Below are 116,197 nucleotides of genomic sequence, written 5' to 3' on the forward strand. Positions count from 1 at the left end.
CTTTGGACTGGTACTGTATGTGTATTTGAGCCCAAGATTCTGGACCTTTATGGCACAAAGGTTTGCTTGCTTTGTCAACGTATGTACTGTTGCTATGCCCCACTCTGGTATAAAGTTTGACATTTCTCTTATTGTACTGTACTTTATATTGTCATTCACTCTTCAGTTTAATTGGCAATAGACACACATTCTAATGAAAAGAACAACATTGTGGGTTCCCTTTTATTCTTAAAATCTTATGTACAAGTGCAACTGTTTTATTTATGTACATTCAATATAGAAAGCTTATATACGTCATAATACATCGAACATTTCCCAATTGTACTAGTCTTTCACAGATGTATAATCAAAGTCAGTTTCTTTCCAAATGTCTTAGCAGAAGCTCATTTCAGTTGGTAAAGGCCGTTATTTACCTATAAATATTCGAGTGCTTTTTGCATTCTGGGGAAGGAAAATGTCAAAAAAATTTTTTCTCAGCAGCGGCAGAAAGGACAACCTTAAAATAGATAGTGAGCAGAGCAAAGTATGGATCAAGATCACCATGGTGAGGGTAAGACAGACAACGAACGCACACTCATGGTGAGGGTAAGAGACAACGAACACACACGTACGGCCACTTCAAACGGGGCAGTCTTAATTCACCATAGTTCTGTGAGTTCCTTTTTACAATAATTTTTTCAACACGACACTAAAACAACATTATACATTTTGGAAAATGTTTTCGATGCATGACTGGATGCCTCCTGTAAACAGGTGAGTGGAGATTAAAGTTAATCTTTTTTCAGTCAGTGACCACATGTCCAGGCCAGATAGAGTACCGTCCTTCAGGACTGGGGTGTGTGAAGATGTGTGAGACCAGGCATGATGGAGGAAAGGAAGAAGAGAATGGAGTGTGAGACATCCAAATTTACAAAGACTGAAGATCTGTCTTTTACTCTACAAAAATTAAAGTAAAAAATATATTCATACAAAAGTAAACTATTTGTTGTCTCATTGGAAGAAACAAAGGAGCACAAAAACAAAAATCGAAGGTTGACGACAAGTTTTATAATTTGTTTTAAGACGGTTTTACGAAGACAGTGCTGTTTGGAGGGGGCGGGGGAAGGAGAGTGACATTTTGAAGGTGTGGCGACGACAGACATTTTGGGGACAGTCTGTGATTGCCCCTCTCCTTCCTCCCTCTTTTGTGGAGCTGAGCAGTCTCTGAGCTGCAGCCTTGGAGCCGCAGATCAGTCTGGAGGGCTGAGCACTTCTCTCTCAGTCCGCCTGTCAGTCAGTCTTTCAGCCTGAGTCTCCAATGTCATTGTCCACAGGGGGCGGAACGCTGGGCAGCACTGTGGAGCCAGTTCCTGCTGTAAGGTAGCCCGCGACTCCTGGACCTGAAGGAGACAGCCACACAGAAAGAGACAGGGGATGAGAGACTGAGAAATGCTCAAGACTGACCACTGGAATTGAATGCACAAGATGAGTGGTAAGGACTGAGGTCAACACTAGATTATCTGTTGAAAGTGTTACATTGTGTGGTTATGTTACAGGGCTGGCGGTGTGAGAGGTGGTAGTGAAGATGGCATGGAGGTATATGAGTATATGAACTATTGCTACTTAGAGCGTCAGCAAGCATATTGCCACTGACTTTATTAGGGCCACTGTTGTCTTTATTAGGGCCACTTGACTTATCAAGGGCTTCCCCATCACTGGTTCAAAGGATTCACTCATTGACTTGTGCTACAGTGATCCAGCCATTGTGTTTTTCCAATCCATGTCCGAAGATGAGATGAGTTGGGGAAAGTGGAAATGGAAAAACTGAGCAGTGGCACAAGATGGAGGGTCACAGGAAAAGGAGTGGAGGTGGAAGTAGGGTGGGGGAGCAAGGACAAAGTCTACCTGCAGTCAGAGCAAAGAGAGGAGTGCTGGGAGGGCCATGCATAGAAAACTACAGCCCGGTCCGCAGGGGGCTGCTGGCCGCCATGAGAGAGGGAGTGGACACACCTGAGGAAGAAGGAAACGTGGAGGAGGAGAAAGGGAAAGAACAGGAGGAAGAGAGGAGAACAGAGAGGAAAAGTAGGGAGGAGGGTATAAGGCTGAGAGGCACTAAGCGAGGAGTCAGCAGCCACAAAGTGCTCACTGGAAGCATAGTAGAACGAAAGGATTCAGATTGGGCTTGTACAATGCCCCCTCTAAATGTACCTTCTTTGTAGCGCTTAATATGCTGTGTGTGTCTGGATTACATTCCCACCTGTGATGTACCCTGCGGTCTGGGACTCGGAGATGAACAGGTCGTGTTTCTGATCTTTGAAGGCACTCCACACAGTGGACCGATTCAGGATTTCATTCACCTGCAACACAGGACCCCTCAGACTGATAGAAGTGTACAGTAACATAGCAGTGAGGATAGGATAAGATCAACTTATCCAATATATTGTTGATATATTGATTGACATAGTTGTGGTGTCTAACCTGTTCTCCATAGTGCAGACTGCGTGTCATAGACTTGAGAGCCTTGACGATCTGAGCCTTGGTGGCCGAGGGATTGGCTAAGGTCTCCAGCCCAATTCCTTCCAGTAGCCGCAGGAGGTACGGCACCAACTCCACTCGGAGGGCCTGTGTGTGCATGTAGGAACCCATAAAAACACTCAAATGACATGAAATAAGAAGTAAAAAAGGGTAGAACATAAGCACACCCTGTGTTTTTCGCTAAGGAATTAACAGGGAAAAAAATTAGAAAATGTAACTGTGTTAACCTCAAATGGTACCCTAATCCCTATATAGTGCACTACTTCTGATCAGAGAACTATGGGCCCTGGCCAAAAGTAGTGCACTGCATAGAGAATAGTGTCATTTGGGACTCTACAAATGATAGAGAGATGAGCTACCTGAGACACGAGGTCTGTCTGCTCTCTCTGGAACATGCGGTTGAGCGCCTCACAGGCCAGTCCTGCCATGTCCGCCCTCATCTTCATCCCACTCATCAGAGGACCGATGGTCTCCAGAGAAGCCATAGAGCGGACACATTGCTGCGCGTGCACATACACGTGTACACAAACAGACACACAAAAACACAGCATTAGACTTGCTATACACTAAGTGTGACAAAAATAAATATAAAACAGATTTAGTGTACATGGGAAGATTGTTGACCTCATTCCAATCAAATCAAGACTATTGTAGACTCTATATGTAGTTAAAGTTGGCTTGGTCGTAGTTATACAGCTACATTAATACATCAGCCAATCATAGCTTGCTAAACTAGCTTATGGTCGATCTGGTCACCGTCTGTCATATAGAATATCATCCCATGTTGTGGAAAGCCACCATAGACTGATCTCACCTCATTATCTGAGAGCACGTGGATGAGGCGGATAGAGCTCTTGGGCACGGCGTTGTTCTTGTGGGTCAGTGCTGCCAGGATGCGGTGCAGGTGTCCCAGGGGAGGGACCTGATCACACAGCTGTGTCTGGGTGCTGAACAAACACACCGCCGCTGTGGTAACTGTCTCCAGGGCCTCACCCTGTTGGAAATGAGCAGCGATGGTTAGAAATTGAGATGTTTGCGTACAAGCATAGAAGTGGATATTCTGTAAAGGGTCTTTTATGAGATGACAATAGATATTTTCCTGCTCAGTTACAGGAAATATGTGTGTGTGAGAAATGTGCTTTAATTCACTCAGTGAGATAATCTCACGGTAGCAAGGATATGAACGTGTGTGTGTGTCCTCACATTGGGATTGTTAGTCTCAAACAGCTCAGTAATGGTCTCCAGGAGGGACACTAGAAACTCCCGGGGTTTGCGAAGCACCCAGCCTGGCTGAGCGATGAAGATACGCAGGAAGACTCCGCCCACCGCCAGCTCACCCTGCCCGGCCCCATACGCCACCGTGAACTCCTCTGGCAGCTGCAAACACAGTTAACATTGTATTATTAACACACCATGTAATTACTGTTGTTCACACTGATTCCTTTGGGCATTTATCAGGTCACCTTATTCACTGTTTACTACACAGCGAAAAGTATTAGAAGCAAATAAGATATCCATCACATTTACATGAATTTGGCTCCATTTATTGATTTGAATGAACTTACTCTCCAGCTAACATCAGGATTATCCTTTTGCTGCTTAAAGTGCCTGCAGAGTAAAAGGGAGAAAAACATGAGACAAAAGATACAAATCACATGGTCAATAAGAGAGAAGCCCAGAAAGAAAGTTTGCGTACTCGAGCATCATCTCCCGGACGGTGGTGGAGACGGTCTCCCGAGAGCCGTCGTTCCAGATGAGCTCGGGGTTCTCATGTGTCCCCTCGAAGATGTGCACCGCCGCCTCTGCGTTGTCCCGCATAGCGTCCATGAACACGCCGGGCAGGAAACGCATCAGGATCAGACGCACCTGAGAGGGGGAGAGGGATAAGGATGAGGGAGAAAGAAAACAGGGCCCTAGCCAAAAGTAGTGCAATATATGGTGAATAAGGTGCCAAGTAGTGCCAAGTATTCTCTATAGAGTGATCGCCCTCTTCCTATGGCAAGCCACACAAGGATACTGACTGACCTTTGGCCCAACCAGCTTGTCTGAGGTCATCTTGGAGAAGAGCTCGGCCGTCTGGGAGCGCACCTGGGGGTGGGTGGAGTTACAGAAGAGGTCCAGTAGGTAGATCAACACACCTGGAGGAAGAGGGAGGGAGGGCAGAGTTTGACATAAAAAAAAAAAAATCTGTCCTACTTGTCCAAAGGACAGGTGGCTAAAAAAGTGAATCTCTTTCCTGGGATGACAGCCGGAGACAGCGTTTTCCACCACCATCATGGAAGAATAGTGTTGCATTCCTCCAACAGATTTCCAGAGACTTGTGCTGCTTTTAGACTAACACCAGTGTTACACTAGTATATACACCCTTAAACAAATGCTGACAGTGATGACTTTTAAAGTGCAGAATCAACAACCTCTGCATAACCAAAACAGTTGCTTTGTGAGAAGGTGTTACAGTTCACAGTTAGCCATTGTTATGTAAATGAGAGCTGAAAAGTACCAGTGGCCTGGCTTTGGCCACTGGTAAGAGCTTGGCCCAGTGAGAGACAGGTGCCAGCCCGCATAGATGTAAACAGAACAGTTTGAGCCTTTTGGGTAAAAAAAAAAATGGCGTAAATCCTGTATGGAAATGTGCCATTGTCGAATCCAAGGCGCATTGAAGCTGTTCTGGTGGACCAACGCCCTAATAAGACACTTTATGCTGGTGATTCCTTTATTTTGGCAGTTACTATAATACTGTATATTCAAGAACAATCTGCATAATACTGACCCTTAGCCATAGCTTCTTTGACTATCTTGGTGTTGGAGGTCAAGGCGTACAAGGTTTCCAGTACAAGCTGCCGGCCTGAAAGGAATACATAAAATCAGACAGGTTTTGAATAGTGTATATCGTAGAAAGGAGTAGTAGATGAAGTCGGTGTTCTGTGGTCTTACTGGAAGGCAAGGAGTGCAGCAGCACCAGTAGGTTGGACAGCACCAGGGACTCAGCGATGTTGGCCACACATTCCTGGTTGGAGGTGACCGTGTTCACAACCTTGGGGAGAAAAACAAAGAGTGTGTGTGTGTGTGTGTGTGTGTGTGTGTGTGTGTGTGTGTGTGAGTGAGCGAGAATTTGAGTCGAGAGAGCGTCACTGTACCTCCAAAGCTATCTGCTGCACCTTCCCAGCCCCGTGAACCCGTAACAAGGAGAAGAGCAGCTTGAAATTGCCGATGCACTCGGTCTCCGAACCTGAGGTCAACACAGGTCACAGAGCACACGTTCAGGTAATGAAAAAAGCAAAGCATTTTTTTAAAAGAATAAGTGGTGGTTGTATATTATACAGTACCTGGGTTGTTCTTAATGACGTTGCGCAAGGCCTCCAGGGCCATCTCAGCCCAGTGGAGCCTCTCTGCGTGCTGCTGGGACTCCACCTTGTTGCTCTGGGACATGGCCAGCAGGGTGGTGAGGTACTGGGCCTGGGAGCCCACATAGTCCAGCAGGCTGGCCGCAAATGCCTTGGGGTACTGGACCATAATCAACAGGGAGACATTGTTATAGACTAATAACAAGGCCTATAACATCTGATCTGACGTTTAAACTAAATATTTGGATGGTTATAGCCATAGAAATACATCAAATTACTAGTGTTCTATTTAATTATATGGTTGTAGCTAAATACATACAGTACCAGTCAAAGGTTTGGACAGACCTACTCATTCCAGGGTTTTTCTTTACTTTTACTATTTTCTACATTGTAGAATAATAGTAAAGAAATCAAAACTATGAAATAGCACATACTGTATGGAATCATGTAGTAACCAAAAAAAGTGTGAAACAAATTATATATTTGAGATTATTCAAATGAGTCACCCTTTGCCTTGATGATAGCTTTGCACACTCTTGGCACACTCTTGGCATTCTCTCAGCCAGCTTCATGAATTATTCACCAGGAATGCATTTCAATTAACAGGTGTGCCTTGCTAAAAGTTAACTTGTGGAATTTATTTCCTTCTTAACCTGTTTGGGATAGGGGGCAGTATTTTCACGGCCAGTTTAAAAAAAAATTACCCGATTTAAACTGGTTACTACTCTTGCCCAGAAACAAGAATATGCATATTATTAGTAGATTTGGATAGAAAACACTCTAAAGTTTCTGAAACTGTTTGAATGGTGTCTATGAGTATAACAGAACTCATATGGCAGGCAAAAACCTGAGAAGATTCCAAGCAGGAAGTGGCCTGTGAGAATTTGTAGTTCTTTCTAGTCCCTTTCGAAACTACAGTATCTGTGGGGTTACATAGCACTTTCTAAGGCTTCCATTGGCTCTCTAAAGCCTTCAGAAAGCGGATTGAGGCGTCTTCTGTCTCTGGGCAGAGTATAGAATCTCAGTTTGTCAGTGGTCTGCCTGGTGACAAAGAGATTGGATATGCGCGTTCAAGCGACCATGCTGTTTTTTCTTTTCCTCTTTGAATGAATACACCATTGTCCGGTTGGAATATTATCGCTATTTTACGAGAAAAATACCATAAAAATTGATTTTAAACAGCGTTTGGCATGCTTCTAAGTATGGTAAAGGAACATTTTGAATTTTTTTGTCTCGAAATGCGCTCGTGCGTTACCCTTTGGATAGTGACCTGAACGCACTAACAAAACGGAGGTATTTGGACACAACTATGGATTATTTGTAACAAAAACCACATTTCTTGTGGAAGTAGCAGTCCTGGGAGTGCATTCTGACGAAGATCAGCAAAGGTAATACAATTTTTCAAATAGTAATTCTGAGTTTAGTGAGCCCCAAACTTGGCGGGTGTCAAAATAGCTAGCCGTGATGGCTGAGCAATGTACTCAGAATATTGCAACGTGCTTTCGCCGAAAAGCTAATTTAAAATCTGACATAGCGATTGCATAAAGGAGTTCTGTATCTATAATTCTTAAAATAATTGTTATGTATTTTGTCAACGTTTATGAGTCATTTAGTAAATTCACCGGACGTTTTGGGTGGGAATGCATGTTCTGAACATCACATGCCAATGTAAAAAGCTGTTTTTGGATATAAATATGAACTTGATTGAACAAAACATGCATGTATTGTATAACATAATGTCCTAGGAGTGTCATCTGATGAAGATCAAAGGTTAGTCCTTCATTTAGCTGTGTTTTGGGTGTTTGTGACATATATGCTTGCTTGGAAAATGGCTGTGTGATTGTTTTTGGCTATGTACTCTAACATAATCTAATGTTTTGCTTTCGCTGTAAAGCCTTTTTGAAATCGTACAATGTGGTTAGATTAACGAGAGTCTTGTCTTTAAAATGGTGTAAAATAGTCGTATGTTTGAAAAATTGAAATTATTGCATTTTTGAGGTTTTTGTATTTCGCGCCACGTTCTTCCATTGGATATTGGCGAGGCGTTCCGCTAGGTTTTAATGCGTTTGAGCCAATCAGTTGTGTTGTGACAAGGTAGGTGTGGTATAATGAAGATAGGGCTATTTGGTAAAAGACCAAGTCCATATTATGGCAAGAACAGCTCAAATAAGGAAAGAGAAACAACAGTCCATCATTACTTTAAGACATGAAGGTCAGTCAATACGGAAAATGTCAAGAACTTTGGAAGTTTCTTCAAGTGCAGTCGCAAAAACCATCAAGCGCTATGATGAAACTGGCTCTCATGAGGACCACCACAGGAAAGGAAGACCCAGAGTTACCTCTGCTTCAGAGGATAAGTTCATTAGTGTTACCAGCCTCAGAAATTGCAGCCCAAATAAATGCTTCAGAGTTCAAGTAACACACATCTCAACGTTCAGAGGAGACTGTGAATCAGGCCTTCATGGTCGAATTGCTGCAAAGAAACCACTACTAAACAACACCAATAAGAAGAGGAGACTTGCTTGGGCCAAGAAACACAAGCAATGGACATTAGACCGGTGGAAATCTGTCCTTTGGTCTGTTGAGTCCAAATTTGAGATTTGAGGTTGCAACCGCCGTGTCTTTGTGACACAGAATAGGTGAACAGATGATCTCCGCATGAGTAGTTCCCACAGTGAAGCATTGAGGAGGTGGCGTGATGTGGGGGTGCTTTGCTGATTACACTACACTGTCTGTGATTTATTTAGGCACACTTAACCAGCATGGCTACCACAGCATTCTGCAGCGATACGCCATCCCATCTGGTTTGATTTTAGTGGGACTATCATTTGTTTTTCAACAGGACAATGACGCAACACACCTCCCGGCTGTGTAAGGGCTATTTGACCAAGAAGGAGAGTGATGGTGCTGCATCAGATGACCTTCCCTCCACAATCACCCAACATCAACCCAATTGAGATGGTTTGGGATGAGTTGGACCGCAGAGTGAAGGAAAAGCAGCCAACAAGTGATCAGCATATGTGGGAACTCCTTCAAGACTGTTGGAAAAGCATTCCAGGTGAAGCTGGTTGAGAGAATGCCAAGAATGTGCAAAGCTGTCAAATGGTGGCTACTGTGGAAGGACCACCAGAGGGCAGGCTGCTCCCACAGACAGTAGCCCAGCCCGTCATGTGAGTCAAGGTGATCAGAGGCAATTAAGCACAGCTGACGGTACTAATGAGCTATTATCTTTACCCTACAAGAGCGAAGAGGGAAACGGCAGAGGGGGGAGAAGAAAAAAAGAAAAAAAAGAGCATTTGCTTCTACAAAGGAGAGGACGTACCTTTTGGAAGGGAGAAGGGGACACACCACCTCTAGGGAATGGTCACCACGGATCCGGACAACCACCCAAAGGGGGCTCTCCACAGACGGATCGTGAAGGCGGTGACACACCCGTGATTTATGTTATAGTTTAAAGATACTCTCACCTTGTGTTCCTTGTTCTTGTGAAGAAGATGTGTTTTCCTTGGGATATCATCCTTGATTGTGTTGGAGTGTTTGAGAAGGAAAAATACCTCAATAGAGAACTTTGTAAAATTAAGAAAACCTGCTCCTGACTCGTTCATTCCACCTTTCCGCTTTAGAGCAACCGCCAAGTACTTGGTCCGCTCACACTACTTTTGAAGAATCTCAAATATAAAATACATTTTGATTTGTTTAACACTTTTTTGGTTACTACATGATTCCATATGTGTTATTTCATAGTTTTGATGTCTTCTTCAACAGTATTTCTACAATGTAGAAAATAAAAAGTAAGAAAAACCCTTGAATGAGGAGGTGTGTCTAAACTTTTGACTGGTACTGTATGCATTACCAGATAATTACCTGCAGGTTTTCAGATATTACTGTGAGCTGCGTGAAGCAAATGGATTACCGTGACTGTGTGCTACTTAATGACATGATTACTTAATGGCATGACAATGACTACAATGTAGTTAATACCAATTTGATTGAACAATGGTTGACAGTGGCGAGTATGGGGCTTGGTCTGACAGTAAACTGAGTGTTGGGGCTCACCTCCAGAGGATAGGCAGGCTGCTCGTTGTAGACGCGGACAAAGACCTCGCCCACGATAAGCTCTTTACCATGGTCACTGAACACAAACTCTGAGCCAAAGCTCTTATCGTTATCCCCCTAAGACAGAGACACATTTCTATACACAGGCCTAATAATACATTTTTACAGTGATCATAACACAGATGTCCATTGCAGCATCCCAAATGGACCCTATAGACCCGGGTCAAAAGTAGGGCACTATACAGGGAATAAGGTGCCATTTGGGACGTAGCCACATTCTAGAGCCAGTCCAAGTGCTTTGCTCACACTCCTGATGTTGGCCTCCTGCTGGGCCTCTAGGAACTCCAGAAGCTCGGCCCGGGTCCCGTTGTTCCAGATCAGGTAAGGGTTCTCTGAGTTGCTGTTCAGCAGCTTCAATACCTAGTATCACACACAGGGGAAAAGACAAGGAACAGCTGCTTGAGTGAGTGTGTGTGTGCGAACATGAAGTGTGGCATATCAGAGTATATCCTCAAGAGTGTTTTAACTAGTGGGTCTATGAGTATGTGTAATTGTGTCTAATCTACATATGCCTTTCACCTTTTCCAATATCACTCACCTCTGCCGGTGCCCCCGACCCTAACCTCCTCGATATATACGGTGTGAGCATGGCCGCCAGGCTCTTACGAATTGTAGGGTTCTCCGGGGGTTTCCCCTCCACCCCGTTAGTCTCCACTACACCTCCCTCTCCAGGGGGTGGGGATGTCAGGGCGTAGCCCCCCAGACGACTGAGGGCCACCAGGCTGAGCTTGGCCAGGCTGTTGGCCACCTCCTGCTGGTTGGTGTCCTGGCTGGTGGCCACGCCGCTCTCCTCCAGCGTGTAGTCGTAGTTGAACAGGTGCACCAGGAGGTGCCAGAGCACACCAGCATGGTACAGGTGCGTCTGCAGGAAGTAGTCCACGGCGAAGGAGCTGACGCACTGCACGGCCAGTGCCGCTGTCCGCTGGAGACCCTGAGAGAGAGAGAGTAAGAGGATAAGAGATGATTGCTATCAATTGAAGGTATGTGCTCACATTTAAAATGCCACTTTTTGGAAGTATAAGTTGGGTGTCCTTTCTGCATTGGATGACAGAGTGGTATCTCATTAGTATATCCAGAGCCAGAGATATAAGGTGTTGTTACATGATTAAGTAGAGGTCTCACCTTCCCATAGTAGAGCATGTGACACAGATCCCTGATGATGTTGGGCAGCTCGATGATCTTCTCCCGGCACTCCTCAAACTGAGCCGCTACACTGTAGCACTTACACACCTGGCCACACACCTAGGCACAGACGAAATAACACAGCCCATTAACGACACTGAACAGTAACACTCATTTCCAGCCTGACATGTATGGGTTAGAATACAGTGATAGTGTGACAGAGGGATGTTTGTGAATCTGGTGTATTGTTGAATATATATATTTTTTTAATGTGATTTTACACTTTATTCAGACAGTATGGAAATTAGAGGGGGAGACAGGCAAGTGGGATAAAGAATAGAAAGGGTAGACACAAGGCTTGAATCCTTGTCTCCGGTGGGGGAGTCGTATATAAGACATGTGCCAGGGAGTGTTACCACTCCACCACGGCCTGACACTGTATCTGGTGGTCTTACTTGAACAGCCATGTCATCAGATTTGCTGGAAGCGGTTAAAACAGCGACACACCGGGATAGGGCGTCCAACAGAATCTGGTGGAAAAGGGGGGGGGATATTTTTGGGGGACTATGTTATACACCACAAAAGTATGAATGTAAGAATGTGGATCAGAAAAGGTCAAGATTGTTGCAATATCTGAATTGTATTTATTAGCGCACAGTGTTTCAAAACGTAGCAAAATGTTTTGCTATGGAAAATAAAAAACTAACATTTCTTATTGGACACCTCCCTGTTATAGTCATTTACTTCCATTGAATATGACCCTGATATGTTAACAGCCAGTAGTGTTGTTAGTTTTACCTCAATGCCGCTTTCTCTGCGTAGTTCCTCAGCGTTGAGGGCAGAGCAGTTGACCGTGTGGAAGGCCAGCTCGATTGCAGCTGGGAGCAGAGGGGAGGTCTTGGAGAACAGCTGCTCGTCACCCGTCTCCATGGTGATGGTCTTGATGAGCATTGGGTAGCCGGCGTACTTGTAAGGTTCCAGTTCTGTCGACAAGAGGATAACAAGAGCTTGCCTTAAAGGGATAGTTCACCCAATTTACAAAACAACATATTGGTTTATTTGGCCTGTAAGCAGTCTATGGACAAGGTAAGATAGCAATCCATCCTTTGGTTTTATTTACATGGCCACTGTCTCCAAATGCTAACCTTTTAGCATTTGCGTCCAAATACAAATGCAAGTTAATATGCCCTGACATTATAATTGTTGGCCGTTTTTATGTCCAATTCACCTTAATAACAACAAAAAAATACAATACTACAGACAATTCAGAATAGTGCAGAGAGTATTAGAATGTCAGACCTTGTTTGTGTCTGTTGAAGAGGATGCTCTGGGCTTTGAGGATGAGGATGATGTTCTCAGGGTCGGGGCCATCAATAATGCGGCCCGACTTGGTGCACAGGAACTCATAGGCCTTGTTCACCTTCTCAAACATGTCCTGAACACACAAAGAGACACATCCATGAACACATACAACTCTGAACAATGAAAGTAATGCTCCAAGAAAGGAGGGGAAAACCACTCAAACTCTGATGATAATAGCTATGTCCCAAATGGCATCCTAATCCCTATATCAGCGGTCACTTTGAGTCAAAATGGACGCCGAGATCCACCGCTCAGATAAAAACATGACTTAAGCTTATGCAACATTAACCAATTAAAAACTGTTCTGTAGCAATGAGCTTTGTGCAGTAGGCTATAGGCCCAATACATTATCACCGTATTTTGGCTATGCTTGTATTGCCCTACATTGTTGTTATTCTTAGACCTTTTAAAATTAGATTTCAAAACTTGTGGTATATGATCAAACTGGTAATAGAACAGTTGTTGTATTACTTGTAAGGCACAGCCGAGTGGGCCTAATTTCAAATAAATTGCTTTACTCAATGTCCCTCCGCTCTCCCGCCACTGAGACTGACCAAAAAGGGGACACCGTCTTCCAGCTGATGGGGAAACTCAAGTCACACCGCATTATTTCTGCCTCATGCACAAATTCATGTTGTGACTGCTATGACCACAGAAAGCGAAACTTCCCTCCATATTAAAAAAGACCCAAGTCGCTAACATGAATAATGCAAGCCTATCGATACACTCATTCGCTTCAGTGCTGGTTGTAGCGCGAGTAGGCAGCAGCACATTTTATGGCTAATAAAAGTGTTGAATAAAGTGTCGACGGTGCAGAGTAAAAACATAAACATGAACTCACTCATAGAAACAGCTGCTCTTTACAGTATTTGTTGACAGGCTCTGTCTACTTTTTAAATCTCACAGTATCAACTTTGCTATGCGCTCGAGGAAGCTTCAGACACGGTAATCTGAGCTATTCGATTGGCCAGCTGTAGGCTTACAGGTGCACTTGATTTTCTGTCCGGGCATAACGGGAAGGTGGAGTTTGTAGCTTCAGACACATTAAATGGTTCAAAATGGGAAAAAGTGCACCTACCGCCAACAGCGTGAGACGAATAACAAAAAATAGGAATATGAGGCTTTATCGTTATTTTACAGAAATGTTTGGGGACCGACTAGGATGGTTGAAGATCGACCAGTCACACAACACAGAAGGCCCAATAATATAGGGTCATGTTCATTAGGTAATTCGATGGAAAACATTTAAAAAACACATTTCAAGTTTTGTTTGTGACCACTGCCCTATGTAGTGCACTACATAGGGAATAGGGTGCCATCTGGGAAGCAGCAATGGTGAGGTAACATACCCTGCCCTCTGGGTTCTTGTCCGGATGGTACTTCTGCGCCAGTCTGAAGTAGGCCTTCCTGATTTTACTCTCCTCATGCCTGTGGAAAAAAAATTGTATAACAATCAGAAAATCAAAAATATTCCATCTACAGAGTACCAATAGACATCGTGTAGAGGAGAGATGACAGAGGGAAGGAAGAAGCGTATTTTTCTTCATATATGAACGGCCACTTACTGTCCCTGACCCTTGGGCAGGATGAGGACTTCGTAGGCATCATCTACAGACATGGAGGGAGGCTTCTTCTCCACCTCCCTCTTCCAGGCCTCCAGGGCATCCTTCAGCAGCTTCACCTGAAGGGGGCAGAACACAATAGAGAACAATGATGATAGCACTATTAGGGTCTCCATCCCTTTCATATTCACTTTTTAGTATAGGTGCTGCAGTCGGAAGCGCTTCCAAAACACACTTTAATTTGTCACATCAGCCTTGACAAGCCCATTCTACCATCATATAGTTGCATGCACACACGCACAGTTAACATATACATACAGGCTCTCGGATGGGCCAGTTCGGGAAGCGGTTGTCGTCACACAGGTGCCGGAGGTAGTAGATATTGCAGAAGAGCTCGTTGTCCAGCTGGGGGAAGCTGACCACAGGGATGGGGCAGTACTGGTAGAGGGCCCGCGTGTTGCTATACAGCCGTGGGCTGAAATCGGCCAGGTGGGCCGCAATCTTCTCTATCATCATCCGCCTGGGAGGGGGGGACGAGGCAGATGTGTAGACGACCAATATAGAGAGAGAGAGAAAGTCTTGGTCCAAAAACATTCCTTCAAAACCCATCTGGTCCTTCAAAGCCGGTAAAAAGAAATCATTGGGGATAGCGCCTGAGATTTGAATTCAGACTGGGCAAAAGACAGTCAAAGGACAATAACAGCAAGCTTGCGTCTACCTCATCTCGCTGCTCCAGATGGCCTCTGGCGTGTCAAACTCTCCAAGGAAGATCTCGGAAAAGCGTTCTGGCTCGTAGTTTTCCAGGTAACACACCATGGCCTCGGGCAGGACCGGCCCCAGAACACTGCGCTGCACGATGTCTGTACCTTTGGCCTCTTCTGACTTGAAGGCCTGCTTCAGGTGAGTGTACTTCAGGAACCTAAAGGAAACCACAAGACGTAACTTAGGCCAACAGAAAAATCATTAAAACACATGGATGGAAATATAAATAAATAAATATACACACACACACACACACACACACACACACACACACACAGAGTTGAAGTCGGAAGTTTACATACACTTATGTTGGAGTCATTAAAACTAGTTTTTCAACCACTCCACAAATTTCTTGTTAACAAACTATAGTTTTGCCAAGTCAGTTAGGACATCTACTTTGTGCATGAAAAAAGTAATTTTTCCAACAATTGTTCATCGAAAGATTATTTCACTTATAATTCCCTGTATCACAATTCCAGTGGGTCAGAAGTTTACATACACTAAGTTGACTGTGCCTTTAAACAGCTTGGAAAATTCCAGAAAATAATGTCATGTCTTCAGAAGCTTCTGATAGGCGAATTTACATCATTTGAGCCAATTGGAGGTGTACCTGTGGATGTACACTGCTCAAAAAAATAAAGGGAACACTTAAACAACACAATGTAACTCCAAGTCAATCACACTTCTGTGAAATCAAACTGTCCACTTAGGAAGCGACACTGATTGACAATACATTTCACATGCTGTTGTGCAAATGGAATAGACAACAGGTGGAAATTATAGGCAATTAGCAAGACACCCCAATAAAGGAGTGGTTCTGCAGGTGGTGACCACAGACCACTTCTCAGTTCCTATGCTTCCTGGCTGATGTTTTGGTCACTTTTGAATGCTGTCGGTGCTTTCACTCTAGTGGTAGCGTGAGACGGAGTCTACAACCCACACAAGTGGCTCAGGTAGTGCAGCTCATCCAGGATGGCACATCAATGCGAGCTGTGGCAAGAAGGTTTGCTGTGTCTGTCAGCGTAGTGTCCAGAGCACGGAGGCGCTACCAGGAGACAGGCCAGTACATCAGGAGACGTGGAGGAGGCCGTAGGAGGGCAACAACCCAGCAGCAGGACCGCTACCTCCGCCTTTGTGCAAGGAGGAGCAGGAGGAGCACTGCCAGAGCCCTGCAAAATGACCTCCAGCAGGCCACAAATGTGCTCAAACGATCAGAAACAGACTCCATGAGGGTGGTATGAGGGCCCGACGTCCACAGGTGGGGGTTGTGCTTACAGCCCAACACCGTGCAGGACGTTTGGCATTTGCCAGAGAACACCAAGATTGGCAAATTCGCCACTGGCGCCTTCACAGATGAAAGCAGGTTCACACTGAGCACATGTGACAGACGTGACAGAGTCTGGAGACGCCGTGGAGAACGTTCTGCTGCCTGCAACATCCTCCAGCATGACCGGTTTGGTGGTGGGTCAGTCATGGTGTGGGGTGGCATTTCTTTGGGGGGCCGCACAGCCCTCCATGTGCTCGCCAGAGGTAGCCTGACTGCCATTAGGTACCGAGATGAGATCCTCAGACCCCTTGTGAGACCGACCATATGCTGGTGCGGTTGGCCCTGGGTTCCTCCTAATGCAAGACAATGCTAGACCTCATGTGGCTGGAGTGTGTCAGCAGTTCCTGCAAGAAGGCATTGATGCTATGGACTGGCCCGCCCGTTCCCCAGACCTGAATCCAATTGAGCACATCTGGGACATCATGTCTCGCTCCATCCACCAACGCCATGTTGCACCACAGACTTTCCAGGAGTTGGCGGATGTTTTAGTCCAGGTCTGGGAGGAGATCCCTCAGGAGACCATCCGCCACCTCATCAGGAGCATGCCCAGGCGTTGTAGGGAGGTCATACAGGCACGTGGAGGCCACACACACTACTGAGCCTCATTTTTACTTGTTTTAAGGACATTACATCAAAGTTGGATCAGCCTGTAGTGTGGTTTTCCACTTTAATTTTGAGTGTGACTCCAAATCCAGACCTCCATGGGTTGATAAATTGGATTTCCATTGATTATTTTTGTGTGATTTTGTTGTCAGCACATTCAACTATGTAAAGAAAAAAGTATTTAATAAGATTATTTCATTCATTCAGATCTAGGATGTGTTATTTTAGTGTTCCCTTTATTTTTTGAGCAGTGTATTTCAAGGCCTACCTTCAAACTCAGTGCCTCCTTGCTTGACATCATGAGAAAATCAATAGAAATAAGCCAAGACCTCAGAAATGAACCAGACCACCAATCTGGTTCATCCTTGGGTGCAATTTCCAAACGCCTGAAGGTAACACGTTCATCTGTACAAACAATAGTACGCAATTATAAACAACATAGGACCACGCAGCCGTCATACCGCTCAGGAAGGAGACGTGTTCTGTCTCCTAGAGATGAACGCATTTTGGTGCGGAAAGTGCAAATCAATCCCAGAACAACAGCAAAGGACCTTGTGAAGATGCTGGAGGAAACAGGTACAAAAGTATCTATATCCACAGTAAAACGAGTCCTATATCGACATAACCTGAAAGGCCGTCCAGCAAGGAAGAAGCCACTGCTCCAAAACTGCCATAAAAAAGCCAGACTACGGTTAGCAACTGCACATGGGACAAAGATGGTACCTTTTGGAGAAACGTCCTCCTCTGGTCTGATGAAACAAAAATAGAACTGTTTGGCCATAATGACCATCGTTATGTTTGGAGGAAAAAGGGGGAGGCTTGCAAGCCGAAGAACACCATCCCAACCGTGAAGCACGGGGGTGGCAGCATCATGTTGTGGGGGTGCTTTGCTACATGAGGGACTGGTGCACTTCACAACATAGATGGCATCATGAGGATGGAAAATTATGTAGATATATTGAAGCAACATCTCAAGACATCAGTGAGGAAGTTAAAGCTTGGTCGCAAATGAGTCTTCCAAATGGACAATGACCCCAAGCAAACTTCCAAAGTTGTGGCAAAATGGCCTAAGGACAACAAAGTCAAGTATTGGAATGGCCATCACAAAGCCCTGACCTCAATCCTATAGAAAATTTGTGGGCAGAACTGAAAAAGCGCGTGCGAGCAAGGAGGCCTACAAACCTGACTCAGTTACACTGGCTCTGTCAGGAGGAATGGGCCAAAATTCACCCAACTTATTGTGGGAAGCTTGTGGAAGGCTACACGAAACGTTTGACCCAAGGTAAACAATTTAAAGGCAATGCTACCAAATACTAATTGAGTGCATGTAATCTTCTGACCCACAGGGAATGTGATCAAAGAAATAAAAGCTGAAATAAATCACTACTATTATTCTGACATTTCACATTCTTAAAATAAAGTGGTGATCCTAACTGACCTAAGACAGGGAATTTTATTAGGATTAAATGTCAGGAATTGTGAAAAACTGAGTTTAAATGTATTTGGCTTAGGTGTTTGTAGACTTCTGATTTCAACTGATCTATCTCTCTCTATATCTATCTAGCCATCTATCTATACATATATATAGTGAGGGGGAAAAAGTATTTGATCCCCTGCTGATTTTGTACGTTTGCCCACTGACACAGAAATGATCAGTCTATAATTTTAATGGTAGGTATATTTGAACAGTGAGTGACAGAATAACAACAAAAAAATCCAGAAAAACGCATGTCAAAAATGTTAGAAATTGATTTTCATTTTAATGAGGGAAATAAGTATTTGACCCCTCTGCAAAACATGACTTAGTACTTGGTGGCAAAACCCTTGTTGGCAATCACAGAGGTCAGACGTTTCTTGTAGTTGGCCACCAGGTTTGCACATATCTCAGGAGGGATTTTGTCCCACTCCTCTTTGCAGATCTTCTCCAAGTCATTAAGGTTTCGAGGCTAACGTTCGGCAACTTGAACCTTCAGCTCCCTCCACAGATTTTCTATGGGATTAAGGTCTGGAGACTGGCTAGGCCACTCCAGGACCTTAATGTGCTTCTTCTTGAGCCACTCCTTTGTTGCCTTGGCCGTGTGTTTTGGGTCATTGTCATGCTGGAATACCTATCCCCGACCCATTTTAAATGCCCTGGCTGAGTGAAGGAGGTTCTCACCCAAGATTTGACGGTACATGGCCCCGTCCATCGTCCCTTTGATGCGGTGAAGTTGTCCTGTCCCCTTAGCAGAAAAACACCCCCAAAGCATAATGTTTCAACCTCCATGTTTGACGGTGGGGATGGTGTTCTTGGGGTCATAGGCAGCATTCCTCCTCCTCCAAACACAGCGAGTTGAGTTGATGCCAAAGAGCTCCATTTTGGTCTCATCTGACCACAACACTTTCACCCAATTGTCCTCTGAATCTTTCAAATGTTCATTGGCAAACTTCAGACGGGCATGTATATGTATTCTTGAGCAGGGGGACCTTGCGGGCGCTGCAGGATTTCAGTCCTTCACGGCATAGTGTGTTACCAATTGTTTTCTTGGTGACTATGGTCCCAGCTGCCTTGAGATCATTGACAAGATCCTCCCATGTAGTTCTGGGCTGATTCCTCACCGTTCTCATGATCATTGCAACTCCACGAGGTGAGATCTTGCATGGAGCCCAAGGCCGAGGGAGATTGGAAGAAACACAAAAGAACTGTCATTTGCGAATAACTGTTGTCACCTTCTCACCAAGGGCCCCCCGTCTGAATTTACCCACCGACATTCCTCTGCACTGCCATTAGCAACTTTTTCTCAGCTGGCACAATATGATTGGCTGCTGTGCGATTCAAACTGTAATCTGTTAAATGAAGAGTTGATGCCCTGCACATTTTTTTTAATAGCATAATTTTATATATTTGGGCTTGGGGAGGGTATCAAGTCAGTTCGAGTCAAAAGGCTCAAGTCCAAGTTAAGTCACGAGTCATTGGTGTTAAAGTCAAAGTCGAGTTTGAAGTGATCCTATTTGTGACTCGAGTCTGACTCGAGTCCAAGTCATGCGACTCAAGTCCACACCTCTGGTAAGTATGTGTGTGTGACATGAGTGTTTGTCATGCGTGGATCGTTATGTGTACATGAGTGTATGACATGCGTGTGTGTCCATGTGCATCTCTCCACCAGTCTGACCTGGCCACAGGCAGCACATTGGAGCCGGTGTACATCATGATGAAGAAGAAGATGCCGGTGAGGTAGAGTCGCTGCAGGTTGGGGTTGTCCTGCATCACCAGGTACAGCACGTTGGCCACCTTCTCTACCAGGATGGGGTCAAAGGTCAGCAGCAGCTGATTGGAGAAGGGAGGAGGAAATAGTACATGTTTCATTACATTTTATTTAACCAGGAAGTGCCATTGAGGTCAGAAGACATCTTTCACAAGGGAGACCTGGGTCTACATTTACCTCAGTACATTTCAGGGCTCGTATTCATAAAGCGTTTCAGAGTAGGAGTACTGATCTAGGATAAGTTTGACCATTTAGATTATAAACATTGGAGCGGGGGACCTGATCCACGGGGGGCCAGCACAGAAAAAAATAATGTATGCATTCACTACTGTAAGTCGCTCTGGATAAGAGCGTCTGCTAAATGACTAAAATGTAAATGTAAATCAGCACACCTTATCTGAGATCCTTTATGAATACCAGTCCAGCTGGCTAAAGTGGTAGGATAGTGATTTGAATGACAACCAAACATGTGAGTGTTATTAACTATGGGAGGGAGATGGAGCTGATAATAGGTTGGTTTCACTCACCTGGCCAATGTGAGGGAGGCAGGTGCTGTCACTGATCAATCTCTTGATCTTGGGTAAGGGACGAATAATGGCATTGTCCTGGTCCCTGGGGAAAGACGGAGACATACTCACACTTTAAACTGGGTTTCAGTGAGAGAAAATGAAAGAGAGGGAAAGAGAAAATGAAAGGATAAAAGAGAGAGAGAAAATTAAAGTGAGAATGAAAGAGCAAGAGAGGGAATGAAAGAGAATAAGAGAGAACAGAAGCGGGGAAAAAGGAGATAACTGATGATCTTCTCCCTACCTGCTGGGGTAGTAGGAGCACATGGTGATGAGCATGTTGAGGATGAGCGTGGCCAGGTCTGTCTCGTTCATCACTGCCTGCCCACTGGCCAGCAGGCACCACTTGAGCTGGGGGATGGCATGCAGGGGGCGCCAGCCGTCCATGCCCTGGGCCCAGCACCGCGTCTTGGCCGTCAGCACACCTGTGTTCCAGAATTCCTGCATCTGTTGCGGGGGGGGCACATGCATGTGTTCAGTCATAAAGACATCATACTTACGGATAGTTCACCCATGTTACAAAATGTACCTTTTCATGGAGATAACAACAACAAAAAACGAATTAATGCAACTGGATCCAGATAAGATCTTTCTTTTGAAGTAGAGCTAAGCATTAGTCTTGGTTTGGCATTCAATAGAAATATACCTCTTCGAAGCTAAAGGGGCCCCTCCTCTCTTTGTCTGCGTTCCCAAAGTACCACTCCTTCTCGCTCTCCCTCTTCATGTCCACCCCGGCCTCGATCACATTGCTCTGACAGACACAAAGACATGTTATTAGCATGAAACCAGACAGACTGGCCTGTGACTGAAGCATATAGCTGGCAAAATTCTATTTGAACTCCAACAGCTATACGCTTCCATCACCTGTAACTGTATCAAAACATACAACTTTAGATATGTGATGAGAAGAATATGCTACCATTTGGGTGGTTCAGACAGGGCAGCGGTAAAGACCTACCTGTAGTGGGACGGTGGCTCGGCTGGTGTGTAGGTGGGCCAGGGTGAGCAGGTCCACTAGGATGCGAACTCCATTGGAGTCCATCACCTCCTTCACATTTTTCTTGTTGAGAATGAGTTTGTTAAGGAAAAGGATCAGTCTGTCTCTTTCCAGTTTGTCTGTAGACTGTAAATACAGAGGGGGAGAGGGAGAAGTTACCATTTCAAATCTGTCCCAAAAGGAACTCTGACAGTGTGTGTGTGTGTGTGCTTTTTGGGCACAATACTGCTTACAGAGCCGGCCGCGCATCCGCACTACAATATGTCGAGTTCCCCTGTATTTGGTAGGGAAAAAGCTGTGTAGACTAGTGCTTGTTTGTGTTTATGAGTCTGTTATCAAAAAATGTGCAACAATGTTGTGTATGTTTCCTGCTAAATCATATATGGCTGTTTTCTAACACTATGGCCTAAAATAAATGAATTCATGGGCAGAACATTATAATGTATATAACCTAGTCTACAGGAATTTGATCAGTTAGGCCTACAGTTCATGCAAAAATATTCAGATCTGGTAAAAGGCCGACATTTGGTCATTTCAATTAGGCAACAAAAATTAATAAAATAAAGACTTTGGAACATGACTATAGAAATCGAAACATTGTCATTTCAGCAGATGATCAACATCCATTTAGGGATATTGGATCCAAAAGCATAACTGTCTTCACTGGTGGTTAGTGCAACATAGTGCAGGTAATAAATTCAATGCAGTATTAGCCTTATATTTAGCTAATGAACGATGGGTTATTATGCATAGATTATTTATATATATATATAAAATAAAATAAAATCACACACACACAAAATTACTAGCACCCCTGACTGGCAATGCACAAACAATGCTTAAACAAATATAAACATAGAGAAACTCAAAATACCAACATGTGAGAAATACTGTACTTTATTAAAGTTTCAATGGAACCAACCAAAAATAATTTATTGATTAAATTAAAAATCAATGTCCTCCAAATCAAGGTTTCACAATTAATGGCACCCTTAAAGATTAATGTAAATAACATCTACCAAAATTAAACCACAAATTAAATTCCACACAGTTTATCTAAGTCTTAAGGAACTATATTGAGCCATTACATCACTTCCTGTTTCACTAGGGTATAAAAATGAGGTAACAAACACCCTGAAGAAAACAAAAGAACTGGCTGTTCAAAAGAGACAGATGGTCGTAGACCTTCATTAATCTGGTGATGGCTACAAGAAGATCCACAAACGATTGAATATACCACTGAGCACTGTCAGGGCAATTATTAAAAACTTCAAAAGATATGGAACAGTTGAAAACCTCACGGATAGAGGACGCAAATGTATTTTGCCCCCCAGGAAAGGGAGGAGGATGGTGAGAAAAGCAACAAAATCCCCAAGAATCACTGTGAAAGAATTGCAGGCCTTGGTGGCATCTTGGGGTCACCAGGTTTCAAAAAGCACCATCAGACGCCACCTCCACAACCACAGGCTCTTTGGAAGGGTTTCCAGAAGAAAGCCCTTTCTGACCCCAAGACACAGATGCAAGCGCTTGGATGTCATTTAAATTATGACTGGAAGAAGGTGCTCTGGTCAGATGAGACCAAAATTGAACGTTTTGGTCAGATACAGCATCGGCATGTTTGACGTCGAAACAGAGATGCATACAAGGAGAGGAACATCATACCCACGGTGAAATATGGAGAGGGGTCAGTGATGTTTCGGGGCTGTTTTATTTCCAGAGGTCCAGGGGCACTGGTTAAGATTGATGGCATAATGAATTCCATCAAGTATCAGGCAATTTTGGCTGACAATCTGGTTGCCTCCGCCAGAAGGCTGGGAGTTGGCTGTAGGTGGACTTTCCAACAAGACAATGACCAGAAACATACCTCAAGATCCACACAGAAATGGTTCTGTGACATCAAAGTCAATGTTCTGCCATGGCCATCTCAGTCGCCGGACCTCAATCCAATCGAAAACCTGTGGACTGAGTGAAAGAGGGCAGTTGATAAGCACAAACCCAAGAATGTGAAGGATCTTGAAAGGATCTGCATAGAGGAATGGTCCAAAATCCCTCAAAATGTGTTCCTTAACCTTGTCAAACATTACAGGAAAAGACTCGATGCTGTTATCCTTGCCAGAGGTGGTTGCACTAAGTACTAAATGAGGAGTGCCAATAATTATGAAACGTTGATTTTGGTTCAATTTATTTTGTATTAAATAATTGTATGATTTTGGTTGGTTCCATTGAAACATTAATAAAGTACAGTACTTCTCACATGTTGGTATTTTGAGTTTCTCTATAATTACATTGTTTATATTTTTTTAAAGTATTGCTTGTGCATTCTTGTTCTGAGAAATGAAGGCTATTCCATGCGAGAAATTGCAAAGAAACTGAAGATCTCGTACAACGCTGTGTACTACTCCCTTCACAGAACAGCGCAAACTGGCTCTAACCAGAATAGAAAGAGCAGTGGGAAACTGAGCAAGAGGACAAGTACATTAGAGTGTCTAGTTTGAGAAACAGATGCCTCACAAGTCGTCGACTGGCAGCTTTATTAAATAGTACCCGCAAAACACCAGTTTCAACGTCAACAGTGAAGAGGTGACTCCGGGATGCTGGCCTTCTAGGCAGAGTTCCTCTGTCCAGTGTCTGTGTTCTTTTTCCCATCTTAATCTTTTCTTTTTATTGGCCAGTCTGAGATGTGGCTTTTTCTTTGCAACTCTGCCTAGAAGGCCATGTCTGACAAATTCTCTAAAATGACATTGGAGAGAAATGAACATTCAATTCTCTGCCAACAGCTCTGGTGGACATTCCTGCAGTCAGCATGCCAATTGCATGCTCCCTCAAAACTTGGGAGACATCTGTGGCATTGAGTTGTGACAAAACTGCACATTTTAGAGTGGCCTTTTACTGTCCCCAGCACAAGGTGCACCTGTGTACTGATCATGCTTTTTAATCAGCTTCTTGATATGCCACACCTGTCAGGTGGATGGATCATCTTAGCAAAGGAGAAATGCTCACTAACAGCTTTTTGTGCGTATGGAACATTTCTGGGATCTTTTATTTCAGCTCATGAAACATGAGACCAACACTTTACATGTTGTGTTTATAGTTTGGTTCAGTATATAATGATTACATTTTGTTATTATGCGTTAGCCTACAAGGTATATATTTTAGATTGATATAAAACTTGTTGGTATTTTATTAGATAGCCTTCAGCTTTCATATAGTGAGTTTCCCAGCCAAGCCAACCCCCGCCGATGTGTTTGTGCGGGGCCAAGCGTGCATTGCAATTGAGTTCTTTGGCTGAACCATTCATGCAAAAATGTTGAGCTATGCGATACTGCTTCAGTTTGTCTGTGTCAGCACCACTGACCCGGTCCAGCATGCCCATGATGTACTTGGTGTCAGTGAAGGGGCCAATCTCATTGCAGCACTTCCCATAGACGATACTGAGGGCTTGTAGGCACAGGCACTTCATGGTGACTTTGGGTGTGAGCAGGAAACGGTGGTAGAGCTCATTGAAGAACTCATACCTAAGAGAGAGAAAGAGAGAGCGAGAGAGCGTGAGAAAGAGCGATGTATGGAGGGAGGAATATTGTGGATTGAAACGTTTACTTTGGAAAAATGTAACAATTGAAACATTAAGTTATGCCTTTCGATTGGATGCAAGAGCAACATTGTCATTAGATGGCTTAGACATTAGATGGCTGATTGTGTTGTAGGTAGCAGATGTCTTACGATCTCTTGATGGACCCCGACTCATCCGTCTGATCCTCTTCCAGCAGCAGACGCAGGTAATAATCACCAATCTTGATCTCATCCGAAAGGCACTCGTACTTGACCTGCAACACACACACGCAAAAGCACACAACCCACACACGTTAGCTAGCAATCCACATGCTGTGTTGATTAATGATAATATCATCGTAATTTGATTTGAACCCTGACCTCAAACTCCTGGTGGTTCCAGGAAATGACGCTAGCGTTGCCCAGCTCGCGGTCTACACCAAAGGCCCTCATCTCACCCTCCAGAGCATCCCGCAGCTCCTCCCGTGTCTTCAGGTTCCAGATGAGGTTGGGCCGCGCGTGGTCCAACTGGAACCTGCGACAAAGGAGAACCAGAGATGGGACTACTTATCCAAAACAAATCACTTTCCTGCATTGATTGAATTTATTTCATCATTTAAAGTAGAAGGCTGCCCCAGCTGCAGAAACATTTATATACATGAAAAATGATCGAGGACAAAACACAATTAAGCCTATACTAGTAAGAGAGACAGTAAGGAGGCCATTTTGTGAGTACGTGACCAAGTGTAGCTACCGGTAGTAGAAGAGCTCCCAGTTGGCTTCAATCTTGATCCTCTGTCTCCTCTTCCTCAGAATGACAGGCTTTTGGTTGGGGTTCTATAGAAAAGCAGCCAAGAACAATGTCAGTCAGTCACTACTACACTAAACATTCTCTCTGGGTTGTTGGACAACTGCTCTACATGAAAGGATAAGACAATGTGAGTGGATGAGTTCAGCTGCCATGATTATGACACCACTCACACCAGCGTTCATGGTAGCCTGAGTGCCAGTCTTTTTGTGCCATCATGCAAACTCCCTGTCACTCATTGTCATACCAAATTGTCATGTTTGGCTTGATAATGACAGTAATATAGTTGGCAAGGGCACATACAGATCTGGATCTAGACTACGTTCAAGGTACAACAGTCAATACACAAATGATAGATAAAAACAAATACGAAGGTATGGCATGTATTGAATAGTGATGGGGGAAAAATATATATTTACATAATCGGGATATTTTTTTTTTTTGATTTTTGTGACTAAATCTAGAATACATTTCTCTTGTTAGGGGGGGCTACATGCACAATACACAAATTCATATAATTGAATAGTTAGCTTGCATCAAAGAGCAAAGCTGTCATCAAGGAAAAGGGTGGCTACTTTGAAGAATCTCAAATATATTTTGATTTGTTTAACACTTTTTTGGTTACTCCAAGATTCCATATGTGTTCCATATAATTTTGATGTCTTCACTACTACTCTACAATGTAGAAAATAGTAAAAATAAAGAAAAACCCTTGAATGAGTAGGTGTGTCCAATCCTTTGACTGGTACTGTATATCTATTCCAAAATATTTAAAATGGGAAACGATTGGGATTCCATATGTCTTGAGAGGCAGGAGGGCAGATTTGGTTAGATTTACTTGAGATGGAGCTGAATTTGTCTATGATCTTCTGGGAGGGATTGAGGAACACCTTCCTAATATTGAGTTGTGTACCCCCCCTTTAACCTCAGAACAGCCTCAATTCGTCAGGGAATGGACCCATGTTGATTCCAATGCTTCCCACAGTTGTGTCAAGTTGGCTGGATGTCCTTTGGGTGGTGGACCATTCTTGATACACACGGGAAACTGTTGAGTGTAAAAACCCAGCAGTGTTTGATGCAAATCAGTACACCTGGCACCTACTACCATACCTCGTTCAAAAGGCACTTCAATATTTTGTCTTGCCCATTTACCCCCTGAATGGCACACATACACAATCCATGTCTCAATTGTCAAGGCTTAAAAATCCTTCTTTAACCTATCTCCTCCCCTTCATCTACACTGACTGAAGTGGATTTAACAAGTGACATCAATAAGGGATCATAGCTTTCACCTGGTCAGTCCATGCATGGAAAGAGCAGATGTCCTTAATATTTTGTATACTTAGTATATAAATGAGATTACATGATCCGTAGAATTGAGAGATATTGGTGCAATTTCTTTCGATTCTCGAATTGCCTGGGCCAGGGGCTCCATAGACAAAAATAGCAGAGGTGAGATGGGATTCACCTTGCCTGCTACTTCTAGTTATTCTGAACGGAACAGAGCAGGCATTGCCTGTTATTACTATGTCTGAGAGATTGGCATATAGTATTTAAAATCATATTAATGAAATTTTAGCCAAGTCCCATATTATCCAACACCGATCAAAGATATGACCATTCTAGTCTATCAAAATCTTTTTTGACATCGAGAGAGAACTGCCCATGGAGCTTAGGTTTCTGATGAAGCATGTAATGGAGGCTGTTTTTATTTTTAACAAATACGCTTTGGGGACGGGACGACAGAATTTTAGAAAATAGTTTCATATCTGTGTTTATCACAGAGCGATAGTGAGCGCACTGGGTGGTGCCATGAACCTTTTTTTTGTTTTAAAAGCTAAATTAGTGCTGTATTTACATCCCTTCCAAATAAACCTTTGTGAATGGCTGTGTTAATCATTTCAAGTAACAGTGGACCTAATTGGTTCCAACATTTGAAATTTACCTCAGGCGGAATACCGTCACAACCAGGTGATTTGCCTTTATTCATGTTAACCAATGCCCCTTTGAGTTCATAGAGAGACACTTGGGGGCTCTCAAGCTGGCTTCCTCTGTTGAGAGAAGAGGAGTTCTTATAGCTTTAAAAAAAGACTCGGTGTGGATTTACAGAGGTGTACAATTTGTTATAGAAAAGGGAGAATCTTTGGTTGATTAATTTAGGTTCTGATAGTAATTCACCTGTGACAGATTAAATAGTTGCAATATCCGCTAATTGACCATTACTGCAAAGCTTGTTTGCCAGTAGACAATATTATTTTTGAAGATACATTATATCGACAATAACACAATATTATTTTTGCACTAGTTGGCTGTACCTGCCCCAAAACTCCAGTGTTTTTCCTTCATAGCTTGTTCCCCATCTTTCTTTCTTTAAATAGGGAGCCGATTTATTTTCAGCACTTTTATTTCCATGACTGATCAAAACTCGTTCTCTCATGGCTCTCTTGTCCCTCTGCAGCAGGCATATGGTGAGTAATATGTTTGAACATCAAATCTCAATAAAATCACAGTATCGAATCGCAATAAATATAGAATCGTGAGAATCGCAATACATTTACTGACCAGTCACTGCTGTCCTTGTCTGTTCCTAAGGCTAGAACTGAGATGGGGAAACAATCTTTTTCCCATAATGCCCATTCATCCTGGAACATGCTTCAGAAGATTTTAAAAAGTTAGGGGAGTTAGTGTCCTTGCCTGTTTTTAAGACTCTGATCGACAACACTGTTTGTGATAACCGCAGTAGTTTCTAATCTTCTATTGTATCTTTAACTTGTGACACTTTGTCTTTCGTGTGTATTCTGTATTTTTCTGTAATGTTTTATGGACACGCTGCCATTTCCCTGTTTTGCCTTCTTGCCAGGTCACTCTCGCAAAATAGGTTTTTAACCTCAATGGGTTGAAACCTGGTTAAAAAAAGTTAAATAAATAAAACAATTCACAAAAATGTTTTACTGTATTGATGAATTCAAATGGACGGACAACGTTTAATGTCCCTGACCACCAGGTGAAAAATACTGCCATGATAACGAACACCAACAAAAACACACAACCTTTGGCATAAACAGTGACAAAAATCAAAATACAGAGATGGGATCCCACAACATAACGTGTCACATGAGCTCTAAATGACTGACAGGTAAGAGGGGGAGGGGTCAAGAGGGAGGTCAGTTCTACTTACCAGGTTATTTCTGTCCTGCTGCATTTGATTGACAGCCGAGAACCACAACAGGCAAGAGAGGGAGGGTGGGGCAAGAGACAACAGAGAGAGATTATTGGTCCTCAGTCAGATAAAACAGAGCTGCTTCTCAATGACGTTAGGTCAAAGGTCATCTGCATCCTAATCCAAATCTTTATTGACAAAAACAGTACGACAGTGTCCAGTCCAGATTCACCCACCGTATGCAATTATATATTTTTATCAAATTAATAAGAATTAAATGCAAATCACAACAGTTGTGGTAGTGATTTTTTTGTGTTTGTGGTGATTGATTGGCAAATAAAAGTCAATAAAATTATTGATTTGAGCTGTAATCACCTATACCCACATTAAGCCTTTAACAATAGTCTCATTCAGAATCTGCAATAATAAGTTCCTTTTTATCTTAGTACTTAGATGAAGAAAAACTAGTGTGGTGAGAGAAAATCCCAGGAAAACGCCATATTATTAAGTATAGGTGAATTTCGGTTTGTGGCAGTGTCGTGGCCAAGTTGATAAAATTTGATTAAAGATTTGAAGGGGAGCCAGAGCAGAGGCAGCTGTGGCCCGTACAGGAGGACAGAGAGTGTCTTCTGTTAATGACTGACCCGGTCAGATGGTCTGCTCTACTCAACGACACACATTAGTCCTAACAAGACTTCTAATTTGTTACACTAACTATGTTACTGTAAATGCTTGCATTACATTCTGTCACCATAACTCACGGTGTTACTCACTCAGGGGCATCATTCATACACTTAGTTGCCCAAAGTAGAAGTCATAACAGCACCAAGAGTTAATAGCAATTCCAGCACCAATACACTCTAAAACCTCTTAAGGATCCACTCCTTTTTTCCAATTTTTGCCTAAAATGACATACCCAAATCTAACTGCCTGTAGCTCAGGACCTGAAGCAAGGATATGTATATTCTTGATACCATTTGAAAGAAAACACTTTGAAGTTTGTGGAAATGTGAAATTAATGTAGGAAAATAACACATTAGATCTGGTAAAAGATAATACAAAGAAAAAAAACCAACAATTTTTGTTTTCTCTTTGTACTGTCATCTTTGAAATGCAAGAGAAAGGCCATAATGTATTATTCCACCCCAGGCGCAATTTAGATTTTGGCCAATAGATGGCAGCAGCGTATGTGCAAAGTTTAAGACTGATCCAATGAACCATCGCATTTCTGTTAATTTTGTATCAAGACTGCCCAAATGTGCCTAATTGGTTTATTAATAACTTTTCAAGTTCCTGACTGTGCACTCTCCTCAAACAATAACATGGTATTCTTTCACTGTAATAGCTACTGTAAATTGGACAGTGCAGTTAGATTAAGAAGAACTTAAGCTTTCTGCCAATATCAGATATGTCTGTCCTGGGAAATGTTCTTGTTACTTACAACCTCATGCTAATCGCATTAGCCTACGTTAGCTCAACTGTCCAGCGGGGGACCCACTGATCCTGTAGAGGTTTTAAAAAGATTTCTGTGGATCCCTCTGACACATAGACAAGCGGAGACAGCACACAGGAAGTAAGCAGCGCATATGCTAGCCATGGGCTCCCGAGTAGCGCAGCGGTCTAAGGCACTGCATCTCAGTGCTAGAGGCTTCACTACAGACCCTGTTTCGATTCCAGGCTGTATCACATCTGGCCGTGATTGGGAGTCCCATAGGGCGGCGCACAATTGGCCCAGCATCGTCCGGGGTAGGCCTTCATTGTAAATAAGAATTTGTTCTTAAGTGACTTACATAGTTAAACAAAGGTTAAATAAAACATTTATAAATAAAATATCTGCTCAGTGGCCTCAAAAACAGCATAGAAAACGGTTTGTTAGAATGTGGTTCAAAACCCACAGGTTGCCCGAGTGTCTCCCCCAAGCCAGGTAATGGCAAAGCTGCTGGATGTTAGCCATGCTAACTGGTACTACAGTACCTGGGCCAGTCCAGCAGACAGCTATGGAACCAGTAGTGTGCTTCTCAGGAGTCTGCAATACCGCTCAGCGCCAGCAGGAGGAGCAAGAGCCAGCAGAGCCAGAATGAGGGCATCACCACTATAGCTACCGGCCCAGAATGAAGCCCCTGAATGGGGGGAGAAAAGCGAGCAGTGAGTCTCTCTCCTCTCCTCACCTCCTTCTGGGCAATGCCCATCTTGTCCCTCCAGTGCATCAGCACAATGTCAGCCTTCTCCTTGGCAAAGTTCTCCACCTCTTTGGCTGCTTTGCCCACCACCCGCTGCCAGTCAGGCACCTTTTGCAGACCAAACTGGTCCTGTAGTCGACAAACAGGGAAAAAATATACAGTACTGTTAGTGGCTACACATTAATTTCTAAAAAGGTACCACAACAGAGTATGGAGTGGGTACAGGGGAATTTGGGCTAGTGTCTCTACAACAGGTTACCGTGGCGATCTTGACGTTGTCTCGGATGTGCATCCTGTCCACGTCTTTCTCCGGGACGGGATCAAGGCTGTCCAGGTATGCCAGCAGCCCCGTCGGCTGAGGGGAGAGAGAGATGGAGAGAATGTACACAATATCAAGTTCCCTGCCCCTGACAGTATGGATGATACACAAGTGAATTGCCTGAACACCTGTCTAGAGCCTCACCAGTATTCTCTTGAGGAGGTTCATGGCAATGGGGTTCTCTGCAGTCCACAGACCCACAAGGTGACGACTTAGCTGCCTGTGGGAAAACAGTTCAAAAACCATGAGTGAGTTTGTCAGAATCCTAAATTGTAATAAGGATACATAATTTGGACTTTTGAGTAAATCATGCATGGATGTTATGGGAGATTTGTGTATAAATCTGAAGTAAACCGATTTCGACCCATTGTACTTTACCTGTTGGTGAGCATCCTCTGGTCTGTGCTGATGGTGAACATGGAGGTGTGTAGGTGTCTGGGCAGTACTCCCTCACTCAGAGCCAACTCCTGCATCTTAGTGGCTATCTCCTTATCCCCCTCCTTATAAACAAAACAAATATTAATCATCACCAATATGATCATCAGAATTCTCCTCTTTTTCATATTAAGCCCTGCTCCCCCAGCCTCACCTCAATGATGGCCTTCATGACCAGGCCTGCTCCCTTCACAATGGCCATAGAGGGGTGCTAACAAAAAAATAAAAAATAAGTCACACATACCTTATACAAAGCAGGTCATACAAAGACACTGTTTGCAGACGCTCTTTCTTCTTTTCAATTTGTCTTTTCGTTTTACCCACCTCCACCACCACCTTTTACCCTCTTCTTTAACTGTTTTTCCTTGTTTGGAAAAGTCATAAAATCAACAATCCTCCCATCATTTCCCCTTTCTCTTAGTCTGAAATCCAAACAAAGAAATGAGCATATCCGTTGGATTCCATACTACCTTTCTCTCACCCCTCCTAGCTACCTGGAAGAGTTTGAAGAGGGTGCGTCCGTTGGAGGCCACCATCTCCAGCAGCATATCAAACTGCTGACCCTCGCTGGTCTCGCTGTAGGGGGCGCACAGGGCAAAGGTCAGGAAGTCTAGCAGTGAGCTGATCACAAGTGCCCCTGTGCCGTGTTCCTAGAGGGAGGGTAGAGAAGTGGAAGAAAGAAGAGTGTAAAGGAGACTGTCAATAAAGAACCAAAATGGCTTCCTTTGGTTTACTGCCGGGTTTCGGGACGACCAACAAAAAAGGTTAGTAGAGGTTGAGGCTGACACACGTACCACATTGCTGACAAACTTCTCTAGAAGGTTGTCCAGGAATTTCTTGGAAGACATCAGTGAGGCCTTGTTCAGTTGCTCCTGACGCAGGTCGTAGTCATCGTGCATCGGCTGCAAATTAAAATTGCTATTCAATTGAAAATTCTCAATTTAAAATTGTGCATTACCAAAAGCAGTCACATTCTGTGTACTGTCATGTCGCCACACCAATATTGTGTGTAAGATGGTGTGTGTGTGCGCGCTTTCAGTACCTGCTCGGGGAATGCAAATAGCACTTACACACATAAGAGCACAGAGCATGTCTATGGCGGCGTGTGTCACTCCGTTGTTGTTCCTTTTCAGAGCTTTCACCGTTTTCACCCCTAACTTCTCCCGGAACCTGCAAAACACACACACAGATTAAACTATACAGAGACTCACTCATTCATTTCACTGACATGATAGGGAGACAAGGGGGACAGTCATTGACACTGGAAATTCAAAAAGGGCCTCATATTTGATACACAAATATCTTTTCAAAGGGGTCTGGGGGTTTATTCTCAATTCCACAGGAACCAAGAATATAAATACACATCCTCTCATACATCTCAGTGACCCCAGAGGAGAGAGAGATAGTGTCCTGGATATATGAGAGAGAAAGAGAGACCCAGTGAGAGAGATAGTGAGAGCAAAATAGAGAAAGAGATAAGCACACACAAACTGTACACAGGCAGACAGAGGTGAAGAAGAGAGATGGAGGGATGACATCACTTCTCTTTTGCTCTCCCAGTGTTTGAGACACATGAAAGGAGAGTAGTAGACAGATTGCAGGCTAGCCAGCCCGAGACAGACAGCAGGCCAGAGAGACAGCAGGCCAGAGAGACAGCAGGCCAGAGAGACAGAAACAGAGCTAACGGGCAGAGACAGACAGACAAACAGACGTAGTCAGTCAGTGAGTCAGACAGACAAGAGGCAGAGAGAGAGGGAAAACAGACAGAGGGCAGACTGAGATGTATGGATTCATATTTACGTTCCATCTGTGAATCCAGACCCTTGACCAGACCTTGGAATGACAGAGTATGTCTGTTACCTACACGCTTACCACAACACAACATAGTAATAACTATCAGTAGGAGAGGGGGATGGAAAGATAAGGATGGGGAGAATGCAGCAGAGGTGGGGAGAGATGAAGAGAACAATTAGACAGTCAGAGCTTTGAAGGAGGGAGAGAGGGGTAGTGAGAGGAGAAACGTAAAGTCAGGAAGAAATGTTAGCAGTGTGTGTGTTTTGATGCCTTACTTGGGCAGCTGTGTGAAGGCCTGGAAACCTGCCTTGGAGGCTACGAGGCGTCGGATGGCGTGAAAGTGGCTCTCCAGCTCGGCATTGAGGCCCGGCAGCTCACACTCCTGGGACAGCAGGGCCAAGATGGCGTTGCTGATCAGCTTCTCCTTGTTCTCTGAAAACAGACCCTGAGAGACAGGCGGAGGAAAGGAGTGTTAAGGTAGGCCTAATACACTTACAGACACACACACTCTCCTTGGTAGGGTTGAACACTCACGTCTTGGGTGACCGCATGCAGCACGCCGCTGTAGGATACGTTAGCATTGAATCTGAACACTGCGTCTGCAAAGTTTCCATCTGAGAAGGACAGACAGAAACACTTTGTCATCGAGCCTGAAAGTTAAAGCCTGGTCCGACATTACATGAATTAAATGAGCCCGAGCGCGAAAAAGGCAGATTTCTAGAAGACAGTATATTGATTTAAACTGGTGTTGAGAACAATGCGGCAGAGGCGGGCTGAAGCTGAGTGAGGAGACGAAGAAACAGCCCTTGGGCACTGGTTCTCAATCCTGGTCCTGGGGACCCAAAGGGCTGCACATTTTTGTTTTTGCCATAACACTACACAGCTGATTCAAATTATCAACTCATCATGAGGCTTTGATGAATTGAATCAGGTTTGTAGTGCTAGAGCAAAAATAAAAATGTGCACCCCTTTGGGTCCCCAGGACCAGGATTGAGAACCACTGCCCTTGGGCCTACAGAAAGAGCAGAGAGAGGAAATCTCACCTTAGTTATGATCCACTGAATGACAAAAATATTGAAATAAAGTAGGATAATGTAATTAAAGGCATGTATCAAATTGTTGCTTAAACTGAAACCCCCAAAGTCATATCCTACCATTATTTTTTTATTTATTAACCCTTATTTTACCAGGTATGTTGACTGATAACACCTTCTCATTTACAGCAATGCCCTGGGGAATAGTTACAGGGAAGAGGGATAAATGAGCCAATCGGAAGCTGATTTTGATAAATCAATCAATGTCAGAATTTTGTTTTCACTGAATCTCTGTTTGGATATTTGGCAGGGATGTAACGATTCATCGCTAAGTATCCGTCCCTGATTCATACATTTAAGATACTAGAGCATCGGTCTGCAGATCCCAAACCGCTCCAAATGTAGCATGCATGCATCGATCAGAAAAATCGATTCAAATATGACAAATCGCCGTTTCACAATTATATAAAATCTTTATATTACATTATTTCTGCCTTCAGAAAATACCTAATCTTTTGTGACAACTGATGCATCCTCACCTTCAGTGTCGAAGTAAGCATGTAATGGTGTTGACAGTCATTGATCTACAAGTCATTTTCCATGCCAACCCCAGGCAATATTAGTAGTCTACTGTAGTCAAACTGCGCACTGTGTCCAGCTTCACACACTGACCAATGCGAGGTACGCGGCCTGATCTTACACATCTGCACGGTACCTTCAGCTTCAAAGGCAAAAAATAAAATAAGACAGTCAGCTTTATTAGTTGAGTGACAACCTATGTATACTGAACAAAATGATAAACTCAACATGTAAAGTGTTGGTCCCATGTTTCATGAGCTGAAATAAAAGATCCTTGAAATGTTCCATATGCACAAAAAGCTTATTTCTCTCAAATTTTCCTACACAAATTTGTTTACATCCCTGTTAGTGAGCATTTCTCCTTTGACAAGATAATCCATCCACCTAACAGCTGTGGCATATCAATAGGCTGATTAAAGAGTATGATCCTTCCACAGGTGCACCTCGCGCTGGGGACAATAAAAGGTAACTTTAAAATGTGCAGTTTTGTCACACAACACAATGCCACAGATGTAAAAAATGTTGAGGGAGCTTGCAATTGGCATGCTAAGTGCAGGAATGTCCACCAGAGCTGTTGCCAGAGAATTGAATGTTAATTTCTCTACCATAAGCTGCTTCCAATGTCGTTTTAAAGAATTTGGCAGTATGTCCAACAGGCCTCACAACTGCAGACCACGTGTGACCACGTCAGCCCAAGACCTCCACATCCAGCATCTTCACCAGCTGATGTAACTGATGAGTATTTCTATCTGTAATAAAGCCCTTTTGTTGGGAAAAACTAATCCTGATTGGCTGAGCCTGGCTCCCAAATGGGTGGGCCTATGATCTCCCAAGCCCACCCATGGCTACACCCCTGCCCAGTCATGTGAAATCAATAGATTAGGGCCTCATGAATTTATTTCAATTGACTGATTTCAAAATTTGAATTTAATTTTTTTCTATATTTTTGTTAGGTTATTGTTATCTATGTGCGGTTGAAAATGTTGTTTTACCAGAATAAAAGTAAACGGTCAAAACCATTCAATTTTGAGATGGGGGTGAAATCCAAAATTATATTGATAAATATACTGTATTTATTTATTTATTTTGCACCCTTGCACCCCAGTATTTCTACTTTGCACATTCACCTACTGCAAATCTACAATTCCAGTGTTTATTAATTGCTATATTGTATTTACTTCGCCACCGTGGCCTTTTTATTGCCTTTACCTCCCTTATCTCACCTCATTTGCTCACATTGTATATAGACTTGTTTTTGTACTGTATTATTGACTGTATGTTTGTTTTACTCCATGTGTAACTCTGTGTTGTTGTATGTCGAACTGCTTTGCTTTATCTTGGCCAGGTCGCAGTTGTAAATGAGAACTTGAACTCAACTTGCCTACCTGGTTAAACAAAGGTAAAATAAATAAATAAAAATAAAATAACTAGCTCAAACACTTAATCTGCAAAAATGAATTAGTGGGTGATGGTGATTTCAGAACCCAAGTGGGGGAGATAAAAATAAAATGTAAAAAAAAAAAAAAAAAATAGGCCGCATTGCTGCCCCTCCTTATGGCTCAGTTCAGGTGCCTACATAGTACATACATCATGTACACACACACACACACACTAAAAATGAGGCTGGGGAAAAGTTAGCTAAATTGAGGTGAGTGCTCATGATCATCTTTATTCTAGTTTGCTCATGTATTAGCTGATCAGAACATTTTGCTAGCATGTTATGTAGCTTAAAAATATGGATTTTCCTCTTCACTCGCATAGCAGCCCGTCCTACTCCCGTCCAAAAGCCTACAACTTGTCTGATAATCAATCGATGTGCTTCTCCTGATACTGAGATGCACTGCCTGTCGCGGTCTTGTAGATCTTCGTTCTCATGAGTGCACTCCAGCCTATTCGTATCGCAATTTGAAACACAGCCACAAATTTTTATGGCCCAGTCAATATTAGAATCCTGGCGCCGCTAGGGGCCCCAGATGTTGCAGCTGAGAAAGAGCGGTATTAGGATGAAGGTGCGCAGACACGCACAGTTTTTCTTTAACACGGCAAGCCCAAAACCCACTCCGCATGAATCAATTTCACAGAATTTGAGGAAGTCGGACCACATAGAGTTCTCATTCTCAGGCCGAACCCAAAGTTAACCCCTCAATCCTTTAGAGATACAACAATTCAACTGGCCATTTCAGGGTCATATTCATTTGGGCACACCTGAACGATTGCTATTGGACAAGCTCAGGTAGTACCCCCCAGTTTAAGTCAGTTTTCTTCCATTTAGTGAATACTGAACACACCCAGGTCAAAAATCAAACCTGTGATAGGGGTGTCACTCACTAGGGGGCGCTGCCAGAAATTTGAGGTGCAGGCTCTCCACTTCCTCGTCCACGGGCATGCTCATTAAGCCCCAGCGCTGGCCCCGCTGGGTGGGGGCCATCTTCACACACACGTCCCTATTCCCCGACGCACGCACCCCATCCAGCAGGCTGGCCATTAGGGAGTCCCTAAACACACACACACACACACACACGCACATATCAAATTAAGTCATTAGAGACAAGGATATGCAAATATGACGCACACACAGAAAATATATAAAAAGACAATGCAGGATCGGGAATACAGTACATATGAGCAGGGTGTGAACAGAAACAGATTTAGTGAGCTTAGCCAACAGAAAAGGAAACGGGAGGGCAAATATGACATTTGCCATTATAGAGCTGTTTTGTGCTGTACCTGTCTGTAGAGCAGTACTTCCTGATCTGGCCTCTGATGAACTCTATGGTGAACACCTGGGGGTTCTCCACATCGCAGATGAGAGCAAACACCTGCACACACAGTTTACTGCAAATGACACTAGCACAACGGTGCTTCAGTGCAATTTACTTGAAAAAGACAAACATGGCATTTAACAGAGTTGGAGGCAGAGGCCAGGTCATAGAAATAGAATGAATAGAAACGACAGTTCTGAAATTCACATAACACATCAAGGAAAATTAGACTTCTACCAATTCGATGGGTAAGCCCCAGTGTTTGTGTGGGAATTGTAGCAGCCACTCACCTCTCTAAAGGGCTTGATGGTGACTATGTTGTAGGAGGCTGGGTCTCTCTCCACCAGACATGTCTCTGTCAGGCACAGGATCCTCTTGATGGGCTCCTGTCAGGGACAAACAGCACAGGAGAAGTTAGTCTCAAGTTGATAAGGGCCAGTTGACTACAAAGCACATTTTAATCTCAATGTCCTAACAAAGTCAAAATCTCCTCATAAAAAAGGTAAACAGGTCAAATAAAAAGGTAATTTATAAATGTCATGGAAGGAACGATGGTGATGGCAGTTAGATTCTGACCGAGTGGCGCGGGGAGACCTTCTGCACCACGAACTCTGCCAGGGAGGTGATGCACTCGTCCGAGCCGTACTTCCCAAGTCGGTCCGTCACAAAGTCCTCGAAGGTCAGCGGGTCCTTACGCAGCCGCAGAGTGATGCCGATGAAGTTACCCGCGTGCTCAATGGCGCTTTTGATGATCTCATCCCGATGCTCTGACGCAAACAGGTGCTGAGGGGGTTGGATGGGGCAGATAGAGAGAGGGATGGGGAGGTGGTGAGAGGGAAGTGAAAGAGGGATGGGAAGGTGGAGAGAGGGGGATGAGGGAGAGTGAGAGTGCAATTAAAACAGTATGTGCGCGAGTCAGTCCTGGACAGTGGAATTTCTCCAGGGAATAAACACATATTACAGACAATATAGCACAGACAATGAAACCTTCAGAGACTAAGAGGCACACACACCCTACCCCCCAGGAACGTACCAGGCGGCTGAAGCCCCCATAGAGGATGCAGAAGCCCCCCTGGTAGTCGGCGAGCTCTGCAAAGCACTCCAAGGAGCGGTAGTCGTAGGAGCACACAACCCGGTTGGCCTGGGGGTCAATCTGGTCGATTCCCCCCGGGGTCACCTCCAGGCTCACTGATTTCCGTGTGTCGCTCCAGTGGTGCTTGTAACAGTTGTAGCGCTGACGGGACACACACACACACACGTTAACAAAGTGGACAAAACTGGTCATGGCATCACGGCATAATATAGCTCTGGTCCAGGGTGTTACGTGCAGCTTGGGGAAGGCTCAGCGTCAGCAAGTCACATGTACAGCAACACCCCGGACCAGAGCTAGACATGATAACGCCTAGAGATCTAGCAAACATTCAAATGCAAACCAATCAAATTGACAATGTCAGTTTTTTACCCCTCACAACTAATGGATATAGAAAGAGAACCACTATAGAAGACCCTGGTTTAAAAAAATATGAAGATAATCCTTATGTCTGTGCCTGGCTGCCCTTTTAAAAACATAGAATGAGTCCCAAAATGACACCCTATTCCCAATGTAGTGCACTACTTTTAACCAGGGCCTATAGGGAATAGGGTGCCATTTGAGACGTAACCATAGTGCTCCTCTTTGATGAGATCACCAGGAAGTTGTATTGATCTGTGCTGTAGATGAAAGTCACCCATAGGGGAGCAGGCGAGTGGCTGCTCTATTCCAACCTCTCTCTCTCCCAGGGAAATGGGATTGTGCTGATGGAGGAGAACACAGACAGAGGCTACGTCCCAAATGGCACCCTATTCTCTATATAGTGCACTACTTTTAAACCAGTGCAAATGGCACTACATTTGGAATAGGGTGCCATTTTGGACGCAGTGTGAGACACTAAATAAAATCTTCAGGGTTGCTGACTGAGTCTGCTAGACCAGCTCAGTGCGGGAGAAAGAGAGAGGAGACATCCTATAATTATCAACAACTCAGGAAGAACAACAACTAGAGGCTGCTCCACTCTGCACTTCTTCCTCCTCTGTGCTCTACTCAACATGGCCCTGGGGTGTGTGGGGTGTTTGTTTTACTCGCCCCCCCCCCTTTGATTTGTTCTTATCGCCATTCATATTCTATTCTCCTCTCAGCCTCCAGTATTTATGCTGCAGTAGTTTATGTGTCGGGGGGCTAGGGTCAGTCTGTTACATCTGGAGTATTTCTCTTGTCTTATCCGGTGTCCTGTGTGTATTTAAATATGCTCTCTCTAATTCTCTCTTTCTCTCTTTCTGTCTTTCTCTCGGAGGACCTGAGCCCTAGGACCATGCCTCAGGACTACCTGGTATGATGACTCCTTGCTGTCCCCAGTCCACCTGGCCGTGCTGCTGCTCCAGTTTCAACTGTTCTGCCTGCGGCTATGGAACCCTGACCTGTTCACCGGACGTGCTTGTTGCACCCTCGACAACTACTATGATTATTATTATTTGACCATGCTGGTCATTTATGAACATTTTAACATTTTGACCATGTTCTGTTTTAATATCCACCCTGCACAGCCAGAAGAGGACTGGCCACCCCTCATAGCCTGGTTCCTCTCTAGGTTTCTTCCTAGGTTTTTGGCCTTTCTAGGGAGTTTTTCCTAGGGAGTTTTTCCTAGCCACCGTGCCTCTTTCACATGCTTTGCTTGCTGTTTGGGGTTTTAGGCTGGGTTTCTGTACAGCACTTTGAGAATATCAGCTGATGTACGAAGGGCTATATAAAAATAAATTTGATTTGATTTGATTTAGTGTGGTCATGCATTCTATAAAGGAGCGCTTCATTCTTTCGGTTCTCCTTTCACTCGTTTGTTCAGGTCTTCATTCCCTCCCTCTTTTCGCCATTCCCTCAGTCAAGACTTACCCTGCCAGTTATCTTTCCCTCTGAGAAGTCTGTTCTGAATCTCTGCAGAGAGAAAGAGAGATCAGATAAAATATGTATCCACTGTAATCTGGGCCCGTATTCATAATACTTCTCAGTGCTGAATTGAGACGTGTTTTATCTTCTACATCATAATGAAGAAGACTACTGATCCTAGGTCAGCACTATTAATTTATCCTGGATAGGTAGAAGATTGAGATATCACCTATTGAATAAGAGTAATTACACATCAGAGATGAGTCAAGTCACTATGCTGGTCTAAAGCTTATGGAAATATCAAACTCAGAGAGTCTTACACCTTTTCAGAACAATGATTTCATGACAACACATTTTGTTTTATGCATGGTGTATGAGAACCAGCTGTGTCAAGGGACACGAGTGCGAGAATCTTAAGATTATTTTTTTTTGGACAATGAGCGATTTTGCAGCAATTATTTTTTGCCTTCCCTGCAATTTAGATCTGTTCGTGTGTGTGTGCGTGTGTGTGTGTGTGTGTGTGTGTGTGTGTGTGTGTGTGTGTGTGTGTGTGTGTGCGCATTGTGTTTAATGTATGTGATGGTGTTTCTAAAGCAACCTACAGTGAGCCACTGTTGCTAATGTGTTGTAAGCATTCTCATGCAAAAATAATGGTTGATGCTATACATGCTAGAGGTGGGAGGTGGTGATTAAAGGGGCAATCTGTGTTTCAAACAATGACAAAGCAGCCATCCCAGGTAGCCTAGTGGTTAAGAGTGCTGGGTCAGTTACAAAAAGGTCACTGGTTGTAATCCCGGAGCAGACTAGATGGAAAATCTGTTGATGTGCCCTTCAGCAAGGTACTTAACCCTAACTGCTCCTGTAAATCGCTCTGGATAAGAGTATCTGCTAAATGAGTAAAATGTAATCGCACCACTTTTTGGGGTAAACAGCTGAGGGGTGGGGCTTAAGAAATGTAACCACTCAAATGTATAGATGGGGCAATGGACTGAAGTTACACAGTTTACAATTAAATGGTTTACAAACAAATCGGCTAAAACAAGCTTATATTTTGGGTTCTGATGAGCTAACGCATCTGAACTAAGCTACTGTGGTATTTACAAGTTATAGTCTTCCAGAACCAATCGTGTCTCCTCTCACCAGTGCCTCTGTGAGTAGCTCTGTCCTGTGCTCTGTGGAGAACTTGAGTGTTTCAGACTTCTTGCCGCTGCCCTTGCGGAATGTAAGGTTGAACTCGGTGCCCTGGCCCTTTCCCACCGGGGTGATGCCGCAGATGTCCCCATACGGCCACTGCAGGGCACCACAGAGGAGACAGAGAGACAAACATTCACTAAAGCTAAAAATGACAGCTCATAGATTAGCATCCAAATGGTGACAAAGGATATAGCGATCACAAGGATAATGTCACATGACTCAGACGTAGAGACATAATTAAGGGTTTTAAAATGAGCCCACTGACCTGGTTTGTGACTTCGAGCGTGGCGGGGTTGTACGTGGTAATGCCATGAGTGCCCACGGAGAAGACTCGTTTGTACCTGGAACAGAGAGGAGAGCTCAGTCAGTCAGATACCTACCTACACAGCATCTGTTATACAAAGACCTACAGGACATTGAGGGGACTGGGTGGTAGCCTAGTGGTTAAGAGGTTGGGCCAGTAACCGAAAGGTTGCTAGTTCGAATGACTAGGTGAAATCTGTCGATGTGTCCTTGAGCAAGGCACTTAACCCTAATTGCTCCTGTATGTAGCTCTGGATAACAGCGTCTGCTAAATGACAAAAAAAATTAACAAACAATTGAGGTAAGGCATGGACACGTCGGTAGCATTTGCCGGCCAAGAGTACTTAGCACCTCTGAACACAGTGCCGGATGTACAGTGAGTTCCAAAAGTATTGGGACAGTGACACGTTTTGGCTCTGTACTCCAGCTCTTTGAAATGATACGACTGAGGTTAAAGTGCAGACTGTCAGTTTTGAGGATATTTTCATCCAGATCGGGTGAACCATTTAGAAATTAAAGAACTTTTTGTACATAGTCCCCCCATTTTAGGGGACCAAAGGTACTGGGACAAATTCACTTAGGTGTATTAAAGTAGTAAAAAGCGAAGTATTTGGTCTCACATTCATAGCACACAATGACTACATCAAGCTTGTGCTCCACACATTTGTTGGACGCATTTGCTGTTTGTTTTGGTTGTGGTTCAGATTATTTTCTGGCCAATAAAAATGAAATGGTAAATAATGTATTGTGTCATTTTGGAGTGAGAAATATCATACCCTCAAGACATACATTTTTTATTTTAACTTTATTTAACTAGGCAAGTCAGTTACGAACAATTTCTTAGTTAAAATAACAGCCTACCAAAAGGCCTCCTGCGGGGATGGGGACTGAGATGAAAAATGAAATAAAAATACTACACTAACTTCTCACCATTACAATAACGGGAATAACAGGGGAGGTGGGTATTGTTTTGGGGGGTATGATATCTGTGCATCTAACTTTCTCACTCATCATTATTCACGATTCAGTCACGATTATCCCTAATCATGGTAGCATTCACATTTGTATTTATTATGGATCCCAAGGCAGCAGCTCTACTTCCTGGGGTCCAGCAAAATTAAGGCAGTAATACATTTGAAAAACATTACAATACAGTCATAACAGATTTCACAACATATTAAGTGTGTGTGCCCTCAGGCCTCTACTCTAGTACCACATGGCTATGTATACATGTGAGTATAGTGCATATGCGATTGTGTGTTTGTATGGATGTGTCTATGTTTGTGTTGCTTCACAGTCCCCGCTGTACCATAATGTGTATTTTATCTGTTTTTTCAATCGAAATTTTACTGCTAGCATGAGTTACTTGATGTGGAATAGAGTTCCATATAGTCTTGGCTCTATGTAGTACTGTGTGCCTCCCATAGTCTGTTCTGGACTTGGGGACTGTAAAGAGATCTCTTGTGGCATGTTTTGTAGGATATGCATGGGTGTCCGAGCTGTGTGCCAGTAGTTTAGACAGACAGCTCGGTGCATTCAACATGTGAATACCTCTCACAAATACAAGTAGTGATGCAGTCAATCTCTCCTCGACTTTGAGCCAGGAAAGAGTGACATGTATATTATTAATGTTAGCTCTTCGTGTACATCCAAGGGCCACCCGTGCTGTCCTGTTCTGAGCCAATTGCAATGTCCCTCTGTGGCACCTGACCATATAACTGATCAGTAGGCCAGGTGTGATAAAACTAGGGCCTGCAGGACTTACTTTGTTGATAGTGCTGTTAAGAATGCAGAGCAGCGCTTTATTAGACAGACTCCTCCCCATCCTAGCTCCTGTTGTGTCAATATGTTTTGACTATGACAGTTAACAATCCAGGATTACTCCAAGCAGTTTAGTCTCCTCAACTTGCTCAATTTCCACATTATTCATTACAATATTTAGTTGAGGATTAGGGTTAAGTGAATGATTTGTCCTAAATATTTCAAAAACTAAAAGCTTTGTATTTGGGACTAATTTATTCCTTGCCACCCATTCTGAAACTAACTGCAGCTCTAAGTGTTGCTGTCATTTCAGTCGCTGTGGTAGCTGACATGTATAGTCATCCGCATACATAGACACACTAGCTTTACTCTAAGGCATGTTAGTAAAGATTGAAAAAAGTAAGGGGCCTAGACAGCTGCCCTGGGGAATTCCTGATTCTAACTGGATTTTGATGTAGAGGCTTCCATTAAAGAACACCCTCTGTGTTCTGTTAGACAGGTAACTCTATCCATAATATAGCAGGGGGTGTACAGCCATAACACAGACTATGATCAATAATGTCAAAAGCCGCACTAAAGTCTAACAAAACAGCCCCCACAACCTTTTCATCATCGATTTCTCTCAGCCAATCATCAGCACAGTAAAAGCTGTGCTTTTTAAATTTATGTAGAAGTGTTTAGAAACATATTCTATTGTTATTTACAATAGAAGTGACTCCCACATTACACAATACATTATTTATCATTCATTTCTATTGGGCACATAACAATCTGAAACACAACCAAAGCAAATGCATCGAACAAATGTGTAGTGTTCCAAGCTTGATGTTGCCGAGTCATTGTGTGCTATGAATATATGACCAAATACTTTTATACACATAAGTGAATGTCCCAATACTTTTGGTCCCCTAAAATGGGGGGACTACGTACAAAAAGTGCTGTCTAAACTGTTCCTCCGATATGGATGAAAATACCCTGAAATTAAAGCTGACAGCATAAACTTGAACCCCATATTCATTCTACAGCCAAAACAACAAGTTAGCTCACTGTGATTTGCTAACCGAGTGCAAACCAATGTAGAAACAGCAGAAAATGTTGGCAGTCTGACACCTACCAGCAGGTGTTCCCTAAAAACAAACCGCGTCAAACGAACTCTGAACGAATGTCAGATAAAGGCAGACCATCATTCAGTGCGATGCGGTTTCTCCTGTAGGGGCAATCTATTCCCTACATAGTGCCCTACTTTTGACCCGAACCCTGCAGTAAATGAGCTAGTCAAAAGTAGTGCACTATATAGGGAATAGGGTTCCATTTATAACTTAGGGTAGCTCAACATTCAGTAAAGAAATTGAGTGCGGACTGTGGAGTACTGCAGTGAGGGTGGTGGACCTGAATGGCTTTGCTGCTGTATCCTAAGTGGTGGCATATCTGAAGTGACAGAGGTTAGCCAAGCAAATATTTTCCCAGTCAATGCTCCTGAAATACCTCTGGAGCAGGAAATAACCATAGTAGAAATAAAGACCTATTGTGTCTGAGGAGTTTGACACTGGACAGAGTGAGATGAATGGACCAGGGAACTTGTATGTGCATCTCAAATGTCACCCTACTCCCTAGTGTATTAATTTTGACCAGAGCCCTATGCACTATAAAAGGAATAGGTGCCATTTTTGAGGCAGACGTTTATACTGTACCAAAATGGAGTGGAGCTCTAGGCAACCGCAACCGTTTTGTCACTGGAACTGAATAATAAGTAGGGTTTAGCTAGCGAGTAGCTTGCTGACACTGAGGGAGAGGACGGTTGAGTTAGTTTACAATCCCAGGGAAGCGTGCTTGAGATCTGAGAAATGTGACCGCCTGCCACATTCAAAGGGAGTCAAAAAGGGCAGCCACTGTAAAGCGATGACTGTGTGTTTATAAGTGTGTGCGTGCGTGCATGCGTGTCGGGGAGGGGGGTCTGCTGATCTAACAGCCCAGTGTACCCTGCCCTAGCTACCACAGAGCGGCTAAAGACTTTCTGCTAGGCTGCACCCTTGATCACTTTCCTCCACATCATACCGCCACGCTCAGACAAAGAGGGGGAGACTAGGCTAGCTGGGCACGTCGCCACTCACACAAAGAGAAAGACACGAGGGCTAAAACTTAACTGACTTCCCTTCACTTCCATACTGAGGCCTAAGATACGTCCCAAATCACACCCTCTCCCCTATATACAGTACTTCTGACTAGAGTCCTATGAACCCTGGTCATAAGTAGTGCACTATAAACGGAATACGGTGTTATTTGAGAAGCTGCCCTAGTATCAAGCCACAGCAAGGCCTCTAAGCAAAACCTAGGATGTGTAAAGGATGTATCCTACATGCACCTTAACCTAAATGCTACGCTACAGCTCTTGGCCACCAAAACTGAAGGAATAAGAGCAGAGAGCTCTGAACTGAAATTTTCGAGCCTAGATTCTATAGAAATATCCTGGTCCACAACAACTTTGCATCTGAACTAAACATGCATAAAACGAAACCAAGCTGAAGGTAGGTGCCAGGCTCAGATGTTGCTAAGCTAACCCCCCCAAAGGACTTATTTCCTGGGATGTTCCATTGGACAAAGTGAATGAGTGGGATTGTTTTTCGGCCACCTTCCAACATGCTCCTAACCATGCTGTGGTCACGCTGATGCCTTTAAAATGTGCTGAATGTGTGTTTGGCAATGAGGCAACAGATTCAGTAACTGACTTGATGATGGGAACGAGAAGATGGAGTCAACACAGGAAGGGCGGACCGTCATTACGACAACATTCATGCAACATTCCTTGTTCTGCGTATCAAAGTGACTACGATCACGTAGGCCCTACATTTTCAAATACTTAATAATTAAGCTATTTCGTCGTATTATAATCTCTACTTACACACATTTATCAACATTTAGGCCCTGGCATATTCTCATGAGAAGAGTGTCACACTTGAAGACCCAGGCTTCACAGAGTTGTCTGATCAATAGGTGAAGGGAGAGCGTGGGACCAGTGTTTGTGAGCTGAAAGGAGCACTTTCGGCACCTCCCAGTCACTGTTCTCTTCAACGCAAAACATTGGCACACGCACACACAGAGAGACAAACACAGAGAAAAACACAGATCTTCACTACGTTCAAACAGAAAGTGGCTTAAATAGACAATCACAGTCGTTGGCCATTTGTTCCAGAACACCTTGAAAGACCTTTGATCCACGCCTGAGTGTGTCTGCTAAATGACGTAAATGTAAATGGGACATTGAGGGTAATCAGAGTCAAAGTTTGGGTGGAATCTGTAGTCTCTGCATCACAGTAGCAGAGTCTACCTCCCTCTCCATCCTTATGCAAGGACATCGTTTCCCTTTCATCCTACCCTGAGCCAAATCCACCCTCCCTCACTCGCTCTAAATGCAGGGCCCCTGCTCTGCTATGAGGGCACCCCTCTACATGGAGCCTTTGTCCTTGCTGCTCAGTGGCTGGGCCAGGCCTAGTCACACGACTGGTTAATTATTCATCCTCTGTGAACTGTACTCTCCAGGCAGATACAGGCACTCACCCAGCCCAGCACATACCGTAGTAGCTAGGGCAAGGAGTCTTTCCTGACCATATGACCTGAGCAGGACATACTCTGGGCCCGGGTTATAAACTAACTAGGGCCCCCCAAGGTTTCCTGGGCAGGTCACATGGCCAGGAAAACTCTACATAGCCTACAGTGAGGGAAAAAAGTATTTGATCCCCTGCTGATTTTGTACGTTTGCCCACTGACAAAGAAATGATCAGTCTATAATTTTAATGGTAGGTTTATTTGAACAGTGAGAGACAAAATAACAAAAAAGAAATCCAGAAAAACGCATGTCAAAAATGTTATAAATTGATTTGCATTTTAAATGAGGGAAATAAGTATTTGACCTCTCTGCAAAACATGATTTAGTACTTGGTGGCAAAACCCTTGTTGGCAATCACAGAGGTCTGACGTTTCTTGTAGTTGGCCACCAGGTTTGCACACATCTCAGGAGGGACGTTTGGCAACTCGAACATTCAGCTCCCTCCACAGATTTTCTATGGGATTAAGGTCTGGAGATTGGCTAGGCCACTCCAGGACCTTAATGTGCTTTTTCTTGAACCACTCCTTTGTTGCCTTGGCTGTGTGTTTTGAGTCACTGTCATGCTGGAATACCAATCCACGACCCATTTTCAATGCCCTGGCTGAGGGAAGGAGGTTCTCACCCAAGATTTGACGGTACATGGCCCTGTCCATCGTCCCTTTGATGCGGTGAAGTTGTCCTGTCCCGTTAGCAGAAAAACACCCCCAAAGCATAATGTTTCCACCTCCATGTTTGACGGTGGGGATGGTGTTATTGGGATCATAGGCAGCATTCCTCCTCCTCCAAACACGGCGAGTTGAGTTGATGCCAAAGAGCTCTATTTTGGTCTCATCTGACCACAACACTTTCACCCAGTTGTCTGCATCATTCAGATGTTCATTGGAAAACTTCAGACGGGCATGTATATGTGCTTTCTTGAGCAGGGGAACCTTGCGGGCGCTGCAGGATTTCAGTCCTTCACTGCGTAGTGTGTTACCAATTGTTTTTTTGGTGACTATGGTCCCAGCTGCCTTGAGATCATTGACAAGATCCTCCCGTGTAGTTCTGGGCTGATTCCTCACCGTTCTCATGATCATTGCAACTCCACGAGGTGAGATCTTGCATGGGTCCCCAGGCCGAGGGAGAATGACAGTTCTTTTGTGTTTCTTCTATTTGCGAATAATCGCACCAACTATTGTCACCTTCTCACCAAGCTGCTTGGCGATGGTCTTGTAGCCCATTCCAGCCTTGTGTAGGTCTACAATCCTGTCCCTGACATCCTTGGAGAGCTCTTTGGTCTTGGCCATGGTGGAGAGTTTGGAATCTGATTGATTGATTGCTTCTGTGGACAGGCATCTTTTATACAGATGACAAACTGAGATTAGGAGCACTCCCTTTAAGAGTGTGCTCCTAATCTCAATTTGTTACCTGTATAAAAAAAAGACACCTGGGAGCCAGAAATCTTTCTGATTGAGAGGGGGTCAAATACTTATTTCCCTCATTAAAATGCAAATCAATTTCTAACATTTCTGACATGCGTTTTTCTGGATTTTTTTGTTGTTATTCTGTCTCTCACTGTTCAAATAAACCTACCATTAAAATTATAGACTGATCATTTCTTTGTCAGTGGGCAAACGTACAAAATCAGCAGGGGATCAAATACTTTTTCCCCCTCACTGTACATGGGTCAGAGGTTATGAAAAGTAGAGGGCAGGGCTGGCTATGCTGCTCCTCACAACAATAACAGTCATTATACAGGCCTTCCCTCCATGACCTCAGAGAGTGCTTTACATCATCATAAAGACACTGCTATCACATTTCATACGAGTATTATTGGAAGCAGTGGAACATTTAATTGGCAGGGGGTGATTTCCATGTAAAAAGCTCCATGAGCACCAACATGTGAAGTTAATAGGAGCATATGAAATTGGGTGTCAAATGAAAACCAAGAGTAAATATTTTTGACAAATTAATACATATTTTGAAACCATTTTCCATCCTAAAAATGTGGAATAAGCAAAGGCTTTGATTTCTGGTCCAATAGAAAAAGGGTCTTAGAAAGCATCAACCAGAAAAAGTCTTAAGGTGTTAGAAATACATCAAAAAACAATGTTGACATAAAGACCCCTGCCAACTAATATCACTTATTTAGTTAGTCTGAGAAATGTAATGCCTTGAAATTCCATTACCAAAAACCCTCATATCTTTAAAATATTTTCACATTTCTCATAAGCAACAAGGTAGACATGCGCGCACACACACACACACACACACACACACACTAATTAGTGTTTTTACAGATAATAATTCATCAACAAAATTGGTAAGAGATTAAAACTCGAAATTCGGTCACCAAATCAGTAACGGGATTTCTGCAATTGAATTGGCTACAATGGGAAATCACAAACCACAGTTGGGTACACAAGTTTGGACAGCACAGTACACAGAAAAGAAAAGTAGAATATAGTTCAGTAGAGTACAGTACACTGTAGACCAACTAGATTTGAGTACACTAACTCTACGTTCCAAACTTGTGAAACAGACGTCTATGATTGATTCAGATTTGGTCCTGTTTGGGGGCAGAGTTAATAAAATAAATAAATAAAAAGTCAGTGAGTAGAATAATACCCAAATATACAAAAGAAGGATATTGCATATTTCTACCTTTGTGTATCTATTTAGGATACATCACCATGAAGAGAATGATGTTCATAATTATGCATTTCTGTGTAGTATAGACCAGGGACACATGATTAAATTATGTTACCGCAATTATGTTACTGGGTGCAAATCCACTTTACTTACTGTTGTTCAATAACCAAAATAGATTTTTTTCAAAGGCAATGTGTCATGTCGTAGCTGACACCCCATTCTTTCTGCAGACATCATTGAATCTTAATTCGAAGCAGATATATAAAAATGTTTTTTTTTTTAAATACTTGGACACAAAATGCAGGAGATTTTTCCAAAACTCTGTTACCAAATTTAGCATCTGCATAGTTCTTCCAGTAAATGTGTTTTTGTGAAATGTTCAGTGTAAATTGTTAAAAGTAGTCCTTGTGCATAGAGTTGTATGGTTTGTTAAACTTTGAAATCAATGGTTTTTGTTTGGCATACATTTTAATTAGGCACAGAGGCGTAACGCAATGATAAGCACTAAGGCACTTGGGTATTTTGTCTACAGCTGGAAAATCTATAGTCTACAGACAGCTAGTACACACAAGCACACAGTGAATGAGCCTTTCCATTGACTGAATCAAATTGTCTCTTCCCTCCTTAACAATTCCTCAGTATTGTCTGGGACAGAGGAGAAAGGCAGTAGTGTGAGGGGGTGTATATGTTAGATGATGTTACCAGGGTGTAATAGAGATGAAGGTTAAAAGGGAGTTTATATGGAGAGAAAGCACAAGACGCAGTGTTAGCGATGCATACTACAGCCCTAACCACAGACACAGCAGGGTACATCAATTTGAATTCTATCACTTCTTGAAAGCATCACTTTTGATTTAAACAAAACTTTTCATACATGTTTGCCCAAAGAAGAAGTGGTCAGAAAGAGACTTCAGGAGATAAAAGGTGCTCAAAGTTGACCCATTTCGCATATCTACCATGCGACATCCATGTCTTCATCACTGGAAAAGATAAACGGTCGAGTTTGATATCATTTTAAAGCTTACAAATAGGGTTGTCAAAATATGTTATTATTTCCAGGAAAAAAACATGACAAATGTTTTATTTTTAAACATTTAAACTACCGTCAATTATCTAAAAATGGTAAACTCCGATTAAATTGGAATGTCTTTTCTATCATCTATATTTCTATGGAGGATTGACAGTATAATTTAAAACAGATATTCCCAGTCAAGTCAACATTCTCTGATGTGATGTGTGGACCCCAAACCATCTTTGTGGTACCATTTGAAAGTTGAAATGTATGACAGAATTAAAAAGTAATTTTGCACTGATATTTTGTTGTTGTCGAAACTGTTACGTCCAAAAGATATCAAATTTAAATGTTGTGATATCAGAGCAACCTTGAGGGAATCTTATTTGAGTCAGACAATCTCTTAGAAAAAAATATAAAAACTATTGGAACTAAGAATTAAAAATAACTGATACTGGCACAAAATAAGGGGGAAGTTGGAGATGTAACTGACGAAATTACAGTTAACGAAAATGCATGCTTAATCCAGTATAAATGAATGTATAAAATATGTATTATACAAGAGACAAAATTCACAAATTCTACAGCACAACGGCAGAGTCATGTCTCAAGTGTAAAACTAATAATGACTAAATAATTCATGCTTTCTGGGAATGCTATGAAGTCCGGATGTTGTGGGCAGAGCTAGAAAGGTGGCAGTCAGAAGTATTACAATGTCAAATTACTTTTAATCCGTCGGTCTGCATAATTCAAGATAGGGCTGGGCGATATGACGATATATATCGTATATATCGTGTCACGATAGACATTTTCTATCGTTTCATATTACGCTCTATCGTTTATTTCATTGTGTCACAAATCACACTTTACGGCAATATTTTTCATCAATTGAACGACGCTTTGCGTTCCACCACACGTGACGTGTGGAAGGAAATTTGCAACAAACAAACAAACAAACATGGAGGAGAGTGAACGTGACACAGAGCACGGAGCTCGTACCTAGAAGAGGGGCTACTTCGGTCGCATGGACGTGGTTTGGGTATGAAAAGTCTGACATGGACCAGAAAACCGCCCTCGGCAAAATATGCTGCAAGCCGGTCCCGACAACAGGCTCAAACACCACTAACCTCTTTTACCACCTACGCAAGAATCATGTGAAACAGTACAGAGAGATTCTACGGATGAGACACAAAAAAGTACAGCCGAGTGCTCACAACAAACCCCCGACTCAGACATTGCAAGAGGCTTTTGCCCACGGCACACCATATGGCAAAGAATCAAAGATGGAAGGAGATAACAGCTGCTGTGACAACTTACAACTGCAAAGACATGGCACCAATTTACAAGGTCGAGAAACGAGGGTTTCATGAGTTGGTGCTAACACTCGACCCAAGGTACCAAATGCAAACTGATATGTGACACGTACTAATACCAAAACAGGCAAGCCACCAAATAAACTCAGCAAAAAAAAGAACGGGCCTTTTTCAGGACCCGGTCTTTCAAAGATAATTCATAAAAATCCAAATAGCTTCACAGATCTTCATTGTAAAAGGTTTAAACACTGTTTCCCATGCTTGTTCAATTAACCATAAACAATTAATGAGCATGCACCTGTGGAACAGTCGTTAAGACACTAACAGCTTACAGACGGTAGGCAATTAAGGTCACAGTTATGAAAACTTAGGACACTAAAAAGAGGCCTTTCTACTGACTCTGAAAAACACCAAAAGAAAGATGCCCAGGGTCCCTGCTCATCTGCGTGAACGTGCCTTAGGCATGCTGCAAGGAGGCATGAGGACTGCAGATGTGGCCAGGGAAATAAATTGCAATGTCCGTACTGTGAGACGCCTAAGACAGGGCTACAGGGAGACCGGACGGACAGCTGATCGTCCTCGCAGTGGCAGAGCACGTGTAACAACACCTGCACAGGATCGGTACATCCGAACATCACACCTGTGGGACAGGTACAGGATGGCAACAACAACTGCCCGAGTTACACCAGGAATGCACAATCCCTCCATCAGTGCTCAGAATGTCCGCAATAGGCTGAGAGAGGCTGGACTGAGGGCTTGTAGGCCTGTTGTAAGGCAGGTCCTCACCAGACATCACCGGCAACAACGTCGCCTATGGGCACAAACCCACCGTCGCTGGACCAGACAGGACTGGCAAAAAGTGCTCTTCACTGACGCAGTCGCGGTTTTGTCTCACCAGGGGTGATGGTCGGATTCGTGTTTATTGTCGAAGGAATGAGTGTTACACCGAGGCCTGTACTCTGGAGCGGGATCGATTTGGAGGTGGAGGGTCCGTCATGGTCTGGGGAGGTGTGTCACAGCATCATCAGACTGAGCTTGTTGTCATTGCAGGCAATCTCAACGCTGTGCGTTACAGGGAAGACATCCTCCTCCCTCATGTGGTACCCTTCATGCAGGCTCATCCTGACATGACCCTCCAGCATGACAATGCCACCAGCCATAAATTGCGACCTCTCCTATACACAATAAGTGGTGGATTTTTAAATTCAGCCGGCAAAGCTGGGTCCGATGATAAAATATGCCAGTGTTTCTTGACCACCCCTCCCACTTTTCGCAAATTCAAAGTATATGTGGTTGTGAACATTAAGGAGTGTTCTTTGGCTTTAGCGGGTCTTTTTTGTAACAATACATCTCGGGTTTTTCCCAATGCCAAATTAAGAGCATCATCCACACATTGTGGCGAATAGCCTCTTCTTAGAAACCTAATGCGCATCTCCGCTGCTTTTTCTAGATAATCCTCTGTGGAGTGGCATATACAGCGCAGTCTGAAAAATTGGCTTCTTGGAAGTCCTCTTTTTAATGGCTCAGGATGGAAGCTGTCCTGAGAAAAACTGATGTTTTTCGTATGATGTACCCAATGATTAATGAATACTTGCTATGTCCTCATTGAAGCTTGGTACAACTGCCTCTCTTGCGCAGCTCAAACAAACCCCACATCTCTAATGGTAAAATCAAGCCTAAACTAATCCAAATCATTAGGCTAGATGTAGCAATGTGCAACACGCCAAACATTTAGCCAACATGCTAATGCTAGGCAAATCCAATAGCCCTCTAAACAAAACTGAAACAGACAAATCATAGCTCGACATTCAGGGCTGCCGAGCTCACCCGGCAACGTCTGCCGAGCTCACCCGGCCAGTTAATCAAGCCTTCATATGGCTGGCCCGCTTTGGTCAGACCATTTTCAAACTCCAAAAAAGAAAAAAATATATATATTCTTATTTATCCTTCCCAATATTCCCGTCGGACACTTATCAACCAGCATTCGGTTTCCAAGAGGAGGGAAGAATGTCAAAGCCTTCCCTCTTTGTCTCGAGTGAGCCCCGCCACAGTAGGCTATGTCATGGATACTTACACCAGACCTGTCTCAGTTGAGGAAGCCCATCAATTCAGAGAGATGAACATCGGCACGTGCATTCAAAAGTCCTCCACCTGCTTAGACACAGCGATCTCATTACTAGCAAAGAAAGGTTTACGTAGGCCTACACTATGGAGCCACTTGTTTGTAAAGAAGTGAACATTATATAGGCTACACAAATAATGGCTGCAATGTTATTTGCTACCTTTATGTAGGCTATTTTTACATAGTTGGAAATGGCAATAGAAGTTACCTTTAGGTTTGTATCATTTTCATAGAATTGTTTACCACACAACATTGATTTTGAGGTATGAAGAAGTTATTATAAATTAAATTAAACTGTTCCACGAAAATGTGTGTATGAAAACCATAACTTGCACGCAGATCGGTAGAAATGGTAAGATAAATTGGCATTCCACATGAGAAAAGGTTTCCGACTCCTAGTGTAGCCTATTACCCTAAACTTCAGGAGAGTAATGGCAGAATCTGCAAAAGCCAGCAGGAGCGGGAGGAGAATGGTTGGGTCAGGTTACATTCTTTTTCCTTCTGGTTATCTAGATCTCTGGCTCCTTCTTGTGGCATTTGTGTCTTTTTAAAATCAAACAGTAAGCTTAAATATTGCAGCTGCCAGGCTGTATGGGGGGGCTTGGATCTGCCCAATATTAGGTTTTATCAGTGGTGTGCCCACCTATGTTATATTTCTGACTGGATCACAAATGATGACTCCTCTATTTGGTTAGAAATTTTGACTTTTTCAAAACACCCCTTGCAGGATCATTTATTTTTCAGAAGCTTCAGGTATGTAAAAGATCACTGCAATAATCCAATTACACTTAACACACTTAAAGCATGGAGATCAGTTCAACGTTTTTTTGCGAAGGTCCAAACTAACCTCTGCTCTTACCCCGATTTTGTACCAGGATTGTTGGATGCTGGCTTTAACATTTGGCTTGATAAGGGCATAGGCAGACAAAATTATTTATTCGCTTTAGATTTTATTGTCATTTGAGAAGAAGATGGTTGAGAAATATCAACTCCCAAAGCAGGACTTTCTGCGTTCGACAAATAAGACATTTTGAAGAGCACATCCTTGATTGGCAACCCTGATGTACAGTTGAAGTCGGAGATTTACATACACCTTAGCCAAATACATTTAAACTCAGTTTTTCACAATTCCTGACATTTAATCCTAGCAAATTCACTGTCTTAGGTCAGTTAGGATCACCACTTTATTTTAAGAATGTGATATGTCTGAATAATAGTAGAGAGAATTATTTATTTCAGCTTTGATTTCATCACACTCCCAGTGGGTCAGAAGTTAACCTGTTGGGGCTAGGGGGCAGTATTTGCACGGCCGGGTAAAAAAACGTACCCGATTTAATCTGGTTACTACTCCTGCCCAGAAACTAGAATATGCATATAATTAGTACATTTGGATAGAAAACACTCTAAAGTTTCTAAAACTGTTTGAATGTTGTCTGTGAGTATAACAGAACTCATATGGCAGGCCAAAACCTGAGAAGATTCCATGCAGGAAGTGCCCTGTCTGACAATTTGTTGTCCTCCTAGGTTATCTCTATCAAAAATACAGCAGCTCTGCTGTAACGTGACATTTTCTAAGGCTTCCATTGGCTCTCAGAAGGCGCCAGAAAGTGGAATGAGAGCTCTGCAGTCTCTGTGCTAAGTACAGCAGCTCTGTTTCTTACTGGCCTGCCTGGGGACAGTGACACTGGAGATGCGCGTTCATGTGAATTCTCCATTTTGGTCTTTCAGTCTTTGAACGAATACAACGTCGCCCGGTTGGAATATTATCGCCATTTTACGAGAAAAATCGCATAAAAATTGATTTTAAACAGCGTTTGACATGCTTCGAAATACGGTAATGGAATATTTGTACATTTTTTGTCACAAAATGCGCCTGCGCGTCACCCTTCGGATAGTTACCCGAATGCATGAACAAAACGGAGCTATTTCAATATAACTATGGATTATTTCGAACCAAAACAACATTTGTTGTTGAAGTAGAAGTCCTGGGAGTGAATTCTGACGAAGAACAGCAAAGGTAATCCAATTTTTCTTATAGTAAATCTGAGTTTGGTTAGGGCCAAACTTGGTGGGCGTCAAATTAGCTAGCCGTGATATCTACTCAGAATATTGCAAAATGTGCTTTCACCGAAAAGCTATTTTAAAATCTGACACCGCGATTGCATAAAGGAGTTCTGTATCTATAATTCTTAAAATAATTGTTATGTATTTTGTGAACGTTTATCTTGAGTAATTTAGTAAATTCACCGGAAGTTTGCGGTGGGTATGCTAGTTCTGAACATCACATGCTAATGTAAAAAGCTGGTTTTTGATATAAATATGAACAAAACATGCATGTATTGTATAACGTTCGAGGAGTGTCATCTGATTAAGATCAAAGGTTAGTGCTGCATTTAGCTGGGGTTTTGGTTTTTGTGACATATATGCATGCTTTGAAAATGGCTGTGTGATTATTTTTGGCAGGGTACTCTCCTGACAATCTAATGTTTTGCTTTCGCTGTAAAGCCTTTTTGAAATCGGACAGTGTGGTTAGATTAACGAGAGTCTTATTTTTAAAATGGTGTAAAATAGTCATATGTTTGAGAAATTGAAGTTATAGCATTTATGAGGTATTTGTATTTCGTGCGACACGATTCCACAAGCGTCCCACCTTGCCCAGGGAGGTTAACATACACTCAATTAGTATTTGATAGCAATGCCTTTAAATTGTTTACCTTGGGTCAAACGTTTCAGGTAGCCTTCCACAAGCTTCCCACAATAAGTTGGGTGAATTTTAGCCCATTCCTCCTGACAGAGCTGGTGTAACTGAGTCAGGTTTGTAGGCCTCCTTGCTCACACACACTTTTTCAGTTCTGTCCAGAAATGTTCTATAGGATTGGGGTCAGGGCTTTGTGATGGCCACTCCAATACCTTGACTTTGTTGTCCTTAAGCCATTTTGCCACAACTTTGGAAGTTTGCTTGGGGTCATTGTCCATTTGGAAGACCCATTTGCGACCAAGCTTTAACTTCCTGACTGATGTCTTGCGATGTTGCTTCAAGATATCCACATAATTTCCTTTCTCATGATGCCATCTATTTTGTGAAGTGCACCAGTCCCTCCTGCAGCAAAGCACCCCCACAACATGATGCTGCCACCCCCATGCTTCACGGTTGGGATGGTGTTCTTTGGCTTACAAGCCTCCCCCTTTTTCCTCCAAACATAAGATGGTCATTAGGGCCAAGCGGTTCTATTTTTGTTTCATCAGACCAGAGGCCATTTCTCCAAAAAGTAAGATTTTTGTCCCCATGTGCAGTTGCTAACCGTAGTCTGGCTTTTTTAATGGAGATTTTAGAGCAGTGGCTTCTTCCTTGCTGAGCGGCCTTTCAGGTTATGTCGATATAGGACTCATTTTACTTACTTTTATACCTGTTTCCCACCAGCATCTTCACAAGGTCCTTTGCTGTTGTTCTGGGATTGATTTGCACTTTTCGCACCAAAGTGCGTTCATCTCTAGGAGACAGAATGCGTCTCCTTCCTGAGCGGTATGACGGCTGCGTGGTCCCATGGTGTTTATACTTGCGTACTATTGTTTGTACAGATGAACGTAGTACCTTCAGGCGTTTGGAAATTGCTCCCAAGTATGAACCAGACTTGTGGAGGTCTACAATTGTTTTTCTGAAGTCTTGGCTGATTTCTATTGATTTTCCTATGATGTCAAGCAAAGAGGCACTGAGTTTGATGGTAGGCCTTGAAATACATCCACAGGGTACACCTCCAATTGACTCAAATGATGTCAATTAGCCTATCAGAAGCTTCTAAAGCCATGACATCATTTTCTGGAATTTTCCAAGCTGTTTAAAAAGGCACAGTCAACTTAGTGTATGTAAACAATTAACCAGCATGGCTACCACAGCATTCTGCAGCGACACGCCATCCCATCTGGTTTGGGCTTAGTGGGACTATCATTTGTTTTTCAACAGGACAATGACCCAACGCACCACCAGGCTGTGTAATCAGCCAACAAGTGCTCAGCATATGTGGGAACTCCTTCAAGACTGTTGGAAAATCATTCCAGGTGAAGCTGGTTGAGAGAATGCCAAGAGTGTGCAAAGCTGTCTTCAAGGCAAAGGGTGGCTATGTGAAGAATCTCAAATATAAACACGTTTGGTTACTACATGATTCCATGTGTGTTATTTCATAGTTTTGATGTCTTCACTATTATTCTACAATGTACAAAATAGTAAAAATAAAGAAAAGCCCTTGAATGAGTAGGTGTTCGGAAACTTTTGACTGGTAGTGGGGTGGAGCTGAGAACGCCGCAAGGGACCTTGTTTCGGCCATATGCTCCACAGGGAGCGAAGAGGAGAAACATTAGGTAATAAACCAAACCCTTCTTTCTTGGCCTCCCAGTCAAAGCCCTAGCCTGACTCAATGACTTTCCACTCCAAACACATCACCACAGGTCCCTGCAGGACACATCACGAGGCATTAGCAGGAAGCAGCCCTCAACCCTCCCCTTCCTGTGGCCATAGCTAATCTGCTCTTTAGCACTGCTGCTATAGTTACCTCAGTCAATGGCTGCCATAATAGGACAAAGCCATTTAGGAAGCACGTATCAGTAATGTGATCCTGTTGTCTAATGCCCAATGCCTCAGGTATCACTTCTATTGAAGCCTACCAGAGAAACAGGAAGGGACCAGTTTGTTTAGTAACATTTGTTTGCCCTTTCTAAGGTATAGAAGAAGCCATTGATTCATGAACTCATGGCTACCATTCAGCTGTATTTATGAACCTTATCTTGGAGCTAGGGCTGGGCGGTATAATGTATTTTCCTATATACCGGTTTTGATGCTTTACATTTTATAACGTTATGTTGGTTAAATGTAATACACCACTTCGGTTTTTATTGTTTATTCCATTTGCTACTTGTCATCTCTCTCCCTCTACTCCTGCATGCGCTTCCCACACCAAGCCTTACCCCCTATCACTCAAGCACTTGCCGTGCCGTTCACCAGTCTGCATGGTCAGATGCAACAAGCTGGTGACAACAATGCTGATTTTTTACTGTGCTTCTTAATATAAATCCACAAGCGTTCTATAATTACACTATTAGCTTGTGCATCTTACCATCTGCAAACAGACAGTCTATATATACTGCTCAAAAAAATAAAGGGAACACTTAAACAACACAATGTAACTCCAAGTCAATCACACTTCTGTGAAATCAAACTGTCCACTTAGGAAGCAACAGTGATTGACAATAAATTTCACATGTTGTTGTGCAAATGGAATAGACAACAGGTGGAAATTATAGGCAATAAGCAAGACACCCCCAATAAAAGAGTGGTTTTGCAAGTGGAGACCACTTCTCAGTTCCTATGCTTCCTGGCTGATGTTTTGGTCACTTTTGAATGCTGGCGGTGCTTTCACTCTAGTGGTAGCATGAGACGGAGTCGACAACCCACACAAGTGGCTCAGGTAGTGCAGCTCATCCAGGATGGCACATCAATGCGAGCTGTGGCAAGAAGGTTTGCTGTATCTGTCAGCGTAGTGTCCAGAGCATGGAGGCGCTACCAGGAGACAGGCCAGTACATCAGGAGACGTGGAAGAGGCCGTAGGAGGGCAACAACCCAGCAGCAGGACCGCTACCTCCGCCTTTGTGCAAGGAGGAGCAGGAGAAGCACTGCCAGAGACCTGCAAAATGACCTCCAGCAGGCCACAAATGTGCATGTGTCTGCTCAAACGGTCAGAAACAGACTCCATGAGGGTGGTATGAGGGCTCGACGTCCACAGGTGGGGGTTGTGCTTACAGCCCAACACCGTGCAGGACATTTGGCATTTGCCAGAGAACACCAAGATTGTCAAATTCGCCACGGCACGTGACAGACGTGACAGAGTCTGGAGACGCCGTGGAGAACGTTCTTCTGCCTGCAACATCCTCCAGCATGACCGGTTTGGCGGTGGGTCAGTCATGGTGTGGGGTGGCATTTCTTTGGGGTGCCGCACAGCCCTCCATGTGCTCGCCAGTGGTAGCCTGACTGTCATTAGGTACCGAGATGAGATCCTCAGACCCCTTGCGAGACCATATGCTGGTGCGGTTGGCCCTGGGTTCCTCCTAATGCAAGACAATGCTAGACCTCATGTGGCTGGAGTGTGTCAGCAGTTCCTGCAAGAGGAAGGCATTGATGCTATGGACTGGCCCGCCCGTTCCCCAGACCTGAATCCAATTGAGCACATCTGGGACATCATGTCTCGCTCCATCCACCAACGCCACGTTGCACCACAGACTGTCCAGGAGTTGGCGGATGCTTTAGTCCAGGTCTGGGAGGAGATCCCTCAGGAGACCATCCGCCACCTCATCAGGAGCATGCCCAGGCGTTGTAGGGAGTTCATACAGGCACGTGGAGGCCACACACACTACTGAGCCTCATTTTGACTTGTTTTAAGGACATTACATCAAAGTTGGATCAGCCTGCAGTGTGGTTTTCCACTTTAATTTTGAGTGTGACTCCAAATCCAGACCTCCATGGGTTGATAAATTGGATTTCCCTTGATTATTTTTGTGTGATTTTGTTGTCAGCACATTCAACTATGTAAAGAAAAAAGTATTTAATAAGATTATTTCTTTCATTCAGATCTAGGATGTGTTGTTTAAGTGTTCCCTTTATTTTTTTGAGCAGTGTATTTTGTTTGTGGAAGTACATCTTCTAAATCAGAGTAATAGGCGAAGCATGAATGTTAGCTAGTGCTAATTACCTATACTGAACAAAAATATAAAACGCAACAATTTCAACTAGTTTACCGAGTTTCAGTTCATATAAGAAATCAGTCAATTAAAATAAATTAATTAGGCCCTAATCTATGGATTTCACATGACTGGGCAGGGACACGGCCATGTGGGCAGGGGCACGGCCATGTGGGCAGGGGCACGGCCATGTGGGCCTGGGCATAGGCCCGGGCATAGGCCCACCCACTTGGGAGCCAGGACCAGCCAATGAGAATGAGTTTTCCCCCAAAAAACTGCTTTATTACAGACAGAAATACACCTCAGTTTCATCAGCTGTCCGGGTGGCTGGTCTCAGATGATCCCGCAGGTGAAGAAGCCAGATGTAGAGGTCCTGGGCTGGCATGGTTACACATGGTCTTCAGTTTGGACGTACTGCCAAATTCTCTAAAACGATGTTGGAGGAGTCTTATGGTAGAGAAATGAACATTCAATTATCTGGCAACTGCTCTGGTGGACATTCCTGTAGTCATCATGCCAATTGCACGCTACCTCAAAACTTGAGACATCTGTGGCATTGTGTTGTGTGACAAAACTGCACATTTTAGTGGCCTTTATTGTCCACAGCACAAGGTGCACCTGTGTAATAATCATGCTGTTTAATCAGCTTCTTGATATGCCACATCTGTCAGGTGGATAGATTATCTTGGCAAAGGAGAAATGCGCACTAACAGGGATGTTAGCTAAATGTGCACAACATTTGAGAGAAATAAGCATTTTGTGCTTATGGAACATTTCTGGGATCTTTTATTTCAGCTCATGAAACATGGGACCAACACTTTATATGTTGCATTTATATTTTTGTTCAGTATACATGAAGAAAAACATGTCATTTTAACATCTAATTAGGCTAATTAGGATCCCCTGGGAAACACTGACCAACACTGCTTCCTACCCTGTCACAATAATCCCTCCCTGGCTTTTTCATTCATTGTCATGTCAAACAAAAATGTATTTAAAGACAGTGCTGCCCACTAGATTCCACTATAGAATTAGAATAATCCATGATTCCAACAGTTGACCGATTAATTAGGCCTAGATTCTTTGCCCACACCATGCAGACCTACACGGCAGTGTGAAAATTATAACAAATGCGTGAAGGAAATGCAGAAATTGACAAAAATGCTGAATTTTTTAAGGGGGTTAGATTGACTGTTTTATGCTGTTCAGAATGGAGAAAGCCCCATTGAAATCACATAATTAATTTGTTGCCACCCTAGGGTCATGCACTACTCAAAGCATATTTAGAACTTTTATTATTCAAAAACAAAATATTGTTAAAAAAAAAATTGGAAAATATTGTGATATGATATTTTGGTCATATCGTCCAGCCCTACTTAGAGTTAAAAATGTGATGTCATAGATGACGAGTAATCCGTCTAAACCGCACTATATAGGTATTGTGATTTCAGTGACATGTATCCGGATAGCAAGAATCTGACAGTAGTGATTTACTTACACCTTGTCCCCCCCATTGAAGATAAGGAAACGCAAACACAATGGAAGAACCGAGTCAGGGATTTCAGTGCTTTCACTTTGCTCTGGTGTTGACATCAGTGTGTCTGTTCTGCTGTTGCCTGATAGCTTGGCCTACAACTAGCCTCAGTGTGGAATGGTAGAGTGTACCTGGCTTGACCTGAACATGTAGACCTAGGCTATCTTTCACAGCATGATAATGCCATTCACAGAGCAGATATGCATATATACTGAACAGAAATATAAACACAACATGTAAAGTGTTGGTCCCATGTTTCATGAGGTGAATTAAAAACATTTGAAATGTTTGTACCAGGCAGATGGCAGACAGTGTGTATGGCGTCGTGTGGGCGATTGGTTTTCTGATGTCAACGTTGTGAACAGAATGTCCCATGGTGGCGTTGGGGTTATGGTATAGGGAGGCATAAGCTATGGACAACGAACACGATTGCATTTTATCAATTTGAATGCAGAGATACCGTGATGAGATCCTGAGGCCCATTGTCATGCCATTAATCCGCCGCCATCACATGTTTCAGCATGATAATACATGGCCCCATGTCGCAAGGATGTGTACACAGTTCATGGAAGCTGAAAATGTCCCAGTTCTTCCATGGCCTGCATACTCAGACATGTCACCCATTGAGCATTTTTGAGATTCTGGATCGACAGCATGCTCCAGTTCCTACCAATATCCAGCCACTTCGCACAGCCATTGAAGAGGAGTCGGACAACATTCCACAGGCCACAATCAACAGCCTGATCAAATCTATGTGAAAGAAATGAGGGAAATGGTGGTCACACCAGATACTGACTGGTTTTCTGATCCACGCCCATTCATTTTTAAGGTATCTGTGACCAACATATCTGTATTCTCAGTCATGTGAAATCCATAGATTAGGGCCTAATGAATTTTTGCAATTGAAACATTTTTGAAATTGTTGCATGTTGCATTTATAGTTGTGGTGCTAGACTAGTGCAGTAGTAGTTACAGCACATGGAGTAAGTACCTAACTCAGCCTAGCAGACCAGCTCCAAGGACAGAGAAAACTGTCATTCAACCAATTAAATACTATCATGGAAAGGAACGTTAGAATATGAGGTGCGCCTCTTACTTTCCCCTCCAGGAGTGTTTGGTGGTGTAGAAACAGGCCAAGTCTTTGTTGTCTTTGATGACATTCATCTTCTGGCAAGACCTGCAATAGAGGAGAACAAGGTCAAGGGAGACAGACACAAAGGGATGATGAAATAGGCTTTTTACAATCTTGCTTTAGTGTCACTTCAATGACTACATAGAGGTCAGAGCAGTGGCAATGGATGCCAGGCAACGTTAATTTAAGCAAATGGCAGAAAGCCTAGACTGGCCTACGGTCTGCAAATTCAATTACGCGTGAAGATCACAGGTCAGTGGGAGGGAGGGATTCCCGTCCTATTGCTATCTAAAGTAGTCATGCGAGTTGGGAGTGGAGAAGAGTACGCTGGATAACCAAAAGCTAGTTCCATTGAGAAGAAGTTACACAGGACCCACTCTGACCTTAAAGAAATGAATGCACATTATGTCACACACGGTCCAAAAATACTGCCCCACACAATTCACACTGTTGGATCATATTCTACACCTCACATCGAAATCCTTTTTGACACTCCCTGTGCTAGCTGGGAGAGTCCTGTGACCGTTGCGTCACAGCAACAAACAAAAAGCAGCCTTTGAGCCAATCAGATCAGCATACAAACAGAATGTGTTGGTCATCTTCACAAAACAATGAAGCCTGACACCATGACCAGAATGGCCACGTTGCATGTGTACATTTATTTTGCAACGCTCGTGCATGCATGTTATTCTATAATTTCATCCTAACTGCTCGTGCACGTCAACGGACTTCTGCGTAGTCAGGCTCTAAAAAATAACTTGGTTCTATTTGAGACGCTTGATGCGCTGAAAGTGCCACCTCTCCCATCTCCCAATTGGTTTCCTCAAGCATACTAACCCACGTGGGTGATTGAAAGATGAGCGAGGAGAGATTAATCAAAGAAAACTAACTAGGTTTCCCATGTTATCGGTGGATTAATTGTTGGAGTGGAGAACACACGATTTTGTATGACTCAAAATGGGTGACAATTCTACAAAGATCCAGCTAAAAAGATATACTTCAGTACATATTACGCCTTCCCTGTGGCTCAGTTGGTAGAGCATGGTGTTTGCAACGCCAGCATGGTGTGTGTGCAAAGCCAGGGTTGTGGGTTCGATTCCCACGGGGGGCCAGTACAACAACAAAAAAATGCATGAAATGAAAATTAAATGTATGAAATGTATGTATTCACTACTGTAAGTCGCTCTGGATAAGAACGTCTGCTAAATGACTAAAATGTAAATGAAAAATGTACTTGTGTTGAGAATACTAGACCTATGTGGATTGTAACTAAGCCATCATGCGCACACCACCGAAATCACAGAAAGTCACTACATAAAAACCAGCAACTTGTAGTAACTAGCAGACAGACAGAAACAAACAGTACAGTGAGACAGTAGCAGTAGACTAGTAGTAAATTGTGCCCAGAGAGCAGTAGTAACCTCTCTCTCTTGAATGCTGTGCTGTCAGTGTTACAGCTAACCCACGTGGGTGATTGAATTCAGTGTTAAATTTTAGTCATTTAGCAGACGCTCTTATTCAGAGCGACTTACAACCTGTGTCAGCCCTCTGCCCAGATCATCCTGGAAATAAATGACTGCTCTTTTCCTTCCTCTCCATGTCATCCTGCAGCAAGGAGCAGCGAAATAAGTCCAGTTTGACCCCAAGAGAAAAGTTGAACCCTTCTTCAATGGTAATATTAAATCACAGAGAAGTGTATCATACAAAGTTCCAAGGCAACGTATATGATGGGTGCTCTTCACTCTGAATCACCACTAACACATACTGTAACAAATCAGACAGGAGCTAGCTGACTAATCCTGATGTCAGCCATCAATCTTCTTCTGAAAGAGAACCAGAGTTAAAACCATCTAAGCTTATAGGAACATTTCTGAATCTGAGCACATCATTTTTTTTATGCATCAAACCCTTCCCCCTAATGAATTTAATCAAGTGCACACAGGTGGAATTTAACAATAGGGACCGACGTTTGCAATGGGCTTTGAGGTTACCACATGCTCTGCACTCCTCTCAAAGGCCATGCAGTTTAATTCTGTAACCGTGATGAGGGGTATAAAAAGCCAGCCCAGATTCCTGGATGTGGTCACGTGATGGCCCTTCCCAGCTTTTCCTGTGGATTAAGCTTGGGCAATATACCATTTACACCATATACCCTCACGGGGGCTGCGGGCTACGCCACTGCTTAGAACTATAAGAAATCTAAGGTGTGTCAAATAAATGATATCCAGCTCAGGGCTCCGTCTATGAATTTGGTTTACTAACTTACTAGCTAAGTGGCTAGATGTCAAGATCAAGCTTCATGGTTACAGCAGACATTCAATCCCCTCCTAGAGAAAGAGCAATTATATGTCAAATGTATGTGGACACCTGCTCATCGAACATCTCATTCCAAAATCATGGCCATTAATATGGAGTTGGTCCCCCATTTGCTGCAATAACAGCCTCCCCTCTTCTGAGAAGGCTTTCCACTAGATGTTGGAGCATTGCTGCGGGGACTTGCTTCCATTCAGCCAGAAGAGCATTGGTGAAGTTAGGCACTGATGTTGGGCGATTAGGCCTGGCTCGTAGTCGGCGTTCCCATTCATCCCAAACCATTTCTGTATGGACCTCCCTTTGAGCACGGGAACATTGTCATGCTGAAACAGGATAGGTCCTTCCCCAAACTGTTGCCACAAATTTGGAAGCACAGTATCGTCTAGAATGTCATTGTATGCTGTAGCGTTAAGATTTCCCTTCACTGGAACTAAGGGGCCTAGCCCAAACCATGAAAAACAGCCCCAGACCATTATTCCTCCTGCACCAAACTTTACAGTTGGCACTATGCATTGGGGCAGGTACCGTTCTACTGGAATCCACCAAACCCAGATTTGTCCGTCAGACTGCCAGATGGTGAAGCGTGATTCATCACTCCAGAGAACGCATTTCCACTGATCCAGAGTCCAATGGCAGCGAGCTTTACACCACTCAAGCCGACGCTTGGCATTGCACATGGGTATCTTAGGCTTGTGTGCGGCTGCTCTGCCATAGAAACCTATTTCATTAAGCTAAACAGTTCTTATGCTGACGTTGCTTCCCGAGGGAGTTTGGAACTCGGTAGTAAGTGTTGCAACCAAGGACAGACAATTTTTTACACGCTACGCGCTTCAGCACTTCCCAGTCCCATTCTGTGAGTTTGTGTGGCCTACCACTTCGTGGCTGAGCCAATGTTGCTCCTAGACATTAACACTTCAGAATAACAAACACTTACAGTTGACCGGGGCAGCTCTAGCAGGGCAGAAATGTAATAAACTGACTTATTGGCAAGGTGGCATCCTATGACGGTGCCAGGTTGAAAGTCCCAAGCTCTTCAGTAAGGCCATTCTACTGCCGATGTTTGTCTATGGAGATTGCATGGCTGTGTGCTCGATTTTATACACCTGTCAGCAACGGTGTGGCTGAAATAGCCGAATCCACTCATTTGAAGGGGTGTTCACATACTTGTGTGATAGATAGATATAGCGTCCCTTGTGGGCACATTCGGTAATACCATATTTTTCTGGATCAAAAAGGGGCTTTGGTGGTGGGTGTCGCAATGAATATATTTTCTACATACTTTATATCTGATGAGTCGTTTATGTTTACACTGAAAGCATTTTTTTCCATCCCAAAATAAAATAGTATTTCAATTTGCCAAGGGAGGATACAAACAAAATCAACAAGGCAGAGCAGCAAATGGATCGTATGCGGCCTCATACGACCTGTGAGGCAGTGTATGGTTTTTCCAAGCAGTGAGTGCCCAGTGCTGACTCCGCAGAGCCTCTCTGAATGCTGGGTGACTGTTTAACCTGCCTTCATGTGACATTTGAATGTGCAATAACACAAAATTATTGGAGTTCTGCACATGATTGAATGATAAATGCAAATGCTGCAGATATAACAAATGATGTAACAGTTATGGGAATAACGAGTCAAATCTTACAACCTTGAATTGTTTTTGTCTGAAAGGAACACAGTCAGCAAGCCAGGACCCTGGTGTAACAAACTTCTCCCAATGTATTGATCATCACTTGCTAGATTTGTCTTACAGAGCTTCCCTGGATGGCACATGAAACGGTTTGAAACAAAACTTGAACTTTGGGGAAATTCTGAGATAAGCCCAGATCATCAAAGGGGAAAATGCATGCATATAAATAACTGATGATAGCTAACATAACACTGTTACCGAGGAAGAAACACCTGGCTTTACACACTTGAGGTTTGAGAACTATGTGCCTCAACATTTCCACTGGGGTTCTTTCAATATTATCATTTGGGAATGATGCTGCAACTGTTAACTTTAGGGAAAAGGGTATTGTGATCCTTGTTCACCACAGTTGCATAGCATCCATGCAATCAATGACTAGGCCTAATGGATCTCAGCCTTTGTTGTGGATATAGGCTTGTGTGTCTGATTTACTGAAAATGGTGCTAGTGAGAATCAAGACACGGCTACCTTTAAAAGGTTACTTTCATCTTGGATAACGGGTGGATGTAGCTAACCTTATTTTGGTCTACAACAAATTTGATATTGACAGATATTGTTCCCCACATTAATTGTTGCCACTAACTTACTAGGACGCAAAATCACCTACACATAACGTTACTGATAACGCAGTAGCAAAATAATGTAGTAGTTAGAAGTACAAAAAAACAATGCATATGACAGCCACAACCAAGTGAGGTCAGCCTGACAATGTAGATGCTGCTATCAAATTCAATGTTTGATTACTAAATGTATTTCATAGTACATATCACACAGGTCATGACCAAAACAAGGCTCAACAAACACCTTGCTAGACGTATGTGAGTTTCCTCAACTCTACGATATAACGTTACATCTCGATGGAAGATATCCAAATTACATGGATCCAAGTTAAACTAACGTAGAGCTATGCTAGACGTTGACACAACTAACTTCCGTTAGAAAAACTAGTTAGATGCTTTCGTAGACACAATGAAAGATAATGTATATATGGGTGTCAAATTTGAAAAATAACTGCAGACTCACTTTAACCACACCCCGTATGCCAGCCGCGGTGTATTTGTCTTTGGTAACGTTAGCAAGCTAAAGGCTAGTAGGGCCACATTCAAGTGTAGCTCGAGCTGGCCAAGTTTGAAGGATACAGATTGAGACAAGACCGAGGAAAGACGGAAACCGAAATGGCCATTTCAGTGATGCAACTTGTAAATATCTCATGACAAGCGACGCCTACAACTGTCGCAGTGTTTGTATTTTATTTTTTATCAACACACACTTCAACTGGATGTGCTTTTCACCAGAGGGAAGCTAGCAAGCTGCATACAGTAGGTTAGCCATGCTAGCTAGCTTAGCAAGGGTACTGTGTAACTTAAATGGAGGAAAAGAGAGGTGCAGTCGCAGATTAATTTACCTGTATGTATGACCAGATTTGATTATTTTCCCGAACCTCAACCTCCGACCCTCCAAGATGCGTGGCTGTTGTGTTTCTGCTTTGCCAATCCGATGATGTTGCTGTTAAATTTCGCTCTCAATGCTTAGGATGCTGCCATATTCCTGATAAGCGCAAGCGCGAAACCTAGGTTTTGATTAATGTCAGAAGTGACTATTCGTAGCATGTTAGGAGGGCTTACTCAGCAGTTTAGGGCAATTAACGTTGCAGGTTAGGATAATTAGGTTATGGCTTGGAAAATAGTTAGGGTTATATGCACATTTTGACGTCACTTTACATCCCCGGCATCCCTTCCAGACATGACCCGAAACCTGTCTGTCATGAGTGTGTCAGCTGATTGGTTTGTCAGGAAGTAGCGCTTTCTAAGCGAAGTTGTCTATAAACCCAGATCTTGGATCAGCATCATACCAAAGAGTGTAATATCGCGTTCAAAATAATTGGGAACTCGGAAATCTCTGACTTCAGTGCGTTCTACGCCACTGGGAACTCGAAAAACGGTCGTCCAACTCGGAATTCCAAGTCTGAAACTCCGGCTTTCCGGTCTGAAGCTCACCAACGTCATGATTTGACGTCGTTTTTTTCCGAGTTCCCGTTTGTCTTGAAAGCACCATCTTTTTAGAGCTCCGACTTTCAGGCCTGAAGATCACTGACGTCATGATTTGACCTCATATTTTTGGGGAGTTCACAGTTGTCTTGAATGCACCATAAGCCTTGTGTTTTGAGAGCAATACATATACCGAACAAAAATATAAATGCAACATGCAACAATTTCAGAGAAATTAACATTAAATTATCTGGCAACAGCTCTGGTGGACATCCCTGCAGTCAGTATGCCAATTGCACACTCCCTCAAAACTTGAGACATCTGTGGCAAAGTGTTGTGTGATAAAGCTGCATATTTTAGAGTGGCCTTTTATTTTTCCCTGCACAAGGTGCACCTGTGTAATGATCATGCTGTTTAATCAGCTTTTTGATATGCCACACCTGTCAGGTGGATGAGTTATCTTGGCAAAGGAGAAATGCTCACTAACAGGGATGTAAACAAATTTGTGCACAAAATTTGAGATAAATAATTTTTTTGTGCATATGGAACATTTCTGGATATTTTATTTCAGCTCATGAAACATGGGACCAACACTTTACATGTTGCATTTATATTTTTGTTCACTGTATAACTGACCTTAAATCTGCAAATAAACAGTAAACCCAAAGAATTAGCAGAAGACGCCTTCCAAATTAAAAAGGTGCATCACTTTTCCTCTCTACCCGACCACCATATAATGTTATCTACAAATTACTTTTAATTAAATAATTTTAAACATACTCTACATTTTGGCACATTCACTCCCTGTCATGGTTTTCTCACAATTTCTGAGAATCAGTATAGTAATCACATGCAGACAGTGGTTTCATCTGTTATTTCTAAAGGGGAATAAAACACAGATAAGGCAAATACATGAAAAGAGACAGAATGGGACTGTATACTTTAATGCAAACCAAGTCAGCTTCATAATTGTTTTGCTTTTGTTGTTGTCCTCTGACAAAAAGAATCTGCAAACTTTGAACTGGTGCAAAATAAATGAAGTCTTTCCCACTACTGTTTTCATTCCTGAAACGGTAAAACGTATTTAATCAAGAGTGTTGTACCGCCCTCTATAGACAGCATCTTGACCCTACCGCTCAATGTAGTAACGGCAGGATCCACTACTCTATGTTGTCACAGGTAAAGGTCTAACACACATACAGGCTAGGATTGATGCCATCTATTTACAAATGAGTGCTATTTAAGATGCAATTGTATCTACCACCTGAAAAAGTAATACAGATATTAAATAAGTTGAACCCTCCATCACCTCCCTACTCTATTACAGTACTATTACAGTACACTCTGGTAGAGACCTAATTTGACTTACATATGGCGCAACAAATCTATGTCTAGATCACAAGAACGTCCTCCACAAATGTGCACTCCCAGAGCATAGATAAAGATGACAAAAACAGCTAAGTATCATGAAACAATAAAATGACATTTGTCTAGTTTTGACCTCAGTTTGTAGAACTCAGGTCAGTCACACTAACAGCCTTGTCAAACCAAATAGCTAGAGATAGCAAACCAAACATTTCTAGAATTGTGTCATGTGACAGACTCAGTGTAGTCAATCAAAGTACAGTTGGTCTGTAGTTCTCCAAATGAAGTTCTCTAACCAATACAACACAATTCAGCAGTGACCTGCCAGCCAGCTCCTCAAACCAAGACGATTGATTTTAGTGGCACCTGGGTCCCATACCATAAAGTGTGATAACTCACCGTGCTTGAATGTAGATGGGAAACATCTTGGCCTCTGTGACTGAGTGGCAAAGTGATGTTGAGAGTGGGACAGGGACACTGAGTGGTCACGTTATGAAGCATCTGATTCAGGGGCCTACCAGTAACCGTGCGCTGCCCATTAGCTAAATTGAATTATAGATAGACACAAGAGGAAAGGGGGGCATTTGGCTTCTATAGGATCCTGCAGAAACAAAATGTACATTGATAACTACAGGCTTCAGAGAAAAGAGGCAAGGAGGGAGACCGAATGAACTTTTACAAACTTTTTATTTGGTTCACATGGAGTCAAATGGGAATGAAAGAACACACATGTTGTTCTATTTATATAACATATTCATTTTTTATCATCAGATAAACAACAGATAAAGATTTTCCAATCTGCAACAAAAAGTTAATCTCCGGGGCCTGTAAAAGGGTCACCGATCACAGAATTAGCTGTGTTTCTTAAAATACCTTCAATGTGCTTCTCTGAGCCATTTATAAAAATAGGGCAGCGCAATATGCGTACACACATCATGAGGTCAACATGTCATGTAATAGGCCTAATGTACACTATCTTTATGTACCCTAATGTATTGTCATGAACATGTCATCCTTGAGCAATTAATTACACAAATTCAATGACAAAGTTTTATAAAGACCCTCAATGAAGTTAAAAGAGGTCATGTTCTTTTGTTTTAAGTTAGTGTTTGTTTGTTTTTTTGTTATTGGTAATGAAAATATATCGTATAAAGCAGTATATATTACTGGCAAATTGCTCATACTGTATATACATAAACATAGTGTAGTATTTCTTTCTGATTAAAAAAGAAGAAGAAAGCCAGAGAAAGAGTAGAAAAATAATAACATCTGAGATTAAATCTGATTGAATGTGATGCATCCTCTAACTAAGTAACATGTAGCATCATCACCTAGCTCAACCCCCATACACATTGACTTAGTTGCTGAGACATAAAGACACTGATTACACTGGTTCCTGGACCCCCTGACTGACAGTTGGCCTGACCAATCTGTCTTCAACTCTCATCAAATTGCACTGGCATGAATACTACGGATACACGTATCCTGTGTGTGTATTTGTTTTCTCTCCTTCTGCCATAGTCACAGGTGGCAGTAATCAGTCGCCAATCAGTCGCCAATCCCAAGACACACCTGCTCCGTTTCGCTTACCCAATCACATCCCCTTTCCCTTGGTTTAAAAACCCAGTCAGTCTCTCTCTCCTTCTCTCTTTGGATTGAGCCATCTCTTTTGTTTTTGCGCCTACATGTCACATTTGTCCATTATTATGTGAGTATGTATAGTTGTGGTGTATGACTGTTTGTTTGTTGGTAGGAAAAGGAGATACCAAGCCAAGTCACCCATGGGCATACATTACCCGTAGGAAAACTGTCACGAGAATTTTCAATCCCAATGATAATAACTAACAATCAATAAGCTTTGACCAATCCCCAAGGTTTGTAAGACACTGGGTTAATAGTAATTAGTCAAAGACTCAGCTTCTGCAAAAGGTTTGTACAGTTTATTCATGAGAACGTTCTGAAGTCCATAATACAAAGACACCCATTTTATAACTCACTCCCTATTTACGCACATACCTCCACACAAACAGTAGATATCCTATGCACATACATACACACGAACAGTAGGTGGGTTGTATCCCTCCCCAGAGTTCTCACCACTGTTTATCACTACCCAGCGCTGTCAGTTCCATTCCCCGAAATTAGAGGAACCTTGAAAATGACTCCCTGTCCTATCATAAGTTTCTCAGAGTTCTAGCCAGGTCGGGTCAAACACAGTTGAATTGTTCTCGGTATTTTCTTAGACACACACACACACATTTCTATCCCTCACTTCTCTACCAAACCTTATTGGACTTACATTTAATACTTTAATCATTCATTATACATGCTACATAAACTAATAATCACTAATAGTTACGTTTTCAGGGTAGAATTCTTTAATCATTACCTTTAAGCATATAATTCCCGTATCAAAAACTTTGTCTAAATACCCTAGTTAGAACTGGGCGGACCACCCACTGCATTTTATTGGTTAGTTAGCTAGCTGTTCATGAAGCAGGCTAGACTAGGTTAGTTTAAAAAATATATATTTATTAGTTCTTTCCTTGGGTCCAGCTCAAGGGGTAATGGGTATAGTGGGTAACGATATTGCCAGAGGAAAGGTGGTACCCGTATTGGATAAAAGTGACCACTCTCTCTCCAATGAGCTGGCACAGAATTATCCACATGTGTTCCCCGCTTGTGCTGTCACTCGTGCTCAGGCACAAGTGGGTGACGTGATAGATTTGTCAAACACTGTTCTGTTCAAAGAGTTTGATCAAGAGGATGGGTTGTGTGCTACCTCTGGGAAGCTGATCCCCTCTGACAAACAGCCCAGGGAAGAATCGAAGTATATTGAACTTATTGCTGATGCAATACAGTTACCAGTCACTCGTGAGCAGCTGATTGCTAACCAAAAGGTTAACAACAAGCTTGCTATATGTTTTTCTAGGGTGGTCTCATTGGAAGAGGTAAAGAAGAACAACATGGCTTACTTCATTGATGGTAATCTCCTCATGCGTAAATGGACATCCCATGTTGATGTCCATCAACATGGGGAAAAAAATGAAGAAGAAAAAATGTATGAAATGTATGCATTCACTACTGTAAGTCGCTCTGGATAAGAGCGTCTGCTAAATGACTTAAATGTAAAATGATGCGGGCGGAGATTGGAATGCTGTTTATCAAACAGTGATTTCTACAGCCTTTCGATAAAATATGTTATCCCTTGCTCATGATCACCAGTGGTCCGGTCATTTAGGAATCACCAAGACTTATGATTCGGTTCTTCGACATTTCTTTTGGCCAGGTTTAAAACAAGATGTGGCTCAGTTCTGTCGGACATGCCACACATGTCAGATAACAGGAACACCAAATCAGGTTATTCCTCCCGCTCCTTTGTCCAATACCTGTCATAGGTGAACCATTTGAACATGTGGTGGTTGATTGTGTTGGACCATTACCGGAGACAAAATCGGGTAACCAGTTTCTGTTAACGGTTATGTGTATGGCAACAAGATACCCCGAGGCCATTTCTCTGCGAAGAATTACAGCTCCGGTAGTGAGTAAAGCCTTAATTAAATTCTTCACGAAATTTGGGTTACCTAAGGTGGTACACACTGATCAGGGTACCAATTTCCTATCAAAGCTCTTCAAGCAGGTGTTAAAATCCTTGTCAATTACGCACCGTGTGTCTAGCGCATATCACCCAGAGTCTCAAAGTGCGCTTGAACGTTGGCATCAGGCACTGAAGTCTATGCTACGTAAATATTGTTTGGAATCTGAGAAAGATTGGGATGAGGGAGTTCCTCTAGTTTTGTTTGCTGCTCGTGAAACTGTACATGAGTCCCTAGGGTTCAGCCCGGCTGAACAAGTGTTTGGTCACACAGTGAGAGGACCAATGAAAGTCCTTAAAGAACAGTTTTTGTCCCAAGAGTTGTGTGCGGGAGATGAGAATGTGTTGGACTACGTTAGTCGCTTTCGTGAGCGCCTACACCAAGCCTGTGCTCTCACAAAGGAAGCTCTGTCTTCCTCACAGAGGAGTATGAAAAGATACTATGATAAACAGGCTGTTGCTCGTCCACTACAGCCAGGTGACCAAGTTCTGGTGTTATTGCCTGTTCCAGGGTCTTCACTGTCAGCTCGTTTCTCTGGTCCTTGTTTAATTGAAAATAAATTAAGTGAAACTGATTATGTGCTTCAAACTCCTGATAGAAAACGCCAATCTTGTGTGTGCCACATTAACATGTTGAAAGCATACCACACCCGACCCATCACCCAGTTAGATAGTTCAAAAACAGTGGCAGGTACTGCTGTTTCCTTTGCTTCTGCTGCTATGATAGTGGGCTGTCATATTAATGATGTTGATGGAGATGGATTAGAGTTGCGCAATACTCAGCAGCAGTGCGTTAGATTGCCCAACTCAGAAATGCTGCTGTCTCTCCAGTCAGGTCTGGTTCATTTAACGGACGGACAGGCCGACAATATTGTGAGGCTACTACACAGTTTCCCATGTCTCTTTAATGACGTTCCTACTCGCACAAACGTGTTGGAACATGACATTAATGTTGGAAATGCTGCCCCTATCAAGCAACACCCATATCGTGTCAACGCTTCTAAGAGGAAGATAATGAGGGATGAGGTGAGATATTTGATGAAGAATGACCTGGCTATGCCAAGTTCAAGCCCTTGGAGTTCTCCTTGCATTCTGGTTCCTAAACCTGATGGTACATCCAGGTTATGTACGTATTATCGAAAGGTAAATTCTGTCACAATGCCAGATTTGTTCCCGTTACCCAGACTGGACGACTGTATCGACACTGTTGGTGCTGCTACTTATGTAACTAAGTTAGACCTCTTAAAAGGTTACTGGCAGGTTCCGTTAACCTCACGAGCTTCTGATATTTATGCCTTTGTAACCCCAGACAAGTTCCTACAGTACTCTGTCATGGCTTTTGGGATGCGGAATGCACCAGCCACTTTCCAACGACTGGTTAACTCCATATTAGCTGGCGTTCCCAATTGTAGTGCATACCTTGATCTAGTGATTTATTTGTCTGAGTGGTCAGATCATGTTAACTCTCTAAGGGTAGTATGTGAACGTTTGGCAGCTGCTTCTCTAACCCTGAACTTGGCAAAATGCGAGTTTGGGAAGGCCACTGTTACCTATCTCGGCAAAGAGGTCGGCCATGGACAGGTGCGCCCTGTTGATGCCAAGGTCTTGGCTATAACTGCATTCCCTGCACCTACCACCAGACGAGAGCTACGCCGCTTTTTAGGGATATTTGGCTAATACCGTAGTTTGTGCAGAAATGTCTCTGCGGTAGTTGCTCCATTGACCGATTTGCTCAGTCCGGCTAGATTGTTTGAGTGGTCCCCTGATTGTCAGGTAGCTTTTGATACTGCTAAAGCACTCTTATGTAATACCCCTGTACTTGCTGCTCCGGATTTTGAACGACCGTTTAAACTTGAGGTAGATGCTAGTGCCAGAGGTGCTGGTGCTGTTCTACTGCAGCAGGACAAGAATGGAGTGGATCATCCTGTTTGTTATTTTTCTCAAAAGTATAACAAATGTCAGGCTAACTATGCAATCATTGAACAAGAAGCTCTAGCTTTGTTGTTAGGTCTGCAATACTTTGAAGTATATATTGGTTCCAGTGCCCTACCAGTGATAGTATATACTGACCATAACCCCTTAGTGTTTCTCCACCGTATGTACAACCAGAACCAGCGCCTTATGCGTTGGGCGCTTATTGTGCAAAATTATAATTTGGAGATCTGCCACAAAAAGGGTTCTGATAATGTATTGGCAGATGCTTTGTCTCGTGTTTAAAAATGTATGATTTTTGTATGTCTCGTTAGGTTGCCTTTGCTTGTTGATCTTGTTGGTATTCGTTGTAAATACTCTGTAAATACTTTGGTCGCAATCCTTATAGGGTTTGCTCTTTTAAGGGTGGGAGTGTTACAGATACAGGTATCCTGTGTGTGTGTGTATTTGTTTTCTCTCCTTCTGCCCTAGTCACAGGTGGCAGTCATCAGTCGCCAATCCCAAGATACACCTGCTCCGTTTCCCTTACCCAATCACATCCCCTTTGCCTTGGTTTAAAAACCCAGCCAGTTGTTTTCCCAAACTCTCTCTCTCTCTGGATTGAGCTATCTCTCTTTTGTTTTTGCGCCTACATGTCACATTTGTCCGTTATTATGTGAGTATGTATTGTTGTGGTGTATGACTGTTTGTTTGTTGGTGGGAAAAGTGGATACCAAGCCAAGTTGCCCATGGGCATACATTACCCGAAGGAAAACTTTGTCTAAATACTCTAGTTAGAACTGGGCGGACCACCCACTGTATTTTATTGGTTAGTTAGCTAGCTGTTCATGAAGCAGGCTAGACTAGCTTAGGTTTAAAAAATATATATATATATTAGTTCTTTCCTTGGGTCCAGCTCAGCATGCTAAACTGTGTCCAATCCCAAAAGACAGCAAAAAAAAACATTACTCCTGCCAATAATCGACCAAATAGTCTACTCCCTTCACTCAGTCAGATATTGGAGGGTATGCTACCCTCCAGTCCCTCGACTTCTTGGCGCTGACGGAAACATGGATTACCACAGATAACACTGCTACTCTTACTGCTCTCTCCTCGTCTGCCCACGTGTTCTCGCATACCCCGAGAGCATCTGGCCAGCGGGGTGGTGGCACTGGAATCCTCATCTCTCCCAAGTGGACATTCTCTCTTTCTCCCCTGACCCATCTGTCTATCACCTCCTTTGAATTCCATGCAGTTACCAGCCCTTTCAAGCTTAACATCCTTATCATTTATCGCCCTCCAGGTTCCCTTGGAGAGTTCATCAATGAGCTTGACGCCTTGATAAGTTCCTTTCCTGAGGATGGCTCACCTCTCACAGTTCTGGGTGACTTTAACCTCCCCACGTCTACCTTTGACTCATTCCTCTCTGCCTCCTTCTTTCCACTCCTCTCCTCTTTTGACCTCACCCTCTCACCGTCCCCCCCTACTCACAAGGCAGGCAATACGCTTGACCTCATCTTTACTAGATGCTGTTCTTCCACTAATCTCATTGCAACTCCCCTCCAAGTCTCTGACCACTACCTTGTATCCTTATCCCTCTCGCTCTCCTCCAACACTTCTCACTCTGCCCCTACTCGGATGGTATTGCGTCGTCGCAACCTTCGCTCTCTCTCTCCCGCTACTCTCTCCTCTTCCATCCTATCATCTCTTACCTCTGCTCAAACCTTCTCCAACCTATCTCCTGATTCTGCCTCCTCAACCCTCCTCTCCTCCCTTTCTGCATCCTTTGACTCTCTATGTCCCCTATCCTCCTGGCCGGCTCGGTCCTCCCCTCCTGCTCCGTGGCTTGACGACTCATTGCGAGCTCACAGAACAGGGCTCCGGGCAGCCGAGCGGAAATGGAGGAAAACTCGCCTCCCTGCGGACCTGGCATCCTTTCACTCCCTCCTCTCTACATTTTTCTCTTCTGTTTCTGCTGCTAAAGCCACTTTCTACCACTCTAAATTCCAAGCATCTGCCTCTAAACCTAGGAAGCTCTTTGCCACCTTTTCCTCCCTCCTGAATCCTCCTCCCCCCCCCCTCCTCCCTCTCTGCGGATGACTTCGTCAACCATTTTAAAAAGAAGGTCGACGACATCCGATCCTTTGTTAAGTCAAACGACACCGCTGGTCCTGCTCACACTGCCCTACCCTGTGCTTTGACCTCTTTCTCCCCTCTCTCTCCAGATGAAATCTCGCGTCTTGTGACGGCCGGCCGCCCAACAACCTGCCCGCTTGACCCTATCCCCTCCTCTCTTCTCCAGACCATTTCCGGAGACCTTCCCCCTTACCTCACCTCGCTCATCAACTCATCCTTGACCGCTGGCTACGGCCCTTCCGTCTTCAAGAGAGCGAGAGTTGCACCCCTTCTGAAAAAACCTACACTGTCAACAACTACAGACCAGTATCCCTTTTTTCTTTTCTCTCCAACTCTTGAACGTGCCGTCCTTGGCCAGCTCTCTTGCTATCTCTCTCAGAATGACCTTCTTGATCCAAATCAGTCAGGTTTCAAGACTGGGCATTCAACTGAGACTGCTCTTCTCTGTGTCACAGAGGCTCTCCGCACTGCTAAAGCTAACTCTCTCTCCTCTGCTCTCATCCTTCTAGACCTATCTGCTGCCTTTGATACTGTGAACCACCAGATCCTCCTCTCCACCCTCTCCGAGCTGGGCATCTCCGGCGCGGCCCACGCTTGGATTGCGTCCTACCTGACAGGTCGCTCCTACCAGGTGGCGTGGCGAGAATCTGTCTCCGCACCACGTGCTCTCACCACTGGTGTCCCCCAGGGCTCTGTTCTAGGCCCTCTCCTATTCTCGCTATACACCAAGTTACTTGGCTCTGTCATATCCTCACATGGTCTCTCCTATCATTGCTATGCAGACGACACTCAATTAATCTTCTCCTTTCCCCCTTCTGATAACCAGGTGGCGAATTACATCTCTGCATGTCTGGCAGACATATCAGTGTGGATGACGGATCACCACCTCAAGCTGAACCTCGGCAAGACGGAGCTGCTCTTCCTCCCGGGGAAGGACTGCCCGTTCCATGATCTCGCCATCACGATTGACAACTCCATTGTGTCGTCCTCCCAGAGTGCTAAGAACCTTGGCGTGACCCTGGACAACACCCTGTTGTTCTCCACTAACATCAAGGCGGTGACCCGATCCTGTAGGTTCATGCTCTACAACATTCGCAGAGTACGACCCTGCCTCACACAGGAAGCGGCACAAGTCCTAATCCAGGCACTTGGCTGGGCTCCCTGCCTGTGCCATTAAACCCCTACAACTCATCCAGAACGCCGCAGCCCGTCTGGTGTTCAACCTTCCCAAGTTCTCTCACGTCACCCCGCTCCTCCGCTCTCTCCACTGTCTTCCAGTTGAAGCTCGCATCCGCTACAAGACCATGGTGCTTGCCTACGGAGCCGTGAGGGGAACGGCTTCTCCGTACCTTCAGGCTCTGATCAGTCCCTACACCCAAACGAGGGCACTGCGCTCATCCACCTCTGGCCTGCTGGCCCCCCTACCTCTGAGGAAGCACAGTTCCCGCTCAGCCCAGTCAAAACTGTTCGCTGCTCTGGCACCCCAATGGTGGAACAAGCTCCCTCACGACGCCAGGACAGCGGAGTCAATCACCACCTTCCGGAGACACCTGAAACCCCACCTCTTTAAGGAATACCTGGGATAGGATAAAGTAATCCTTCTAACCCCCCCCCCCCCCCCTAAAAGATTGAGATGCACTATTGTAAAGTGGTTGTTCCACTGGATAGCATAAGGTGAATGCACCAATTTGTAAGTCGCTCTGGATAAGAGCGTCTGCTAAATGACTTAAATGTAAAAATGTGAGTAGACAAATATTGGAGTTCATGGGAAAGAATGATCCGATTACAGCCAATCAGCATGCTTATCACAAAAAACATTCCATTACCACTGCATTGGTTGACATGACTGACCAGTGGCTTAATGCTATGGATAATGACATGTTTGTGGATGTACCATTTTTTTATTTTAGTGGATCATGAAATCATTTTGACAAAATGATTGTATTATGGGTTTAAGGAGGCTGCATTGAATTGGGTACAGTCATATCAGACAGGAAACAGTCCACCTTATCAATGGGTCATTTTCTTTCCCGCCTGCTTTAAACTGTGGAATACCGCAAGGCAGCTGCCTTGGGCCACTTCTTTACATAATATATACCAACGACCTTCCTTATGTCTTATCTGAAACTCAAGATAATATATTTGCAGATGATACTACAATTTATACAGCAAGACAATTGGTTCAATAGGCACAGCAAGCTCTACAATTAGATCTGGGAAATATCAGTGAGTGGGTTTGCTGGAAGAAATTAGTTTTGAACACCAAGAAAACCAGGGTTATGTTGGTCTGTTCCACCAGGAAAATGCCAACACAGCATAGGATACAATTAGGTATGTGGGGAGTACAAATTGAGGACGTGGCAGAAACCAAACTACTAGGAATACAGCTAGACAACTGCTTATCATGGTCGTCTCAAATTGCTCATCTATATCAACTCATCTAAAAAAAATATTAAAACTGCATGCATTTTCAGAAGGATAGCTAAATATTTCCCGGGAAAGAATCTTAAGCAAACAACCCAAGCATTAATTGGGAGTCAGGTGAACTACTGTTCTGTGGTCTGGAGAAATGCATCAGAAAGTTAAATTAGGAGGCTGCAGATTGCACAGAACAAAGCAGCAAGGATTGTTTTAAGGTGGAGATATGGTTCTTCTGTTGTAGTCATGCTCAATACTCTTGGTTGGTCATCAATCAACAAGATAATTGAAATAAACATGAATATTATTCAATCATAAAGTATCTGTTATGAATAATGAATGTTACTTAAGCATAAACAGTGGTGGAAAAAGTACTCAATTGTCATACTTGAGTAAAATTAAAGATGCCTTATTAGAAAATGACTCAAGGAAAAGTGAAAGTCACCTAGTAAAATATTACATGAGTAAAAGTCTAAAAGTATTTATATTAAACAATCCAGATGGCACATATTTTTCTTGCTTTTTTATTGACAGAGAGCCAGGGGCACACTCATATACTCAGACATAATTTATAAATGAAGCATTTGTGTTTAGTGAGTCCGCCAGGTCAGAACCCGTAGGGATGACCAGGGATGTTCTCTAGATAAGTGTGTGAATTGGGCCATTTTCCTGTCAAAATGTAACAAGTACTTTTGGGTGTCAGGGAAAATGTATAAAGTACATTATTTTCTTTAGGAATGCGGAATCTTTAGGAATCTTTAGTAAAAGTTGACAAAAATATGAAGAGTAAAGTAAAATACAGATACCCAAAAAAAACTACTTAAGTAAAAATACTTTAATGTGCTACTTAAGTACTTTACACAACTGCAAACTCTATTCACAACAGTATTCAGTTGGTAAGAGACAGACATTCAGTAAATACAAGAAATAGATTGTCCACCATCTATGTGTTATCCAGACAGAAAAGAGAAATGGGCAAAATAACGTTTTGATTTAGAGCAATAAAGAAATTGAATAATTTATCTGAGCAAACCAGAAACATATAAATTCAAACAACACTTTAGAACCATTTAAATACAATAAATTGGAAGGTTGTGCGGGACTATGGTAGATGAAGGAATCAATCTATCTTTTCAGACTGTTAGAGTATTTATCTGATCAATATGTCTGTTTGTAACAGTGTGTTATAATGTATGTGAAAATGTGATCTTATTATAAATTGTATTTTAATGTTTAAGGACTTGGAAGATTAGTCCAAATGAGGACTAAAAGAGATCCTAATAAAATCAAACATGGTTAGAAAAAACAAACACCTGTCCAACACAAGCATTTCGCTACAATGTGTATGTGACCAATACAATTTTATTGATTTTGATCTCTCCGTCAACTTTACACCTCCTCTTCCTGAGTGCGCCTCCTATGGTGAAGCTGCAGTTCCCCTCCTGGTCAGCGGCGGGTAGCAATGAGCTGGTAGCGGCGTGGCACATTAGCGAAGCTGCTGAACTCTGGGCTTAGGTTAATGTTGTCAGGTCCTCCAGGGCAGGAGAAGGAGAAACGCTGCAGCAGAGATACAAGGAACAGAAAGATCTCCATACGAGCCAGAGACTCCCCCACACAGGCACGATTACTTGCAGAGAAGGCCAAGTCTCTTAGAACAGAGTGAATCATGGGAATTATCACGGTGCCCTGAGGGATATTGTACCCTCTGAATGATATTCTTGGTGGCGTAGTGCGGGATGTTGAACGGGACGATGTCCAGGAAGCGCTGCACCTCATGGATGACAGCGTCTGTGAAGGGGAGGGACTTCCTGTCCTCCATCTGGGGATTGCGTTGTCGTCCAATGACTGTGTCAATCTCCTGCTGCATGTGCTCCTGAATGTTGAGGAATTTGATGAGCACTATGAGGGCGTATCTGAGAGTGGTGCTGGTGGTCTCTGTTCCTGCCAGATAGAGGTTCAACACTGTGGACACCAGGTTCTCATAATGGAACTCAGAGGAGGACACATCCTTCTCCTGGTTGAGTTTGGTAAGGAAGCAGTCTATGAAGTCTCTAGGGTTACCTGGGTCCATTGTTTCCTGGTGCTCATGGATCTTTTTCATCACAAAACCTCTCAGCTCGTCCACCTGGCCGAACACGACTTGCTGCCGACCAGGCAGGCATTCCATCAGCCAGGGGAAGATGTTGTAGAGCTGTCCCCAGCGGGTGCTTCCAAGGATGTTGAGCAAGTGCAGGAAGTTGTCATCCTTGTAGCCGAAGCAACCACAGTAGAACCAACACCAGGCCGCCCAACACCACGCTACTACACATCTCCATTACTCCGGCAGGAGTGTTTTCTTTCTCTCAGTGCAGCAGTGGCTGTCTGTCACTGTTGCATGCCTGACTGTGTGAGTGTCTCTGTGTGTGTTGAAGATGTTTGCAGAGATAAGGGGGGTGTTGAAACTTGTCTGGGACAGAGGTAAACAACAGATCAAGTGATTGGCTGCTGACATCACAATCACGTGACTGCACCTTGACCCCCAACCAATTTATGCTTCTCAGGCCAATGTAAACAAGGCAGATGACAGTGCAGAAAACACAAAGAATGGAAAGGATTGATATCTAATCCTGTGTCTGTCTAGGTTTTAAAGCATTTTATTTTTATTAAACAGAATACAACAAGGATAATAAGGATAATAACAAGTCAACCATAAAAAAACTGAGGACGATGTACATGACAATATTCTGTGGCGTTCAGCAGGTCAGCTACCAGGGGGAGACTTGTCGAGGCCTGGTGACAGACGGAGTGTACATCACGAGGCGATGGCTCCATATGCTGGACGTGCCAGGTCTCGACGGGCTCTCCAGCCAGGACTAATTGGGACTGATTGGGAGTTGGTGAGTAATCAAGGGCTGATTGCTCACCAGCTGTGCAAGTCCCATAAAGCTGCCAGAAGGGCAGCACACAGGGCAGAGTCGGTGAAGAAAGGACTCCCGTATAGTTGGGGGATGGTTGCAGAGGTATGAGGAGGCACTTGTGTTTTTGTGCCCGACAGGATACAGCAAGACCCGGAGCCCAGAAGACGGTATCCCGGAGAGGGTCTCATGGGGGAGACCTATCCTTTTCTTTTTGATTTATTACTTAAATAAACACCCTTGAAACCGAGCTAATCCTACTCTGTCCGTGTCTGATCTGTGTAAACGTCTTGACCAAACCACCTGGTCTGACACAATTCAAAAAGACAAACACATAGACAACACATTTTGACAATACAAATCAAATTGTATTAGTCACATGCGCCGAATACAAGAAGTGTAGACCTTACAGTGAAATGCTTACCTACGAGCCCCTAACCAACAACGCAGTAAAAAAATATATATATATGAGTAAGAATAAGAAATAAAAGTAACAAGTAATTAAAGAGCAGCAGTAAAATAACAATAGCTCGACTCTACACAGGAGGGTACAGGTACAGAGTTAATGTGCGGGGGCACCGGTTAGTTGAGGAAATATGTACATGTAGGTTATTAAAGTGACTATGCATAGATGATAACAGAGAAGCAGCGGTATGAAGGGGACGGGCAATGCAAGTAGACTGGGTAGCCATTTGATTAGATGTTCTATGGCTTGGGGGTAGAAGCTGTTTAGAAGCCTCTTGGACAAAGACTTGGTGCTCCGGTACCGCTTGCCATGCATTAGCAGAGAGAACAGTCTATGACTAGGGTGGCTGGAGTCTTTGACAATTTTTAGGGCCTTCCTCTGACACCGCCTGGTGTAGAGGTCCTGGATGGCAGGAAGTCTGGCCACAGTGATGTACTGGGCCGTTCACACTACCCTCTGTAGTGCCTTGCGGTCGGAGGCCAAGCAGTTGCCATACCAGGCAGTGATGCAACCTGTCAGGATGCTCTCGATGGTGCAGCTGTAGAACCTTTTGAGGATCTGAGGGCCCATACCAAATATTTTCAGTCTCCTGAGGCGGAATAGGTTTTGTCGTGCCATCTTCATGACTGTCTTTGTGTGCTTGGACCATGTTAGTTTGTTGGTGATGTGGACACCAAGGAACTTGAAGCTCTCAACCTGCTCCACTACAGCTTTGTCGATGAGAATGGGGGTGTGCTTGGTCCTCTTTTTCCTGTAGTCCACAATCATCTCCTTTATCTTGATCACGTTGAGGGAGAGGTTGTTGTCTTGGCACCACACGGCCAGGTCTCTGACCTCCTCCATATAGGCTGTCTCGTTGTTGATCAGGCCTACCACTGTTGTGTCATTGGCTAACATAATGATGGTGTTGGAGTCGTGCTATGGGTCGGTAATCATTTAGGCAGGTTACCTTAGTGTTCTTGGTCACAGGGACAATGGTGGTCTGCTCAAAACATGTTGGTATTACAGACTCGGACAGGGAGAGGTTGAAAATGTCAGTGAAGACAGTTGCCAGTTGGTCAGCGCATGCTCGCAGTACACGTCCTGGTAATCCGTCTGACTCTGCTGCCTTGTGAATGTTGACCTGTTTAAAGGTCTTACTCACATCGGCTGCTGAGAGCGTGATCACAGTCTTCCGGAACAGCCGGTGCTCTCATGCATGTTTCAGTGTTATTTTCCTCGGAGAGAGCATAGAAGTAGTTTAGCTCGTCTGGTAGGCTCGTGTCACTGGGCGGCTCTCGGGCTATGCTTCCCTCTAGTCTGTAATGGTTTGCAAGCCCTGCCACATCCAACGAGCATCAGAGCCGGTGTAGTATGATTCGATCTTAGTCCTGTATTGACGGTTTGCCTGTATGATGGTTCATCGGAGGGCATAGCGGGATTTCTTATAAGCTTCCGGGTTAGAGTCCCACTCCTTGAAAGCGGCAGCTCTATCCTTTAGCTCAGTGTGGATGTTGCCTGTAATCCATGGCTTCTGGTTGGGGTATGTACCTACAGTCACTGTGGGGAGGACGTCATCGATGCACTTATTGATGAAGCCAATGACTGATGTGGTGTACTCCTCAATGCCATCGGAGGAATCCCGGAACATATTCCAGTCTGTGCAAGCAAAACAGTCCTGTAGCTTCGCATCTGCTTCATCTGACCACTTTTTTTATTGATCGAGACACTGGTGCTTCCTGCTTTAATTTTAGATTGTAAGCAGGAATCATTACTATATGAAATGTCATGGGGTCAATCAATTATAAGAAAAGCAGACTATGCATATGGAACTTTTTGCCCTCATTGTATTGTGTATTCATTTTATTTCATATTATTCAATAACAATTGCTTTCTAAAAAATAGGCCTACTGAGATTCCCAGCACCATTGCTCAGAATCTCAGACATTCTTTAATGCTGTTTTCTGGTTTCTAGTGGCAATTGTACTTTCTAAGATTCATTTGGTGCCTAACCAATTGTATAAACAGGTTCAGTGTTAGAGATACAGAACTTTGGTTTTTAAATATTAATATTTCACCGAGCAGCAGTATTGTTTTGTTAATTGAGGTAATATGGACATTGAGGTTGCCCAAGATGATAACTTTGGGGTTAATAAGTAGTTTGATGGGAAAGCCAGTCTTGAACCTGTAACCGACATGAAACTGTCAGACAGTTCCAAAAACTATGCATTAAGCCTATATCCTCTTCATTACAGAACCTGCATTTTGAATCTTGCTTAATACCCCAAATGAAAAGCATTGTCTTTGTTGACAGAATTTTATAGGAAATCTTTAACTAGTTGATACAGGCAGAATATGGGGCGGCAGCGTAGCCTAGTGGTTAAAGCGTTGAACTAGTAACTGAAAGGTTGCAAGATCGAATCCCCGAGCTGACAAGGTACAAATCTGTCGTTCTGCCCCTGAACAAGGCAGTTAACCCACTGTTTCTAGGCTGTCATTGAAAATAAGAATTTATTCTTAACTGACTTGCCTAGTTAAATAAAGGTAAAATAAAAATAAGCAGTACACCCATGAGGGGTATAGCAGACACTAATTGAACATACATATGATTTGAACAAACATCATCACCACCATAGGTTCTATGTAATGTAGAACCTACCTAAATCAAACATTGTCCACAATGTCATTTAGAAAATAACATAAGTTTGGACACACCTACTCATTCAAGGGCTTTTCTTTATTTTTACTATTTTCTACATTGTAGAATAATAGTGAAGACATAAACTATGAAATAACACATATGTAGTAACCAAAAGTGTTAAACAAATCTAAATATATTTTATAATTTGAGATTCTTCAAAATAGACACCCTTTGCCTTGATGACAGCTTTGCACACTCTTGGCATTCTCTCAACCAGCTTCATGAGGTAGTCACCTGGAATGCATTTCAATTAATAGGTGTGCCTTGTTAAAAGTTAATTGGTGGAATTTCTTTCCTTAATGCATTTGATTCACTCAATTGTGACAAGGTAGGGGTGGTATACAGAAGATAGCCCTATTTGGTAAAAGACCATGTCCATATTATGGCAAAAACAGTTCAAATAAGCAAAGAGAAACGACAGTACATCATTACTTTAAGTCATGAAGGTCAGTCAATCCAGAAAATGTCAAACTTTTAATGTTTTTTCAAGTGCAGTCGCAAATACCATCAAGTGCTATGATGAAACTATCTCTCATGAGGACCGCCACAGGAAAGAGTTACCTCTGCTGCAGAGGATAAGTTCATTAGAGTTACCAGCCTCAGAAATTGCAGTCCAAATATATGCTTCACACAGTTCAAGTAACAGACACATCTCAACATCAACTGTTCAGAGGAGACTGTGAATCAGGCCTTCATGGTCGAATTGCTGCAAAGAAACCACTACTAAAGGACACCAATAATAAGAAGAGACTTGCTTGGACCAAGAAACACGAGCAATGGACAGGTGGAAATCTGTTCTTTGGTCTGTTGAGTCCAAATTTGAGATTTTTGGTTCCAACCGCCATGTCTTTGTGAGACACAGAGTAGGTGAACGGATGATCTCTGAATGTGTGGTTCCCACCGTGAAGCATGGAGGAGGAGGTGTGATGGTGTGGTGGTGCTTTGCTGGTGACACTGTCTGTGATTTATTCTAATTTCAAGGCACACTTAACCAGCATGGCTACCACAGCATTCTGCAGCGATACGCCATCCCATCTGGTTGGCGCTTAGTGGGACTATCATTTGCTTTTCAATGACCCAACACATCTCCGGGCTGTGTAAGGGTTTTAGACCAAGGAGAGTGATGGAGTGCTGCATCAGATGACCTGGCCTCCACAATCACCTGACCTCAACCCAATTGGAAGGTTGGGATGAGTTGGACTGCAGAGTGAAGGAAAAGCAGCCAACACGTGCTCAGCATATGTGGGAACTCCTTCATGACTGTTGGAAAAGCATTCCTCATTAAGGTGTTTGAGAGAATGCCAAGAGTGGGCAAAGCTGTCATCAAGGCAAAGGTTGGCTACTTTGAAGAATCTACAATATAAAATATATTTTGATTTGTTTAACACTTTTTTGGTGACTACATGATTCCATATGTGTTATTTTATTGTTGTCGTCATTATTATTCTAAAATAGTAAAAATAAAGAAAAGTCCTTGATTGAGTAGGTGTGTCCAAACTTTTGACAGGTACTATATATATATATATATATATATATATATAAACTGAAATTTACATAAGTTTTCAGACCCTTTTCTCAGTACTTTGTTGAAGGACCTGAGTCTTGGGTATGACGCTACAAGCTTGGCACAACTGTATTTGGGGAGTTTCTCCCATTCTTCTCTGCAGATCCTCTCAAGCTCTGTCAGGCTGCACAGCTATTTACAGGTCTCTACAGAGACGTTTGATCGGGTTCAAGTCCGGGCTCTGGCTGGGCCACTCAAGAACATTCAGACTTTTCCTGAAGCTACTCCTGTGTTGTGTTGGCTGTGTGCTTGGACCGTTGTCCTGTTGGAAGGTGAACCAGTCTGAGGTCCTGAGTGCTCTGGAGCAGGTTTTCATCAAGGATCTCTCTCTACTTTGCTCCGTTCATCTTTCCCTCGATCCTGACTAGTCTCCTAGTCCCGGCCACTGAAAAAAATCCACACGTCATGATGCTAACACCACCACCATGCTTCACTGTAGGGATGGTATTGGCAAGGTGATGAGCGGGTTTACTCCAGACGTGACGCTGGGCATTCAGGCCAAAGAGTTCAATCTTGGTTTCATCAGACCAGAGAATCTTGTTTTTCATGGTCTGAGAGTCCTTTAGGTGCCTTTTGGCAAACTCCAAGCGGGCTGTCATGTGCCTTTTACTGAGGAGTGGCTTCCATCTGGCCACTCTACTACAATGGCCTGATTGGTGGAGACCTGTAGAGATGGTTGTCCTTCTGGAAGGTTCTCCCATCTCCACAGAGGAACTCTGGAGCTCTGTCAGAGTGACCATCGGGTTCTTTGTCAGCTGCCTTATCAAGGCCCTTCTCCCCTGATAGCTCAGTATGGCCGGACGACCAGCTCTAGGAAAAGTCTTGGTGGTTCCAAACTTCTTCCATTTAAGAATGATGGAGGCCACTGTGTTCTTGGGGACCTTTAATGCAGCAGAAATGTTTTGGTACTCTTCCCCAGATCTGTGCCTCTACACCATTCCTTCGAACTCATGGCTGGGTTTTTCCTCTGACATGCACTGTCAACAGTGGGACCTTATATAGACAGGTGTGTGCCTTTCCAAATCATGTCCAATCAATGGAATTTATCACAGGTGGACTCCAATGAAGTTGTAGAAACATCTCAAGGATGATCAATGGAAACAGGATGCAACTGAGCTCAATGTCGAGTCTCATAGCAAAGGGTCTGAATATTTATGTAAATAAGATATTCATGTTTTTTTTTCATTTATAAATTTGCAAACATTTATAAAAACTGTTTTCGCTTTTTCATTATGCGGTGTGTGTAGATTGAAGAGGAAAACAATGAATGAATACATTTTAGAATATGGCTGTAACGTAACAAAATGTGGAAAAGTGAAGTGGTCTGAATACTTTCCGAATGTACTGTATAGCCTCTCAAGTAAATTAATAGAACGCATAGAACTAAGAAATGCTGACCCAACAAGGAACTTGTTCTATGGTTGAACGTGCTCCATGGTTACCAACGCAATGACGCTTTTCCGTATCCAAGACATCTCCAGCGCTGAAGAGGCGAGCTAGCTGATATAATATTTTCAGATATCACCATCAATAAACATAGCTAGTTAAAAGCGTAGTGTAACTATTCGTTTGTCTAGCCAGTTAACATAACATTTAGCAGTAAAAGAGTCGGGTGTTTGGCGTCAACAATGGTGAGTAACGTTAGCAAGCTAAGATACTTTAGCCCAGCTAACGTTAGCTAGCTAGCTTATGTAGCTAGCAACATGATATGGCCAGCTTGCTGGTGTGGATTTAGCAAGGGATCAAATCAAATTGTATTCGTCTCATGCGCCGAATACAACGGTTGTAATGTTAGACTTAACCGTGAAATTCTTGCTTACGAGCCCTTCCCAACGATGCAGAGTTAAAAAATAAAATAATACAAAGAAAAATAGTAGCTTACACAAGAGGAATACAATACCCAAGAATTGAGCTATATACCACGAGTACCAATACCAAATCAATGTGCAGGGGTATGAGATATTTGAGGTAGATATGTACATGAGTCATGTCATGAAGGCAGGGTAAAGTGACTAACGACGTTAACGTTAGGCATCAGGATACAGTAGACATGACTCGAGTAAAATAAAGAACAGAGTAGTAGCAGCAGCAGCATTATGCTTTGTCACGTCTAGTGCGCGAACAATCTCTGTAATCGATGCGGTCGACTGCACGGATAGTTAGCTTGCTGACGTTAGTTTAGTCAGTGAGTAGCGAAATTGTAAACATTAGCTAGCTAGCCAAGTGACTGCTACTAGGCTAGCCCTCTAGAACAGACTATAACGTTTCCATGACAACGCAGTGCTGCCTGCTGATTAGCTAGGGTTTCCACAAATTGCCACAGTCAAAATTGACTATATCGTAAAAATTCATGAAAACTAAAATGAGCTATTTGGTCATCATTTAAGGTTAGGCATAAGGTTAGCAGTGTGGTTAAGAATGGGGTTAGGTTTAAAATCCCATTTGAAGAAGAGTATTTGTTCGATATTGTGCTTGAAACAGTAACTTAACCTGCTAACTAAACAACTAACTATAATTAATGAAGAGGGCCACAACCACAGATCCGTCTTCTAGTTTATGTTATTTTGCTGTAAATTGACATCCATCCCTGTCCCTCTTTTTCCTTCTCTCTCTTTGAAGGCTGAGTTCGGTTTCAATGAGCACCATCAGAATGAGGCCATCAACTACATGCGCTTTGCACGCTCCAAGAGGATCATCAGACTCAAGACCATTGACTCCTGCTTCGAGGACCTTAAAGACAGCAGGTGTTGTATCACACCATTTTTATGTGTTTTATCACAGCTAGCCAACGATGTTTGTCGGAGGTATGCAAGTCTGTCTTCTTAGGACAGCTTTGAAGGGTATTTGTGTGTATCTCCAAAGAAGAAGTTCTCCCACAGGGAGAAAGAGTTATTCCTTTTGTATTCTATTATAGGCTCGTGGAGGAGACATTCACAGTGGACGAGGTGCGGGACATGCTGGACGGGCTGCAGCTGGTTGTGCGAGGGGAGGTGGAGACAGAGCTCATCAACACGGCCCACACCAACGTGCTGCTGCTTCGGCAGCTCTTCTCCCAGGCTGAAAAGTTCTACCTCCGTCTGCAGACTGACATATCGGAGCTGGAGAACAGGTGGGCTGTGGGGAGGGGTGGGATGGCTCGGAGGTGGACTGTGGGGATGAGGGGGGGCTTCAAGGACAGGCTGAAGCCCATTTTGCGGCTCAGTTGGTAGAGCATGGCGCTTGCAACGCCAGGGTTGTGGGTTCGATTCCCAAGGGGGACCAGTACGAAAATGTATGCACTCCTTACTGTAAGTTGCTCTGGATAAGAGCGTCTGCTTAGTGACTAAAATGTAAAATAGTAGGTAGTACTGAGAATTAGGGAGTGTATGTGAAGGTATATTTCAGTTTAACATTGGAAACTAGCTGGTGGCTCAATGAATCTCAATAGTGCACTTCCTAAATCTAAACTCGGACTTAAGGCTATTGGAGCAATTACGCAATGGGTTAATAGCAGATAACGGTTTCTCACACTTCACTACCCTTTTCCCCCAACAATACAATGAAATGGGAGGGTGAGGCTAATGACCCTTCCCTCACACTCACTGCCCCACTCTGAGGATGGATCTGAACTTGTTACTGGGGCACAGGAACATGCCACTTTGAAATGTATAACATGGCTCTGTGATGTGGAGTACATTTCCAGGCCGAGGGACTATGTTAATGGGCCTTTTAGAGAGGGAGGGGAAAGCCATTCCTTTTACAGTCCCAACTTTTTGATGTTGAAAAACTGACAGTCCATCAGCAAGGTAGAATGGAGACAGTGATTACATGGCAAATGGTATTAGAGAGAGCATTTTCGTACTTTACAAACATGACTTTGATTTGCCTTTATGGATATTGTGAGGTTGTTGTGAGATTGGTACATGAGTGTGAGGGAATGAGAGATATTGGTTTAATTCAATTTTTCTAGCAATTTGGGTCTTTGTTTGTATTTGACATCTAACATCTACTGAATTGAGAATATTAACCAGCTGTGTTTAAACTACATTTGACCTTTATTACATTGACACCAGTCATAGAACAAAAACAAAACATACAAAATCAAGCCTGTGCTTTTGTAGATTATGTTTTTGTGTTTCTATTATGTCTAGTCACTCAATAAGATAACTTACCAAGCCCCTGAAGGTGTTCCGTAGGCCTCAATCCTGTGTGGCTGTTAGTAGGGTGTTAGAAGCAGGGAATACGCCCATAGTAGCCAAAGAGCTACGTGCATTCTGCAGCTTTTTCAAACCACATATAAGTGTGTAGCGAGATGCTTTGTTGATCATAAACATTTATTTAAACTATCTTCAGGAGGATAACAATTGTTTTATTTTTCTTCTTAAAGATGCATACAGTAACTGCCAGGTGGCTGCTTACCTGTACTCCATGTCAAATGTTTTGCACAATGTTATTCTGTTGATCTCTTTCATAAAGAAACATGCTAAGCTGTTAGGCCACATGTCCCCTACTTTCAGAAGCCCAATGAGTCAGTACACTCAATGAAACTCACTTTATGTTATCAAACATTCTGTCATTACCCTGGTTCGTTTATTAGCTATAAATGTGCCTAAAAGTATAAAATGTTCTCATTTTTTGTCCATCTCTCTTTTTCTCATCCCCTTTGCTCTTTTTCATTTTCTACAGAGAGTTGTTAGAGCAAGTGGCTGAGTTTGAGAATACTGAGTTTAAAAACCCAAATAAGGTGAGTGCCCAACCACTTTGAACTATTTCCCCTTTATAAAAAAGAAGTGTGCATGCATTACATGGTTAGGGCTGAAATGTTGCACTTTCATGAAATACACAGCACTTGAATTGTATCAAAATTGGAAATAGCAGACCTTTTTAAGTGAATTTTTTAAGTCCATGTTATCAAGGTAATGGACAGCTGACAAAATATATTGATGCCATTTATTGATGGGAGAGTATGTGCTCACGTACATGCCTTACTTCCTTACCCAGACTAACCAAGAAATTAGCAAGCCCAAGTTAGCACCGCTGAATGAAGGTGGGGTATCTGAACTTCTCAACAAGGTAAGGTACTCAAACATCATCTGGTAGTACAGATGTATTTTGTAATAGCACCAGCTCAGCAGCTATATCACCAGCCATCTCATCAACTGTTTAATCACATTGGTTTTTCATCAGGAGATATCAAGGCTACAAGAGGAAAATAATAAGCTCAAAGGCAGGCTCCGGACTTTGGAAACCCAGGTACCTCACACATCTGAATCCGTAAAGTGTGTTTCTGATTGACATGTTCTTACTTAGTTATGACGTTGCTTATCAATAGTGTGGTACTGTAGATTTGGACAAAATTTTGTCAAGTTCTGTACCTGATCACATCCATGATCATGATTAGTTTATAATGGCACGACAATATTCACCAGAATGACTCCTGATTTCCTAGTAACCACAGAACAATCATGAGCTGCTTGTCTGCTAGAGTGGAATGGATGGCCGACCAACTGCCTGGTTGGTTATTTGGGTAGCTATTTCCTCGGAGAGGGGTTTGGAAGGTGCTCCTTTTAATTTTGAAGTGCATTTTGAAGTCGTCATTAATGTACAAAAAAAATTAAAAATATGCATAGTCTGGAATCCGTGTGTGTGTAAGCTGCATATTGAGGGTTAACATATTCAGGATTTCCATTAAAATGTTGGCAGTGTCATACTCCTAAAATAAACAAATGAAAGACATTGTACTGTAGCAAGCTAGCTATCTGGCTAGAATAGCCTGCTATGTTAGTAACTAAGTAAGTTATGTTATAGTACTCTAGGTATTGCCATTCCAGCTGAGCTTGCATTTCAGAGCAGAGCGTACAAAGTGAATTTACGAACACACCCTTAAATGCAGTCTACTTATTGTAACTTTTGACATCATTGTAATTGTGCTCATGTTTCCACCTGACTTACACCTGACCTTGCTAATTGAATGATCATATCACTTATATGTTGGTATCACTTATATGCAGTATACTGATTGTTTTTCAGGCCATGGGTGCATTGGATGAGAAGACCAGGGCGGAGAGGGCTCTCAAAGACTTGCAGAAGGTCAAGGGGGAACAGCAAGTACTGTAGCACCATAAGGGCCATGGGTTCAAGGTTATGGGTTAACAATATAATAAACAAACCTGGTTCAAAAGACCATAGAATGACAACTGCACTTGACTTTTCAGTAGTATTTCCTGTTTACTTCCTCGTTTTTGTGCATTGTATAATTTTTTTCCTTTTAGTGAAGTTGTCCACATGCTGGACTTGTGTTTATGATGTGTTGAAGCTTTTGTCCTGCTTTTTTACTGAACGATTACTATTATTTAATTTGCTTTCATGGAAATCAACTGGTATGTATCAATCTGACACTATGCTTTGTGTGTTGAATATATGTCAATCTGAGTGTGCATCCCAAATGGAACCCGATTCCCATAGGGCTCTGGTCAAAAGTACTGCACTGTATAGGGAAAAGGGGGCCATTTGGAACGCACATAAAAGTTCACCCACTGACATGCTGTGTCTCTCTCCCCAAGATGGCCACCCGCTCTCAGGAGATCACTAGTCTGGAGGACACGGTGGCAGCACTGCAGGAAGACTACCAGAAGTCCCTGAGTGTCAACGCTGCCTCCCAAAGAGACCTGCAGGACAACCTGGTATCTGCCAAACATGACCTGCTCAGGGTACAGGAACAACTGTCCCTGGCAGAGAAGGTACGTGCCTTGCCTGTACCCTATACTGCTACCTACCTGATGCCTTTCACATAAATCATGCATTGATTTCAACCAATGGACAATTGTATGAACTTCAGTCTCAAAATACAGTGTTTCCAGAAAGTATTCAGACCCCTTGACTTTTTCCACATTTTATCACGTTACAGTCTTATTCTCAAATTGATGAGGAAAATAAATATTTAAGCAATCTACACACACTACCCCATAATGACAAAGTGAAAACAGGTTTTTAGAAATGTTTGCAAAAAAAAACAGATACCTTATTTACATAAATATTCAGACCCTTTGCTATGAGACTCGAAGTTGAGCTCAGGTGCATCCTGTTTCCATTGAAAGGCACACACCTGTCTATATAAAGTCCCACAGATGGCAGTACATCTTAGAGCAAAAACCAAGCCATGAGGTCAAAGGAATTGTCCGTAGAGCTCCAAGACAGGATTGTGTTGAGGCACAGATCTGGAGAAGGGTACCAACACATTTCTGCAGCATTGAAGGTCCCCAAGAACACATCATTCTTAAATGGAGAACCACCAAGACTCTTCCTAGAGCTGGCTGCCCGGCCAAACTGAGTAATCGGGGGAGAAGGGCCTTGGTCAGGGAGGTGACCAAGAACCCGATGGTCACTCTGACAGAGTTCCATAGTTCCTCTGTGGAGTTGGGAGTACCTTCCAGAAGGACAACCATTTCTGCAGCACTGCACCAATCAGGTCTTTGTGGTGGAGTGGCCAAATGGAAGCCACTCCTCAGCGACAGGGACTGGCAGACTAGTCAGGATCAAGGGAAAGATGAACGGAGCAAAGTACAGAGAGATCCTTGGTGAAAACCTGCTCCAGAGCGCTCAGGACCTCAGACTGGGGTGAAGGTTAACCTTCCAACAGGACAACGACCCTAAGCAGACAGCTAAAACAACGCAGCACTGGCTTCGAGACAAGTCTCTGAATGTCCTTGAGTGGCCCAGCCAGAGCCCGGACTTGAACCCGATCTAACATCTCTGGAGAGACCTGAAAATAGCTGTGCAGTGACGCTCTCTATCCAACCTGACAGATCAGGACGGATCTGACGGATCTGCAGATAAGAATGGGAGAAACTCTCCAAATACAAGTGCCAAGAAGACTCAAGGCTGTAATCACTGCCAAAGGTGCTTCAACAAAGTACTGAGTAAAGGGTCTGAATTTTTATGTAAATGTTTTTATTTTTAATACATTTGCAATCATTTCTAAAAACCTGGTTTTGCTTTGTCATTATGGGGTATTGTGTGTAAATTAGTGAGGAGGAAAAACTATTTAATCCATTTTAGAACAAGGCTGTAACGTAACAAAAAGTTAAAGGGTCTGAATACTTTCCAAATGCACTGCATCTGAAGTTATCATTTGAGCTATGGACCCAATTGTATATCTGCTATTTCGAGGTTATCATGCAATCCAGTTTTGTGTGTGTGTGTGTGTGTAGGAGCTGGACCGGAAGTTCCAACAGACTTCTGCCTACCGCAACATGAAGGAGATCCTGACCAAGAAAAATGAGCAGATCAAGGACATCAGGAAACGGCTTTCAAAGTGAGTCGGTTGATTATTATACAAATTGGTTATGTATGATATATAGACTGGTTGATTGAGATTCTTCTCCTGAAAGATGATTATGTTTGCAGTTCCGGTCTAACAACCTTCTCTGCTAACAGTTCCAATGTATCAATTCTAGATACGAGTCTGATGAATGAACCCTTTGCATCACACAGCAAGACACAAAATGGAGGTTAAAATACATGACAAGAGGGTAGAAATGGCCCAAAACCTGGGACTGTCACTTTGGAGAAAGTTTTTGCCCATTTACCATTTATTCTACCCCACTACAGGAGCAGGTGCTTTGAACAAAAAATTGAATTGAGAATATCACCTGTAGTTCAGAACCTTTCAGAAGAATCGTATCATCTCGCTGATCCAGCAGCTTTTGTAGTCATTGGCTTTAGGAGATGATTGCTGGGTATTAAGGGTTGGTGGCTAATCGACAGAGCCTCCAATGGTCAGTCTCACTGGGAGAAGAACCTTCAATGTCTCTGTCCCTCTGCTACGCCGTGCTGTCCCATATCTAGGAGCTGGAGCTTTGTGTGTTTAGTAGTAGGTTTTCCTCATTGCTCTATGCAAGTACTTTCACGTCCTTGACTTGCTGTCTAAAAAGGAGGCCTTCTGAATAGGAGACATATGCTTGAAGCTTTGGTGCTGTCTATATCTGATGGTGATGGGTACATTTTCCCATGACACCAATATAAATTATTGTCTCTTCTCAAGACTGTATAATCTTTTTCACCTATTTCTATGTAGCTGGGGTATCATGCAACATCTGTTTATATCTATTCAGCTGGTGGAATTCAGAGCTCCAAGTTTTAATGATAGTGAATAGTCATGGCTAATGGTACATATTATGAATCGCAGCATAGCATAACATTCCAAAATATCTTGAGGGGAAGGTTTTGAGGGAAACGTTTACATACAGTAGTATGATTTGATATGTTTTCTTATTTTTCTTAAAATTTTTATCCTGTTTTAGCATATAAAAAATGCTTGGAAAGATCAGAGGTTGGACCTAAGCAAGTGTTTAAATACTTCCCTACACATATAGAATATTTTTATGGGAACAGTGAACTTTTTTGTCCTCAACCCTGATAATAGCCTGGTATCAAGGCATATATTGTATTCCGTCTGGTACCAGGCCAGAGGCATATGTGTGTAATATGACAAAAGTTCTATGTTGCTGTCTTTGACGTAATGCTCTTGTAGAGTATGATACACGACCACCTATGTCATATTAGACGTGTATGTGTTATATGTTTGAATTGTTGTGGGGTAATAAAAGCTGTTACCAAAATGTTGGCTTCTTTCACGTTTGTTCAAAGTGCACCCTGGGACAGAATATAAAAGATGTGGGCCTGCAAGCAGCTGTCTGAAGTTAATCCTCTTACTACAATGAATGGGATGGGCCTGGATATGGGTGGTGGCAGTGCTGCCTTCTCTATGGGCCGCAGCAGGGGGCTGGGAGCGTGTGCAGCTCTGGCTGCAACAGTAGCATCTGCTTCTGCGGGGCCCATGCTGGCTGGGGTCCGCTCATGGGCTGCAGAGAAACACACCCTCTCTAGGCTTAACAAGCGCTTCTCAGGCTACATGGCGCAGATATGACCAACGAGACCCAGCTGATGGAGTACCACGGTTAAACTGAAGATCGGGCTGGACGGCATCCGGGGAACCCATGAGATGAAGGCCATGGTAAGAGTCTAACTGAATCTCATCTCGCTGAGAGAAGTGCATGTGTGCTTCCCAAATGGTACCCTATTCCCTATATAGTACCCTACTTTTGATCAGGGCCCATATGGGCCTGGTCAAAAGTAGTGAACTATAAAGGGAATAGGGTGCCATTTGGGACGCAAGTGTTTATTTATTTATTTTTTAAATTTACAATCTAGCTATGCATTGTCTGCTAAACCAATTTTCAGAAGATGTTTGTTTACCTGTCATACCTGTCACCTTTTGGTCATGCAGGTATGATTTTTAACAAGGCTGGAAGCATGAAGAGGGTACTGCAGAATCTATGCTTATAAATATCAGATTTTGTTAAAGGTCTCATTCAGCTGTGTTTATCTCGATATCAAATAATTTCTTGATACCTTTACTATGATTGTTTTCATTTAAAATGGTCAAAAATAGCTTCTTAGCCAAGAGCTATTTCTCATCAAGAATTTTGATTGGACTGTCTGGGAGTGGTCTGAGTGGGGAGGGGAAACCTGAAAACTGGCTGTTATTGGCAGAGATGTTTGGAACTCCCTTTCTTGTTGGTCTATTAACTAATTTACCTCATGGTGATGTCACCAGGCAGGCCAAAACTCCATCCCACCAAAACAGGCTGAAATTTCAGGTGGTCTTTTCAAACAGCTGTTACACTAAAAGGGCATTACCCAATGCTTTGGCCATGAATTTCCTGTTCAATTGGACAACAATAGCCAATACAATACACTATAACTATCCATCCTGTAGGGTGTTGACATAAGTGGATGTTGGTGGGAAGAGCTATAGGAGGACTGACTTATTGTATTGTCTGGAATGGAGTAAATGGAACGGTATCATACACATCAAAGATATGGAAACCACATGTTTGACTCGTTCCAATTATTACATTCCAGCCATTACAATGACCCCCGTCCTCCTATTGCTCCTCCCACCAGCCTCCACTGGTTGACGTGGCCCACGAGATGCCAAACACTCAAGCCTTAAAGGACGACTGCACTCCTTGATTTGGCCTTGTTTTAAGATGTGGTTCATTAAGAAATGTTAGCGGCTATGATTGAATTCAAACGTGAGTTGGTTTCGGGTGTGGTTTGATGTGGGTGTCGCGTATGTGTTGGCAGGTGGGATAAATTAGCCAAATTATTTAGTCAATTGGCTTCAAGCCTCATGTCCACCAGAGGCATCAAACTCTGAGTTCCGGTGGAAGTCATTCACTGTCAATGGAGCAACTCTATGTTGGGGAATGCCGCACTAGGCAGCGATGCGTTCTGTGTACAGCATATGTTCAACTCGTTCGTTGCTTTAACGTGCGGTGATACAAATGGAAGTACCCACACATATTCCAACTAACTAGCTTTTATCTAGTTGAAAAGTGAAACATGTAAGTACGGAAAAGACATCCAGCAAAAAGTATATGGATCTGATGGACATCAGGCGTCAGCTGGCTGGATGGTTGCGTACCAAATAATAGCCAGAGTTGATGTTGGTGCTAACATCTTCAGGACAGGAATACCGGTTTACTTAACGGAGGAATAAACACACATGTTCATCATTGGTGTTTTAACCAGAACGGGGGAAAATGCACTTTTTATTTATTTTCGCACATGCGCAGTCATACATCTCTCATAGGGCATGACTGTACCAGTGTAAGAACACAACTCAACAACATATTAGTCCACATGCCAACACCCCCACTTGCTCTTATACTGTACAAGTCGTATTCAAACTAACTTTATCAACACATTTAGCTTGCAGTTATTCATCTCACAAATGTCAGTTTATATTCCAAACATGTAACCCAAGAATTTTTCATTTTTGAACTTCGTTACAGGTTTAGTCAAAACATCTGCAGCCATGTCTGCCGTTGGACAATATTCAATACTTATTTTACCATCACTGAGTGCAGATCGAATGAAATGATATGTGATGTCGACATGTTTACATCTCTGACGACATACTGGGTTCTTTGACAGAGCAATTGCACCTTGGTTATCTTCAAAGATAAAGCTACTGTTGGCCTGCTTCTTAGACCTCCATGAAATGACAGGTCGACATTTAGTTAAACTAAAACAATACCCTGTTATGCTTCGTCTGTCACTTTGATCTGCTGCCCAATCAGCATCACTATATGCTATGAGGTTGAGTTTTTCCACCCCCTTTTTGTAACACAACTCCTGATTCATTGTTCCCTTCAAGTACCTCAACACATGTTTAGCTGTTATCCAGTGTTGCTCTTTTGGTTCTGATAGGTATTGTGACAGCTTGCTGACAATCCAACTGATATCCGGTCTTGTACATGTCATCACATATATCAAGCTGCCTATCACTTCACGATACCTTTTTGAATCAATAAGTTCACCATCACCATCAAAGTTTAGTTTTTGTTCACATGGTGTTGACCTTGTTTTACAGTCTGACATACCATACCAAACCTTTCCAGTATCTTGGTTATGTACCTTGTTTGGTTCATCTTTATTTTCCCTTCACTTTGTGTAAAATCAATGCCTAGGAAATGTGCAAGCCTCCCAAGATCTTTCATCTTAAATTTTTCACTTAACATTTCTTTTACACTTGTGAGTGAGTCACTATCACTAGCAGCGATAATTAGATCATCGACCCAAATTATCAAAATTATCCTTTCTGTTGCAGTTTGTTTGTTATAAACACAGTGATCAGCTGGGTTCTGTGTAAAACCATTTTCACTAAGGTGATCATGCAACATTTTTGTTCCAGTTCCTTCCTGACTGTTTCAGGCCTACAGTGACTTGTTCAGTTTGCAGACTAGTTGCTCACCTGTATCTGACCTGACTTCAAAACCCTCTGGTTGCTTCATGTACACTTCACAGTCAATAGGAGCATGTAGATATGCTGTTTTGACATCCATCTGATGTAACTCTAAGTCATACTGAGCTGCTAGCTGCATCAAACAGCGTACTGATGTCATATTTGCAGTTGGAGAAAAAGTCTGCTTATAGTCTATTCCTGCCACTTGACATATCTTGCCTTGTATGTCTCAGTCTCATCTGAATTGTTTTTGACCGCATAGACCCACCTGCCCCCCACTGCATTTTTACCCTCTGGCAGTGTGGTTAATGTGAATGTATCATTTTCCCTAAGGGAATCCATCTCCTTCATAGCAGTAGCCCAAATCTCTGATTTTGGTGAAATCATTGCTTCTTTGAAGGTTTGTGGTGCATTGCACATTACTCTGTAGCAGTAGTCAACACTAGGTGGTATCTGGTCATCACATTTCACTTTACACTCATAGTCTTTTAAGTACTGGGGTTTCTTCCTCGCTCTGTCTGGATAGCGTGGACTCTGACCATCTGAAGTCTCAATTTGCACATCTTGTGTCTCTTCTGAGTTTTGATCTGCCATCTTGGCTTTCGGCATGGGGTTTTCAAATCTTTCCCCATGAAGATCATCACTGATTTCCAAATCTGTCTGAGTTTGGTGTTCGACTACACCTTTTGTAACACACTTGACTAATCTGTTTTTAAGAACTTTCCCAGTGTCTGGGTAGTAGACTAGGTATGCTGGACTATTTTTATCATACCTGACAAAAATACCCTTTTCACATCTTGAGTCAAACTTTTTCTTGTTCTGTCTATATGCATAGCAAACAGATCCAAATTCTTTCATCTTTGAAAGATCAGGCTTTCTCCCAGTAAACATGTAGTGTGGAGTCTGTCCTACACGCATATTGTAACACCTATTGCGAATTACTGCAGCAGTCATTACAGCATATGTCCACAAGTTCTTTGGTAGGTTGCTTTCAAGTAGCATGCATCTTGCCATTTCGAACAGTGTTCTCCAATTTCTCTCAGCGGTCCCATTTTGATGGGGTGAGTAAGGGGCTGAAGTTTCATGTCTTATGGCGTTCTTACTGAGCAGTGACTGGAACTCTTTGGCTGTGAACTCTGTGCCATTATCTGACCTGACACACTTTATTTTCCCATAAGGGGCCACATCAGCAATAAACTTCTCAGTAGCTTTTACAGTATCACTCTTTGCTTTTAGGAAATACACAAAAACTGCCCCTGAATAATCATCCGTAAATGCTAGAGTATATCTGAACCCATCTTTCGCCTCTGGCTCAATAGGGCCAGCCAAATCAGTGTGCACAAGCTCAAGAGCCGCTTTTGCCTTTTCATCAGGCTCTCTGTTTCTGCTCTGAACAAATTTTCCCTGAGTGCAGATTTCACAGTTGAGGGTAGATTTGTCAATCTTACCTGTGATTTTCATTCCCTCTGTCACATTTTCTAACTTTGACACATCCTCAAAATTACAGTGGCCAAGAATTTTGTGCCATGTGTGAATATCATAGCACCCATGACATCCATCATCATTTTCATCACTTACAGTGTTAAGATAGACTTTACTATCGTACTCCTCGATGTCAAAAGTGGTACCGTTCTTGTGGATGAGCTTGTTACACCCCTGTCGAAAGTTGACTGAAGCTCCGTTGGCTGTCGCTGCTTTAACAGAGAAAATGTCCTGTGGAAACGACGGCACGTACAGCGCCTTCGTCAGCGTTGTTTTTACCCAACGACCCGTGTTGTCTCTCAGGTAAACCTCCGCTGCACCTCTCCTCTCCGCGACACCATTCGTTCTTGTTCCGTCAGCCAGCTCCACGGAATGTTTTTCCGGTTTGAAAGTATCGTCAAACTCCTTAAACTTCCCGATGTCCGTGACTATATGTGACGTTGCTCCCGTATCAACCATCAGCCCTTTCTGTTTCAGTCCACTAACCTGATAGTCACTTATTATGAATGCAAATGTGTGGCATTCAGCATCTGTTGCTTGTTTCACATTGTCTCTTCTTTTTCGTCTGCAATTTGCGTCAGTATGAGTGGAGCTCTTGCAAAAACTACACCACTGTCTCCGTTCTTTGCGCTCTCCAGTAACGGTACATTCCCGGGCCTTGTGCCCTTTCTGGCCACAGTTGAAGCAGGTTATCTCGGTCCCTTTATCTCTCCCTCTTGGCCAGCTAACTTTAATGTTACTTGCCTTCATCACGTTGTCGTCAGTGGAAATGGCCCTAGTGCACCAGGACAAAAAGTGTCAAGGGAAGCCAGTTTTTGGATTTGGCTTCACACCAAAAGCAGCATGTCGTTGACAGAGAACTTAAATTGTTGCATCTCGTGTCGTCCACTGATGGCTGGCTAGCTAGCTAAAATGGGCCCTTTCTTAAATGATCCATGGATGGAGATAGGGATTTGGACTTGTGGTTTTACTTAATTCTCCATACTGGCCAGTGATTATAACGGTGATTCTGATCCAACCATAAATTAATGTATTGTGCCTCCTGAGAGGATGGAAGTTCAATATGTAGCTAGAAGCGTGTCCTGTACGGAATGACCGAGTCATAGACTGTTTGTCAACATGAAAGGGAGGAGGATGGCATTGGCATTTCTCTACAAGTACGGCAGGTCAACATGTTTTTTCCACACACACACACACACACAGAGAAATTAGAACAATGGACAGCCACATAATATTTAGGTTGCGTTTACTGGACTAAATAGTTTTTATCTTTTAGTTGTCACTGTATTAGACAGGTGATTTCATGATGTTGAAATGGTGCTGGAATAGTGGAGGCAGCTCCTGTTTTCTTTGTGACTTGCGGTAACTCTGTGGTTCTAAATCAATAGTTGTTTAGTGGTCTGAAAATGTGGGAAACATTAACTTGCTTGACCATGCTGTAGGTGATGTAACTGTTTGTTACATGCAATATGCTTTGTGGACTTCACCGGACAGAGGTTGCTCTCTGGTTTTGTGATGAAACAAAGGTGTGGTTGAATTTATTCTGACACTGTCTTATTGTCTCGGCGTTAGGGCTATATATCACGGTGGCAAGACATACGAACCGAACTGGGCAATTATCACAACACAGGTTATAGTATGGCTTTTTGTTTCTGTCTTGGCTTCCACGGTGATTTTACCCATGTACCACTACTGCTGGGGGTGGCTTTACAGGAGCTGTTCAGGCAAACTCGGGATCTCGTCCACTGACATGTAAATCGCTTCTGCCCTCAAGATAACCTACTAGAAAATCAAGGCAGAGCTCAATCAAACTCGAAATGACATACAATAATTATATTAATGTTATTATTGTAATACCATTCAGATTTCTAAACAATATGAATGATATTTGGTACCATAAAGTGACTTTCAAAGCCACTGGAATTGTTTGCTGTGAAAACACGCTCTGTCCACTGGGGGTCAGTAGATATGGCTACACCATATAGTTCTGGGCCCGTAGCCGTAAAGCATCTCAGAGTAGGAGTGCTGATATAGGATCTGTCCATATAATCTTATTCATTCTAGTCTAAATGCTAAAACTGATCATAGCTCAATACTCCTACTCTGAGATGCTTTGTGGATACGGGTGCTGGCTACACGTTTAGCACCTTGTGTGGATGAGAATTTCAAGTGAAACTATCTTGACAGGAACATGAGAGATTTTTGGGGAGCAGAGCATTATTCAGCCTTTGAAATCTGAGTAATGAAATTACTATTGCATGGTTACCAAATTTTGAAAAGCAGACCAGGATGACTAGTTACTGAATGAGGATGAAGTGCACTTCCTTTTTATAGAAAATAAATACAAATCAGGGATTCTTGGAAGACAGGACATTCTCTCCTTTTTTCCATATTTAAAAAAAAATATTAACAACATTTGAAATATACACAGAGTATACCAAACATTAAGAACACCTGGTCTCTACATGACAGACCAGGTGAAAGCTATGATCCCTTATTGATGTCACTTGTTAAATCCACTTTAATCAAATTGTATTTGTCACATGCGCCAAGTACATCAGGTGAAACGCTTACTCACAAGCCCTTAACCAACAATGCAGTTTTGATGAAAATGCAAAAAAAAACAAACATTTTTTTTAAGCATTGAAACAATTGAGGCATGTATGTCTGCCATTTTGAGGGTGATTGGGCATGACAAAAGATTTGTGCCTTTGAACAGGATATGGTGGTACTGGTTTGTGTCAAAAACTGCAACGCTGCTGGGTTCCTGTGGAATGCTTTCGACACCTTGTAGTTTCCAGAGTTAGTTTGCAAATTGGCATGTTTTTCCAGATTCAGAACATTAAACAACATTTAGAAAGCAACATCCCTTGGATCTAACACAGCAAATATGTCAGTATGTTGCAGAACAGTGATTACATTTTTTTTCAGAATATGGACAAAAAGATTAAGTGGGTTAGCCATCAGTGACAGAGTTGACAAGCCAGTGACAGAGTTAACAGCAAATACTAAAAACAGACATACTTGTGCCTCTAAATATATAAGTTCAATACAAACATTTGTAAAATATAGAAAATTATTATTTTGAAAACCCCAAATAAAAATAGAACCATTCTAGCAGTTCTTTCAGCACTCTGACAGTTGAGGTTACACAAAAATCTGACAGAGTTGATGTTTTACAGAGTTGAAAAAATTTTAATTGTCTTTTTCATTCAAGTGATATACAAAGTAACAATTCGTTTTTCCTCAGTTGCTTTGACTCTAAAATCGAATAAAAATAAACGCTAACCAAATGAATCAATTAACCAAAATGAATATCCTATCAGGCAGATGGAGTTGACCATTTATGGTTGTGACAAAGGTGATTTCAATATTGTTTGTTTAAATCTATCAAAAGTAGAGAACTTTACAGACCATGAGTGGTCTTGTTGCACTACATGTAATGAGGACATGAAGAAGGGTTCCTTATGGTGTAATCAAACCATGTACGTAAGTCAGACAGTGATTCTATGACAGTTTCGGGATGCAGCTGGCAAGCTGAGTATCAATGTGTGAAATAAATCCGTGCTTACAGTCACACAGGAAGTGGTTGCTATTGTGTGTCAGCGTGCCAAACTCCCCTGCCGCTGAGGGCACAAACAGCAACTTTCTAGAAAACACTGGAGCAACTGTCTGCTTATACACACATCACAAAGATTCACAGCAGCTTCCTGGCCAATTTAAAGACCGGGGACTAAGGGGGTTTACCAAGGGACTTTTCTCAATTCTAACTCAAAATCAGTATCAGCTGTAAAGTGTTTTTCTTCTGAAATTTGAAGTGAGGTCCTGTTTATAGGAAATAGGGTGCATTGACTGGGTCTTTGATTTGGAAAGACTTTTGGTCACATGATCATGGTGATTTATGTTGTGTTTCCCAGTTAAACATACTGTATGTTCTAACATGAGCTAGCGAGTTAACAGAATTATGGTTCTGACCCTCCCCATACTGGACTCCTGCCAAAACCACCACCTCCCCTCTGTAGAACATGTCCCTGGACATCCTGGTCTCAGAGCATTTTGTATTATTCTGTACGTAAATCTGAGAAAATCCATTTAGTATGATATGTTTTTCTTATGGTACAGTATGTATTAATTTGTGGATGTCTATCACCCTTGTATGATATGTGACAAATAACAAATTTAATATATGTTACAAAGTGTTACACATTTTCTAAAAGTACAATATTTGACTCATTTTCATAGCATTAAATATTACGAATTCTAGCTAGCTGGCTAATGTTAGCTAGGCTAGGATTAAGGTGTTAGGGGAAGGGTTAGCTAAAGGGGTTAGGGCTTAAATTAATAAAACGATGGACAAGGGGACACATGAATGCAGCATCAGAGCTCTCATTCAATTCCATTCATTCTTTATTCGAGTCATACTTCATTGCCAATCGACAAAGTTTGATAGGGAAATGGATAGGAACTCACATCATTCACCAGTGACAGTGAGGCAATAACCAGTTGGCTGTTGGCTGTCTTTCCAGTTTCCCCATACAGTTCTTTGGCTTCTCCGCTCTCTACATGTCCAGCTCAACTAGGCCCCCACCTCCCACGTTAGGAGCCCCACCAAGTATGTGGCTCTCTGGCAGAGCTCGCGGCAGGGATGAAGAAACGGGAGAAAATAAACATGTAGTTTGAGATTAAATTGTCACTTCTGAGCTATCAGCAAATGTCTTGCATCATTCAATATAATTGACAAATTAAATAGGTACCTGTTCCTTTAAAACCACCCTTATATTCTAAAATAGGTTAAAAACATTATCTTTCAGGTATCTGCAAAGAGCATGTCTTTCACAGAGACTTCCTATGCTTACACAGGGGAGAGAACATTTTGGAAATCACCAGGACAACAGGCATCTATAGTCTCTTACAGGGACGGACTGGGACCAGAAATCGTCCTGGGCATTTCTAACACACCAGCCTATTATTTTTTTTCTCCTTCAGACCTCTACACCGGCCCATTGTTTTTCTCAAGGACCACATTATTGGTCAAATAATGATAATTCTGTGCAAAACAAAAACAAACACAACTTTAGACAGGACCAATGGGCTAAAGATGGTCCAGCCATCTGGCATTGGCCATAGGACTGTTTGGGAAAGTCTGAGGATATGGGTAATTTAATTTCTAGGTAAATTACAGATGTCACACTAGCAAAACCACACTAACTGTTTTTCTCAATATCACTATCTATGCATAACAGTGCCGTGTCATTCATCTTGGGAAGAGTACCACTCAATTTGCTAATTAAATCTTAGATTAAGAGCTAACGTCATTGATGACTAATAACACTGACGCATACTCTGATTCTCTGTGCAGTGACAGAGGTGGTGATGAGAGTGAGACCAAAGAGGAAGTCGTCACTGGTGAGTCCCTGTAACCAATATCATTTGACCAGACAGAGCCAATATGTTGGTAGACCAATGATACAGTACCATGTGGTTTAGGGTTATTGTCTGTTGTCATGAATCACTATGAAGGTGAATCAGTCTCAAGCACTCCGATTGCCAGGTTTTCACTTAGTATCACCATCAACCACATATTGTTATGTACGTAGGCCTATTACTAATAAGCAATTCTAATGAATAAGGCTTGATGTCATCTCATAAGGGGTTGCTGGGACTCACAATGCTTTCTCGCTACAAAAGCCCACTCTGAGACCACCACTAACACGTCTGATGCGGAGTCTGAGTCCTAGAGGTCAGAGTTCAGACCTAAGCAGCACAGCATGGTGACCCTATATAACCAATACACTCTGCTTCATCATATAGGATTTCATTGTGGTCATTATTGTGTTCTGGTGAATAGTAAGATGTCTGTTAGAATGTCCATAGTGCACGCAGAATGTAGATATGGTGTTTTCTTCTGTGTGATTTGAATAGTTTACGCAAGAAGCCCAATATCATTTGGTGACATATTTAAGTGGTGTCATATTTAAGTATCAGTGTGTGTGGATGGGTGCATGTGTTTTCAAGCATTACTCGTGTTTAACAGAGAAGTCTGTCCTGTGGTTGCACAGGTATTCGCAGCTACCAGGCAGGTTACAGCTCCAGTAACACTGCTTTGCCGTGTGTCAGTTGGAACTGATGTCACCACCAACACCTCTTGTCTGTCACTTTATTCAAGAATTTGTTTTCATAGGCACCCTGAAGCATCCTTAGCCCAGCTTACGGCCATGGCTGTTTCACTTTGCCTCTTTGTGGTCCAAACCGAGAAACACAACCTGAAAGAGGACACTGGTAGCTACTTTCAACCGCCAGCATCTTACTCCTGGGTCCTATGAGAAACCTGAGACAGAAACTGCTACATCAAGTTGGGTAGTGAAACTTTTTTATGAGGATTCCACACTGGTCTGCACTGTGCTCTGTTTTACTCAGTGCCCAAATATGTGTTGAAACACAGGGGGGTTAGAAAATACTCTTCCATACACCTACTCACAGGAAACAAACAGATGTTAATGAACTTCCCTCTCCTTTTATGTTTCTATCGTAAGTCGCTTTGGAAACTCAAAAGATGATAACACATTTATTTTTATTTATTGATTTATTTTCACCAAAGAAAACAAGTGATAGACAGCAATACAGATAATAACAATGCAATCAAAAAGCAGTATGCAGGTGTGGTTGGAAGCCTTAAATGAAAACCACACATGGCAAACACACACGGTATCAACAATATCAAGTTGTCAAACTATTGACTGTTGCTGTAACCTGGAACACAGCCTGATAAAAACATAAAATCTTTAAATGAATTAAATCAAAACTATCATTACTGCCTCCTCATTTTGATGTCCTAGAATGCCAGGAACTTTTGATGCAGTGTTTTTTGCGGTATACTGTACATGTGACTTACCGTGCCCACATTGCAAAGCAGCATTTGGCCCTTTTGTCCCTTTAAGTTCCCCTTGCCTTTCACATCTGCTCATAGTAGCTGCACTTCCTTTTCTATGGCGTCTGCTTCTTTCTCGCAATTGTAAACAAGGGTGGATATGCTAAGATGTAGTTCAATCGAGGACAGACTAACTGACTAACAGAGACAGTGTAATATGAAGATTTATTAAAATAGTTTTGGGAATAGCCTCGTCTCCGAGGAATAATCCTCGGAGCCAGATGATAGGATGGCAGGTAGCCAGCCCTATGGGGGGCAACTGGCATCGAGACCCCAATGCTGGAAGAAAGGAGGTGGATGAGTGTCAAACTGTTGCTGAAAAACAGCAAGTGAGAGAACATGGGTAAGTCGACATATAAATACATCTCAAGATTTCCGCCCTATGGTTGAGAGAGTGGGAGGTGATCATAGGTAAAACAGCAAGCGTGAGGAATGTACATAATTGTGCTATGCTCATAGGCTATAAGGTAAATAGGTGAATGACATTCCCCATGTGGCAAGTAGAAAAGAGAAGGCGAGATATGAAGCCATGATGATAATGTTTGTAAACACTAACATATACAGGTAACTGCCAAAATAATGGAAATGCTTGAATAAATTAGTGATACAAAGTACAGTGGCAAGAACAAGTATGTGAAACCTTTGGAATTACCTGGATTTCTGTATAAATTGGTCATCATATTTGATCTGATCTTCATTTAAGTCACAACAATAGACTCTCCTCCCCTTCATCTACACTGGTTGTACATATTAGGTGGTGTCAGAGGAAGGCCTGAAAAATTGTCAAAGATTCCAGTCACCCTAGTCATAGACTGTTCTCTCTGCTACTGCATGGCAAGCGGTACCGGAGCACCAAGTCTAGGTCCAAATGGCTCCTTAACAGCTTCTACCCCCAAACCATAAGACTGCTGAACAATTAGTCAAATGGCCACCTGGACTATTTCCATTGACACTACTCTCTGTTAATTATCTATGCACAGTCACCCCTACCTACATGTACAAATTACTTCGACTAACCTGTACCCCCACACATTCTCGGTACCAGTACCCCCTCATTGTTATTTTGTGTTACTTTTTATAATTTTCTGACTTTTGTTTATTTAATAAATATTTTCTATTTTCTTAACTGCATTGCTGGTCAGTAAGCATTTCACTGTAAGGTGAATGAATACCTGTTGTATTCGGGCGGATGTGACAAATATAATTTGATTTGATTGAAGTGGATTTAACAAGTGACATCAATAAAGGATCATAGCTTTCACCTGGATTCACCTGGTCAGAGCAGATGTTAATGTTTTGTACACTTAGAGTATTGTACTTACTGGATGAAGTTAAAGAAGCAAGCCATTCAGTCCGATTTACTGATTGAACTTACGTTATCAGCTACATTACTTTCATTTAGGCAACATCTGGGCATTTGACATATTCCAGTAGATTGATTGTCAGCCCACAATGAACTTCCCCTCACCATCTCACAACACCGGTGTTGTCTTACTACCAAGTTTATCCATTTCATGCATCACTAAGTGCTTCACTTGAGCATACTGTGTTGTGAAAAATGGGCAGTGAATTGTTACAGCTGCATAAGACAGGTGGTGTGAGATCTAATGAAGAGCAGATATGCCTAATAAAGCTTATATTCAATTCTATGAGTAACTTCATATAAGGTGTCTCAGAACAAATGCAAGTCATCTCTAGCTGACATATGTTTTTATAGAGTATACCACAGGTTCCCTAAAAAGAGAGACAGTTTCTCAATTGAATGCATACAAAGTTGATTAGAATTTTACACTGGTATTCTGTATGTTAGAAAACAACAGAAACTAATGGCATAGGCAAAGCAATCTATCGACGTGACATTGTGGTTAAGACCAAAAATCATAAAAGCTGGTGACGATGAGACAGGTAGCAGTATTCATCAAGGGCTAGAGGCGTCTACTCAGAGGAAGAGACACAGCATTGAAGTCTCATCACTGACTGGGTTAGTGCATGTAACGTTGTCTTTGTCATCTTGCTAGTTAGTCTTGTTTCAAAAGTAGAGATTTTCTTTTATAATGGTGGATAGTATTATTTTGTTAACATTATTGTTAGGTTGAAATTGTTTTAATTGTGGATCAAAGGTGATAAATTATTAAGTGTATATGTAGTAATAACTTTATTTTCACATCTATTAGGTTATTTGTGGGTTAAATAACATTTTCTTTTTTACATTTTACTTCTTCTGACAGGTAAAATGGAGTGGCCATTATTCACTGCACTCCCAACTGATGAAACTGTAAGTATTATTTCAATCTAAATGCTTGTATTGACAATTAAAAAAACAATGCCATTAAAATTAATTAGAGAGCAGCATCAAACAGAGAATGAATTCAATCCAAACATGTTGATTGTAGCCTAAAGTATCTACTGTTTGTCTTTTGAACTCCCATACATAGACCACATAAAATTTCACATCAACATTAATGTGGTCGGTGAGAGAAACTCGTTAGTTATTTTCAACTTCACTTTTAGTACCCAAAGTACCCAAGGATCAGATTTTAGATCAATTTTCTGGAGGGTTGCTTATCATGTTTGTAACAGTGTTTTTGTGGTCTGTTTTCGTGAGAGTGTATGACTGTGGACAAGTATGTGATCTGTCTGTGTGTATGTTATTACAGTACTCACATACTGTATGTAGATGCTTTTAGTTATTTTTCCATGATACATAAACATTCATTTAATTATATATTTTTTTCAATGTTCAGTTGATCAGATTCAGTGATAATTTTCAAGAAAAAGATCAATGATGCTTGGAGTTTGTGAATTTAATGCTTGCTTGCCTTTAAGCTAGGCAAATGTTTCCAATAAACACACACACACAAACTTCGCCACAGGCTAAAACATCAGTCTAAAAATGTCCATGGTGTGTATGCTGTCACCGCTTCCCCGAATTTAATCGCCTTCCTACATCTGTGTGTGTTGGTGTCGACAATGAGTGCTGTGTCGTTGACGTGCATCATGAACCTGAGCCACTCTGTAGCGCCTGTGGAACGTTATCCCGCCATCTCTCAGCCCCTCCATCTCTCAGCCCCTCCATCTCATACAGGAGGAAGTGGTGTAGTGGTGAGGTATCTCCTGTAGAGACAGTGAGACACATCACCTGCATCTGAGAGCAGCCAGAGTAGCATCTGGTTTAGATAGAATGTCACTACCACCAGATCTTGGTGTCACCCTGCTGTGCTCCACTGAATCCGCTGTGTTATGAAACCCTGTAGTGTAGGCAGATGGTTTGGGGGAACAGACAGGCAGTCAACCACTGTAGACAGGAAGTGATGAAAAAGAGGAAAATAATTGTTAAATTAAAAGTAGGCTAAATTGAAATCTGTCTTTAAACCGTTATCAAAGACACAGTGACAAAATAAATGATTAGGGACACCTGTTACACAAATTCGGAGTAAAAGTCTCCCATTTAAAGAATGCTTGTTTGTATTACAGCTTTCTGGAGATTACACAGACGACTATGGGACCTTCACTGAGACCCCAGGGGGGCTATGTGACAAGAGCTGGGGGAGGGAGTTTCGGGCTCTCTACGAACCCCCGCTGTTCTGGCTCATCTTCGTCCTGGGCGCTGTGGGCAACCTGATGGTGGTCTTCATCTTTACCACGGTGCGCCACCGCCTCAAGACCATGACGGACGTCTACCTACTCAACCTGGCCGTGGCCGACCTTCTCTTCCTGGGCACGCTGCCTTTCTGGGCTGCCGATGCCACCAAGGGCTGGATGTTCGGCCTGAGCCTCTGTAAGCTCCTCTCGGCCATCTACAAGATCAACTTCTTCAGCAGCATGCTGCTGCTCACATGTATCAGCGTGGACCGCTATGTGGCTATCGTCCAGGTTACCAAGGCCCACAACCAGAAGAACAAGAGGCTGTCTGTCAGCAAACTGACCTGCCTAGCTGTCTGGATCATCTCAGGCCTCCTGGCCCTGCCTGAGTTAATCTTTGCCCAAGTCAAGCCTGACCATAGGGGGAATTCCTTCTGTGTCCTGGTCTACACAAACAACCTCTTCAATCGCACCAAGATCCTGGTGCTCGTTCTGCAGATCTGTGTGGGTTTTTGCCTGCCGCTGCTGGTCATGGTGCTGTGCTACTCTGTCATCATCCGCACCCTGCTGCAGGCCAAGAGCTTCGAGAAGCACAAGGCACTCAGGGTCATCTTCGCTGTGGTGGCTGTGTTTGTCCTCTCCCAGCTGCCGTACAATGGGCTACTGGTGGTCAACGCCACGCAGGCCGCCGACACCACCATCACGGACTGTGCTGTATCGGAACATTTCGATGTCGCTGGTCAAATTGCCAAGAGTCTGGCGTACACCCACGCCTGCATTAACCCCTTCCTGTACGTGTTCATTGGTGTTCGCTTCCAGAAGGATCTGCTGAGGCTGCTGAAGCTGTGCACCTGTGGCCTGAGCCAAGGAGGTGTCAGTAAGCTGCAGGCCGTCCCCAAACGCCCTTCTGTCATGTCTGACACTGAGACTACCTGTGCCCTTGCCTTGTAATCGTTCCCACTGAAGCCACACACACATTCAACATCACCTCAGATCACATAATTTCATTGGTAAACACCTCATCATTCCACACCTTCTTCCATGATGCTGCAAGGGGACACTCCCACCTGTTGCATCCTGAGTACATTGGTATTTTGCCAGTATAGAAATGAATTGTTGTTTACATTTACCCCGTGCTGACAATCAAGAAACATGCAATACATGTAAAGCATACCATTCTCTAAGACATTGTATTAGTGTAAATTAAGTGTAAATTAAGACATTAAGTGTAAATTATTGTGTGTATATATACTGAACAAAAAATAAACGCAACATTCAACAATATCAACGATTTTGCTGAGTTCGTCAGGAAATCAGTTGAAATAAATTCATTGGGCCCTAATCTATGGATTTCACATCCTCCTATGTAGCAGTGGCTAAGGTCTTACCATTACTGTTTTAATATGATCTCTATTTGCAGACTTAGTGCTGGTCTAGAGTGTAAAATCCTCATTTTGTGTGTTTTTATAATTGTTTAACAAATTTGAATAACATTTACAAAACCCAATTTCTCTCAGAACAGAATGCCTCACCTTGGGCTTTATCATCACAACTTTTTCAGAGTACAATGAGGTCACTTGAGTAAGTGTGAGGCACTCTATCTACCGTAATTTCCGGACTATTAAGCGCACCTGAATATAAGCCGCACCCACCGAATTTAAAAAATATATATATTTTGAACATAAATAAGCCGCACATGTCTATAAGCCGCAGGTGCCTACCGGTACATTGAAACAAATGAACTTTACACAGGCTTTAACAAAACACGGCTTGTAACAAAAATAAATAGGCTTTAACGAAACACGGCTTGTAACAAAAAATAAAAAATTAGCAGTAAGCTTTAGTTGTCTTTCAATTCCTCACGCTGCTGTTTCCAACGTCTTATCATCGACTCATTAAGACCAAGCTCCCGTGCAGCAGCTCTATTTCCTTTTCCAACAGCCAGATCAATCGCCTTCAACTTGAAAGCTGCATCATATGCATTTCTCCGTGTCTTTGCCATG

General features: G+C 42.9%; 3 protein-coding genes and 1 pseudogene across 5 annotated transcripts; 2 read left to right on the forward strand and 2 right to left on the reverse strand.

Moving 5' to 3' along the window:
* Positions 1–204: 204 nt before the first annotated feature.
* On the reverse strand, positions 205–72,206 carry LOC106578659 (dnaJ homolog subfamily C member 13). The gene is made up of 55 exons (XM_014157700.2): positions 72,145–72,206; positions 64,354–64,434; positions 42,517–42,592; positions 42,198–42,347; positions 41,064–41,105; positions 39,174–39,374; positions 38,717–38,923; positions 38,431–38,526; positions 38,106–38,197; positions 37,707–37,873; positions 34,300–34,379; positions 34,041–34,210; positions 33,772–33,804; positions 33,042–33,141; positions 32,766–32,873; positions 32,466–32,621; positions 32,126–32,182; positions 31,915–32,036; positions 31,681–31,756; positions 31,477–31,572; positions 31,206–31,346; positions 29,056–29,073; positions 25,824–25,906; positions 25,451–25,604; positions 25,241–25,344; positions 24,876–25,035; positions 21,482–21,646; positions 21,170–21,274; positions 20,768–20,970; positions 20,485–20,569; positions 19,865–20,019; positions 14,739–14,939; positions 14,339–14,540; positions 14,024–14,139; positions 13,808–13,886; positions 12,396–12,531; positions 11,895–12,079; positions 11,552–11,626; positions 11,097–11,216; positions 10,513–10,905; positions 10,221–10,334; positions 9,915–10,031; positions 5,841–6,018; positions 5,652–5,743; positions 5,449–5,548; positions 5,285–5,359; positions 4,540–4,652; positions 4,211–4,380; positions 4,080–4,122; positions 3,718–3,891; positions 3,329–3,508; positions 2,874–3,014; positions 2,458–2,601; positions 2,237–2,336; positions 205–1,379 (listed from the first exon to the last, which is right to left on the reverse strand). The coding sequence occupies exons 1-55, from the start codon at positions 72,168–72,170 to the stop codon at positions 1,282–1,284; spliced, it is 6,855 nt and encodes a 2,284-aa protein (XP_014013175.1). The 5' UTR covers positions 72,171–72,206; the 3' UTR covers positions 205–1,281.
* A 10,419-nt stretch (positions 72,207–82,625) lies between these two features.
* Positions 82,626–84,116, reverse strand: LOC106578709 (cytochrome P450 2C31-like; annotated as a pseudogene).
* A 6,710-nt stretch (positions 84,117–90,826) lies between these two features.
* Positions 90,827–99,008, forward strand: LOC106578658 (leucine zipper transcription factor-like protein 1). 3 transcript variants are annotated; one of them, XM_014157698.2, is made up of 10 exons: positions 90,827–91,040; positions 92,029–92,153; positions 92,324–92,518; positions 94,075–94,132; positions 94,390–94,461; positions 94,576–94,641; positions 95,419–95,496; positions 95,952–96,128; positions 97,599–97,702; positions 97,845–99,008. In XM_014157698.2, the coding sequence occupies exons 1-10, from the start codon at positions 91,038–91,040 to the stop codon at positions 97,861–97,863; spliced, it is 897 nt and encodes a 298-aa protein (XP_014013173.1). In that variant the 5' UTR covers positions 90,827–91,037; the 3' UTR covers positions 97,864–99,008. The 3 variants fall into 3 exon arrangements, with proteins under 3 accessions (XP_014013173.1, XP_014013174.1, XP_045558171.1); XM_014157699.2 differs by having other exon boundaries at positions 95,970–96,128; XM_045702215.1 differs by having other exon boundaries at positions 95,419–95,478.
* A 12,854-nt stretch (positions 99,009–111,862) lies between these two features.
* Positions 111,863–115,478, forward strand: LOC106578656 (C-C chemokine receptor type 9). Its single transcript, XM_014157696.2, has 3 exons — positions 111,863–112,593; positions 112,841–112,887; positions 114,087–115,478. The coding sequence occupies exons 2-3, from the start codon at positions 112,846–112,848 to the stop codon at positions 115,143–115,145; spliced, it is 1,101 nt and encodes a 366-aa protein (XP_014013171.2). The 5' UTR covers positions 111,863–112,593; positions 112,841–112,845; the 3' UTR covers positions 115,146–115,478.
* Positions 115,479–116,197: the final 719 nt, after the last annotated feature.

The sequence above is a fragment of the Salmo salar genome, chromosome ssa19 (assembly GCF_905237065.1).
Source record: "Salmo salar chromosome ssa19, Ssal_v3.1, whole genome shotgun sequence".
NCBI lineage: Eukaryota > Metazoa > Chordata > Actinopteri > Salmoniformes > Salmonidae > Salmo > Salmo salar.

Excerpts from the sequence above, each read along its gene's own strand:
- LOC106578659 (XM_014157700.2), bottom strand. The coding sequence starts at position 72,170 with ATGTTTCCCATCTACATTCAAGCACG. Across the intron at positions 11,217-11,551 it reads CTGATGACATGGCTGTTCAA|GTGTGTGGCCAGGTGTGTAA; the intron begins GTAAGACCACCA and ends GTCTGTGCCTAG. Across the intron at positions 10,032-10,220 it reads AGGAGGCCAACATCAGGAGT|GGGGATAACGATAAGAGCTT; the intron begins GTGAGCAAAGCA and ends TCTCTGTCTTAG.
- LOC106578658 (XM_014157698.2), top strand. Across the intron at positions 92,519-94,074 it reads ATATCGGAGCTGGAGAACAG|AGAGTTGTTAGAGCAAGTGG; the intron begins GTGGGCTGTGGG and ends CATTTTCTACAG. Across the intron at positions 94,642-95,418 it reads TCCGGACTTTGGAAACCCAG|GCCATGGGTGCATTGGATGA; the intron begins GTACCTCACACA and ends ATTGTTTTTCAG.
- LOC106578656 (XM_014157696.2), top strand. The coding sequence starts at position 112,846 with ATGGAGTGGCCATTATTCACTGCACTCCCAACTGATGAAACT. Across the intron at positions 112,888-114,086 it reads CACTCCCAACTGATGAAACT|CTTTCTGGAGATTACACAGA; the intron begins GTAAGTATTATT and ends TTTGTATTACAG.